This window comes from Bubalus kerabau, chromosome 6 (assembly GCF_029407905.1).
Source record: "Bubalus kerabau isolate K-KA32 ecotype Philippines breed swamp buffalo chromosome 6, PCC_UOA_SB_1v2, whole genome shotgun sequence".
In the NCBI taxonomy this organism is placed as follows: Eukaryota; Metazoa; Chordata; class Mammalia; order Artiodactyla; family Bovidae; genus Bubalus; species Bubalus kerabau.
In genome coordinates, this window is record NC_073629.1 from 47,375,021 (window position 1) to 47,519,199 (window position 144,179).

General features: G+C 39.8%; 1 long non-coding RNA gene across 2 annotated transcripts; it reads left to right on the forward strand.

Moving 5' to 3' along the window:
- Positions 1-25,656: 25,656 nt before the first annotated feature.
- LOC129656132 (uncharacterized) lies at positions 25,657-105,902 on the forward strand. Of its 2 annotated transcripts, none has more exons than XR_008716210.1 (4): positions 25,657-26,650; positions 31,288-31,479; positions 59,895-60,034; positions 105,047-105,902. It is a non-coding gene; the product is annotated as an uncharacterized LOC129656132 (long non-coding RNA). The 2 variants fall into 2 exon arrangements; XR_008716211.1 differs by lacking the exon at positions 105,047-105,902 and adding an exon at positions 85,975-86,047.
- Positions 105,903-144,179: the final 38,277 nt, after the last annotated feature.

Consider the following 144,179-nt stretch of genomic DNA (forward strand, 5'->3'; position numbering starts at 1 on the left):
TATAACATTAGATCTAGGAGGCTTCTCAGGGGGCACACAACTGAATCTACTCATCTTACAGATAAGAAAACTAAGGCATACATTGCTTGCATGATTTTCCCACCATTCCAGAGCCAACATGTGGCAGAGTCTGGTCTTGAACGTGTATCTTTGGATGTGACTCAGAAGATGGACTTCTACTCTATCACATGGGTAGTAACTCTGGCCTTGATTTGTCATTGCTACTTACCACCAGTTCAGACATCAAATCATCAGGGTTTCTTCCTGCAAAATTCCTTTTACTTCTTCTTGGGCTGAGTCTGATTAAGCCAAACATCATGACATCATGATATTTTTCTCAAGTTTTAATTCATTGTAGACACATGTGGGTTCCTACTGCATATGTTGAATATATTTTTAACATTTTAAAAGACTTATTAGTGTATAAGACTTTAAAGACGGACTCTATTGTTTGTGCTTAATTACTTTTCTCCCCCCGTGATATACATACATACATACATACACCCCAATTCTCTCATGAATCCAGCAGGCTATTCAAATACACCTCCTGAACAGGAAGATTCTTCTGTTATGAATATGGGATCTGAGTCTTCTTATGTAAAAAATATAGTTCTCTATGATTAGAGAAAACATTCCTTTCCGGGGACAGGGACAAAACAATTAATTGTCCTAAGAGTGACTTGAATAACAGCATCACAGTTATAATCATCACCCTTGATTAATATTTTGGCCATTGACTAGGCATGGGGCTCTATAATAGACCTGCAGATACCATTGCCATCAGCTCTACAATATCCCATAATCATGACCTCTTAAATAAAATTTAATTCTGCTTTAATCAAGAGAGAAAGTTTGAGATCCACAATTACTTTTAAGGTTATTTTCCACCAAATGTACATAAGAGGTGAGGTTGGTCCAAATCCTGCTGTGCCACAGCTTACAAATGAACATGAACTTGCTTGAATGCCAAGGCTTTTGTTGACTTTCAGATATGTAAACTGGGTTGGGAAAATAACAGTGATTTTGTACTCTGAGCACAGTAAAGTCATGCCAGAGCTGATTCTTTTGCTATAGGGCAAATAAATCATTAATGATGATCAATATATGATTGTTATCAATAAAATCCTTCTCTCTACTAGGGATGAGTTTTTATATGCTCATCTTTAGAAAATCAAATTCTGAGAAATGTCACTCAGTATTTTATAGGCAATTCCCAATTATCTTCTCTCTAAATTGTACCCCACCTGACACCAAAATGATCTTCCTACCAAAAAGAAATACAAGCATGTCACTCTCATCTTTCAAAACCTTCAGACTCTCTTACCTTCAGAATATAATATGACCCCTTGAGAAAAATCACACTAAGCCCTTCCCCATGAGAGCCCAGCTCTCCTTTTCATCCCCATCCCTCTAGTCCTCTACCATCTCCAACTCCTTTTTCATCTGCCTCTTCTCTATCTTGCACACTTCTTTCTAGTCATGAAGACCTGGCTTAAAAGTCACATTCTCTCAGTGCCCTTGTAAGTTAATCATTCTTCCTTTTGTAAATACTCGGTATTTTTGTTGATACATAACTTGGCAGTGTCCTCCCACCAGACTGAACTAACTCCTCAAGGGGAAGGGTCAATTACTCCTTTAAAATATTTATTTATTTGGCTGTACAGGAACTTCGTTGTAACATGCAGGATCTTCTATCTTAGTTGCAGCATACAATTGCTTAGTTGCACCATGTGGGATCTAGTTATCTTACCAGGGACCAATCCTGGGCCCCCTGCGTTGGGAGCTCAGAGTTTTAGCCACTGGACTACCAGGGAAGTCCTGTAAGGGTCATTTCTTATTTATCTTTACATGCTCCTCCAGAGTTAGCACCTGCGCAGGCACATGCTAGAACATCAATAAATATTTGTTGAAAAAAATGGATGGATAAAGAAATAAATGCATCTCTTTAAAGTTGTTGGAGCTACAGCCTTCAGGCAAGAGGGAAATGTCTTCAACTATCACAGATTAGTTTATTTTGATGACATCATTAGCTTCCGAATTTTTCCCAGGCATTTGCATGACATAAAAAAGTAAGGCTAAGAGAAATCTGTATGCAGGTCAGGAAGCAACAGTTAGAACTGGACATGGAACAACAGACTGGTTCCAAATAGGAAAAGGAGTACATCAAGGCTGTATATTGTCACCCTGTTTGTTTAACTTATATGCAGAGTACATCATGAGAAACGCTGGACTGGAAGAAGCACAAGCTGGAATCAAGATTGCCGAGAGAAATATCAATAAACTCAGATATGCAGATGACACCAGCCTTATGGCAGAAAGTGAAGAGGAACTAAAAAGCCTCTTGAAAGTGAAAGTGGAGAGTGAAAAACTTGGCTTAAAGCTCAACATTCAGAAAATGAAGTTCATGGCATCTGGTCCCATCACTTCATGGGAAATAGATAGGGAAACAGTGGAAACAGTGGCAGACTATTTTTCTGGGCTCCAAAATCACTGCAGATGGTGATTGCAGCCATGAAACTAAAGGACGCTTACTCCTTGGAAGGAAAGTTATGATCCACCTATATAGCATATTCAAAAGCAGAGCCATTACTTTGCCAACAAAGGTCCGTCTAGTCAAGGCTATGGTTTTTCCTGTGGTCATGTATGGATGTGAGAGTTGGACTGTGAAGAAGGCTGAGCACCGAAGAATTGATGCTTTTGAACTGTGGTGTTGGAGAAGACTCTTGAGAGTCCCTTGGACTGCAAGGAGATCCAACCAGTCCATTCTGAAGGAGATCAGCCCTGGGATTTCTTTGGAAGGAATGATGCTAAAGCTGAAACTCCAGTACTTTGGCCACCTCATGCGAAGAGTTGACTCATTGGAAAAGACTCTGATGCTGGGAGGGATTGGGGGCAGGAGGAGAAGGGGACGACAGAGGGTGAGATGGCTGGATGGCATCACTGACTCAATGGATGTGAGTCTGAGTGAACTCCGGGAGTTTGTGATGGACAGGGAGGCCTGGCGTGCTGCGATTCATGGGGCTGCAAAGAGTCAGACACGACTGAGTGACTGAACCGAACTGAACTGAAGTAGATTATTGTCTGTGTGACCAGCCCTTCTTTATGAGCAAGGTAAAGGTCATGCCTGTATGGTGTGGGTTGCTGTAATAAATAACCCCCAAACTTTAACCTTCAAAAATAGATGAATCCAAATTCTATCATCCAATGCCTCTAACTATGCATATGCTTCTGATACATAAAATCGGCTTAGCAGGAAAGATGTAACATTTAGCAACCAGGAAATAGATTTCGAATATAGTCAAAAAGAAAGGGTAGATAGTCTTTGCACTAAGAAGACAATTGAATAATGGTTGGCTAACATGAGTATGTTTAATGCCTGTTTTGTTTCAGTTCTCATTACAAAGGCCACTGTTGTCAGAGACATAATATAATTCCTATCAGAGGACTTAAGAAATAGGATTTAAAACAGACCAGGGACTTAGTCACCCAGATCAGATTTGCCAAATGTCCAAAAAATTAATCAGTTCATCCTGCATTACAAGAAGAACACAAGGACTAACTCATGAATTATGGAGCAGTTGGTCTGACTCTCAAACCTGAAAGTTTCTTGGGCAATTCATTAAGAAAAAGATCAATTTGTAAAATCCTGGAGGTTATTAAGTTGTTTAAAAGCAGCCCACAAAATTTGTCATGTCAAACCAATTCCTCTTTCTTCTTCAGCCAGGAGGAGGTGAGAGGTGGCATGAACGATGTGAAGGAGATGGCTTACTCTGGTCTTAATAAGGTTTATGATAAATCAACATATTGACCTTCAACTAATATGTTGTTTGGTTAAATTTAGAGACAACCAAGCCACAGAAAGTGACACAGTAACAAAATAAGAGAATCAATCCTTCACCCAATATGTATTGAGTTTCTAAATGTGTAAGGCACCCTGCTAGGCAATGTGGAAGAACCAAAGAAAATCAAACAGCAGCTGTATGCTCAAGAAGATAAGTGTAGGAAAAGAAGTTGCCATCAACATCTTTAATACTAGATATAGAGCACAGACCATATTTAGACATTATAGAATAAGGGTTAAAAACATGGACCCTAGAACCAGACTGTCTAGGTTTGTATCCTGGATCGGATATTTACTAAGAGCAGAGCTAATGGTAGAGAATCTGCCTGCCAATGCAGGAGATGCAAGAGACACGGGTTCGGTCCCTGGGTTGAGAAAATCCCCTGGAGTAGGAAATGGCAACCTGCTCCAGTATTCTTGCTTGGAAAAATTCCATGGACAAAGGAATCGGGTGGGCTATGGTCCACAGGATCACAAAAAGTTGGATATGATTGAGCAACTGAGCACAGGACAAGAACATGAAATCAAGAACATGATTGCTATGCCTTAATTTCCTCATCTGCAAAATAGTGGTGATTTTAAGGTTATATATTGTACATCATAGGGTTATGCTTAGTATTGAATGAGTTAGAACATGCAAAGTACATAGAACAGTGTGGGAAGTTCAAGGAGAGAGCATTATTTTCCATGGTGGGGAAGTTTGAAAGGGAAGGGGATAAGAGGAATGAGATAAGCAAGAGCAATCAGAAGCATGTAACATTTAAACCGAGTCAAATTAGTAAGCCTTGGACATTTAGAGATTAAAATAGAAAAGTCTATGCTTTACATGGGAAAACACTGTATTAGTTCAGTAGTAACTAACATGCTAACCATTTGGGGAATAGTTTACTGTCATATTGTGGATAGTCCAATTTTATCACAATATAATGTCTATAAAAGGCAGAAATGAGAGACAAGATTGGGATTCATTCACGTTGACCTCATTTTTACAGCAAATCAGATAAAATTACAGACGGAAAGAGGGTAGAGAAAAGATATGGGTCCATTGAGCAGCTCCAAAAATATAAGAATCAAGAAAAACATACAAGGCAAGAAGATAGAAATTAGAATAGAAAGGATTATTTCTACTTCAATAATACATGTTCATATTCCTTTGTTTAACTGTAAGTATGTCTACTGCGGAGAAGGCAATGGCACCCCACTCCAGTACTCTTGCCTGGAAAATCCATGGACAGAGGAGCCTGGTAGGCTGCAGTCCATGGGGTCGCTAAGAGTCAGATATGACTGAGCAACTTCACTTTCACTTTTCACTTTCATGCATTGGAGAAGGAAATGGCAACCCACTCCAGTGTTGTTGCCTGGAGAATCCCAGGGATGGGGGAGCCTGGTGGGCTGCTGTCTCTGGGGTCGCACAGAGTCGGACACGACTGAAGCGACTTAGCAGCAGCAGCAGCAGACATGCTGCTGCTGCTACTGCTGCTGCTGCTAAGTCGCTTCAGTCGTCTGGTCTCCCTCAAAAAATAACAGATATCCCTTCAAACTAGCAAAAGCCAGAAAATGGAACTGATTCTGAGAAAACAGTTGTATTTCAATGAATTCAAGGGCAAGAAGTCCTGCTAGGCTATGTGAGAGGATGAGAGCTATCAGGAGCTGGAAGGTTTATGCTCTCAGTGATGTTTCCCTCACCCCCTGCCCCACTCTCTTTCCCAAGGCTTCATGGCAGTCTTCAGAATAGGTGAACATGTACTTGGCAGACTCCCAAGGGCTCTAGAACATTTTTCCCTCTGCTCTCTCCAACCTGCAGTGCCTCACACAAAGCTTGACCTCTGGGAAGAGTTGAACAGTTGTTGCTGGATGAGATCCCTACTTGTTTAGACCTCCTTGCTGGACCTAGAAATAGACTTGGCACAAATTGCTTGTTCTGTACATGTTGAGAAACTTACAATTTATATGGGAGCTTGTTTATCCTCATTCTTGATGTATTTTTTTTTAATTGGGGTATAGTTGCTTTACAATGTTGTGCTAGTTTCTGCTGTACACTGAAATGAATCAGCTATATATCTATGTCATAAAACAGTTGTATTCCAATGAATTCAAGGACAAGAAATTCTGCCAGGCTATATCCTGTCCCTCTTGGATCGTCACAGCCCCATCCCATCCCTCCAGGTCATCACAGAGCACTGAGCTGAGCTCCCTGTGCTATATAACAGCTTCCCATTAGCTATCTATTTTACACATGGCAATTACACCCATATCAATCCCAGTCTCCCAATTCATCCCACCCTTCTACAGGTCTACCTGTCCATTCTCTATGTCTCTGTCTCTATTCCTGCCCTTCAAATAGTTTCATTTGTACCATCTTTCAGATTCCACATATATGCATTAATATACGATAGTTTTTTTTCTCTCTTTCTGATTTACTTCACTTTGTATGACAGACTCTAGGTCCATCCATGTCTCTATAAATGACACAATTATTTTTAAGTGAGATTTTTTTCCTGTCTTCGATGTGAGAGCGGTGCATGTTTCAAGAGGTGGTTGACTTGCCTTTGAGAGAAATCAATGCTAGTGTTACAGATCAGAGACGGCCTGGGTTTTTCTGATAATTGTGTCCCTATGTTAGAGGTACACGTAAGCTGCCTTTCCTTTTCCTACTCCTCAAGTGTACAATGTTTCAGCCTCGTACTCTTTTTACACGTTAGAGGCTACGAGTCATCTTTATCTACCTTTCTCACAGTTTCGGTGCTCAAATCTCGGAAAATCGGCCCCGCCCCATCGACCAGTCCCCTTCACAACCTCAGTGAGACACCTCCTCAGCCTATCTGAGGAATTCTCTGAGGAAATAGAGTGGTGGCTCCCATGACAGTCAGATGTCCGTGGTCACTGTACCCACACTTAGCCAAGATCCTGCCTAAGCATCTGCCTGAACTGAATCGTTGCCCACAACCCCACCTCACCTCCACTGTGTAACCACCGCAGCTAATATTTAAATGTACCTGATTTCCCCTTGCTGCTGCTGCTGCCGCTGCTAAGTCGCTTCAGTCGTGTCTGACTCTGTGAGACCCCATGGACGGCAGCCCACTGGCTCCTCTGTCCCTGGGATTCTCCAGGCAAGAACACTGGAGTGGGTTGCCATTTCCTTCTCCAATGCATGAATGTGAAAAGTGAAAGTGAAGTCGCTCAGTCGTGCCAGACTCTTAGCGACCCCATGGACTGCAGCCTACCAGGCTCCTCCTTCCATGGGATTTTCCAGGCAAGAGTACTGAAGTGGGTTGCCATTGCCTGTATCATGGAGCTTCAAAAGCAGTGTGAAAGGCATGTTGTCACAAAAAGCATGAGATTCCACCATGCAGCTCTTTACACAAACATTTAAAGTACATGATGTACTTGAGTATGGACACTCTCCATTCCTGTGTACTTTGCCACTCAAAGTATTTCACCTGAACCAACTCCAAATCCATGCGAAGCTGAAACCCACAGAGAGTTGTATCTTTCCTTGATGACTTCAAATCCCATGGCAGAGATATATGTTGATGTGAGACATGACTTCAGTGAATTGAAAACTCTTCCGGAATTTTCCTGAGCTTTGTCCTGGCCTCAGCAATAATCAGACTTCTGTTGACACTTCCACCTTCAACCACACTCTGCAGCTAGTGAGACTCCTTATACTATGAACTTTGCTGTCTAGAGCCCTATTAACCCTGGATTTATTAGCTTTTTTTGTCAACCACTTATACTGCCAGCCTCCCATGAGAAGAACACATCACAAAGCAAAGAAACTCTGAGACACATACATAGAAAAATATCTCAAATAGCAAACATTTACTGAAAGCACAAAGTCAGATGGTAGCACTTGAATAACCCTTCTCCCCCACAAGCACATTCTATAGATACACTCAGGGAAGTTGTGCAAATAAATCTCATTATGCTGCAGAAGTGCAAATTTATTGTCTCTCTGAGAGTACTGAGATGAAGCTGAGAATCTTCACAAATTTACTGGGCTGGCTCCAGACACATACTAGATTATATTCATCAAAATGAATGGATTTTAAAGCAAGTCTAAAATAGATTCTTTCAAAAATCTAAGACTTTGCCTCAGAGGGACTTCTTTTTTTCCTCCTGTCCTTTCTCTCTGGCTTCCATGGAGAATAGAAAAGGATAGTTATTAAAACAAAGAGGAGAAGGTAATTTGACTTAAGTTACTGAGCCAGAGAGCTGCCAGATGTCAACTGAGCAAGCAGAGGTTACTGGCAGCCTGGGACCAGAAATAGAAATTAGAGCAAATATATCTATAAAAAAATGTCTGAAAAGTCCATTCAGCTCTAAATACAGAGCAGTTTTGAGATCCCTAGATAGAACCTCTCTTGGCTGGCCAGGGTATATGGCTGCCTCTTTAGTGAACTCCACAGATATTTTCCTCATGATTTTTCTTTGTTAAGTGTAATACTTTTGATTATTCCAATTTAATTTATCAAATCTGATATATGTGACTCAGTTTAAACACAGTACCAACCAAAAGGGATATAAGTGAACATGACTTGCCACTGGATCCATTTTTCCTCCAGGTCATGTATACATGGTGCTTCCAAATACACACACACACACACACACACACATAGTGAAATACTCAGAGCTAACATTCTTTAAAGCTTGCTATGCACCTTGCTCTGTTTAATCTTATTTAACTCACCTAAGACAAAAAGAAAAAGAGCCTTGTCCAAGGTCACACATTAGATTATGGAGGCAAGACAAGAAAACAGCCTATCTAGCTCAGAGCTTGGCTTCTTAACCATTGCCTTCCTCAAAGAGTGCTTAGACTGATAAGTGTGTTAAATAATGCAATATGTGCCTTGAGAAAGTAAATTTTCAAGTTATCTCACTAGCTTCCATGTATCTGTAGAAGGAGAAAATATTCAGTTGTTAAATTACAAGTTATTTGTTTATATGCTTGCCTTTTATCCTCTAGATCTCTACTGTTCAATGTGAAAGCTATCAGATACATGTTGCCATGGGGCACTTGAAATGTGGCTAATCCAAGCTGAGATGCGCTGTAAGTGTAAAATACAGACTGGATTTCAAAGACTGGGAACTAAAGACAAGACTATAAAATATCATATAATTTTTATATTGATTATATGTTGAAATAATACTTTTGGATATACTGAGTAAAATGAAATATAGTATTAAATGAATTATATCCATTTCTATTTATTTTTTAAAATGTGGCTACTAGAAAAGTTTTCAGATTTATTTCTAATGGACAGCACTGGTGTATGTTAATAAGGATACAGAAAAACTGTCTCAGATTCAACATATAACTTTAAAATGGTGAAGGCTTGCCCTTATTTTTATACTGACATTATTAGTAATTTTGAACCTCAGTAATATTTTATTTTCTAACAAGACTTTGAAACTCTGGTTACAAATTGTTTTTATTTGCAGATAATATAATACCTATTTATATAGAAAATCATAAGAAATTTATAAAAAATTTAATAAGTGATTTAATAATTAATAATTTAACAATTAAGTTAATAAGTAAATTTAGCAAATTTTAAGGTTACAAAGTCAATGTATAAAATTCAATTAAATTGTCATATATCAGTAACAAATAATTTGAAAATAAAATTTAAAGTGATACCATTTTAAATAGCTTCAGAAAAGATAAAATACTTAGGAATAAATTTAACAAAAGCTGTATAAGACTATATACCACTTCTGAAAGAAATAGAAGACAAATAAATGGAGAAATATACCATGTTTATGGATTCTAAAACTAAATATTGTTAAGATATCAATTCTTCATGCATTGATCAACACAATTCAATTATGTTAAACTAATGCAGCATGATTTCAAGAACTCCCAACAAAGCTTTTTAAATACAAATCACAAAATTAATTCTTACACTTATGTGGAAAGAGCCTACAATAAGAAAGAAAAAATTGGGGCTCACAATGCCTAATTTCAAAATTTGTTATAAATAGTACTGTATTAAGTAACGATTAGAAAATAGATCGTGGATGAAACTGGAGCCTATTATACAGAGTGAAGTAAGCCAGAAAAAGAAACACCAATACAGTATACTAACGCATATATATGGAATTTAGAAAGATGGTAACAATAACCCTGTGTACGAGACAGCAAAAGAGACACTGATGTATAGAACAGTCTTATGGACTCTGTGGGAGAGGGAGAGGGTGAGAAGATTTGGGAGAATGGCATTGAAACATGTAAAATCTCATGTATGAAACGAGTTGCCAGTCCAGGTTCGATGCACGATACTGGATGCTTGGGGCTGGTGCACTGGGGCGACCCAGAGGGATGGTATGGGGAGGGAGGAGGGAGGAGGGTTCAGGATGGGGAACACATGTATACCTGTGGCGGATTCATTTTGATATTTGGCAAAACTAATACAATTATGTAAAGTGGAAAAAAAAAAAAAAAGAAAGAAAATAGATCAATGAAACAGAACAGAGTTCAATAATAGTCCAGAAACATATGATTGATTGATTTTTGGAAAATGTCCCAAGGCAATTCAATAGGGAAAAAAGTCTTTTCAAAAAGTGATGCAAAATTACAGGATAAATACATGAATAAAAAATAAATTTCAACTTCTACCTCACAGAGAAATTAACTTGAAATGGGTCATAAAACTGACTGCAAAAGCTAAAATGTAAAAGCTTCTAAAGGAAAAAGTAGAATATCTGCAATTCCTGAAGAGGAAAAGTTTTTGTAAAGATGAGGCAAAAAGTACTGAACATAAAAGAAAAAAGTGTGTCAAATTGACTTTATCAAATTTTAAAAATATTGTTTATCAGCAAGACATGGTTAAAAATGAAAATACAAGCTACAAATTGGGAGGAAATATTTGCAGTATATACACCTGACAACAGACTTATATGAAAAAGGGTTATCCCCTGGTTGTTTATTATAGATTCTATTCATAAGAATCTAAAACTAGAAACCACCCAAACGTCCACCAACATTTGAATGAATATACAAATTGTGTATATCCATACAATGAAATCATACTCAGCAATAAAAAGGAATGTAATGCCAATACAACAGCATGAATGAATCCCTAAAACCTTACACAGAGTGAAAAAACTAAGACAAAATAGTGCATATGCTATAATTGTATTTATACAAAATCTAAGAAAAAGAAGAAGTAATTTTTGGTTTTCCAGATCAAAACAGTGATTCCTGATGTGGTATATGAGTTCCTTGGGAAAGAGCATGAGGGAACTTTCTGGAGAGATAGAAATGTCCTATTCTTTGTAGTTATAATTGCACAGGTGTATATGTTTATAAGAATTTGTCCTACCTGTACAGTATTGCACTCTATATAAATTTTACTTCTGTAAAAAAGCCAGTTACATTGCTTAATCTTATATACAACTCTCATTAAATATTTAGTTTTATTTTTTTTCTGTTTTGCTTCATTTCCTTTGTTTTTTTTCCTGTTTTTTAAAAATTTATATTAAAAAATATTTAGTTTTAAAGTTGTAATTAAAGTCATTTTGATATTTGGCAAAACTAATACAATTATGTAAAGTTTAAAAAATAAAATAAAATTAAAAAAAAATAAATAAAGTCATCATGGAATTAGTGTTCCACAAAGGCAGGGACTTTTGTTTGGTTTCATATATCATATCATATCAGTCGCTCAGTCATGTCCGACTCTTTGCGACCCCATGAATCGCAGCATGCCAGGCCTCCCTGTCCATCACCAACTCCCAGAGTTCACTCAGACTCACGTCCATTGAGTCAGTGATGCCATCCAGCCATCTCATCCTCTGTCGTCCCCTTCCCTTCTTGCCCCCAATCCCTCCCATCATCAGAGACTTTTCCAATGAGTCAACTCTTCACATGAGGTGGCCAAAGTACTGGAGTTTCAGCTTCAGCATCAGTCCTTCCAAAGAAATCCCAGGGCTGATCTCCTTCAGAAAGGACTGGTTGGATCTCCTTGCAGTCCAAGGGACTCTCAAGAGTTTTCTCCAACACCACACTTCAAAAGCATCAATTCTTCGGCATTCAGCCTTCTTCACAGTCCAACTCTCACATCCATACATGACCACAGGAAAAACCTTAGCCTTGACTAGACGGACCTTTGTTGGCAAAGTAATGTCTCTGCTTTTCAATATGCTATCTAGGTTGGTCATAACTTTCCTTCCAAGGAGTAAGCGTCTTTTAATTTCATGGCTGCAGTCACCATCTGCAGTGATTTTGGAGACCAAAAAAATAAAGTCTGTCACTGTTTCCACTGTTTCCCCATCTATTTCCCATGAAGTGATGGGACCAGATGCCATGATCTTAGTTTTCTGAATATTGAGCTTTAAGCCAACTTTTTCACTCTCCACTTTCACTTTCATCAAGAGGCTTTTTAGTTCCTCTTCACTTTCTGCCATAAAGGTGGTGTCATCTGCATATCTGAAGTGATTGATATTTCTCCCGGCAATCTTGATTCCAGCTTGTGTTTCTTCCAGTCCAATGTTTCTCATGATGTACTCTGCATATAAGTTAAATAAACAGGGTGACAATATACAGCCTTGACGAGCTCCCTTTCCTATTTGGAACCAGTCTGTTGTTCCATGTCCAGTTCTAACTGTTGCTTCCTGACCTGCATACAAATTTCTCAAGAGGCAGATCAGGTGGTCTGGTATTCCCATCTCTTTCAGAATTTTCCACAGTATATTGTGATCCACACAAAGGCTTTGGCATAGTCAATAAAGCAGAAATAGATGTTTTTCTGGAACTCTCTTGCTTTTTCCCTGATCCAGCGGATGTTGGCAATTTGATCTCTGGTTCCTCTGCCTTTTCTAAAACCAGCTTGAACATCAGAAAGTTCACAGTTCACATACTGCTGAAGCCTGGCTTGGAGAATTTTGAGCATCACTTTACTAGCATGTGAGATGAGTGCAATTGTGTGGTAGTTTGAGCATTCTTTGGCATTGCCTTTCTTTGGGATTGGAATGAAAACTGACCTTTTCCAGTCCTGTGGCCACTGCTGAGTTTTCCAAATTTGCTGGCATATTGAGTGCAGCACTTTCACAGCATCATCTTTCAGGATTTGGAATAGCTCAACTGGAATTCCATCACCTCCACTCGCTTTGTTCGTAGTTATGCTTTCTAAGGCCCCCTTGACTTCACATTCCAGGATGTTTGGCTCTAGGTCAGTGATCACACCATCGTGATTATCTGGGTCGTGAAGATCTTTTTGTACAGTTCTTCTGTGTATTCTTGCCATCTCTTCTTAATATCTTCTGCTTCTGTTAGGTCCATACTATTTCTGTCCTTTATTGAGCCAATCTTTGCATGAAATGTTCCTTTGGTATCTCTGATTTTCTTGAAGAGATCCCTAGTCTTTCCCATTCTGTTGTTTTCCTCTATTTCTTTGCATTGATCGCTGAAGGTCAGGAAGGGCAGCAGTGAGGAGATACCCCTCGTCCAAGGTAAGGAGCAATGGCTGCGCTTTGCTGGAGCAGCCGTGAAGAGATACCCCATACCCAAGGTAAGAGAAACCCAAGTAAGATGGTAGGTGTTGCAAGAGGGCATCAGAGGGCAAACACACTGAAACCATACTCACAGAAAACTAGTCAATCTAATCACACTAGGACCACAGCCTTGTCTAACTCAATGAAACCAAGCCATGCCCGTGGGGCAACCCAAGATGGGCGGGTCATGGTGGAGAGATCTGACAGAATGTGGTCCACTGGAGAAGGGAATGGAAAACCACTTCAGTATTCTTGCCTTGAGAACCCCATGAACGGTATGAAAAGGCAAAATGATAGAATACTGAAAGAGAAACTCCCCAGGTCAGTAGGTGCCCAATATGCTACTGGAGATCAGTGGAGAAATAACTCCAGAAAGAATGAAGGGATGGAATCAAAGCAAAAAGAATACCCAGCTGTGGATGTGACTGGTGATAGAAGCAAGGTCTGATGTTGTAAAGAGCAATATTGTATAAGAACCTGGAATGTCAGGTCCATGAATCAAGGCAAATTGGAAGTGGTCAAACAAGAGATGGCAAAAGTGAATGTCGACATTCTAGGAATCAGCGAACTGAAATGGACTGGAATGGGTGAATTTAACTCAGATGACCATTATATCTACTACTGTGGGCAGGAATCCCTCAGAAGAAATGGAGTGGCCATCATGGTCAACAAAAGAGTCTGAAATGCAGTACTTGGATGCAATCTCAAAAACAACAGAATGATCTCTGTTCGTTTCCAAAGCAAACCATTCAATATCACAGTAATCCAAGTCTATGCCCCAACCAGTAAAGCTGAAGAAGCTGAAGTTGTTTGGTTTATTTACTGCTAAATCCCCAATCCCCTGCCCTTAGTAGGCATTCAATAAATATTTTTTAGGGAGTGAGTCATGGGACAGATTACTAATGCCAGCTAAGGATCTTAACTTCAGTTATACAAGTCATTGTGTTTCTAGTTATTTATATACAGAGATACATTATTTATTATCCAACTCTGTAGAGCTTCTTAGAGTATTACACCTCACTGATAAATAGGAATTAGGGAGTAAAGCGTTCATTCATTGGCCACTTGGTCATAAATTTAACTTTACTGGTCTAATAACTAATGCCTGTAATTCTCATGCCAAATGCTCCAAGCATTTCATCTTTCATGCAAGCACTCAACAGATAACTAGTTTAACATTAGTTACAATGTTGGATTTTAACATTTAGCATGATGAAAAGAAGTCTACACAGATCAAAAAATTAAATTTTGGGGGGGGGGGGATTTATGACCAATTTAAGGCTTCAGGATATAGTTGCATACATGGTTCACATAATTATCCCCCTGCAAAGAATTAGGGTAGAATTCCATTTTTCCATTGGGTAAACATTTCTTCTTTGAAATGTGATCAGAACTAGTAAAAAATCATTGAGAATCATAGGGATACTAAGTAAGGAAGGTCAAGATCTTTGACTATTTTACCCTCCTAGTTTTAATGTGAAAGTTTAATTTATACTTATGTTTTAGCAAGTGTTCAGCCATGTGCACACAGAGGATAAAGGGAGGATGGGACAAATTGGGAGAGTAGCACTGATATACACACTGCCATGTGTAAAGCAGACAGTAGAGGGAACCTGGAGTATAGCACAGGGAGCTCAGCTGGGTGCTCTGTGATGGCCTGGAGGAGGGGGATGGGGGATGAGGGGTGTACACACACATACATACATGTAGCTGACTCATTTGTTTGTGCAGCAGAAACTACCAAAATGTTGTAAAGAAATTATACTCCAATAAAAAAAAGCACAAAGTTTTTAAAATCAGCAGGGTTTGTATGTAATAGGCTATTATAACGGATTCTTAAATGTATGTGTTACCATCACTTCCAAAACACCTCCACTTTTATACAGTAGCATGAAATTATCTCCCAACATATTGAATATGAGAGGAAATTAGTAGATTCTTAACATAGATGAACAAACACTTATTGTCATCAAGGAGCATTATTTCCCTGTAAATTACTATTTAAGCCCATAAACTGAATGAGTAAACTTGCTGTCAACTTGCTCACAACAGCTGTCTTTCATGGGATCATCGCCCCCAGAAGATTCCAGTTACATTTTATTTCATATCAAGTTGTGATTTTCTGATTAATCTTGAGCATCCTTTTCTTAGAAAAATATTTCAGAAAGAAATATTTTAAAAGAAATGCCACATGGAAGTAGGTTATGTTGGTTAGATAGTTCTGGATATACACATTCTAAGATTTCATATGTGGTTAGTTGTCTAAGAGAAGAAAGAGGGAAGGGGAGGAAAGAGAGAGAGTGAGAGAGAATGAGGAGGAAGAAAGCTCTCCCCTGAAGAAAAAAATAAATGTTATCTAACCAATGCAAGTAATTTACCATTTTTCTACTTCCCAAGCACCCTAAGAGATCTTTTTATGCTCTCTCCTATTCTTTATAAGAGAATCTAGTTTTAGCAGGTTTGAAAAGTAAAGGCTATGAATATTCTATTCTATGTAAACCTATTTTTTAATATACACTGCCTCCCTACCACACACACAAACCATACACATAATTTGACCTCCATAGTTTTCTGAGAGAGGCTATTTCTGATTGGGTGACTCTGCCTCAGTGATTGCTAGGTGATGAGATTTTGGGATAAATGCATTTCCCATCTCCAAATCAATAATTGTACAATGTTCATTTAGAACATGATCTCCATGGTCACCAACAATTACCATGAGAATCTTCTTTTCATGAAACAACATTTGCACAAAACTTGTCCCTGCCAATGCCTTCTTGAGTACTTACTATATTTGACATTGGCAGCTGTACTACCATGGCTTTTTCTTTGCTGTTGAATCTATTGATTGAAATGCCATTTATTTTGTGCAGATAAAAAAATATCATTTATTTGGTTCCTGTTTATTAAGACATGGCCAAGTAGAAATTTCATTTAACTTTAAGAAACCCTGGTATCATATTCCTTCCATATTTGCTTCTCACAAAAAGCATTTGAAGTTCAGGGAAGAATTATAAGCCATTCACCTGCTGTTTGGTTTAAAAAAAAAAAAAAAAGGCCTTCAGTTTCTAATAAGTCCTCAACGACTAGCTTTTATTTACACCACAAAACACTTGCACTATGAAAGCAAACTCTCTCACAGATGTACTTTTAAAAGAAAACATCTACCCTACATGAAGACAAAAATACTTGATGGGTATAAAAAAAGAATATGGGTTGACACAGGATATCACAAATCAACTCTATTAGACCACTTGTTTGAAAGTTTTCTCCATTTAAAGAGAATGATTTTACAAAAGAAAAAGTGATAGAAGAGAATTATTTGAAGGCAGTGAATATACATAAAAATGGGTGGGTATCTGTATCAGTTTGTAAGGACTGACATTAACAAACTATGAACTATGTGGTTTAAAACATCAGAAATTCATTGTCTCAGAGTTCATGAGGCTAGAACTCTTAAGTCAAGGTGTGGGCAGAGCCATCCTCTCTTTGAAGGCTCTAGAATATTGTCCTTCCTTGCCTCCTTCTAGCCTCTGATGACAGCCATCCTTGGCCTTCCTTGGGGAACCAAAACTCTAACCTATGCCTTCTTCTTCACATGGCTTACTTCTCCATATGTGTCTGTGTTCAAATAACCTTCCTCCTATAAGGATGCCACGTCTGATCTTAATCTTAACATAACTACATTTTCAAACACCATATTTCCAAATATAATCACACTCTGAGATTTGGTAAACCACATCCTGAGGTGGACATGAATTTTAGTGGAACACAAATTCAATCCAACACTGTTGGCTATGTTGGAAGATTAGATTATGTGCTACAGGAGATCAAGGACCATCACTGACTAATCTCAATAATCTCAGAACCTAGTATGAAGTATTGTAAGTATCATGTATAAGTATATCATATACTTATAAATGTTTAATGGAGTATATGGATGAATTAGTAATAGGCTAGATAATGACCCTTAGAGATGAAAAACCAATAAATTGCATCCGTCTCTCTTTCAATCACACCATGAGCCCCAAAATAAAGCAGCAGTGTTAGAGAACCAGTGAAGATCTTTCCAGTTTAATCAGACTCTCCTGATCTTCTCTAAAGTACATGAAAATAAAACAGAGCTTCTTATAAAACAGCATTTCCAATTAAGGAAAAAGACAGAACAGTAAGCTGTCTTCATTTCATGTCAGGCTCTCTTGGTTCTTTATATACTGTTTTTCCAGGAGTCTAGAAAAATGTGTCAGAAGTTTTCTCAGAATTTTCTTGCTTTGGCAGAGCTATGACAGGTTATAAGGTTAGCTCTGCCACTTAAGAGAAAGAGACATCTCCTTTGTCTTTATTAAATAGAAGGGGTGACTAGAGTTAGCATCTTGTGGTATGAGGACACCACTGTGTGCTCATTTCCCAAAGATGTCTGAGTTTAGCATTGTAATAATGGGCCAAAGGGCTATAAAAAGAAAATACTGGGAATCTTTGTGATACTTTTTATTCACTATGATGAAAAACCCTGGAAATGAATCACAGCTTTAAAAGACAACCACAGGACAGCAAAACAAAGAAGATTTACAACCGTGCTATCCCCTTAAATCCTTCCTTGTTTCTATTCTTTTTGTTGTTGTTCTGGAGCTAAGTGGCACACTTACCCTGACATTAGGGAATAGCATCTGTCAAAAATAAATATCTAAAATCACAACTGCTTATTTATAAAGGTCCAGATTCATGCATCCATTGATAACAATATACTGTTATTTAAGGAACAGCAATCGCACTCATTCTTCAGTAACATTTCCTCACCAACCTTATTACGGAAATTCCACTGTTCAGTCATCAGGTATTGGGTAATGGTTTCTCCTACTATGGAAAGTGCAAATGTTCCCAGAGGTGGACCACATTAAAGGCTTCATCCATAATACTTAATTATGATCCAGATAATATCTTTACAAATTAAAAAATAAAACTACCTCCAACTATTATAATAGAGGTTCAATCTCATGTCCCTGGAGAAGGAAATGGCAACCCACTCCAATACTCTTGCCTGGAAAATCCCATGGGTGGAGGAGCCTGGTGGGCTACAGTCCATGGGGTTGCAAGGAGTCAGACACAACTGAGTGACTTCACTTTCATGCACTGGAGAAAGAAATGGCAACCCACTCCAGTGTTCTTGCCTGGAGAATCCCAGGGATGGGGGAGCCTGGTGGGCTGCCATCTGCGGGGTCACACAGAGTTGGACACGACTGAAATGACTTAGCAGTAGCAGCTCATGTCCCTGGAAAACTAGAGAAAAACACAGAACCATGCTGAAATTCACCACCAGCATCCTGTCACGTCTTTTTTTTGCAATCCCATGGACTGTAGCCTACTAGGATCTTCTGTTCATGGAATTTTTCCAGGCAAAAATACTGGAGTGGGTTTCCATTTCCTTCTCCAGGGGATCTTCCCGACCCAGGGATTGGACCCTCATCTCCTGTATTGGCAGGCAAATTTTTTACTACTGAGCCACCTGGGAAGCCCATAATACTTTATTATGATCCAGAAAGAAATAAAACCTTTACAAATTTTAAAAATACTACAGCTCCAAGGATTGTAATTAAGGTTCAGTCTCCTATCCCTGAGGGAGCTAGAGAAAAACACAGAACCATGCTGAAATTCACCACCAGCATTCTGCCGTGTCTCCCTGGAATACTTACACCCTTACTCTCCTAGGTGATTGCTTCTTCTCTTTCCTCAAACTCTTCAAATTTTCTCCCCTCTTTTCACTATCTTCTGATGACCTTGCATTTTACTTCACTGAGACGCTAGAAGTTCTCAGAAGTAATGAGAACATCTACCAACCTGCCAATCTATCTGTATCTGGTCCTGCCTCCTCCACTTTCCCTCTTGTCACTTGTCTTAATTCTGTGTGAGGACAGCTCTTCCCTAAGCTTCATTCCTTCCTCCTCTTGAAAGTGAAAGTAAAAGTCGCTCAGTCATGTCCAGCTCTTTTTGACCCCATGGTCTGTACAGTCCATGGGATTCTCCAGGCCAGAATATTGGAGTTGGTAGCCTTTACCTTCTCCAGGGGATCTTCCCAACCCAGGGATCAAACCCAGGGCTCCACATTGCAGGCAGATTCTTTACCAGCTGAGCCACAAGGGAAGCACTTACCCACTTACTCTGGCAATTGTCCTGACTCCTGCATCATCAGTTTCTCCTATTCATTCATTCCTGTACTATGCTGTGCTGTGCTTAATCTCTCAGTTGTGTCTGATCTTTGTGATCCCATGGACTACCAGTAGCCCACCAGTCTCCTCTGTCCATGGGGATTCTTCAGGCAAGAATATTGGAGTGGGTAGCCTATCCCTTCTCCAGGAGAACTTATCAATACAGGAACGCAGGGTCTCCTGCCTGGCAGGAGGATTCTTTACCAGCTGAGCCACCTAAGAAACCCTAGTTCATTACAATCAGCCTACAAATATACTATAATTTCTACCATTTTTTTATAAATCTTCCCTTGTACACCTTAAATTTACATAATGTTATATATCAAATATATATCAATAAAAATAACATTTCCAAAATAGAAAAAGATTTTTAAAAAACCTTGACTCATGATTGCCTCCACTACTATTCAATTTTACTGCTCCTCTTCACAGATGCCATTCTTAAACCGTGTCTATACTTGCTGTCTCTTCTTTCTTTTCACCCTGCCATTCTGGAGCTCACTCCAATCAGTTCATCTTTACTATGTCACTGTAAAAACTTCTGCCAAGGTTATCAAAGTCCCCTCTGCATTGTTACATCCAGCAGGCAGTTTTCAATTTTATGTTTTTCCCCATACTAGATACATTTTGGGGGCTTCCCTGCTGGCTCAGTAGTAAAGAATCTGCCTGCAATGCAGGAGACACAGGAGATGTGGGTTCAATCCCTGGATGGGAAGATCCCTTGGAGGAAGGCTTGGCAGCTGACTCCAGTATTCTTGCTTAGAGAATCCCATGGACAGAGGAGCCTAGTGGCATACGTTTGGTCTACGGTTTCTCAAAGAGTCAGGCACAACTGGAGCAACTGAGCACGCAGTTGCATTTTTACTCTCCTCTGGAAACACTTTCTTCACTTTACTCTAAGGTTGTTACTCTATTTTGATTCTCTACTTATCTCACTGGCTATTTCTCAGCTTATTTTGCTAATTTCCACCTCTTTTCTCCAACTGCTAAATATTGAGACACACTAGGAAAGACTTAAGATGACTCGCAACTTTTATATCCAGTTTTAAAGTCCAGACTTACATATCCAACTGCCTATTTGACATTGCTACTTGATTATCCAATGGGAAATTTAATCTTAATATGTCCAAAGCCACAATCCTCATTTTCTTCTCCAAACTAGGTCTGTCCCTGGATTCATTCATCCCAGCACTAAATATCAACTCTAGTCTTTCAGTTGCTCAGTTAAACTCCTTGGTTTTATCTTCGTCTCCTCCTTTCCCCTCATACCACACTTTCCCTTCATCAGCAATCTTTATAGATTTGCCATCAAAATAAATTCACAATCTGGCCCCTTCTTCATCTTAGGTGCTACCATCTTCCCTCAATAGGGTGATTTTCATGGCCTCCTGACTGGTCTCTCTTTCCCTTATTCTTTTCCTCACCCTCAGCAGCCAGAGTAACCTCTTCAGAACTAATATCAGATCTCACTTCTCTGTTCCAAAAATCCAGTGGGTTTTCATCTCACTCAGAATGAAACCAAATTTCTCAAATATTAGCTGTAGTCTTGTCCCTACTACTTCTTTGAACTCACTTCCTATTTCTGTCTAGTTTTCTCCTTCTGCCTCACTTAGAATAATTTTTCCCAGCAATTCTACTACTGAGTGTATAAACATAGGAAATGAACACAGGAAGTAAAAGAGATATCTGTATTCTCATATTTATTGTGGCATTATTCATAATAAACAAGACATGGAAACAAACAAAGGGTCCATCAGTCGAGGAATGGATAAAGATGTGATATATCCATTATATAAAGTGTGTGTATATATATATATACACACACACACACACAATTCATAAAATGGAATAGTATGCAACTATGAGAAATAAGGACATCCTGCCATTTGTGACAACATGGATAGATCATGATGGCATTATGCTAAATGAAATATCAGACAATAAAGACAAATACTAGTTAAAAAAATAAAAAGCACAGGGGTCTGCTGCAATGCCCAGCATCACTTAAAAAAAGGCAAGTATTGTATGATATCACTTACATATGGAATCCAAAAACAAACTCATAAAAACAGAGTAGAGTGGTGATTACCAGCAGTTGGAATGTAGGCAAAATGGGGAGATGCTGGTTAAAGGTACAAACGTCCAGTTAGAAAATGAACAGGCTCTTGGGATCTAATGTACAGCATGATGATTATGGTTAAGATGTCTTTTACATTTGAAAGTGCTAAGAGTGAATGTTCTCACCAAAAAGATGTTCTCACCAAAAGACATAAAAATTGTAATGGTGTGATGGGTGTAGGTATTAGTTAATGTTATGGTGGTAAACATTTTGCTATATATGTTTATTAAATCAACACATCAGAAACCATAAACTTACACAACAATGTACGTCAATTCTACCTTAACCAATTCAGTTCAGTTCAGTCGCTCAGTCGTGTTCGACTCTTGGCGACCCCATGAACTGTGGCACACCAGGCCTCCCTGTCCATCACCAACTCCCGGAGTCCACCTAAACCCAAATCCATTGAATCAGTGTTGCCATTCAATCATCTCATCCTCTGTCGTACCCTTCTCCCCCTGCCCTCAAACTTTCCCAGCATCAGGGTCTTTTCAAATGAGTCAGGTCTTTGCATCAGGTGGCCAAAGTATTGGAGTTTCAGCTTCAACATCAGTCCTTCCAATGAACACTCAGGACTGATCTCCTTTAGGATGGACTGATTGGATCTCCTTGCAATCCAAGGGACTCTCAAGAGTCTTCTCCAACCACAATTCCAAAGCATCTGTTCGTCTGCACTCAGCTTTCTTTATAGTCCAACGCTCACATCAATACATGATCACTGGAAAACCTATAGCCTTGACTAGATGGACCTTTGTTGGCAAAGTAAAGTCTCTGCTTTATAATATGCTGTCTAGATTGGTAATAACTTTGCTTCCAAGGAGTGTCTTTTAATTTCATGGCTGCAATCACCATCTGCAGTGATTTTGGAGCCCAGAAAAATAAAGTCAGACACTGTTTCCACTGTTTCCTCATCTCTTTCCCATGAAGTAATGGGACCAGATTGCATGATCTTAGTGTTCAGAATGTTGAGTTTTAAGCCAACTTTTTCACTCTCCTCTTTCACTTTCATCAAGAGGCTCTTTAGTTCTTCTTCACTTTCTGCCATAATGGTGGTGTCATCTGCATATCTGAGCTTATTGATATTTCTCCTGGCAATCTTGATTCCAGTTTGTGCTTCATCCAGCCCACCATTTCTCATGATGTACTCTGCATATAAGTTAAATAAGCAGGGTGACAATATACAGCCTGGACATACTCCTTTTCATATTTGGAACCAATCTGTTGTTCCATGTTCAGTTCTAATTGCTGCTTCCTGACCTGCATACAAATTTCTCAAGAGGCAGGTCAGGTGGTCTGGTATTCCCATCTTTTTCAGAATTCTCCACAGTTTATTGTGATCCACACAGTCAAAGGCTTTGGCATAGTCAATAAAGCAGAAATAGATGTTTTTCTGGAACTCTCTTGCTTTTTCGGTGATCCAGTTGGCAATTTGATCTCTGGTTCCTCTGTATTTTCTAAAACCAGCTTGAACATCAGAAAGTTCATGGTTCATGTATTGCTGAAGCCTGGCTTGGAGAATTTTGAGCATTACTTTACTAGCGTGTGAGATGAGTGCAATTGTGCGGTAGTTTGAGCATTCTTTGGCATTGCCTTTCTTTGGGATTGGAATGAAAATTGACCTTTTCCAGTCCTGTGGCCACTGCTGAGTTTTCCAAATTTGCTGGCATATTGAGTGCAGCACTTATACAGCATCATCTTTCAGGATTTGAAATAGCTCAACTGGAATTCCATCACCTCCACTAGCTTTGTTCGTAGTGATGCTTCCTAAGGCCCACTTGACTTCACATTCCAGGATGTCTGGCTCTAAGTCAGTGATCACACCATCATGATTATCTGGGTCGTGAAGATCTTTTTTGTACAGTTCTTCTGTGTATTCTTGCCACCTCTTCTTAATATCTTCTGCTTCTGTTAGACCCCTACCATTTCTGTCCTTTATTGAGCCCATCTTTGCATGAAATGTTCCCTTGGTATCTCTAACTTTGTTGAAGAGATCTCTAGTCTTTCCCATTCTATTGTTTTCCTCTATTTCTTTGCATTGGTCGCTGAGGAAGGCTTTCTTATCTCTCCTTGCTATTCTTTGGAATTCTGCATTCACGTGGGTATTTCTTTCCTTTTCTCTTTTGCTTTTCGCTTTCCTCCTTTTCACAGCTATTTTAAGGCCTCCTCAGACAACCATTTTGTTTTTTGCTTTTCTTTTTCTTGGGGATGGTCTTGATTCCTGTCTTCTGTACAATGTCACGAACCTCCGTCCATAGTTCATCAAGCACTTTGTCTGTCAGATCTAGTCCCTTAAATCTATTTCTCACTTCCACTGTATAGTCATAAGGGATTTGATTTAGGTCATACCTGAATGGTCTAGTGGTTTTCTCCACTTTCTTCAATTTCAGTCTGAATTTGGCAATAAGGAGTTCATGATCTGAGCCACAGTCAGCTCCCGGTCTTGTTTTTGCTGACTCTACAGAGCTTCTCTATCTTTGGCTGCAAAGAATATAATCAATCTGATTTTGGTGTCAACCATCTGTTGATGTCCATGTAGAGTCTTCTTTTGTGTTGTTGGAAGAAGGTATTTGCTATGACCAGAGCATTCTCTTGGCAGAACTCTATTAGCCTTTGCCCTGCTTCATTTCGTATTCCAAGGCTAAATTTCCCTGTTATTCCAGGTGTTTTTTGACTTCCTACTTTTGCATTCCAGTCCCCTATAATGAAAAGGACACTTTTTGGGGGTGTTAGTTCTAGAATGTCTTGTAGGTCTTCATAGAACTGTTTAACTTCAGCTTCTTCAGCATTTCTGGTCAGAGCATAGTCTTGGATTACCATGATACTGAATGGTTTGCCTTGGAAATGAACAGAGATCATTCTGTCATTTTTGAGATTGCATCCAAGTACTGCATTTCGGACTCTTTTGTTGACTATAATGGCTACTCCATTTCTTCTAAGGGATTCCTGCCTGCAGTAGTAGATATAATGGTCATCTGAGTTAAATTCATCCATTCCAGTCCGTTTTAGTTTGCTGATTCCTAGAATGTCAACATTCACTCTTGTCATCTCCTATTTGACCACTTCCAATTTGTCTTGATTCATGGACCTAACATTCCAGGTTCCTATGCAATATTGCTCTTTACAGCATCAAACCTTGCTTATATCACCAGTTCCATCCACAACTGAGTGTTGTTTTGCTTTGCCTCCATCCCTTCATTCTGTCTGAGTTATTTCTCCATTGATCTCCAGTAGCATATTGGGCACCTACTGACCTGGCAGTTCATCTTTCAGCGTCCTATCTTTTTGCCTTTTCATATTGTACCTTAATAATGCTGAGGAAAAAAAAAAATTGCTCTTCTTTCAATTTGTCAAGAATATGCCTACCTCAAGGCCTTTGCACTTGCTGTTCCCTCTTTCAGAAACACTAGTAGTCATATATTCACATGGTTCTGTCTCTTATTAATACTTCCTTTCAGTCTCTGTTCTTAATAGTAACTTATCAGGGAGGTCTTCTTTGGCCACCCTGTAGAAAACAGCAACTACCACCCTGACTGACTCTTCTCAGACTTTTCAGCATTTTCCACTGCTAAATATTATATACAGACTTGTTTAGTTGTTCACTATCTATCTCTTAGAAATTGATGTCTATGCCCCCTAGACAGGGCTTCTTGGCTATTTGATTCATTACTGTTTGCCTAGAGCCTAGAACAGTGCCTGGCATACGGTAAGTGTTCCATATGATTTCTCAATGAATAAATGCCTGCCTTTTACCAACTTCACTCTTACTTCTCCTAACAATGTCTCCTTGATTGTTTTTCCTTTTGTTGATGAGATAAACCAGTTTCAAGGCCTGCCATCTGCAAATAATATTCAGAATCCTCCCACAGTGTTCCTTGAAGACTAAGCTAAAAAATAATAGAAAGCTGTGGACATTTTTAATGCATTTATTTTAGGATATAGTTATCATTTTTACTAGGCTAGGCCTACACAGTATAATTTATTTTGGGGGGAAAAATTGTTAAACAAGGCAAGATAAAAAGAAAAAGCAAAAAAGTAGGAAGGAAAGAGGGTTAATTAACTGTCGTCTTACCTATTTACCTCGTAGGTGATCTATAGGCATCAGATGTGTGTGGAAGCATGCAGCAAAGTTCACAGTATTATGCAAATCCAGTTGTTTTATTAAAAATTCATGTTTTCAAAGTTCTTCATTATTTATCGTTATTTTTGTTTACATATTTATTTTTTGAAGTCTTTTAAACACCTTCTGGTGGCATTTTCTACCTGATTAAATGTATTACTGCATTCCAAACCTCACTGAATCTTCCTTTCTGTGAAAACAGAACAGGGTGGTTGGCAGAGTAACGTTCTCCAAAGATGTCCAAGTCTTGAAAATGTTAAGTTACAGAGTGAAGGGAAAGTTGCACGTGGAATTAATATTGTTACTCAGCAGACCTTTAGAGAGAGTCTTCTCAGTTACCCAGGTATACTCCAAGTAATTACAAACGTTCTTAGCGAAAGCTGGCAAGGCGCCTTAGAGAACGCTGCAGGCTTTCAAAATGGGGAAGACGCTGCTGCTGTTGCTGCTAAGTCGCTTCAGTCGTGTCCGACTCTGGGCGACCCCATAGAGGGCAGCCCATCAGGCTCCCCCGTCCCTGGGATTCTCCAGGGAAGAACACTGGAGCGGGTTGCCATTTCCTTCTCCAATGCAGGGAAGTGAAAAGTGAAAGTGAAGTGGCTCAGTCGTATCCGACTCTTGACGACCCCATGGACTGCAGCCTACCAGGCTTCTCCGTCCAAGGGATTTTCCAGGCAAGAGTACTGGAGTGGGGTGCCATTGCCTTCTCCAGGGGAAGACGCTAGGAGCCAACAAATGTGACCTGACCAGATTCTCAGAGCTGGAGAAGGCAAAGAAGTCACTTCTCCCCAAGAACTTCCAGCAGGAATGCGACCCCACGGACACCTTCATTTTAGCCCAGTGAGGCTCCTGTTGAACTTCTTACTTCTAGAACAATGGTAAGATAAAACTTTGTGTTGCTTTAAACTACTGAGTCTGTGATATTTTGTTCCAATAGCAATAGAAAACTAAAACAAACAGCTTTAGCACATGAGTGAGCTCCAGTGTGTAAAAGACCTGAGTCTATATTCCAGGCCCATTAACCTCTCCAAACCTTGGTTCCTCACTGGTGAAAAGAAGATAGCAATACCGTTTTCTCTGTAGGAATTTTGTGAACATGAAATAAGATAGTTTGTGTAAAGACTCAAAACGGGGCCCACAACATAGTAACTTCTTAAAAATTGTTAGCTGTTAACTAATCATTTTTCTGTGAACTTTAAGTGTGGGTTATTTGTGAAATCAAAGGGCCAGTAAGCTGTTAAATGTATTGGGATGAAAATAGATTCAGAGTCAGAAGAAATGAGCCAAAGTTCAGGCTCTCCTAGCAGTGTGATCTTGGGCAAATCATTTAACTGTCATCATCTGGAAACTAAGATAATTATAGTTGCCTAGTCTGTACCAAATTAGATGCTCAATGTGAGAGCATTTTGGAAATCAAAGTCATGCTGCTGGAATTATTGCACATCTCATAAATCCTTCCTATTAGCTTCTTTTGTTGACATTTATTTTTCTAAGCGTGGAATAATGAAGAAAGGCTCTTTAGTTGTAGCCAGAGGAATCTAGTTAGCTGAATTTGGGTTATGATAAATTTTATAGCTGGTAATGAGGTAGCAGAGAGATTGAACAACAGTATTAGTGAACAGGATTTCTTTTTTAATGAAATGTGGATCATAACCATGTTCAAGAGAGGAATACGAACAATTTTTCTGAAATCGTCATAAAGAAGGATTCTTTTCTTTCTCTATTTTAACATTTTTTTTTAATCTCAAGCTCAGCTCACTTTCATCCCAGTTCTTTTGAATAGACTGTATTGTCTAAAGACTAGACTGCATCTAGTATGTGTGTGTGAGTTGCTTATTCGTATCCGACTCTTCACAACCCCATAGACTGCAGCCCACCAGGCTCCTCCATCCATGGAATTTTCCAGGCAAAAGTACTGGAGTGGGGTGCCATTTTCTTCTCCAAGACTGCATCTAGTAGAAATCGTAAAATCACACACAGGAATCCAGACAGCCTATTCCCTTATTCTTTTCCCTAAATTGCGTATTCATATGAAAAGCCTTTGACCAGCTTGATTTAGTCCCTGATCTAACACCATCTTGGTTCTGAATCTCTCTCACCTTCTAGTAGCTTCCCTTTCCTCTTTTTATCACCTATTTTCCAAAATTTTCTTAGGTCTTTGGTAATACAGATGAATAAAGGCCCACAGTAATGGAACTAAAGTAACAAGATAGAAAATGCAACACAGGTAAAAAGACTTAACACAGTATCCTTCAAAGGATGTAATACAGATGTCTAGCTCTGCGGGGACTTCACTTTCACTTTTCACTTTCATGCATTGGAGAAGGAAACGGCAACCCACTCCAGTGTTCTTGCCTGGAGAATCCCAGGGGCGGCGGAGCCTGGTGGGCTGCCGTCTATGGGGTCGCACAGAGTCGGACACGACCGAAGCGATTTAGCAGCAGCAGCAGCAGCAAGCATCTCTGCAGGGAAGTTATTGTAACGAGTTCCTTGCTTTCCTAACTTTGGAGAATGCTGAGTTAAAGTTCAACAGATTTCATGATTTCAGGTTTCTCGAGCCTTTCATATGTTAATATGCAAGAGGTTTTAGCACACAGCTTTTCAGGTTCAGAAAACAGCTCCTGGCTAGGAGCTGTTTTCTGAATGTAGAACATTTGGGGAAAGGTTTGCTAAACTTAGGTGAACTCCTGGTTAAATAGTTGCCCTCCAAATGTGTGTGCGTGTGTGTGTATTATATTTTATACATATTCTTGTCCGCTGAAGACCATGCAGGACTACAGAGGGGGAGGAAAACACCAGGAAGCACATTTACCAAAGATACAAGATATATGTTAAAGAGGATAGGAAGCTCTCCAAAATTATTGTTAGCTGTCTTTTAGGCTAGTAAAATATTATGCTTGTGTGTAAAGAAACTACTCCTTTTGTAACTTCCTTGTCTTGATCGGGAGAGGCCCACTCAGTCAATTTCCTCCTGTCGTCCAACACTTTTCCCTTCTTCTCTTCAACCCTAAAAACATTATTTTTGCCCAGTTTTCCTCCTTTATTTATTTTCCTCTCTACTACTGTCCTACCCCAGAAGAGAAATAGTGATATTTCTTCAAAGCTTCTGGGTATTATTTTTTCTCAATGGAGAGATAGTCTATAGCAGAATACTTTATAGATATCTTACAACTGAAGTGTTTAAAAATCCAGGAATTAATTACTGTTCAAATGTCTCTGGCTTTGAGTCCTCACCCCCATTTTAAAGCTTAACATCTTACCATGATCACACCTTAATTACTCTTATCAGAAAATAATCATGTACTTGAATTTTACTATGATCCTACACCCCTGGAGTTGGAATTAGAATTTTAGAAGAGACTCTGTTTACATACAAGAGCTCCAAGTTCTGTCTCTTTAAGCCTCACATACTAATTAATTAGTAGATGTAGGGAAAGAGCAAATTAGCCAAGATGGCGGTGGTCAGGCTCTCTCACCCCCCAGCCTCTCGCTCTTGCCCCATGTTTTGTAAATACATGGTTATATAACAGGTGAGATCACTGATAGCACGGTGCATGCGCCTCAGGATGTACTCGCTTGGCCTTGGGCCACTTTTGTTGTGTAAACGTATGTAAGCTCCACCTGAAAAGCCGCTGAGGGTGTGTTATATTGGGTTAACCATAAGAGAATACAGCGTGTCTGCTGCTGCTACAGCCGCCACACCCGCAGGTAGAGAATAAACATGTCTAGTTCCTACAACTCCTTCAGTTATCTTCCAGCTTCTCAGCTCACACCTTGCCTACCCTGGGTTCAGCGAGCAGTGAGATACAGCAAGACACTAGGCATTCCTCATCCATTGGATAAAGATTTATTAGATGTTGTTGCATGCCAGAATGTGCACGGTACTAACAATTCACATAGGTAGCTTACAGTTATTGGAGGTGGAAATGATGGTGGTCGTGATAATGTGGTTTCCTGCAAAAGATGTTCCTCCGTTATAAAAAGAGCCAGTGAAGTGGAAGTCTCCACCATTCTAAATGGATGAGCAAGGGACCATCTTACAGAGAGAGGGTAATTAGTATTTTTGGTGAATGGCTTATTGGACCAAGCATTTGTACTGGATCAGTGGTTCTAAACTCAAACTGCACAGCACATATCTAAAATTTTGATGCCTGGGCCCTATAACAAGTCAACTGAATTGAAATCTCTTAAAAACATGAGTTCTTGGACATTGTTATTTTATAAATGGTCCATTGATGAGTGTAATATCTATTCAGTGTTAAGAGCCATTGTTGTAAATAGGAGTAAGAAGGGAATTGTGTGGACACAGTAAGAATATCTGTATCAATAGGAACTGAATTAAAAGGAAGGCCGGGAGGGAATTATTAACTCTATATAAATTAACTAAGGAGCTCAAAAGTTGGACGTGCCACTGAATTGCGACCACGGGTCATGGCACATGCAAAATTACATAAGCCAGATTCCTGATCTCTTAAACTCCATTCTCTTAGAGCATGGGGGAGGAGGATGGCTGCAGAAGCCATCTCAAATTTCTCAGGAACTCAGCTCACAGGATACATTTATCCGAGTTAAAGTTATAAATATTGCACATGGTCTCAATACCCAGAGGTAAACATTTACATTACAGATCTTATTAGCAGACAATTGTGAAACCAAATAATGATTTTTTTTCCCACAGAGTTGCACATGTAAAAACAAATATAAATTAAAAATAAGAAGCTTAATTCTCCCTGTTGAAAACGGGGAAAGAGACTTCTCTCTCCTCCCTTTTCGCAGAGCATTCGCTTTCTTATCTCTTTGAAATACATATAAATCATTTTTAAGACTAGATAGATCTTTTGTCAACTGGCCTCTTGTCACTTTTCTGACCTAGGCATGTCTTTCTGAAGAAACTAGAGAACCATCTCTTTGAAGTACAAACATCAGGAGAGATAGTAGCCCTAGCTTCCAGAATCTGTGGCAAGATAGGAGCCTAAATTCAGTGGACACTTTGCTCTAAGTTGCAAAATTGCCTCCTGTTATAAAGATATGAGGTTTGCTTTTTCTCTAGATAAATCCAATTAGCTAATACATACTGTCTCCCCAGTTACCAGGTAAAGTTAGGATGAACTGTTTGTGACAAATGAGTCCTTTACTTACTTACTTGTTATTCATCTTGAAACATGTACATAATGAGTTAATCTGCTTGGCTGTTTAAAGGGATGAGATTTCTTTCTCCTTTGAAATCTTTTTTTTAATTGAAGTATGGGCTTCCCTTGTGGCTCAGATAGTAAAGAATCTGCCTGTGATGAAGGAGACCTGGGTTTGATCTCTGCATTTGGAAGATCCCCTGGAGAAGGGAAAGTCTACCCACTCCAGTATGCTGGCCTAGAGAATTCCATAGACTGTATCGTCCATGGGGTCGCAAAGAATCAGCTATGACTGAGCGATTTTCACACATAGTTAATTTACAATATTGTGTTACTTTCATGTGTACAGCATAGCAAATCACTTTTTCTTTTTTTTTTTTTTGCAGATTATATTGTTTTGTACGTGCATGCTAAGTCGCTTCAGTTGTGTCCTACTCTGTGACCCTATGGACTGTAGCATGCCAGGCTCCTCTGTCCATGGGATTCTCCAGGCAAGAATACTGTTTGCTGTGTCCTCCTCCAGGAGAGTCTTCTGACCCAGAATTGAAACCCCATCTCTAATGTCTCCTGCGTTGCAGGTAGGTTCTTTACCACTAGCACCACCTGGGAAGCCCATGTTCTGTTTTAGGTTGTTACAAATACTGGGTATAATTCTCTCTGCTATACAGCAAATCCTTATTGCTTATCTGTCTTATGAATAGTATTTTGTATCTGTTAATCCCGTACTCGTAATTCATTGTCACCCCCTCTTCCTGTTTGGTAACCATAAATTTATTTTGTGTGTCTGTGAGTCTGTTTCTGTTCTGTGTATACATTCATGTTGTTTTTAAAGATTTCACATATGAGTGATATTATACAGTATTTGTCTTTCTCTGTCTGACTTATTTCACTAAGTATGATATTCTCTAAGCTTATCCATGATGATGCAAATAGCAATATGTCATTCTTTTTTATGGTTGAATAATATTACATTGTGGGGCTTCCCTGGTTGCTCAGACAGTAAAGAATCTGCCTGCAATGCAGGAGACCTGGGTTTGATCCCTGGGTCAGGGAAAACCCCTGGAAAAGGGAATGGCTACCAACTCCAGTATTCTTGCCTGAAGAAATCCACGGACAGAGGAGCCTGGTGGGCTACAGTCTGTGGAATTGCAAAAAGTCAGACATAACTGAGTGACTAACACTAACTAGCTTGACTAATATTCCATTGTCTGTATGTACCACACCTTCTTAAGCAAGTCATCTGTTTTTACTTGGGTTGCTTCCATGTCTTGGCTATTGTAAATAGTGCTGTTATGAACACTGGAGTGCATGTATCTTTTTGATTTAGTGTTCTTATTTTTTCTGGATATGTACCCAGAAGTGGAATTGCTGGATCTTATAGTAGTTCTATTTTCAGTTTGTTTTTTTTAAGGAAAATCCATGCTGTACCATTATGTACATTCCCACCAACTTTCCATAGTGGCTACACCAATTTAAATTCCCACCAACAGTGTACAAAAATGTCCTTTTATTCACACCCTCTCCAGTTGTAGACTTTTTGATGACAGCCATCCTGACAGTTGTGAAGTGATACCTCATTGTGGTTTTGATCTTTTAATGTGCCTCATGGCCATCTGTATGTCTTTGAAGAAATTTCTATTTAGATCTTTTGTGTATTTTGATTCTTTTTTTTTTTTATGATTGTTATTGAGTTGTGTGAGCTGTTCATATATTTTGGAAATTGTCCTTGTCAGTCACAGCTTGGCTGTTTGCACTTGTTTTCTCCTATTCTGTAGGTTGTCTTTTCATTTATGATTTTCTTTTCTGTGCAAAAGCTCGTAAGTTTGATTAGGTCCTGTTATTTTATTTTTGTTTTTATTTCTATTGCCTTGGGGGACTGACCTAAGAAACATTGGTATGATTTATGTTAGAGATTGTTTTGCCTATGATATCTTCTAGGAATTTTATGGTGCCATGTCTTATGTTTACATCTTAAGCCATTTGGAGTTTATTTTTGTGTTTGGTGTGAGGATGTATTCTAAGTTCATTGATTTACATGCACCTGTCCAACTTTCCCAGCACCTCTTGGTGAAAAGACTGTTTTATTTCAACTGTATATTCCTGTTTGGCATGTATGTTAATGAGTATAATATCCTCTTCTTATATTGATCCCTTCATCATATAACACCTTCTTTGTCTTTTGTTATAGCATTTGCTTCGAAGTCTGTTTTGTCTGGTGTGAGTATTGCTACCCTCTGCTTTATTGTCATTTCCATTTGCCTGAGATCTTTTCCATTTCCTCACTTTCAGTCTCTGCATCTTTCACCCTGAAGTGAATCTCCTGTAGGCATCATATTGATGGTTCTTTTTTTTTTTTTAATTATTGACCACTCTACCTTTGATCAGAGCATTTAATCCATTAACATTTAAAATAATTGTTGATAGGTTTATACTTATTGCCATTTTACTTTTTGTTTTCTATTTTTGTAGATCTTTGGTTTTGTTTTTATGCTGTAGTTTGATTTTCTTCTGCAGTATGCTTGAGTTCCTTTCATTTTGGGTTTTTATGAATCAATTGTAGGCTTTTTATTTGTGGTTACCCTGGTATTCATGTATGTTGAGCCATAACTACTTCAACTTGCTTTAAACCGATAATCATTTAAGTTCAAACACATTCTAGAAGATCTATATGGGGCTTCCCTGGTGCTTCAGATGATAAAGAATCTGCCTGCAATGCAGGAGACCTGGGTTTGATCCCTGAGTTGGGAAGATCCTCTGGAAAAGGAAATAGCAATCCACTCCAGTTTTCTTGCCTGGGAAATCCCATGGTTAGAGGAGCCTGGCAAGCTACAGTCCATGGGGTCGCAAAGAGTCAGACATGACTGACCGACTAACACACATCGTTCTTACTGCCCTCCCCCACATTTTGTGTTCTTTGATGTCCAATTTTTCATCTTTGTTGCCTATCCTTTTAATACGTATTGTAGTTATAGTTGCTTTAACAATTTTGGTTTTTAATCTACATACTGGCTTGCTTAAGTGATCTTTAATCCTTCCTATATATTTACCTTTCATATTGGGATTTTTCCCTTTTCTGTAAATTTTTCTGTTCAATTTAGAAAAAAAAAAAACCCTTCGACATTTCTTTTGAACATTTTAAATGTTTAAACCCTTCAACATTAACTTTTAAAATAATTGATATGTTTGTACATATTGCCATTATACATTATAATGTTGAAGGGTTTAAACATGTAAACTGTTTAAAAGAAAGGTTGAAGGTTTTTTTTTTTTCTAAATTGAAAAGAAGCAAGAATTTACAGAAAAGGGAAAAATACCAATATGAAAGGTAAATATATAGGAAGGATTAGTATGCAGGTCAGGAAGCAACAGTTAGAACTGGACATGGAACAACAGACTGGTTCCAAATAGGAAAAGGAGTACATCAAGGCTGTATATTGTCACCCTGCTTATTTAACTTATATGCAGAGTACATCATGAGAAACGCTGGACTGGAAGAAACACAAGCTGGAATCAAGATTGTCAGGAGAAATATCAATAACCTCAGATACGCAGATGACACCACCCTTATGGCAGAAAGTGAAGAGGAACTAAAAAGCCTCTCGAAAGTGAAAGTGGAGAGTGAAAAAGTGGGCTTAAAGCTCAACATTCAGAAAACGAAGATCATGGCATCTGGTCCCATCACTTCATGGGAAATAGATGGAGAAACAGTGGAAACAGTGTCAGACTTTATTTTTCTGGGCTCCAAAATCACTGCAGATGGTGATTGCAGCCATGAAATTAAAAGACACTCCTTGGAAGGAAAGTTATGTCCAAACTAGACAGCATATTCAAAAGCAGAGACATTACTTTGCCAAAAAAGGTCCATCTAGTCAAGGCTATGGTTTTTCCTGTGGTCATGTACGGATGTGAGAGTTGGACTGTGAAGAAGGCTGAGTACCGAAGAATTGATGCTTTTGAACTGTGGTGTTGGAGAAGACTCATGAGAGTCCCTTGGACTGCAGGGAAATCCAACCAGTCCATTCTGAAGGAGATCAGCCCTGGGATTTCTTTGGAAGTAATGATGCTAAAGCTGAAACTCCAGTACTTTGGCCACCTCATGCGAAGAGTTGACTCATTGGAAAAGACTCTGATGCTGGGAGGGATTGGGGGCAGGAGGAGAAGGGGATGACAGAAGATGAGATGGCTGGATGGCATCACTGACTTGATGGATGTGAGTCTGGGTGAACTCTGGGAGTTGGTGATGGACAGGGAGGCCTGGCTTGCTGCAATTCATGGGTTCACACAGAGTGGGACACAACTGAGTGACTGAACTGAACTGAACTGAAATATCACTTAAGCAAGCCACTATGTAGATTAAAAACCAAAATTGTTAAAGCAGCTATAACTACATATATGCCATTATACATAAGAATACATTTCAATGTTTTTAATTCTTTTAGTTTTTGCTTATCTTGAGAAATTCTTTCTCCTTCTATTCCAAATGATGGTCTACCAGATAGGTAGACTATCTCAGGTTCCTGGCTTTTCCCCTTCAGAACTTTAAAAGTCAGAAGGGAGTTGCATGATATATTCAAACTTTCTGCAGAGAAATCAGCTAACAGCCTTATGGGGTGTTTCCTTGTAACTAACTCTTGTTTTCTCTTGCTGCCTTTAGAATCCTGTCTTTATCTTTAAATTTTGCCATTTTAACTGTGATATGTCTTGGTTTGGCTCTGAGCTCATTTTGTTTGGGCACCCCTGTGCTTTCTGAGGTGGCTCAGACAGTGAGGAATCTGATTGCAATGCAAAAGGCTGTGGGTTCCAATTCTGGGTCAGAAAGATCCTCTGGAAGAGGGCATGGCAACCCATTCCAGTATTGTTGCCTAGAGTACCCCATGGACAGAGGAGCCTGGTGGGCTACAGTCCATGGGGTTGCATCTGTTTCCTTATTAGGTTTGGGAAGTTCTCACCCATAATATCTGTTTTAAATCATTTTTTTAAATTATTTGTTTTTTTGGTTTGTGTTGGGTCTTCGTTGCTGTGCACAGGCTTTCTCTAGTTCTGTAGAGCAGTTCTACTGGGCTGCTATTTGTTGTGATGCATGGTTTCTAGGCATTTGGGCTTCAGTAGTCATGGCTCACCGGCTCTAGATTGCAGACTCAGTAGTTGTGGTACAGTGGCTTAGTTGCTCTGCAGCATGTGGAATATTCCCAGACCAGGGATTGAACCCATGTCCTCTGCATTGGCAGGTGGATTCTTATCCACTGTAACACCAGGGGCATCCCACAATTTCTTTAAACGAAATAAAAATTGTTTTATTCTCTTCTCTCTCTCTCTGTTCTCCTTCTGGAAACCCTATTATATATAAGTTGGCATGTTTTATTCCCATAGGTCTCATATGTTGCTTTCTTTTTCTTTTTTTTCTGAGTGCTATTCTAATTTGGTGATCTCCATTATTCTATCTTTCAAATCACTTGTACACTCTTCTGCATCATTTAGGCAGCTGTTCATTGCTTCCAGATTGCTTTTTTATCTCAGAAATTGAATTATTTTTGATTGGGTCATCTTTAATACTTTCTAGTTTCTTGTTAACGTTGATCTGCTTTTATATTGATAATCTTAATTCAGTTAGCATTTTTATAATCTCCATTTTGATCTCATTGTCTAGTATAGACTGATCTGTTTTGTCTTTCAGGGGGTCTTCCCTGGCTGTCTTAATTGGGAATAGTTTCTCTGCCTCTTCACTTAACTTTCTCTGTTCTGTGAATATAGGAGAAACCCTTATCCATTGTGGTCTTGAGGGAGTGTTTTCATGTGGCAGTGTCTCTATGTGGACTGTGCCTTTGGTGTGAGGGCTTTTTTTTTTTTTTTTTTTTTGAAGGCTTGTTTTGATATGAACACCAGCCACATCTTTCCTCAGGGTATGCTGAATGCCATCACCTTGTTAGGGTGGCTGGTGGTGTTAGGGGATCTAAAGCCTGTGCAGAGTGAGAGGCTGGACTTCCTTTCTGCTCAGGGGCTGTCACCACCCTATCGGAGGCAGGGTCTGCTCTCCAGTTGCTGGAGCAGAAGCCTGAGGGTTGAGCTTGAGCAGGCTCTGTTTCCCTTGAGTGCGTGCTTTGCCCCAAAGGACGGGAGCGCTGAAGTGAGGCTCATGTACTCACACTGGTCTGATGTGCCGCCTGTGTAGGAATTCATGGCTCAGCTCAGACATAGCACAAGGTTGTGTCTCTTCCCCTGTTGTGGTCCTCCCAGATCCAGTGCACAGCTGTGATATGGAGTGAGTGAGACCGGTGTGTTATCCAGGCTGGGGCTTTGTGGCCACAGGGATTCAAGCAGCTCTGCTGCCATCATCAGTGTGGGCTTCCCCTGTGGTGTTGGTTTGAGCTAGTGCTAACCCTGACAGCCACTGTTTCACCTGGACCACATCCCAGACCCCCAACCTGCCTGTGTCCCTAGATGGAGTTTTTTTCCCCAAACCCAGCTCTCCTAGAGCTCACACCAAGTTCCGGTGTGGAATAAGCAGGTCCAGGGTGTTTGCTGCACTCAGGCTGGGGAGCACAGTGAGCTAGCTGCTGTCAGTACAGAGCTCTCTGTCCTTGTGGTTGGCAGACCAGCACCGTGAGCTATTCACAAGTGGGGACTAGATTCTCCAGCCCTTCTCCCTGTCCCAGCAGGTCTCCCAGCAGCCAGAGGGACTGGTCTTCTCTATGGAGGCCTCCAGGACCGGGACACCCAGCTCAACCTGCTTGCTCCCCAGGGTGAAGGTGATCCATATGGGCCTTTCCTTCCTTTCAAAGCCCTCCCAATCCCATGACTTTTCTCCATCCTATCCAGTTATGTGGAAATCTTTCTTGAAGCTTTGGTTGTCTACGAGTTCTTCTGCCAGTTTCCAGTTTCCCTTGAGAATTGTTTCATATGTAGGTGTGCTTTGGATGCATTTGTGTTGGGGAGGTGAGCCCCACATCCTCCCCTACTGCCATCTTGATCCCTCCTGTCTTTGTTATCTCTTAACAGATTGCCTGGGATGTGGATCATATTACGGTTTCATGCTTATTCAAATAAGTTTTCTACTAACCATTGTAGAGAATTTTTCTGGGAAGAGAAATCATTTTGTTTTAATTTTAAAACAAAATTTTAAATTTTGTTTAAATTTTCTCCAACACACAAGACTTTAGCCTGCTAGAGAGTAAAATTTATCTTCAATTTGTTTTTTCTTATCTCAGACTATCATCAGCTACAAATAATTGAGATCTTACAGTCTAGTTTCAAATTCTCCCCAGTTTTCACAGACCAGACTGAAAATTTAAAAAATGTGAGTTATAATCTTGTTTTTCAATCTAATAAATGCTGTAAGGATTTCTAAGAATTCGCAAATATTTGCTATTTTCTAGAAAAAAGTATCCATTTTGGCAACTTAGCTAGCTCACACTGCTCTGAGCCCTGCCAACCAACTGGTCAAAAAAATTTAGGAATTTAGGGAAAAATCTTGGAATCCTTTCCTGCTTAGTGCCCATTTTTACTCAAGGCATTTCAAGGCGAAGATGGTCTCTGGTAGCCTTGAAAAGCAAATTGTTTCAGGGAAAACACCTTCTTTCTTCCCCTAAGTGCCTTAAAGTAATCCTTCATCTCTAGTCCCATTTCATTTAGACCATTTTGTAACAGTGAAAATGTCATTCAACAATTGTAAAGTACTTATGTCAGAAAAAAAAGTTTTAGAAGGAATCCATTGTTAGTTCATTGTGGTGAGGGTTCAGATGAATCACAGGTCCCATTATGCCCTGTGGAAGCAGAGCAACTACACCAGAAATGTACAATCCTCTTCCCAAGAGGAATGAGCACAGCCATTGCCAGAGCACCGTTTCCACATGTAACACTTGGGTTCCTGGGTGGATCAGAGGGATGGTTCTCTAGAAAGAGAAGCAGTATGACGCAGGACTAGTGCAAGCAAAAATCTCACAGATGATCACAACTAGGACAAATAAACTAGTCCCAGAGACATTTGTCAGGGCCTGGGACCTGGTAGTTGTAGATTAGCAGTGAGGAGGAAGGTCAGGATGATGTTAGATGGTTGTCAGGCAGTAACCAAGATGAGCTGAAACCAACTGGCTTAGCACAGTTCCTGGGATGTAGCAAGCACTTAGTGAATATCAATTGAGGGATTAAATCAATAAAGGTGTCTTCTTTCCTGTTCTCTTAAGTACAACTTGTATGGTATGCCACAATCTGGTTTAAAAATCATAAGGACAAAGTGAAAACAAAGTATTTGTCTTAACCTGGTCTACAGAATAATTTATTTGTTGCTCATCAGTGTAGATTTGAAACTTTCACTGAGTGTAAAGCTCACTTCCCCTATGCTCTTACTATAAGTGAAATAATTTTCTCGTATAGGTAAGATGTTCTCTGGAAATCTGACCCAATGATTATTTAAATGAGCACAACTACCTTGTCCCTCACCTAAAATCCCCGGACGTATCCAAATTTAGTCCCATTCTAGCAACATTCAAACTCAGTCAAAAAAATTATCCATTTTCTTTTATAAACTAATGGGTTTTTTGTCTCAAGAGATAAATAAAAAGTGTAACGTTAAATGCTTAATGGAAAAGATGTGCATTAGAAATGCTGCCTGAGCTGTATTTAAAGTGAAAACATTAAAAACTTTACCTTTAATGCAGATAATCAATCATTAGAAACAAGTTCTAAATTAAGGATATAGATCATGTCACCTTTTTCTAGATCTTATTCTGACTGAGTCTGAAGAAATTCTCCTACCATAGAAGAAAAGATGACAGAACCACACACAGGAAAAACTAATAGCAACACCAGTTGGTTCTTCAGCAAAATCATATCTTCCTTGATTAATATGAAATAACCCAGTTGATAACGGCTGAAAAATGAAAGTATGGGTGTTGTGATATCTCATGAGATTAACTCAGTAATATCCTCTCTGAGTAAATCTTTACCTCTTCTGATATTTGTAGCTTTACATGGTAATAAAATATAAATGTAAAAATGAACTGAAAGAAAGATTAGCTTTGAAAAACAGCAGACAGGCTATCAGCAGCCGCCAGGGAGTGCCCTGTTGTTCTCAGAAGAGTGCCAGCACCGTGACCAGGAGAAAGCTGTTCCTTGACTCCTAACGGCCTCCCAGCCCCTCACATAGAACCCTGGGTGGTTGCCTAGGCTTGCAGTCTGGGTGGAGAGAGAGAGATCTTAGCATAATAGGATCTGAAGAGCTTGATCCAGAAGTTTGCCTTCCTACAGTGCCTCACTGGTTAAGTTCTGAGAAATCACAATTCAAAAGGAGAATTTATTGATTGATTAAATTCATAGGGACAACTGAGCTCAACATGTGTTTACTAAATACGTTTGGAAAATATAATGAGGCTTTTAACTTGTGTCAAGACGAAAAGCTTTTGTATTTGACAGGTGGGAATGGATATTTATTTTTTAATATTTCAAACTCCCTGGTAGTATGGATATGCAAATATTCTGGCAATCTTTTAATAGTTAAGATTCATTTATAACCTACACCTCAAAAATTGGTTGTTGTTTAGTTGCTAAGTCATGTCTCTTTTGTGACCCCATGGACTTTAGCCCACCAGGAGCCTCTGTCCATGGAATTTCCCAGCAAGAATACTAGACTGGGTTGCCATATCCTTCTCCAGGGGATCTTCCCAACCCAAAGGTTGATCCCACATCTCTTGCATTGGCAGGCAGATTCTTTATCACTGAGCCACCAGGAAGCCCACCTCAAAAATACTACATATAATTTACCTGTCAAAAATAAATTTCCCCCAGATCTAGTCTTCACTCTTCTGGATGAGAGAATTGAAACACCACGGGCGTTTCCTCCTGGAGTAGGGGATGGGATAGGGAGCATCATGGCAAAAGCAAAAATATAGGTATCAAAATTTCTGCTTCATTATTTTCATAATAAATTCTTTATTAAAATTTTCAAAATCATACTAATAAAACTACCACAGTCTACCAATTCACCCAATATATAATTATTTTATTGCAGTGTTTAATTTTTGTGGCCATAAGCAATGATAGCATTGCATTCTGTTTGTAGCTATTCTAACATTGTCATTTCAGCACCTTTCTACTACCACTGATGCAAGACCAAGTCCCCTATCCCTCATCCTTCAGTTTCCTATTACCTTAAGCAACCCAACAGAGGTGATATTATTTCAGGACATATCTGAAAATAACTTCTTAAAAAATTTTTTTTATATAACCAACCACCTGCATGGCAGGAAAATCACAGGAAACAAATAACCATCCCTGCATGAGTCACTGTCACCAGCAATCTCACAAGGTAATGAAACCAATTCCACACTTTGCTGGTAGCCTGTAACTGGGGGGTGAAAACCAAAGGGTTTTGATCATTCTGAGAGCAGGGGCTAGAAGAATTCCTGGATTTAAACAAAGAAGAAAGGCAGAGTTCCCTGAGTTCATTGTTCTCAGCCATTTAATTGTCCTCCTGATTCAATGTTCATCCGAGTGCATAAAACACTACTGGACTTCTAGGGACCAAAATGAGCTCAAATGAAGAAAATCGTGACCAAGGAGAAAAAGTCTATGATTAGAGCTGCAGGAAGCTGCCACCCAGAAATTTGAATGTTGAGCTCTGACAAACAAGTTCTTCCAAAGGCACTAAAGAAGTCTCCTGATAATTCTTTCATTGAGTTGGTCAGAAAGAGATCTGTTCAACTGCTGGGATCCTGGAAAATTTCAAACCCCTGACTACACAGATGGTAATCAGGCTGCCACACTTTGAAATATGAAGTAGAATACTTAATTCTGGTGAAATTATGAATGAGAGAAGAAATCTCTTCCCCTGATAGGCGGGGTGGACTGAGATACATCCAGACATAAACCAGTAACCTTATTGGTGCTTATATTCGGTTTTCCTAAAGCCAAATCCAGTAAAGTGAATTTTCTCTCTTGAAGTCTCCCTTCAAGTCTAAGCATTTCAGACAAGATTCAATAAAAAATTTTAATCTAATTTTTGTGTCAGCAAAGCCCATATAAATCAGCACAAGCCCTGAAAAATTGAAGAGGCACTGTTTTTTATTGAATCCATAAATCTAGGAACTTAGCATTGAACAGTTTTAAGTGTTTCTTTAAAAAAAAATAATTAGTGTGATAACAGACAGGGAAATTGAGCCCAAGGGTCTAAGAGGCTTATTCAGATCCCAGAAGAAAGAAGTATTTGGGAAGAGAATGTTGCCTAAGTAAACATGACTAAATTATCTGAATCCAACCCTAACAATTGAATGTACTATATCTGGTTCCAAAGGGTACTCTTATATGTGTTCTAAAACCCCACTGAGAGTCATGGCATGAAAGTGCTTTGAAATCCATTTATTTTTCAGGTGAAACACTTAGACTTGGAAATTTGACAGTGAAGTTGGCACAAAGGGAGAACTTTGAGGTGGCTGCATTCAGAATTCTCTCTTCACTAACAACTTTTTTTGATCAATTTCTATTTATATAGTTACTATCTCACTTCCAATATCAAACTAAGAAGAATATATATCAATACAAATTATGTTTATCTCCTGGAGAAGGAAATGGCAACCCACTCCAGTATTCTTGCCTATAAAATCCCATGGACAGAGGAGCCTAATAGGCTACAGTCCATGGGGTCGCAAAGAGTCAGACACGATGGAGCGACTTTACTTACTTACTTACTATGTTTATTCCTGCTCTATAAACCCAGCAGAAACAATCTCTTGTTTGCTTTCCTAGAAAGCTACCTGAAATGTGGAAGAAAGCACATTGTGTTTTTAGTGAAGATTCAGATTATAAAGTTTGTCCTTCTCTCAACATGTATGTCCTTAGAACTCCAATTGTGGTCTACAGTGATCAGTATTGAAACCATGTGAAAAATCTCAGGTTCCACCCAGGTCTACTGAATTAGAATCTGCATTTTAACAAGCTCCCCAGGTATTCATTAGGGCTTCTCTTGTAGCTCAGCTGGTGAAGAATCCACCTCCAAAGCTGGAGACCTAGATTCGATCCCTGGGTTGGGAAGATCCCCTGGAGAAGGGAAGGGCTACCCACTCCAGGATTCTGGCCTGGAGAATTCCATGGACTGTATAGTCCATGGGGTCGCAAAGAGTCAGACACGACTGAATGACTTTCACTTCACTACTTCCATATTCATAGAACAATGGGAGACATTGTTCTATGTAATTTCAACACACTAATCCTGTGTTTCATTTCCTGTGCACAATTTATGATTTACAGCACGTGCAAGCTGGAAACCCCTCTTTCTTAGATATCATTGAGCTTCCTATAGTGCTTCCAAGCAAACACCATCTACATATGTAGACTGATATTTAATGAGCCTTTGCTGCCTCTAGGTTTACTTCTTTATTGAAGCTTTAAATCAAGTCAAATGTTTAGCTTTATCTTAGCCCCAAATAGAACACATTAAAGAGTAACGGGAAAACAGAAAAAGGGGTCTAACGTATATTGAACCTTAATAAACACTTTAAACTTACATCCACTTTTAATCCTGTGAAGTAGGATTTTATAAAATGTTACAGATGAGAAAACAATCTCAGAAACCTTACTTGTTATGTGTCACAAAATCGAATGACACAATCAGGATTTAAGCTGAAGTGCTTCTCATTTGAAATCCCCTGAAAAGCATAGTTGCATAGTAATGTGCAGACAAATGCAGTGGTATCAGCTGCTTTTATTATTCTTGGTTTTCCTGTGTAAGCAAGTCACATCGAAGTTATCTAAATGCTAAATAACAAAAGCGACACCAAAATCACACACCTGCTTTACTTTACCTTCCTCCAAACCACTGTCTCTAATGATACATTGGTAAATCTAGATGTTGCACGTATTTCTTTTAAGTTGGAGCTTTTTTTAAAAAAAGATTTATTTATTTTTGGCTGCACTGGGTCTTTGTTTCAGCGAGTGGGCTTCTTATTGTGGTGGCTTCTCTTGTTGAGGAGCACAGGCTCTAGGGTGTGCGGTCTTCAGTAGTTGAGTGTATGTACTCAGTTGCCCTGTGCAGGGATCTTCCTGGACCAGGGATTGAACCTGTGTTCCCTGCAATGGCAGGCAGATTGTTAACCACTAGACCACCAGGGAAGCCCTGAAAATGTTTTTAATATGCAATTTGATCACCCTATTTTTATTGATACTTGGTGTATTTAATCAACTAACATTGTGATTACTGAATTATTTAGGCTCATTTATGTTACATTCTTCTGTGTTTTCTTTTCTCCGTATTTCTTCCTTTGTCCCTTTCACTTCCAGCCTATTATTTGATAACATTTATTCTCACTCCCTCTTTTTTCTCTCTGCCAATTTAGAATTATACTTGTATTTCTATTCTTTTAGTGTCAATATTAAAATTTTTAACAATCCTATTTTATTTCATATTTTTCTAACAAAGTCTATTTTACCCTCCAAACACTAGCCCTCTGTTTCTCTTGGATCTTGTACTTTTCATTAGTTTTAAGATAATTGTTGGTTACTGGCTTCCCTGGTGGCTCAGTCAGTAAAGAATCCACCTGTGATGTGGGAGACATGGGTTCGATCCCTGGGCTGGGAAGATCCCCTGCAGGAGGGCATGGTAGTTCACTCCAGTATTCTTGCCTAGAGAATCCCCATGAACAGTGGAGCCTGGCGGGCTACAGTCCATGGGGTCACAAAGAGTTGGATATGACTGAGTGACTAAGTACATACACAATACTAATATTGGCATCAGTAGTTAATTTATATCCCTATTTTGATAATATCTTCCCTAATTTACTGGTTTACTACTTGATTAGATCTTCACTCAGCTATTATACATGGGGGATGAATTCACTTAATCCTAGTACCTAAAAATGGTATTTTGCCTTTACTTTGAACAATAGTTTAGCTAGTTACAGAGCTATATTTTGAAAATTATTTTCCCTCTCTGTCAACTCATAATATCTATTGTTACTTCTGTGAAGTCTGCTCTCAGCTTAATTTTCACCACTATGTAGGTAATGTCTTTTTCCCCCATTAGCATTTAAGAACTCCTACCCTTATTGTCTACATTTTGTTACTCTGGATATGGATTTATTTTTATTTTTGAATTTCAGCTTGTGGCGCTTTTCTGATGATAAATTTTCAGTTCAGAAAAACACTAAGTCCTTCATTAACTCTTAAAATATTACCTTTCTGCTACTCTTTTTTTCTAATTCTGAAACTCCTATTACAAGTAGGTTGGGCTTCTCACTCCACTCTCTATCTCTTACCATTCCTTTTATACTTTATCTACCTCTCCTGAATTCTAAGTCAAGTTCTCAGATCTTTCCACTAGTTCACTCATTCTTCCTTGGTTGTGTTCAATCTACTGAGTTTCTTTCAATGATTACATTTTTACTTCCTAAATCGCTTTATTTTAAAAAACATCATCTCTTACCCATGACTCATCCTCATCTATTTTTGTTTATAATATCTGGTTTCTCTATGCATATATTTTTACTTTGTTTCTTTGAGGATTTTGACCATCTACCATATAATGCCATGTTCAAAAGATTATAATCTTAGTAATCTTATCATTTGGACTTTCCAGGTGGCTCAGTGGTAAAGAATCCACCTGCCAAGGCAGGAGACAAGAGTTCCATCCCGGGGTTGGGAGGATCCCCTGGAGAAGGAAATGGCAACCACTCCAGTATTCTTGCCTGGAAAATTCCATGAACAGAGGAGCCTGGCAAACTACAGTTTATGGGGTTGCAAAAGAGTCAAACATGACTTAGCAAATAAACAATTTCATCATTTAGTAAATCTGTTGACTATTGTGAGTTTTCATTCATGAAATTTTAGTTGCAAGATCAAATTCACAATTGTATTTTATCATTTTTCCTTTCTATTCCTCTTTGCACTCACTATATCATGTCTAGTCTTTTTATAGTTGACTGTATTAGGGTTACTCAGGTCCCCAGTCAAAAAACAGGATTTGTACTGACGGCTCAGAATTACCATTCTGGGAGTTAAAACTGATCTAGTATCAAAGTCAGTATATGACTTGAGCCCTATCGAGCTGTCTCTGCTTCCTCTTGCCATGCTACCAAGCAGTACATTATAGGCTATAGCCCCTGAGAATGATGCTGACTCGTTTTATTTCCTCAGCTCCTGAGGTGGAGCTCTCAGCTGCCTCTTTCTGTTTTCATCCTATAATGTAGCAGATCTCCAGCTTCAGTCTCCCTAATTGCAATTTCTGTCTTTTAAATTTTTTGTCAATAAGATGTTTATCTTCTTTTCCAGAATAACAATGATCCTATATATATATATTATAGATGCTATTGCCATACATTTATAGTTGGGAAGAGACAGTTTTATATATAAACTTACAGTGCCATTGTGATCAGAATACTACCTCTCTAGTAATATGAATTTTTATCCTAAGGAATGAATAGCACCACAGTTAGAACCCACTGAGACTCCTTTTTTATGTGATCAATCATATTTAAACAAAAAAAATGCTTTTTCAGAAATCTTGCAAAACAAAGCCATAGAACATTAATAGTCATTGCTAACAAAAATGCCCCCGTAAGAAATAATTTATGATTAATTTGAGACAAACTGTACTGATTTTAAGTCAAACGATGAGGAGAACAAACTTGATTTTCTTCTTCAGCTAGCCTGTTCACCTATCACCTCATGTCCACCACTTCCCCCAGTTCACATGTCTGAAGCAATCATTTCCTCTTTGTCTCTTCCCCTTTGGACAACAAAAGGATTAAAATAGATCATTTGAAATTCTCAACTGCTTGATAGGTATATTTTAAGAGTGCATTCCAAATATTGTATTAACTTTCGAATAGTGAAATGGTTTGTAGCTAATAGAAAATAACAGATTTTATTTTGTTCCTTACAAATTGGCACTTGTCAAATGACCTCTACAAGGATTAAATTATGTGCCACTGTAGCTTCAACACCCCCTGAAAGGAGTTCAGAGTGGAGATCAGGAATGAGGCCCTGCTCTGCTCTGGGAAAAACTGGCAGAACAGGTCTTCAGATAGATACTTTCAGGAGAAGATTTTAGGAGCCCAATTCTTGCATCTTCTCATAAATAAAATCTTTTCTGGTGATGTCTACTTCTTGTGAATCACAGTCACCAGACTGGCAGCAACCTTCTGCAAAAATGTACCCTTAATTGCGTGTACTTCACCAAAATCACATATATAACTCCCCTACCTCTTTGGAACAGTTTCTCACAACTTTCTGAAATGCTGTCTCCCAGGCTATAATCTTCATTTTGCCCCAAATAAACCTAACTCACAACTCTCACATTGTGCTTTTTTTCCTTTCAGTTAGACTGTTTACTATTAAGGAGTTTATTAGTAAGCAAGCTAAGTTGTGTGTTTGTTCTGAGCAGAGAGGCCTTAATTTCACATTAAGCCAATTTATTGCACAAGCCATGAAAACACAACAGAGTAAACCGAGGACTGACCAATACTGACTATAATCTGTGAGCCCCAGGTCAGGAGTTAGAAAATTATGCCTCCAGGCAAAATCCAGCCCAATATCTGATTCTCTAGATAAAATTAAATTGGACCACTTACATATAGTCTATGGCTGTTTTCACAGGAGCAGAATTGAGAATTTTCTACAGAGTTGAGAATTCTCTATAGAGACTGTATAGCCTGCAAAGCTGAAAATAATTACTCAATAGAAAAAATTTGTTGACCTCTTCCCTAAATGGTCTCCCTCCTTTTTAAAATAATAATAGTTATTTAATTATTTGGCTGTGCCGGTCTTTGTTTCTGTGCAGGCTTTTCTCAAGTTGCGGTGCATGGGCTTCTCAGAGCAGTGGCTTCTCTTGTTGCAGGGCATGGCCTATGGGTTGTGCAGGCTTCAGTAGCTGCAGCACATGGGCTCAGTGGTTGCAGTTCCCGGGCTCTAGAGCTCTACAGGTTCAATAGCTGCGGTGCATGGGCTTAGCTGCTCTGCGGTGTGTGCAATCTTCCCAGATTAGGGATTCAACTTGTGTCTTTTGCATTGGCAGGCCAATTCTTTACCACTAAGCCACCAGGGAATCCCTCTCCCTACTTTTTTTTTGAAGGAAAAATTAATAACTGGCCTGGCCACCAAAGGGAGATCTGAGTCTTCCATAATAGAAGAACTTATGTCCATGTTATTATACCAGCCTCTGAAAGAGATGAGTTTTCCCTACCCTAATTCTGGTCTCCCAATTTTCCCTCTCTATCCACCCACTTCCCTGAAAACGTTTTTTCTTCTTCCAACCTAGCCCCTCTTTCCTTCTCTATCAATATCTTAATGCCCAGTTGCATACATTATATCATCCTTTCATTTTACTCAGTATTTAATCATGTTGTGTCATAACCTCGTTCATCTGCCATATCCCTTTGCTCCATGTGTAACCAGCCAGTCTCCCTCTGATATGTCTTGTGCATTCTGTACTTTTCTAGTTTTACAGCCTCTTAGATTCACTCACTCAGCCAGTCTTTCAAACAAAACAACACATTATTACAACACCTACTGTGTGTACCATGGATTCTGCTAAGCACAAGGAGCACATGGTCTGGAAAGAGAGACAAACAGATAAACAAGCACATGCAATAAATTGTTACAATTGAGTTTCATTCATGACCAAAAAGAAAAAGAAAAAAGTATGGAATCAAGTCTCCCTTGAATGAAATGAAGGAATTTGTGAGGCATGAAATCTGTGATTTCATGAGATTTTTATCAATAAGAGATTTACTGAATATGTCCTAAAAGTTCTAGAAAATGAAGATTTTTATGAATTAGGTATAGTAAAATTCATTTAAAAATTAAAAGTTATTTTAAGATAAGAATGTATTCACAAGTATACTTTTATCAAATGCTTTAAAGTAGTTATAAAAGACAAGTGAGGCAACATGAAATTAATTAAATATAAATAGAACATGATTGATCTCCTGCCCTTAGGAATTCATTAACTCTCACTGATTGAATTTTAATAAATCAGAATGCATAGAGTTACCTTCAGTGGAGTTGGTGCTGCAGCAGAGGCTCCAAGAGCAAAGAACTCTTCACATTTAAAAATCCCTTAAAGAAACAATGGGTCAAATAGGGAGCCAAATAGTTGGATAGGAAATTTATATCATTTTTTGATGATAACAAAGAAAAAAAAGAGGAGGTAAGGAAGAGGAGGGAGGGGTAGAGGGAGAGATATCCTCCCAACTGATTTGGGAAATCTGCTGAAAGATGAGAATTTCTAAACATCAGTTCTCAATTTTTACAGAAGAGACTGACACTGATTTGGAAATTGATCAAGATACCCAGATTTGACCCTTCCCAGTCTGTTCTATCCAGCGAAGCAAGAGCCAAAGCTGTCTGGCTACTTGTTCTCCTGGAGAAAGGTTAACTTTCTCCCTGCAGGCTCCTCTAGTGGAGAGAGAATGTGTGATGAAATCTAGTTACAACAGACACTTAAAAAAAAGATTAAAACTAAGATTTGAAGAATAGACTACCTTGAAAGAACCTAAATTCTGATCATAGAAGGTTTTCAAGTGGAGCTAAAAGTGTTTGGAACGTTGTAGGTGCATGCCTCCCACCTCCACCTAGCTTCCTACTCTTGTATCTAGAGGAAGTTTAAACTACTTTTTTGTTGTTGTTCAGTGGCTAAGTCATGTCTGACTCTTTGTGACCCCATGAACCGTAGTATGCCAGGCTTTCCTGTCCTTCCATATCTCCCAGAGTTTGCTCAAACTCATGTCTATTGAGTCAGTGATGCCATCTAACCATCTTATCCTCTAACACCTCCTTCCCCTCTTTCCCCCAATCTTTGCCAGCATCAGGGTCTTTTCTAATGGGTTGGCTCTTCCTATCAGGTAGTCAAAGTATTGGCGCATTCAGTGTGAGTCCTTCCAATGACTGTTCAGGGTTAATTTCCTTTAGGATTGACTGGTTTGATCTCCTTGTTGTCCAAGGGACTCTGAAGATCTCCAGCACCACAATTTGAAAGCATCAATTCTTCTGTGCTCAGCCTTCTTTATGGTCCAACTCTCACATCAGTCCATGACTACTGGAAAAACCATATAGACTTGACAATAAGGACATTTGTCAGCAATGTGATGTCTCTGCTTTTTAATACACTATCTAGGTTTGTCATAGCTATTCTTCCAAGGAGCAATTGTTTTTAACTTCAAATTTTAATTTTAAGCTACTTAGATAACCTTTTAGATTTATTGTAACTCTGTGGCTTTAACCAGTGGTTGCATTTTGAATCTACCGAAAGCCTGTAAGCCAGAATCTAGTGCAGAAGAGGTATTCAAGGTGGGTCTGTACAAAGAATAAGTGGAGTAATATGGATGAACAGACAGGAGAGGGTGAGAAATGAGGAAGCAGAAGAAGGGGCCTAGTTTGTCATTTCAAGGCAGTCGAACAGATTTGCCTTGAATGGATATGTATTTACTAGTATGTAACTTTGAGGAACATTACTTAATCTCCCTGAGTCTTGATTTATCATTTAAAAGATTGGGATAAGGTTGAGATAATACCAATCTCATTAGGTTGATTTGAGGAAGAAGTGAGTTGCATGTAAAGTGTGTATCATACTTCACAGTAGATAGTAAACATTCAGGAGATACCATTTCACTTCTTGAAATCCTCATCATTCCTGTTATCTGTATTAAAATGTAATTTAAATAACTCAAGAAATACAAAGGCATGGTGAGTTGAATTCCATCAACCAGCATGAAAACTGTAAGGAACCTCTAAATACAAGTCTCAATGTAGCAGTGTAGATATCTAAGGATTTTTTTTTCTGCAGTTCACTTTTATACTAATAGCATATATGGTATTCCTTTCATATTTTTTTTTATTTTAGCCACACAGAGTTATGGGATTTTAAGGTGACGTCGACACAGGGAAGCCTGTGTTTTCTTTTGTTATTATTGGTATCTCCACAGTCTGTTGGCAACTAAGGGGGAAAAGTCACTGTTCAGAGATGCCTGTATGGGAAGATTTAAACCATATCAATTTCAAAGGGTGTATACAGCAAGAAAATATTGCTTCTTTTAAAAAGACTAATGTAAATCAGATTAAGTGATTTAAACAGAAATAAACCTGTAAAGGTTACTAAGGTGCTGATAAGCTTTTATAGCTGTTAGACAAAGAGGGGTATCTCTTATATTTTAAAGGAGGCTTACAGAGGCAGCATTTATTAAGGCAAAGAACAGTAACTGCATGAAAAACCAAACGTGACACTCCCTGGAAGATATACGACCTTTCCAGAGTTCCAAAAGGACATAAGTTCTATAGCAACAGGTTTTTAAGCCACGGTCCTGGATATTTCTTAGTTCCTGGAACACTTTCAGAAGCTCTCTTCCTTTGTCAGCAACCAACAAGGAAAACATGATTTTCTCAAAGATTTTTGTAACACATGAATTGAAATAAATATGTGCATTTATCCACTGGACACCCTCCATTATTAGTTGAGGGCTGCCCCAAAGGCTGCTAACTCCTCTGCCACTTCAAGGCTGACAGGTTCTTCAGAGGCCCATTGCAATGGAAGGGAAGCTGCCAGCACAAGGCAGGTCTGGGCTTCCATGCCACTTGCATCACAGCCATGGCTGAAATCAGAGGTCAACTAAGGGAGTGTGGCCCTGGGCACAAAAGGCATTGCTACAGTGCCCTTTTGGTTGGGTGACAGGGTGTCAGGAATAAATCCTTCTGCACTGAGGACATATTGTACACATGTCCAGATGGAAAGCACTGTGAGTGCTCTGAAGACTCCACCCATGGCACATGACTTACCACATTGTATGTTGATAAGATGGGAGGGAGGGGGGCAGACGGGGATACATGCTCACCCAGCTACTGACATGATGGAACCAAAGCAGGCAACATGGAGACCTTGCCTCTGTGCACTTCCTTTGTGCACTCTCTCCCCCTTTGGCTTTACCTAGAAAAATCCTATGTGCCTCGAAACATTACTCAAATCCCTTTCTAGGCTGCTTCTGTTCACTAAAATTTTCTTTGACTTTTTGCAACCATGTGTTTGTCCAGGCTGTTGAAGGACACAGGAACAAAAAATATCCACTTCACTGGGAAGGTATCTTTAGGCCAAAAAAGAAGGTAGGCAGTTCCATATAATCAATGAACTAGCTTATTGGAGGGTAACATACTTGATGGGGCAGACAACAATCCAAAGGCATTCATAGCTGCACTCAGCACTGGTGAGCGGCCATTGGGACAATCTTATACTTAACCTGAGGGTATGGAGGTAGGGGCTTGGAAACAAGATGTGCACTTCTAAGTCAAGTTTCATGAATGTGTAACTATTATCATGTGCCCTGGAAATATGTCAGGGAAGATTTTCATCATTGACTGGGGACTAACAGAGCGTAGGGGCTACCTGGTCCTCATGATTATTAAACAATGTTAACTACAAAGTCCTTGATGACAGAAGTGATTCACTGCATAGGGCAGTGCTGGGTAGGGTCAATAGAAGAACAGGAGGAACTGATGCCAAGTAGCATCAGTTATGCTAATAGCCACACACAGGCAAATTTCTGGAACACTCAGATCAAGCCTGTACCTTCTTCTTCTTCCTGTTTGAGTTCAAGTCTGTCCGTTCTTCCTGGCATTCTTTCTGTTCATATCCATATTCAAAGTCTTCCTTCTTTTAGTCTGTGTCTACACATCTCTCTTCCAAAACCCTTCCTTGACTCCTCCAGCAAGATACAACCTCCTGTTTAGTGGCACTTCTCGCTTTCTATCTTACAGCTATTTATGTGCTTATCTCACCTCTTCTCTCAGATATAATAATAAATCCATAACACGAGGATCCACATCCCATTGTTTCTGTATACTTCATGTCCTGTAGCACACGGCATGGCTTATTGCAGATATTAAATAAATACTTATTGACTAAATAGAGATTGAATTATAAGCTTGTTGCAGACTGAAGTTGTGGAAATATTTGTGTGTGCTCTCAATATTGCCACATGTCTCATGCTGCTTGAGGCAGAAATTTTTTGTGTGCTTTTAGCTGAAAAGACCCCTTTTCTTCTCCCTTCTGGCACACATCTAGACTAGAAGTCTAGTCTTTCTTGCAGTTGGGTGGGGGAATGTTACTGCATTTGCTGGTAGATGGGAATGCAAGTGATGTGTGCCACATGAAGGGTCCTCTTGCTGTCACTCTTCCCTTCATTTAGACGGTCCGTGAGAAAGTGCCACTACCCCAGTGGCGTAGAAGCCTCCAGATAGAAGCAGCACAGGCTCAGAAAGACTAACTCCCCTCATCTCTTCCCTGACCCACATTTCACCGGAACACGAGTGAAGACTTAACCTTTGATAGGCTACTGAGATTTATGACTATTTATTATGATACTTGGGCTTCCCTGATAGCTCAATTGGTAGAGAATCTGCCTGCAATTCTGGAGACTCCAGTTCAATTCCTGGATCAGGAAGATCTACTGGAGAAGAGATAGGCTACCCACTCCAGTATTCTTGGACTTCCCTTGTGCTCAGCTGGTAAAGAACCCATCTGCAATGTGGGAGACCTGGGTTTGATTCCTGGGTTGGGAAGATCCCCTGGAGAAGGGAAAGGCTACCCACTCCAGTATTCTGGCCAGGAGAATTCCATGGACTATGTAGTCCATGGGGTTGCAAAGAGTCAGACATGACTGAGAGACTTTCACTTTTTTTTTCATTATGATACTCAGCCTACTCTGATCAACAAAAACTCTTAACAGATATTTTGTAATAACCTTATTAACTCTAGTTGGAAGGTAGTAATGCCATGTTTCTTTGAATTTAAGACACATTATGGAACATCATTATGTTCCATTGAGAAAGAACGAATGCTGTCAATCAAGTTATGACAACCTGTCCCAATTTCCAAGGAGTTAAACTGTACAAAAAAGGGAATCTTAGAATCAATGAAATACCATAATGATAACTTGTGTGTAAAATCGTTCTATCATTTACAAAGTGCTTTAGTGAAATATTCAACCCATTTTTGTAACAAGCATTCATTTAGTCACTTTTTTTTTCTTCTAAATATCATTCTTGGTCCTGAGTATAAGACATAGTCCCTGACCTCAGGGGGTGAATGGTCTAATAAGAGACACTCATAATTAAAAATAATTACAATTCATTTCAGTAGGCATAAGAATAGCTAATGCATACTGTACATGCTTTGCACTAGATGCTGTGAAGTACACATATTTCAGGGTTATGTCAGTCCCATGGGATCAGTAGTGTTTTAGTAGTGTGCCACCCAGTAAGTACATCAGAGGGCAGTGTACACAGTCCAGAAACAGCATTGTAAAGAGAGTAACTAAGCATGTGATTGGGGTGGGCTGCATCAAGGGTTGTGTTACTGAGAAGACAAGGCTGTAACTATGTCTTGAAACTGAAAAGTGTCCACAGGCACATAGCAAACATTCCAGGGTGAGGGAAAAGAGGTACAGAGCAAAGAGGTAATGAATGTTCCAAGACGCTGGTGTCCATCTTCTGAGGAGGTGGGAGGTCAAGGAAGATAAGTTTGGAAAGAGTGTGGTGAATATTTCACAAGAAGCTTCCTGTGTAAAGTGAAAGTGTTTGGACTGGTTCACTGGGATAATTGGAATTTGAGAGAGGTTTTGGGGAGAAATGGATGTGGGTCTGGATATTACCAAAATAAGGTCAAAATGGCAACTTAAAAAAATAATCCATGAATTTGTCTACAGTTTTAGGCACTGAATGTAGTGCCTATATTGTCATCACTGAATGTGACGAAAGAAATAAGATGGTTGGATGGCATCACTGACTCAATGGACATGAGTTTGAGCAAGCTCCGGGAGCTGGTGATGGACAGGGAAGCTTGGCGTGTGCAGTCCATGGGGTCACAAAGAGTCAGACACAACTGACTGAACTGAACCAATAAGCACTGAATTCAGATTAGCAAAGAAATAGGATCCTTTATGTCTCGGTATCACTCAATCAACAAGAATAAAAGATAAATAGGGAGATCCCTATTTAGATGGTAAAAACATCAAGAACATTTGTTACTGAAATTCATTTGAATTGATTTCATATTACACATGCATAAAAAGATAATTTTCTATTCCTTTTGCAGTTTTATGAGTTATTACCTAAGACTTTACAGCAATCATTCACAAATCCATTCAGTCCACTTATTACCTCTGGAATATTTTCTTTTAAAAATATTGCTAGGAGCAATTTTAACCAGACCAAGTTTCAAGCTTTAAAAGGCAGCTATTTTACATACACAGTAAGTACTTTTTCTGAAAATTTTGTGTTATAGATTCATAATTCACAGTGGGATACCCCTGTTAATATGCACTCACAGCTGCATGCAGCCCTTGGAACCATTATTATATTAAGAATAATGTAAAGACACTTGAACTTATTCTGTATCATCATGCATATTACTGAGTGTGTGTCATTATGAATAGCAGTCACAGCACACATCATAATGGTATGTTAAAGACAGCGTTGTGGTGTAAACTAAATGCACATTAAGAATACTCAAAACTCTACTGAATTTTAATCGTCCTTATTCAAAGGACACAGAGCTCTAATGATCCTCAAAATGCATGTGATTTAAATAAGCCATCTTTATTCCATTCCATTTAAACCCTTGGTGTGAGTTAATCAGCTTGGGTGGCCTCATTCCTAGTGATGGAAGTGAAGAAATCTTGGCTCACGTGTAGAGAAATGTGTGGTACACAGTGAAAAACAAAGTGAATCATCTCCAACACGTCTCACTAAAGACACCTTACTCACTTCCGGTCCTGCTCATAAAGTTGTATGAATTTAGAAGGGACTCACTGATGGAATCGCCCCTTCTGAAAAGCTCGTCTCCAAAGGACTTTAATATAAAATAATTACAACTAAATAAAAATGTTGCCAAAGTTACTCTCAAAGTGTAAAGCAGAGACATAATAAGAAACAACATTAGTGGGAAGGAGAGGGTGAGACAAATTGAGAAAGTAGCATTGAAACGTCATACATTCAGTTCAGTTCAGTTCAGTTCAGTCGCTCAGTCGTGTCCGACTCTTTGCGACCCCATGAATCGCAGCACACCAGGCCTCCCTGTCCATCACCAACTCCTGGAGTTCACCCAGACTCACGTCCATCAAGTCAGTGATGCCATCCAGCCATCTCATCCTCTGTCGTCCCCTTCTCCTCCTGCTCCCAATCCCTCCCGGCATCAGAGTCTTTTCCAATGAGTCAACTCTTCGCATGAGGTGGCCAAAGTACTGGAGTTTCAGCTTTAGCATCATTCCTTCCAAAGAACACCCAGGGCTGATCTCCTTTAGAATGGACTGGTTGGATCTCCTTGCAGTCCAAGGGACTCTCAAGAGTCTTCTCCAACACCACAGTTCAAAAGCATCAGTTCTTCGGCACTCAGCTTTCTTCACAGTCTAACTCTCACATCCGTACATTACCATATGTAAAACAAATATTTAGTGGGAAGTTGCTATATAACACAGGGAGCTCAAACCGGTGCTCTATGACAACCTAGAGGGGTGGAATGGGGTAGGGGGTGGGAGAGAGGTTCAAGAGGGAGGGGATATATGTATACTTATGGCTGATTCATGTTGTATGGCAGAAACCAACACAACATTGTAAAGCAAATATCCTCCAATTAAAAATTTAATAAAGGAAACGACACTAGCAATAATCATAACTAACAAAACTCCATCTATCAAACTCATCTCAGTCATTTTAGTAGCTTTATTTCCTCTGATCTGGTGAGTGTAGCATTGCAGAGGAAAATACCAGGCCTACTACAAGGAATTGCATGCTTCCTCCCAAATTTCTTCCAAAGAATATGAACTGCCAGTGAATAAATATGAGCTCTTATGTTCTACTAAAGTGGAACTCACAGTGATCTTTCTCTTTTTTATGTTTAAAACTCTTGTGCTTGGTGATTTGCTTTCAGAGGAGTGAGAAAATGTATGGACACAATATTAAATCCTTTAGACACCTCTAACCGGTTAGAGGGGCTTCCCTGGTGACTCAATGGTAAAGAATCCTCCTGCTAATGCAGAAGACGTGGGTTTGATCCCTGGGTCGAGAAAATACCCTAGAGGAGGAAATGGCAACCCACTCCAGTATTCTTGTCTTGGAAATCCCATGGACAGAGGAGCCTGCAGAGGCTATAGGCCCTGGGGTTGCAAAAGAGTCAGACATGACTTAGTGATTTAGAATAGACTTCGTTAGCTGTGGTTTGTCTGCTTCTTCTGAAATATAGTTTCCTTTGTGAACCGCTGCTTCCTGGTCCCACTCAGGGTTGTTAGTCCCAGTGTCCTGCCCTCACTAGGTCAATGGTGAATCCAAACCTTGCCAAAATAGCTAGGCATCTTGGGGCCTCGACATTAATGAAGGGATAGAAACCTGACCCAAGCAGAGCAGAAAGTCTTCTCCAAGGGTTCTAGAGCTAATGGGAAAGACACCTATTACCCATGAGAAATGCCAAAGTAGTCAAATGTTTCCAGCTAAATAACAACTATGAGATTTCCAGCTGCCATTTTGCCCACCTTGTGCAGAAGCCTAAATACTAAACACCAAAGCAAAGTGAAGGAATTCAAGTGAAAGAGTCACGAAAGATCATTTGAGCTCCTGGTTGCTGCTTTGAATGAGATTGGCTGCATCTCTGGACTTTTCATGAATGTGAACTCATGAAGATTTTTTCATACCTAACTTATTTTGAGCTGGATTCCTGTAAGTTGAGAGAGGGAATCCTAAACATAGATGACTTTTTTCAGTCATTAAGCATCTGTGCACCATTTTTTCCAATAAGCTCAAAATTCCCTGGGGCATCCTGTTTCCAGTTCTTAGTCCTGGTGCTTCATGTGGGCCTCCAGCTTCAGCTACAGGCTTGGCCAACTGGAGCATCAGATTCCCTTGAACCACGGTAACTTGTTCAAGAATGGGAATGTACTCCAAACAGAGCCAGTGAGGCAGGATTTTGGAAGAAGAATAAAGTCCTTTTCCACTGGATTTGAACATTGGAGAAACCAAGCATTAAGTTTATAGGGATTACTATGCTAGGCCTAGCTGTGAAGCCAGTAGATCAGAAAGCAGAGTGGAGAAATGAAAAGAGAGAGTAAATATTCATGTATCATTTGCAATCCTGAGACCCTAGAACAACCTGTATCAGAAGCTATAGCTGCTCTTAGGTTTTTAATCAATTATTTTTCTTTAGTTAAATCAGCTTGAAGTTTTGTTTTCAGTTTTGTTTTTAATTTTGGCCATTTGTAATTGATCATTCTAATGCACTAATAGTCACTTGGACTGCAAGGAAATCCAACCAGTCCATTCTGAAGGAGATCAGCCCTGGGTATTCTTTGGAAGAAATGATGCTAAAGCTGAAACTCCAGTACTTTGGCCACCTGATGTGAAGAGTTGACTCATTGGAAAAGACCCTGATGCTGGGAGGGAATGGGGGCAGGAGGAGAAGGGGACGACAGAGGATGAGATGGCTGGATGGCATCACTGACTCGATGGATGTAAGTCTGAGTGGACTCCGGGAGTTGGTGATGGACAGGGAGGCCTGGTGTGCTGCGATTCATGGGGTTGCAAAGAGTTGGACACGACTGATCGACTGAACTGAACTGAATGCACTAATAATTATTTAATAAATGGGTTACATTGTTGATATAATATTTGTAGATTCCCTTGATTTTGTCTCTTCATTACTGGGATGAAATGGTTCTGTGGCCTTTACTCTAGTCTTGGAGATACCTGGGAACATGATTCTATAAATCCTCCCATAACACTAACAGAAGAAATTTTAGGAATATGCCTGTTCTTGATCCAAAATAAGTGAGAATCCAGCCAAGGACTATATAGTAAACTAAGAACCTATACCTTCTTGTCAAGATTGTTCAGGAAATAATGAGCAACTTTCATTGGTGAGAAAGTTGCACTACAGAATAAAAGAATTATAATTCTGAGAGGATCTAAGTGAGTAGCTAGTCATGAAAGCTAAAAGGACCCAGATGGGCCCCTAAACTGAGGCTGTGTACATCGACTCACTTTCATTGCATTCCAGGTGTGGAGTGAGAGGGAAATCAGAATGGGTGCCTGGAAGTCTTGGGACGTTTGCTCTGCTGGTCCACTCATGCTATTATTATGTCCTGTAGCTTTTCCTGAAGCTAAACAATCATGGGTGAAGTCAACTGTTTCTTCCTAGTCTGTCAATCCAAACCCATGATCAGTGCTCCTGTAAAGCAGAGAGGAAATGGCAATTATAGAACATAATTACCTCCTATGCTGGGAGACTGATAAACATAATTTTGAAAGGAATGATCTATCTTTGGAAATATGTCACAGATTACAAGGAAGAACTTTAAGTAAAATTTATGTATGTATATATGGAGAAGGAAATGGCAACCCACTCCAGTATTCTTGCCTGGAGAATCCCATGGACAGAGGAGCCTGGTGGGCTACAGTCCATGGGGTTGCAAAGAGTCAGACACGACCGAGACTAAATAACGTAGTAACAAAGAATGCATATAACTTGCCGTCAACCCATAGTTCTGTTGATTATCCCCAAAATCCTCTTTTCCTAAAGCTGTCATCTACATATTCCTCCTTATCAAATAACAGTTTGGGTGCAATTTTATCTTCCTCAAAAATCTCAACATCCATGTATTTTCCTCTGCCTCCTACATTTATAACTCTAGTCTAAGATTCCTTCTGGACTGCAGATATGTATTTCCACTTTCCCTCTCCACCTGGATGTCCTTGTCAGCATCTAAAATTCAAAATTTCCTAACTCAGCTTCTAAAGCAATGTGGTATTTCAATGGCAAAAGATGCAGTATTTCATTTCAAGCAAAGCTGTGTATAAATCTTGTCCCCACCACTCAATAGCCATGTGAAGGTAACAAGTAATTTAACCTCTCTGGCCTCAGTTTTGTGGTCTATAAAATGGAGATTAAAAATATCCATCTCTCAGTACTGTTGCAAGTGATTCAATTAAGCCTGTTAGAACTAGAGCTAATGTTTAATTTCTATTCCTCTTATTTCCATAGATGTGAATAATCCCAATGCCCCTTCCAAGAATGAGAAAGAAAACCAAGGACCACTTCCTCCAACTCTGCACCCTAGATTCATTTCTCCCTGCAAAAGGAGAAGTTCTCTGGTGAGTTCAGAAGGACTTGAAGCTGCTCAGGTTAGTGTCTTCTAAGTTCTTTCTTACAAAAGTGCCTGCCTTTAGAAAGGATTAGTTCTTTTTAATCTGTTTCCAGTCCTGTGATAAATGCCTACAGTTGTCTAGTTTCACTAGTTGCTAAATCTGTTTGATTCAGGTGAAAAATATGGGCAAGTCCACGTGGCCAGAGACTTTGATTTGCATGTGACTAACTCTTGTGTCCTATTCTTAAATGGTTTCCAATTTGGAGAGAGAAATAAGGATATTATTTCTTTTTTTTCCCCAGAATTTAACTTAAAAAACAAACTAAACCTTTTAGTTTTACTGGAAAAAAAGTGAAAAACTAGTATACAGAATTCCCATATACCTTCCTGTATCCCTCTCAAAATGTGAGCATCTTGCATCTGCTAGGTGCAGGAAGTTAACGTCAGCACAGAACCATTAACTCATACACAAACTGGGCCGGGGTCCCATCAGGATCCCTGGTGAGGTATCTGCCTCTGGTCTGCACACTTGCTCCCATGTCTCTGGGCTTGGGACATGTATGAGGAGTGCTGGCCTGGTGCTTGTGGGGCGCCTATGTTTGGGGATTGGCTGCCGTGTTACCCCTGATGTTGGGGAGGCACATATCCTGGCCTCACAGCAGTGAACAGTAGACCAAGTCCCCTGTCCTGATGCTTCTCCTGCTTGGGGGTTTTCCTTAGTTTTCAAAAGGGACAGTACTGTTCATCGAGTTGAAAGCACTAAGCCTCAAAATGTAGTCAGTGGAGTGGCTCCCTCCCATCGCCACTCCCCAGTGCCCTGAGTACCAGGCTGGGGTTGGGTGTCCTTGGAAAGAGTCTGACTCAGCACAGGCAGAGAGCATCTGTGAGGGAGTGAACTCAGGTCGGGCCCCTGGCACCCTTGCTGGGAGGACAGCCACACATCCTCGCCCTGGCCTGCGGCTCCCAGGATTCCTTGCTGCCTCCATCCTCTGCTCTGTTCCCAGAGTTTTGGAATTGATGGAGAGAACCTCAGACAGATTGACAGAAATACCTTGGTTTGGTCAGATCCAACTTTACTGCTCAAATCCTTCTGTTCTCACAGGATTTACGTTTTACCCTCAGTGAGCATCTGATGAGTTCTTGGAGGCAGACCACTGGGTTCGGGTGGACAGTAGCCTCGTTGGAGGGCAGAGCTCTTGTGGCAGGTCTGCACTGGACCAGGGATAGGGCTCAGATTCTACCCGTGCAACCTTAGTGGGGCAGTGGCAAGGGTGAGAAGCTGAGGGCATGGCTCCCACTCCCCTGTGTGCCTGACAGGTGCTGGCAGCTCCAACTAGGCACAGGTGAGCATTCTGCTCCCCAGACACCCTGGTGACTATAGCCTTTCCTCCTAAAAAGGGCAAGTGTCAGGGACAGTGTCTTTGCTGAGTGTCACGGGAGCTCCTTGGCCCTAGGTGGGATTGGGGGAGAGTGTTACTGTCCACCAGTGCCTTGCTGGCTGATTAGGGGGGTTTCCTGGATGAGGGCAGGGGCGAGCTGGGTGGGCTGCCTCCTGGAGGCTCTGAGGCAGAAATGGGCAGCCCTGGTGACGGTGACAGTAGCTGATGAAGATGGTTGTGACTTGCTTTCACTTTTGGATGAAATGCTTCCTGGGAGGAATATTATTTCTTGGCCTCCTAAACTCCAATAGTTATGGAAAATTCCCAGCACATTCTATCACACACCAGGAGCTCAAAAATTGTCATAAACACCTTTCTCCATAAGCACCTGCTGCTGCCCACATTCCCTAATTCAGATCCTCAAGCAGGAGACTCAGCTGGCTTCCAAATCTTCTTCCTCTCCCTCATTTCCACATGTAACTGTTCACCAAGTCAGTCTGTTCTACTGTACTGGTTTGTCTTAAATCTATCCTGTCCACTCTACCCTCACTTCCATTGTCTTGGTTCATAAGCTAGTCGCTTCACTCCTGAATTAGTTCAACAAATGGAGAGCTGAACTTAACTGCCTGCCATTGGTCTTCCCTCCTGCCAATGCATCCTTCATATGGCAATGAGAATGAGTTAATATATGATACAAGCTATATAGCTTTTCCAAAGAACTAAGTCTATTCCAACGTTTCTTTCTAGTCTCATATTCTATTATTTTCCAGCATCTAAATATACACACATACACACACACACACACACACACACACTCCCACCATACTGTTCACATGCATATACTCCATGTTGGGATACTTGCCCCAGTTCATCACTGACCACAAGGGTAATTCAGGGTAATTCTGAGGATTACGCATGTCGACCTAAATAAAAAAGTAAACTGAGGCAAGCTGATTTACCAGAATGAGTTTATTTGGGAGTAGCAGAGGAATTGTAATTCAGAAACACATTCTGCTGCAAGCTACAGGTGAGTCCCCTGAGGGTCTGAAGTGAACTGTATTTATGCACACAGAGTGAAAAGAGGAGAGGGTGCAATCAGAGGCTAAGTAGTGAGCTCACTGCTTGGGAATTGAAGGAGAATTTTGGCAGATGTTCTTTGATCAGGAGATACGTCCCCATCTTCTGTAAATCAGGCACTTATAGGAAATCAGTTTCTCAGTTTTTAAGTTCTGTTCTTTTGAGGATAGATGTGTGAGATTCTCCATTCATATTCTCCAGTTCCAGGTTAGACTGAAATTCTTTCACATTCAGCTTCCCTAATGATCCCTCATTGACAATTTGTTACTTGTGGACAGGGCCCACTGCAGTGCTGACCAATAGCTAAGCAGGACTACTAATGGTTACCCACTGACAGTTGGTTGCTTGAGGGCAGGGCTCACTGAGGTGCCAACCAATGGCTGAGCAGGACCCAAGCCTGGTAACAGGGTGTAGAATAATGACACACAACAAGGGCTGCACTCACTGCCCTCTGTTACAGACCTACCCTAAGGTATATTCACCAGGTTGGCATATATCAGTAATAAAAATTGTATTTGGTTCTCCATCTGCTACTCCATTATCTTATTTGACAATTTGTTCTAAACCCAAGGTAGAGAAGAGAGATGCTATGATTAGCTACTTTCCCAAACACTCCAAAACTCTTGTGTCCAAAATATATACCTGTCTTCTAACCTTGACATTCTATGTCTTATCTTCAAAATCTAGTCCCAATAGCTCTGCCTCTACAAAGCCTGTCCTGACAATCAAAGGTATTTGAGTTTTAGGAGTGCTGATTACAGATCTTTTTTCCTTTGGATTCAAATCAATGAATAATAGACACATGAGTCAAAACAGGGATTGAAGTAGCCATGTGATTAATGGGAAAGCTGGATTGGAGAATTCAGCAGAGCCTCATAAACACACTCAAGCATCACACCGGCCACCAGTGAGAAAATAGCTCCCTCACCCTTGCCCACCTCCTCCACTGAGGGAATAACCTTACAAAAATTGTAAACAAAGCTTATTGTTTTCAAAGACAACAGTCCTAGAAATCAAGCCTCTGGATCACACATAAAGAAAAGCACATTTATTAATGTCCAATAAAAAATGAGACCCACTGAAGGTCAGGGTCTTACATTTCACCAATTAGTTAGCTGAGTTAAGGGAGTGAAGAAGTAAGAAGCTACCTCCCCGCCACTTCAAGTTCAATGTTGGAGGACATTCCTTCCTATATAGATAAAGATGGGGATTAGGGAGAGAAGAGTTTTCTCATATTCCTGTGATATCATGGTTTATAACAACAAATATATTATTTGATCCTGTCTCCATTCTTGGTTCAGAGTTCCTAAAACCATTGGAATTTCCTGAAGCAGAGTTGAAAAGATGTCTTTTATGTTAAGGAAATGACTCTTGGAAAACCCCTGGGTAACCTAGGGACTGAGGGCTGGTTTCTGGGAACCAACCTTGTAATTAAAGGATTGGAACTTTCAGTCCCACCCCTGACCTCTAGGAAGGGGGGAGGGGCCGAGGTTTCAATTCTGTCACCAATGGCCAATGATTTAATCAATCATGCCTATGTCATGAAGCCTCCAAAACCCCCAAAATTTCAAAGATCTTCTGGGTTGGTGAATGTTCAGGGAGAGTGGCTCTCCCTTCGTAGGTACCTTGCCTGATGCAGCTCTTCCACCTGGTTGTTTCTGAGTTATATACTTTTATAACCTAGTATATATAAGTAAATATTTCTCTAAGTTCTGTAAACCTTTCTAACAAGCTGATCAAACTGAGGAGGGGGTTATGGGTAGCAATTGGTGGGTCTGAAACACAGACAACAACCTGGACTTGAAATTGGCATCTAAAGGATGTTGAGGAGGGCATTCTTGTAGGATTGAACCCTTAACCTGTGGAATCTGACATGAACTCCAGTGAGTATCAGAAATGAGTTGAATTATAGGATACCCAGCAGGTACGGGGGAGAAGGCAATGGCACCCCACTCCAGTACTCTTGCCTGGAAAATCCTTTGGATGGAGGAGCCTGGTAGGCTGCAGTCCATGGGTTCACTAAGAGTCAGACACAACTGAGCGACTTAACTTTCACTTTTCACTTTCATACATTGGAGAAGGAAATGGCAACCCACTCCAGTGTTCTTACCAGGAGAATCCCGGGGATGGTGGAGCCTGGTGGGCTGCCATCTATGGTGTCACACAGAGTCGGAGATGACTGAAGCAACTTAGCAGCAGCAGCAGCAGCAGCAGCAGGTACAGGAGAATTTCTTTGTGGTGTGGAAAAAAACACATAATTCCCCGATTTGATTTTCTTAACCCTCAGCTTTCCTGAGCTCCCCAAGAAATTTATACATTCCTCTATGAATAGATTTATTTTGCTATATATGTATCTGTTTATGTATATTCCTAAAATATTACTTGTTTAAATACAAATATTTATGTTTCAATGCCTGGCACATAGTAGATTCTCAGTATATTTACTGGCTAAATAGATGAAGTGGAATCATAGAATCTGATAAACAGAAAAGGATCTCAGAAGTCAACTACCTCAATTTTATATCCAAAGCCAAGAGTCCTACATCTACACCTTGTTTAAGTACTTCTATGAACAGGAAGTACTTTGGCCACCTGATGCAAAAAGCTGACTAATTTGAAAAGACCCTGATGCTGGGAAAGATTGAAGGCAGGAAGAGAATGGGACAACAGAGGATGAGATGGTTGGATGGCATCACTGACTCAGTGGACATGGGTTTGAGTAAACTCCGGGAGTTGGGATGGACAGGGAGGCCTGGTGTGCTGCAGTCTGTGGGGTCACAGAGTCTGACACGACTGAGCTACTGAACTGAACTGAACTGATGAACAGGAACTCAACTTTATAGGTTGTATCTAGACAGAGAATATTTAAAAATCACCTCTGTGTACTCAAAAGGACACAATGTAATTTCTTCAGTTTTCTGATCCAAAAAGCATGTTTATTCTAAGCATGAGAAGACAACATACAAATACAAACTTGAAAGACATTCTACAAAATAACTGATCAGTAGACTTCAAAAGTGTTAAAGTCATGAAAGACAATGAAAGGAAAAAGAAATATCACATGGAGGAGATTGAGGAGACACGACAACTAAATGCAGTGTGGGTTCCTGGAACAGAATGACATTATTGGGAAAATGGGTGAAATTAAAATCAGGTATGAAATATTAAATAAGGCATGGAGTTTAGTTAATAGTGCTAAACCATGGCAATTTCCTGGCTTTGACAATCAAAGGATGGTTATTTGAGGTGTTAACATTAGGGAAGAGGGATCAGTGATATACTGGTACTCTGTGTACCATCTCTGCAAGTTTTCCATAAATCTAAAATAAATTCAAAATATGTTTCTTTGATAATAACTTTAATAACACATATATGAGTGTGGATTTACAGGAGTGCAAAATCTTACCAGTCCTTTGGTCTACTTAGCACACTGTTGTTCACTTAGCACAATAGTGACAGCCATAAAATTATATCTGGGCCGTAATGACATATCAGGTATCACTGCCAGTGAGAATAGCTGAATGTTGATAGTTAAGCAGAAAAAGTTGAAGTCATTCAGTCATATCTGACTCTTTGCAACCCTATGGACTATAGCCTGCCATGCTCCTCTGTCCATAGAATTCTCTAGGCAATTCTACTGGAGTGGAGAGCTGTTTCCTTCTCCAGGGGATCTTTCCAACCCAGGGATCAAAGCCAGGTATCCCTCTTTGCCAACAGATTCTTTGCCATCTGAGCCACCAGGGAAGCCCAGTTAAGCAGCAAACAGTATACAAATATTTCAGGGGTTCCTTCCACCAACCAGTTTGTCTCCTTGCATAACTCTGACGCCAGGTTTGAAACAGCTCTCATATCATTGGGATTAACATATTACCATGAAAAGGCAGGCAGCAGGGTGGTGAAAACATCTGAAATGAACCTCCAGGGACCTCTAGTCTTCCTGTTCCTCTTTTCTAAGAGCCATGTACCCACTTCTCACACTCCAGCCTTATGCTTGAGTTATACTTTAATTCCCTTGCATAGAGTTTCTGTGTTACCAGTGTCTATTTAATGGACTTCATGAAGACAGAAGTATTTCACAGAGAAAGTAAGATGAGGGCCTCCCATCATAGTTGTAGAAGAGGTTGTAGGGTGTATGGGCTGATACTAGGGGAGTTTAGTAGGATCTGGTGTTGATTTTCTAATGCTCACAACACAATATCAGGACATTAAAAAAATCTTAGAACATCAATAAATTTCTGAGCAATATTAGCTATTTTAATTTTATTAGAATCTAGGGTAATGTTAAATCTAATTGAAAATAACTTTTTTTTCCTACCTGGAAAAACTTATAGGTTCTTTTTTCTGGTTGGTCTAAGAATTAAATTGATGTGAAACAAATTAACAGAAAAATCACACAATATTTTAATAATGTGTATACGTTTTTCCAGTAGTCGTGTATGGATGTGAGAGTTGGACTGTGAAGAAAGCTGAGCACCGAAGAATTGATGCTTTTGAACTGTGGTGTTGGAGAAGACTCTTGAGAGTCCCTCGGACTGCAGGGAGATCCAGCGAGTCCATTCTAGAGGAGATCAGTCCTGGGTGTTCTTTGGAAGGACTAATGCTAAAGCTGAAACTCCAGTACTTTGGCCACCTCATGCGAAGAGTTGACTCATTGGAAAAGACTCTGATGCTGGGAGGGATTGGAGGCAGGAGGAGAAGGGGATGACAGAGGATGAGATGGCTGGATGGCATCACCGACTTGATGGACGTGAGTCTGAGTGAACTCTGGGAGTTGGTGATGGACAGGGAGGCCTGGCATGCTGCGATTCATGGGGTCGCAAAGAGTCGGACATGACTGAGCAACTGAACTGAACTGAACTGATACATAGGAGAGACCCAAGAGAACTGAGGAATTCCCCATAATAGCTAAAATCCTCACCTTAAATACCGTCTTTAGCTAAAGACAAATGAGGAGATTGAGGATAGTAGTTTAGGATTTCCAAGGAGGAAGGCAATTGACACAGAGATGGAAGAATAAATGTTTATTAAATAAGTGTTTCTGGATCATGCAGAGACAATGGAACACATTGGAATTTAAACAAGTCGACTTTGCTAGGTCCATCCCTGTCTACACACCTAGTTCATACTACAGTTACCTATGAGGCTTCCCAGGTGATGCTAGTGGTAAAGGACCTGCCTGCCAATGCAGGAGGTGCAAGAGACACTGCTGGAGGAGGGCATGGCAACCAACTCCAGTATTTTTGTCTGGAGAATTCCATGGACAGAGGAGTCAAGAGGGCTGCAGTCCATAGGGTCTCAAAGAGTCAGACATGACTGAAGTGACTTAGAACACACACATAGTTATCTAAGGTGATGATTCCCTTCCTGGAACAGGTGTTCTATCTACATTGTTTAGGTGGTTAGGGGGAAAGCCAAAGATTCTTCCTATTTCCTGGGCCTTGATGATTTTCAGGTCAAAACAATTCATATGCCAAAGAGATGTTAGTCAGTCAGTCAGTTCAGTTGCTCAGTCGTGTCTGACACTTTGCAACCCCATGGACTGCAGTACACCAGGCCTACCTGTCCATCACCAACTCCTAGAGTTTACTAAAACTTATGTCCATAGAGTCGGGGATGCCATCCAACCATCTCATCCTCTGTTGTCCCCTTCTCTTCCTGCCTTCAATCTTTCCCAGCATCAGGGTCTTTTCAAATGAGTCAGTTCTTTGCATCAGGTGGCCAAAGTATTGGAGTTTAAGCTTCAGCATGGGTCCTTCCAATAAATATTCAGAACTGATTTCCTTTAGGGTAGACTCTTGGAACTCCTTGCAGTCCAAAGGACTCCCAAGAGTCTTCTCCAACACCACAGTTCAAAAGTATCAATTCTTCAGTGCTCAGCTTTCTTCACAGTCCAACTCTCACATCCATACATGACTACTGGCAAAACCATAGCTTTGACTAGACAGACCTTTGTTGGCAAAGTAATGTCTCTGCTTTTTAATATGCTGTCTAGGTTGGTCATAGCTTTTATTCCAAGGTGTCTTTGAATTTCACGGCTGCAGTCACCAGTGATTTTGGAACCTAAAAAAATAAAGTCTCTCACTGTTTCCATTGTTTCCCCACCTATTTGCCATGAAGTGATGGGACCAGATGCCATGATCTTAATTTTCTGAATGTTCAGTTTTAAGCCAACTTTTTCACTCTCCTCTTTCACTTTCATCAAGTGGGTCTTTAGTTCCTCTTTGTTTGCTGCCATAAGGGTGGTGTCATCTGCATGTCGGAGGTTATTGATATTTATCCCAGCAATCTTGATTCTAGCTTGTGCTTCATCCAGTCTGGTGTTCCTCATGATGTTCTCTGCATATAAGTTAAATAAGCAGGGTGACAATATACAGCCTTGACATACTCCTTTTCCTATTTGGAACCAGTCTGTTGTTCCATGTCCAGTTCTAACTGTTGCTTCCTGACCTGCATACAGATTTCTCAAGAGGCAGGTCAGGTGGTCTGGTATTCCCGTCTCTTTCAGAACTTTCCACAGTTTATTGTGATCCACACAGTCAAAGCCTTTGGTATAGTCAATAAAGCAGACATAGATGTTTTCCTGGAAGTTTCTTGCTTTTTTGATGATCCAGCGGATGTTGGTAATTTGATCTCTGGTTCCTCTGCCTTTTCTAAATCCAGCTTGAACATCTGGAAGTTCACGGTTCACATACTGTTGAAGCCTGGCTTGCAGAATTTTGAGCATTACTCTACTAGCGTGTGACATGAGTGCAATTGTGCAGTAGCTTGAGCATTCTTTGGCATTGCCTTTCTTTGGGATTGGAATGAAGATTGACCTTTTCCAGTCCTGTGGCCACTGCTGAGTTTTCCAAATTTGCTAGCATATTGCAGCACTTTCACAGCATCATCAACCAGGATTTGAAATATCTCAACTGGAATTCCATCGCCTCCTATAGCTTTGTTCATAGTGATGCTTCCTAAGGCCCACTTCACTTCGCATTCCAGGATGTCTGGTTCTAGATGAGACATCATACCATTGTGATTACATGAGTCATGAAGATCTTTTCTGTATAGTTCTGTATATTCTTGCCACCTCTTCTTAATATCTTCTGCTTCTATTAGGTCCATACCATTTCTGTCCTTTATTGAGCCCATCTTTGCATGAAATGTTCCCTTGGTATCTCTAATTTTGTTGAAGAGATCTCTAATCTTTCCCATTCTATTGTTTTCCTCTAGAGTTCTTCAGGGACTGTATTGTTTTCTTTGCACTTATCACTGAGGAAGGCTTTCTTATCTCTCCTTGCTATTCTTTGGAACTCTGCATTCAAATGGGTATATCTTTCCTTTTCTCCTTTGACTTTTGCTTCTCTTCTTTTCTTAGCTATTCATAAGGCCTCTTAAGACAGCCATTTTGCCTTTTTGCATTTCTTTTTCTTGGGAATGGTCTTAATCCCTGCCTCCTGTACAATGTCATAAACCTCTGTCCATAGTTCTTCAGTCACTCTATCAGATCTAATCCCTTGAATCTATTACTCACTTCCACTGTATAATCGTAAGGGATTTGATTTAGGTCATGCCTGAATGGTCTAGTGGTTTTCCCTACTTTCTTCAATTTAAGTCTGAATTTGGCAATAAGGAGTTGATGATCTGAGCCACAGTCAGTGCCCAGTCCTTTTTTTTTTTTTTTAAGACTGCTTAGAGCTCTCCATCTTTGGCTGCAAAGAATACAATCAATTTGGTTTTTGTGTTTCTGGTGATGTCCCTGTGTAGAGTCTTCTCTTATGTTGTTGGAAGAGGGTGTTTGCTATGACCAGTGCATTCTCTTGGCAAAACTCTATTAGCCTTTGCCCTGCTTCATTCTGTACTCCAAGGCCAAATATGCCTGTTACTCTAGGTATTTCTAGGAGAATGCAATGGCAACCCACTCCAGTACTCTTGCCTGGAAAATCCCATGGATGGAGGAGCCTAGTAGGCTGCAGTCCATGAGGTCACGAAGAGTAGGACACGACTGAGCAACTTCACTTTCACTTTTCACTTTCCTGCATTGGAGAAGGAAATGGCAACCCACTCCAGTGTTCTTGCCTGGAGAATCCCAGGGACGGAGGAGCCTGGTGGGCTGCCATCTATGTGGTCACACAGAGTCGGACACAACTGAAACGACCTAGCAGCAGCAGCAGCCAGGTATTTCTTGACTTCCTACTTTTGCATTCTAGTCCCCTAGAATGAAAAGGACATTTTTGGGGAGTGTTAGTTCTAGAAGGTCTTGTAGGTCTTCATAGAAATGTTCAACTTCAGCTTCTTCAGCATTGCTGGTCGGGGCATAGACTTTGATTATGGTGATATTGAATGGTTTGCCTTGGAGACAAACAGAGATCATTCTGTCATTTTTGAGATTGTATCCAAGTACTGCATTTGGACTCTTTTGTTGACTATGATGGCTACTCCATTTCTTCCAAGGGATTCTTGCCCACCATAATAGATATAATGGTCATCTGAGTTAAATTCACCCATTACAGTCCATCTTAGTTTGCTTATTACTAAAATGTCTATATTCACTCTAGCCATCTCCTGTCTGACCACTTCCAATTTGCCTTGATTCATGGACCTAACATTCCAGGTTCCTATGCAATATTATTCTTTACAGCATCTGACTTTACTTCCATCACCAGTCACATTCACAACTGGGTATTGTTTTTGCTTTGGCTCTGTCTCTTCATTCTTTCTGAAGTTGTTTATCTACTGATCTCCAGGAGTATATTGGGCATCTACTGACCTGGGGAGTTCATCTTTCAGTGTCCTATCTTTTTGCCTTTTTGTACTGTTCATGGGGTTCTCAACACAAGAATATTGAAGTGGTTTGGGATTCCCTTCTCCAGTGGACTACATTTTGTTAGAATTCTCCCCCATGACCCATCCATCTTAGGTGGCCCTATACAGCATGGCTCATAGTTTCATTGAGTTAGACAAGGTTGTGGTCCATGTGATCAAATTGGTTAGTTTTCTGTGATTGTGGTTTTCAGTCTGTCTGCCTTCTGATGGAGAAGTATAAGAGGCTTATGGAAGCTTCCTGATGGAAGAGACTGACTGAGGGGGAAACTGGGTCTTGTTCTATGGGCAGGGCCATGCTCAGTAAAAATTTAATCCAGTTTTCTGTTGATGGGTGGGGCTGTGTTCCCTCCCTGTTATTTACCTGGGGCCAAACTATGATGGGGGCTTCCCTGATGGCTCAGATGGTAAAGCGTCTGCCTGCAGTGCAGAAGACCCGGGTTTGATCCCTGGGTTGGGAAGATCCCCCAGAGAAGGAAATGGCAACCCACTCCAGTACTCTTGCCTGGAAAATTCCATGGACTGAGGAACCTGGTAGGCTACAGTCCATGGGATCGCAAAGAGTTGGACATTACTGAGCGACTTCAGTTTCAGTAAACTATGGTGGAGGTAATGAAGATAATGGAAACCTCCTTCAGAAGGACCCATGCACACACTGCTGCACTCAGTGCCCCCAACCCTGCAGCACAGGCCACTCTGCCTACCCACGCCTCTGCCAGAGACTCCTGGACACTCACAGGCAAGTCTGGGTCAGTGTCTTGTGGGGTCACTGTTCCTTTCTCCTGGGTCCTGGTGCACACAAGATTCTGTTTGAGCCCTCCAAGTGTCTGTTTCCCAGTTCTGTGTAAGTTCTGGCAGCTCTATGTTGGGGTTAATGGCGACCTCCTCCAGGAGGGCTTATGCCATACCCAAGTCTGCTGCACCCAGAGCACCTGGCCCTGCAGCAGGCCACTGCTGACCCGTACCTCCACAGGAGATACTCAAACACAGTTCTGTCTTAGTCTCCTTGGGGTCTGGGTCCTGGTGCACACAAGGTTTGTTTGAGCCCTCTGAGTGGCTCTGGCAGGTATGGGATTTGGTACTTAACGTGATTTTTGCCCCTCCTGCCATCTTGCTGGGGCTTCTCTGCCCTTGGATGTGGGGTATCTCCTTGAAGTCGCTCCAGTGCCATGCAGCCGCCGCTCCAGGGCAGCAAATTTTGTTCCTGTACAACACTATGCTCTATACTAGATTAGTGAATCTGATGTTTTTTCAAATCTTTACTGGTATGTCACTAATAGGCCCCTCCTACCCCCCTTTCCGGGGCTTCCCAGGTGGCACAGTGGTAAAGAATCTGCCTGCCAATGCAGGAGATGTGAGTTCAATCCCTGGGTCAGGAAGATTCCCTAGAAGAGGAAATGGCAACCCACTCCAGTATTCTTCCCTGGGAAATCCCATGGACAGAAAAACCTGGGAGGCTACAGTCCCCGGAGTCACGAAAGAGTCAGACACAACTTAGTGACTCAGGAACAACAATGGTTGGAAGAAGTCAAAAATTAGCAATGGGAGTATAAAACAAAACTTCTAAAAGAACATGTGTTAAAGTTTGGGGATATTTTTCCATTAAATCTATCACTGATATTTATGTGTTAATAAATACTTAGATTTCATATATTCTGCAGGTCAACGAAAAATAATAGAGAATGCCAAAAACATGGAAAAGAAAAAAAACCTTGATTCACCTCCAATACTTGCCCTTTGTTATGCGGTTCATGGTGGTCTTCCCCAAACCTATGACTCAATAATGCATCTCTCCCTGCTTCCCATGCACCTGTTGCTTTCTACATGGAGACAGCAAAAGTCATCGTCAGAAATAGATGGGAACACTCAATAGTGTACAACATCTTAGGATGCCGAGGTGCCTGAGAAGAATGCTTTCTATGAGGGGACATGAAGTCTGATAGGAGACATGAATGCTGGCAGAAAGTAGTCTTCAGACTATTCTAAATTTTTGTTAAGAATTGCTGTAGATTCCTCTGTCTTGCAACCACAGGCAGAGAGCCTGACCACAGAAAAATATTCATATCAGACCCACCCTGAATGGCAAGAATTACTAGAAACTGAATATAGGAACTGTACACATTACTCTGTCCTTAGGACCTAAATCTGAGAGGAAGAATTTCCCATCAACTAGTGAAAAGGAAGAGTTCCTGGAGACATACTCCTCATGTAAATAAACAAACATGAAATATATAGAGCTTTCTCTCTACTTAAGGAAGAGCAAAAAGCAACACCCGAGAACAAGGAGGAGCATGTTGAAAACTCAGAAAAATCCATACAGGAAACATAAGACCACTTTAGAATACCATCTCTTTGATGCCCACATGGTATCAAAGAATCTGAAACTTAGAACCCTTGAGGAGACAGTGTCAATTAGTGATTACAGTCTTTTAATTTTTCTTCTTCCAGGTTTCTTGAGATGTAACTGCAAACAGTACTGTATAAGGTGTACAGCATAATGATTTGACTTGCATGCAGCATGAAATGACTACCATAAGTTCAGTGAACATCCACTGTCTCATATAGATACAAAATAAAAGAAAAAGAAGTTTGTTTGTTTGTTTTCTTGAGAACTCTTCAGTTCAGTTCAGTTCAGTTCAGTTCAGTCGCTCAGTCATGTCTGACTCTTTGCGTCCCCAGAATTGCAGCACGCCAGGCCTCCCTGTCCATCACCACTTCCCGGAGTTCACTCAAACTCACATCCATCAAGTCAGTGATGCCATCCAGCCATCTTATCCTCTGTTGTCCCCTTTTCCTCCTGCCCCCAATCCCTCCCAGCATCAGAGTCTTTTCCAATGAGTCAACTTTTCGCATGAGGTGGCCAAAGTACTGGAGTTTCAGCTTTAGCATCAGTCCTTCCAAAGAACACCCAGGACTGATCTCCTTCAGAATGGACTGGTTGGATCTCTTTGCAGTCCAAGGGACTCGCAAGAGTCTTCTCCAACACCACAGTTCAAAAGCATCAATTCTTCAGCACTCAGCTTTCTTCACAGTCCAACTCTCACATCCATATGTGACCATAGCCTTGACTAGACAGACCTTTGTTGGCAAAGTAATGTCTCTGCTTTTGAATATGCTATCTAGATTGGTCATAACTTTCTTTCCAAGAAGTAAGCGTCTTTTAATTTCATGGCTGCAGTCACCATCTGCAGTGATTTGGGAGCCCCCAAAAATAAAATCTGCCACTGTTTCCCCATCTATTTGCCATGAAGTGATGGGACCAGATGCCATGATCTTAGTTTTCTGAATGTTGAGCTGAAAAAGCCAACTTTTTCACTCTCTTCTTTCACTTTCATCAAGAGGCTTTTTAGTTCCTCTTCACTTTCTGCGATAAGGGTGGTGTCATCTGCATATCTGAGGTTATTGATATTTCTCCCGGCAATCTTGATTCTGCTTGTGCTTCCTCCAGCCCAGCGTTTCTCATGATGTACTCTGCATAGAAGTTAAATAAGCAGGGTGACAATATACAGCCTTGACGTACTCCTTTTCCTATTTGGAATCAGTCTGCTGTTCCATGTCCAGTTCTAACTGTTGCTTCCTGACCTGCACATAGATTTCTCAAGAGTCACGTCAGGTGGTCTGGTATTCCCATCTCTTTCAGAATTTTCTACAGTTTATTGTGATCCACACAGTCAAAGGCTTTGGCATAGTCAATAAAGCAGAAATAGATGTTTTTCTGGAGCTCTCTTGCTTTTTCAGTGATCCAGCGCATGTTGGCAACTTGATCTCTGGTTCCTCTGCCTTTTCTAAAACCAGCTTGAACATCAGGAAGTTCACAGTTCATGTATTGCTGAAGCCTGGCTTGGAGAATTTTGAGCATTACTTTACTAACATGTGAGATGAGTGCAATTGTGCGGTAGTCTGAGCATTCTTTGGCATTGCCTTTGGATTTTCATATTTAATGTGCAAGAGTGTTAATTATATTAGTTGTATGTTACATCCCTAGAATTTATCTTATTACTGGAAGTTTGTATCTTTTGACCACTTACATCCAGTTCCCCCTCTCTCACGTCCTGCCTCTGGTAGCCACAAATCTGATCTCTTTTTTATTAATTTTTGTTTGTTTGTTTTTGAAGTATAATTGGCCTACAACCAATTAGTTGTAGTTCCAATTAGTTAGTTGTTAGTTCCTGGTGTGTGACATAGTGGTTCAATATTTCTGTACATTTCAATATGATCACCAGGGTATGTCTAGTTACCATCTGTAACCATACAAAAATATTACATTACAATTGACTATACCCCCCACACTATTCATTTCATATTGGTGACACATTTATAACTGAAGTTTGTATGTCTTCATCTCACCTATTTGAGTGAGGCCTTTGGGGTTCAAATTCCCTCCTATTTTCCAGTTGTGACGGCTTTGAAAAGTTGATTAACATCCCTGAGCTTCAATTTGCTTATTTTTAAGATGAGGATACTAATAGTCACTATTATGATTAAATTAGAGAGCATATAAATTATTTAAAATAGGCATTTCAAGCCCTAAAGAGCACATGCTCTAGAAAGTCAGCTAGTGCCTCTTCATTCTTCTGTCAGAGAACGAAGCTTTCCTTTACTTCTGTAGTGAACTCAGTCCTGTTCCATCAGCTCCAAGGACACAGAGCAGAAGAAGGACTGTTCTTGAGAACTGACTTGGAAGTGTTCACAAGGAAAGTCACTGACTTAATAAGCAAATAAAAAATGTACGCTGTGGTTCCTAAAGATCTGTGATTGAAGTTTAAACAAAGAAAGCTTCTTTGAAAGCCCCAAGTAAGAAATGCCAAGCTAAGGAGGATGGAGCTGGCCTGGGAGCTCTGTGAGTTATCAAGCTCTCCCCACAGTGGCGGTGCTGGCTGAAGTTTGAGGACCTGGGCCCTGGAATTTGGACCCCCACAAGCCTGCAAAAACTTCATAAAGTTGGAAGGACCCAAGACTGGCAGGGTCTTCAGAGAGCTGAACTGAGTTTCTCAAGCTACTCAGGGTGAGGGAACCACAGAGATCAAGTGCTGAGCCTTTGGAGGGAGCACTGACTCCAAGACCCTAGGCTACCACAGAACAAACCCTAAGGAGTATCAAACAGTGAGAAGATACTGGAGATCAGTGCAGAAATAACTCCAGAAAGAATGAAGAGACGGAGCCAAAGCAAAACAACACCCAGTTGTGGATGTGACTGGTGATAGAAGTAAAGTCCAGTGCTGTAAAGAACAATATTGCATAGGAACCTGGAATGTTAGGTCCATGAAAAAAGGCAAATTGGAAGTAGTCAAAGAGGAGATGGCAAGAGTGAATATAGACATTTTAAGAATCAGCAATCTAAGATGGACTGGAATGGGTGAATTTAACTCAGATGACCATTATATCTACTACTGTGGGCAAGAATCCCTTAGAAGAAATGGAGTAGCCATGATAGTCAACAGAGTCTGAAGTGCAATACTTGGATGCAATCTCAAAAATGACAGAATGATCTCTGTTTGTTTCCAAGGCAAACCATTCAATATCACCATAATAAAGTCTATGCCCCAACCAGTAATGCTGAAGAAGCTGAAGTTCTTCATTTCTATGAAGACCTACAAGATCTTCTAGAACTAACTCCCAAAAAAGATGTCCTTTTCGCTATAGGGGACTAGAATGCAAAAGTAGGAAGTCAAGGAATACCTGGAGTAATAGGCAAATTTGGGCTTGGAATACAAAATGAAGCAGGGAAAAGGCTAACAGATTTTTCCAAGAGAATGCACTGGTCATAGCAAACACCCTCTTCCAACAACACAAGAGAAGACTCTATACATGGACATCACCAGATGGTCAATACTGAAATCAGATTGATTATATTCTTTGCAGCCAAAGATGGAGAAGTTCTATCCAGTCATCTAAAACAAGACTGGGAGCTGACTGTGGCTCAGATCATGAACTCCTTATTGCCAAATTCATACTTAAATTGAAAAAAGTGGGGAAAACCACTAGACCATTCAGGTATGACCTAAATCAAATCCCTTATGATTATACAGTGGAAGTGACAAATAGATTCAAGGAATTAGATCTGATAGATAGAATGCCTGAAGAACTATGAGCAGAGGTTCATGACATTGTACAGGAGGCAGGGATCAAGACTATCCCCAAGAAAAAGAAATGCAAAAAGCCAAAATGGTTGCCTGAGGAGGACTTACAAATAGCTGAGAAAAGAAAAGATGCAGAAGGCAAAGGAGAAAAGGAAAGGTATACCCATTTGAATATACCCAGAGTTCCAAAGAATAGCAAGATAAGAAAGCTTTCCTCAGGGATCAATGCAAAGAAATACAGGAAAACAATAGAATGGGAAAGACTAGAGATTTCTTCAAGAAAATTAGAGATACCAAGGGATCATTTCATGTAAAGATGGGCACAATAAAGGACAGAAATGGTATAGACCTAACAGAAGCAGAAGATATTAAGAAGAGGTGGCAAGAATACACATAAGAATCATACAGAAAAGATTTTCACGACCCAGATAATCATAATGGTATGATCACTCATCTAGAACCAGACATCCTGGAATGCAAAGTGAAGTGGGCCTTAAGAAGCATCACTATGAACAAAGCTAGTGGAGGTGATGGAATTCCAGTTGAGCTATTTCAAATCTTAAAAGATGAGGGTGCGAAAGTACTGCACTCAATATGCCAGCAAATTTGGAAAACTCAGCAGTGGCCACAGGACTGGAAAAGGTCAGTTTTCATTCAATCCCAAAGAAAGGCAATGCCAAAGAATGCTCAAACTACCGCACAATTGCACTCATCTCACACGCTAGTAATGCTTGAAATTCTCCAAGCCAGGCTTCAGCAATACATGAATCATGAACTTCCAGATGTTCAAGCTGGTTTTAGAAAAGGCAGAGGAACCAGAGATCAAATTGCCAACATCTGCTGGATTGTCAAAAAAGCAAGATAGTTCCAGGAAAACATCTATTTCTGCTTTATTGACTACACCAGAGCCGTTGACTCTGTAGATCGCAACAAACTGTGGAAAATTCTGAAAGAGATGGGAATACCAGACCATGTGACCTGCCTCCTGAAAAATCTGTATGCAGGTCAGGAAGCAACAATTAGAACCGGACATGGAACAACAGACTGGGTTCCAAATCAGGAAAGGAATACATCAAGGGTGTATATTGTCACCCTGATTATGTAACATATGCAGAGAACATCATGAGTAATGCCAGGCTGGATGAAACACAAGCTGGAATCAAGATTGCTGGGAGAAATAACAATAACCTCAGATATGCAGATGATACCACCCTTATGACAGAAAGTGAAAAAGAACTAAAGAGCCTCTTGATGAAAGTGAAAGAGGAGAGTGAAAAAGTTGGCTTAAAACTGAACATTCAGAAAACTAAGATCATGGCATCCAGTCCCATCACTTCATGGCAAATAGATGGGGAAACAGTGGAAATAGTGAGAGACTTTATTTTTTGGGGCTACAAAATTACTTGCAGATGGTGATTGCAGCCGTGAAATTAAAATATGCTGCTCCTTGGAAGAAAAGCTGTGATCAACCTAGACAGCATATTAAAAAGCAGAGACATTACTTTGCCCACAAAGGTCCATCTAGTGAAAGCCATGGTTTTTCCTGTAGTCATGTATGGATGTAAGAGTTGGATTATAAAGAAAGCTAAGCACTGAAGAATTGATGCTTTTGAACTGTGGTGTTGGAGAAGACTCTTAAGAGTCCCTTGGACTGCAAGGAGTTCCAACCAGTCCATCCTAAAGGAGATCAGTCCTGGGTGTTCACTGGAAGGACTGATGTTAAAGCTGAACTCCAGTTCTTTGGCCACCTGATGCAAAGAATCAACGCTTTGGAAAAGACCTTGATGCTGGGAAAGATTGATGGCAAGAGAAGGGGATGACAAAGAACAAAATGATTGGATGGAATCACTGACTCTATGAACATGAGTTTGAGTAAGCTCTGGGAGTAGGTGATGGACTGGGAAGCTTGGCATGCTGCATTCCATGGTATCAGAAAGAGGCAGACACAACTGAGGGAATGAACTGAACTGGAAGCCTAGGGAGTATCAAATAGTGAGAACTCACACAAAGGAAACCACTTGAATACAAGTGTTGGCATCTCCCAACTACCAGTAGCACCCTGTGCAGAACACCTCATCTAAACCACAAACAAAACAAAAATACAAGACAAATCATCGGCAGACAGAATTACCACCTCACTTAGCCTTGCCCATCAGAGGAAAAACAAACACTCAGCACAAATCTTACCCTATCGGAAGCTTACACAAACCACTGGACCAACCTTAGGAGGGCAGAAAACAAAAGGAAGAAAGAATTCAACCTTGAAGCCTGGGGAAAGACCTCAAAATAGGCACTTCAAGCACTCAGTGAATAACTCTTATCAATACCATCATCAGTCATTAACTGAAACTGTCAAATACATGTTCAATGAAATTTTTCCTTAGGTTGAAAGAAAACATATAGTATGTATGTAAACTGGAAGAGCTTACTATGTCCTTGTTTTTGTTGTTCTTTAGTCACTGTCGTACCTGACTCTTTTGCAACCCCACAGACTGTAGCCCACCAGGCTCCTCTGTCCATGGGATTTCCCAGGCAAGAATACTGGAGCAGGTTGCCATTTCCTTCTCCTGACCTAGGGATCTTCCTGACCCAGAGATCACTATGTCCTAGACATGGGTAATTAAAAAAAAAAAAAATGCACACTGGCTGTAGCCAGGCTATTAAAGCTAATTGTAAGATAACAACTAAAAATTCTACAAGTACCAAAGCTTCTGACTCAGAACAAAAATCAGGCTAACCTCCAACTTTTCCTAAATCATTAAACACCAAAAGACAATTAAAACAGAATGATGTTCTCAAATTATGCCACTTAAAAATGTCTCTAGAAAAAATTAAAGATGCTCTTGCTCACTAAAATATAATCAAAATCAAGAAATCAAGAATGGGAACATTGTATTAAAATCAATCAATGCAACTTCTGCAAATATGTTTACAAGATTTTTATGGACATATATTATACACACACAAACAATACTTCTAAATTTTATGGTCTTCAAAGATCACTCTGGGGAGAAGAAGTAGAATGGTGGATAAACTCCTCAGCACATAAGAGGATGTCATCTTTTCTTGGTTCTTGATTTTAATAAATGGATAAATGAAGATTACATTGTATTTAATAAGCAAATTAGAGGTAGAATTTAAAATAACTTGCCATCATTAAAGAAAATAAAAATAAGCTAAGCTAAGTCACTTCAGTCATGTCCGACTCTGTGCAACCCCATAGACCGCAGCCCACCAGGCTCCCCCGTCCCTGGGATTCTCCAGGCAAGAGCACTGGAGTGGGTTGCCATTTCCTTCTCCAATGCATGAAAGTGAAAAGTGAAAGGGAAGTCGCTCAGTCATGTCTGACCCTCAGCGACCCCATATGGTGACTGCAGCCTTCCAGGCTCCTCGGTCCATGGGATTTTCCAGGCAAGAGTACTGGAGTGGGGTGCCATTGCCTTCTCCGAAATAAAAATAAGGAAAACATATTTATCAAAAGACAAAAAAAATAGAAACTAGAAAGCACAAAACAAGCTGGAAAGGGAAAATATTAAATTTGACAATAAAATGAAAGTAGTCTATATAATAAAATTAAAAAGAAAAAATGATTAAAGGTGTGTTAAGACATCAAAAACATGAAGGAAAGAAGGGTGAAAGGAAAGGATAAAGGATAGAAGGGAGGGAGGAGGGAGAGGAGGGGGAGAGAAACCATATATACATGAAACAAAAAGGAAGACAAAGCCAAGGAACAGAGCATTAAGTTGAATATATATATAAAAACACAAGTATGAATAAAAGTTGTTTGAAACATTGAGGAGGAAGAAATTGAGAGACATATAATTATAGATAGAAGAACACAAGCCACTATCAATCTGTAGAAGATTTGGTTGCCCGAATTGTAACATAGATGGTTCAAACAATGTAATCAATAGGATTTATTAAGTAATAAGATTTATTAATGAAAAATACACTTTTTTCCAAACATTCATAAAACATTTGTATATAACACTGAATACACACTAAACTATGGAAAAACTCAAGATTGAATAATAGAATTTAGTAAATTGTGGTTGAAACACGTACTATGAAATCTACCTGATGAACAAGTTTTAAGTGTGTGGTATAGTATTGTTCACTGTATGTGCCTTGTTGTACAGATATCTAGAACATTTTTGTCTTGCATGACTAAAATTCTATACTCATTGCCTAGGAAATTGCCATTTTCCTTTTTCCCCAGTCCCTAGCCATTACTAATCTTCTTTCCATGCTATGAGTTTGACTACATTAAATACCTCATATAAATGAAGTCGTGCAATATTTGTCCTTCTGTAACTGGCTTATTTCACTTAGCATAATGTTCTCAAGATTCATCCATATTGTAGTACATGAGAGAATGTCCTTCTTTAAGACTGAACAGTATTCCATTCTGTGTTTATATTACCCTTTGTTTTTCCTTTGTGCATCAGTGGGTGTTTAGATTGTTTTTACCTTTTGGCTGTTGTGAATAGTGATGCAGTAAACATGGAAGTCCAAATATCTCTTTGAGTCCTATTTTCAGCTTTTTTGGATGAATATCCAGATACATTGTTGCTGGATCACATGACAGTTCTATTTTTAATAGTTTTTAGGAGTATCACTCTCTTTTCATAGTGATTTCACCAATTTATATTCCCACAAACAGTGAACAAAGGTTCTCTTTTCTCCACATCCTTGCCAACACTTATCCCTTGTCTTTTTGACTACACTCATTCTAACAAATGAGAGGTGATAGCCATCATGACTGATTTTCATTTCCCTGGTGATTAGAGATGTTCAGCATCTTTTCATGTATCTGTTGGCCATCTATATGTCTTCTTTGGGGAAAAAAAATGTATTTTTAGGTCCTCTGCCCATTTTTAATGAGGTTGTTTTTTTCTTTATGTTGAGTTGTATAAGTTCTTTGTATATTTTGAATATTAGTCCCTTATGGGATATATAATTTGCAGATATCTTCTCCTATTTAGTAGACTGCTTTTTTGTCTTGTTGATAGTTTCTGTTGCTGTGCAAAAGAATTTAATTTTATGTAGCCCTACGTGTTTATTTTTGCTTTTAGTGCCTGTGCTTTTTGTATCATATCTAGAAATCATTTCTATGTCTAATGTCATGAAGCTTTTCCTTTACTTTTTCTAGAAGTTTTATAGTTTCAAGTTTTATGTTTAAGCATCTAATTCATTTTGAGTTGACCTTTGTGTGTAGGATGAATGTCCATTTACATTCCATTGTCAATGACATGATCTTATATTCCATTTCATACACATATTCAGTTTCCTCACTACCATTTACTAAAGAGTGTATCCCTTCTCCAGTGCGTGTGATCTTCATAGCCTTGTAAAGGATTATGGGTTTATATATATATATATATATATATATATATATATATGTGGATTTATTTCTGGGCTCCCTTTTCTGTTCCATTTCTATATGCCTGTGTGCCAGAACCATACTATTTTGATTGCTATAGCTTTGTACATGTTGTGAAGTCAAAAAGTGTGAGGTTTCCACTTTTGTTCTTTCTCAAGATTATTTTGGCTATTTAGAGTTCTTTGTGATTACATACAAATTTTAGTGTTGTTTTTTCTATTTCTACAAAAACTACCAGTGGGATTTTGATAGGAATTGCACTGAATTTGTAGATAGCTTTAGGTAGTATGACCATTTTTGCAACATTAAGGTCTTCCAATTCATGAACATAGGATGTCTTTCCATTTTTTTGTGTTAATTTCTTTCAGCAATGATCTGTAGTTTGCAATGTACAAGTCTTCTACCTCCTTGATTATATTTACTCCTAAGTACTTTATTCTTTTTGCTACTATTATAAATGGAATTGTTTTCTAAATTTTTTTTGAATTTCACATTTTTGCTGTTTAAAATGTGATATTTGTATGTTGATTTTGTATCCTGCAGTTTTGTTGAACTCAATTAGTTCTAACAGTTTTTTTGTGAAATCTTTAGAATCTTCTACATACAAGATCATATCATTTGCAAACAGAGATAATCTTACTTAATTTTTTATTTGAATGATTTGGATTTCTTATCTGCTTTCTCTCTCTAGGCCTCCTGGTACTATGTTGAACAGAAGTGGCAAGACTAGGCATCTTTGTCTTGTTCCTAATCTTAGAGGAAAAGCTTTCAGTTTTTTACCATTGAGCATTATGTTAGCTGTGGGTTTTTCATATATGGTTTATATTATGTTGAGATACTTTAACATTCCTTCTATTCCTAGTTTGCTGAGTGTTTTTGTTTAACATGAAAGGGTGTTTAATTTTCACAAATTCTTTTACCGAATCTTTTGAGATTATCATGTAATTTTTTTTACCATTCATTCTGTCAAAGTGGTATATCACATTGATTTTTTTTTAATGTTGAAACACCTTTGCATTCCAGGGATAAATTCCAGTTGTTCATAATGTATAGTCTATTAAATGTGCTGTTGCATTCAGTTTGCTATTATTTTGCTGAGGATTTTAATATCTATATTCACCAGAGATATTGGACTATAGTTTTCCTTCTCATTTCTCTGTATGGCTTTTGTATCAGAGTAATCCTGGCTTCATAAATCAAGTTTAGAAGCTTTTCCTCAACTTTTCAAAGAGTTTGAGAAGGGTTGGTTTTAATTCTTTTTTAAATGTGGGAAGAATTTTCCAGTGAATCCATCTGATACTGGGCTTTTCTTTGTTGGAGGTTTTTGATAACTGACTCGGCCTCCTTACTAGTTTTGAGCTATTCAGATTTTCTATTTATTCATGATTTAGTCTTAGTAGTTTGTATATTTCTATGAATTTATCTATTTCTTCTAGGTTATCCAATTTGTTGTCATATAATTGTTCATAGTAGTCTCTCACAATCCTTTTTTATTTCTGTGGCATCAGTTGAAATATTTCATCTTTTTATCTGTTCTTTCTAGCTTTGTTATTTTATATGAATCTTCTCTCTCTTTTTCCCTTCATCTAGCTGAGTTTGTCAAATCTGTTAATCTTTAAAAAAAAACAAAAACGTTGTTTTTTTTCTGTTCTTTTTCTATCTTCTATTTTACTTATTTCTACTTTTGGCTTTATTGACTTTTCTCCTTTTTCTAACTTTGAGTTTAGTTTGTTCTTTTGCAGGTTCAAGTTGTAAAGTTAGATTGTCTGAGGGTTTTTTGTTTGTTTTTTTAAATAGGCATTTACAGTAGAAACTTGTCCCTGATTTGCTGTATCCCATAAGTTTTGGTACATGGTGTTTTTATTTCCTCAGTCTCAATATATTTTCTAATTTCCCTTTTGATGTCTTCTTTGACTCATTGGTTGCAGAGTAGTATGTTGTTCGACCTCCACCTATTTTTGGATTTTCAAGTTTTCCTTCTGATATAGATTTTTAGTTTCATTTCATTATGGTCCAGAAAGATTCTTGGTATGATTTAAACATTCTTAAATTTGCTAATATTTATTTTGTTACCTAACATATGATTTATATGAAAAATGTTTCACATGCACTTGACAAAATTGTATATTCTGCTTCTGTTAAGATATTCTGAAAGTTGCCCTCCACACTCTCATCTTTTCAAGAATGGTTCATCAGATCTGAATTCTGTGCATATGGCAGCCACTTGGTCTAGAAGTGTTATCTTTCCCAATCTTATATTTAAGGAATACAGGACATAGACATCACAGACATCTTTATCATGAAATTGTACAAGAAATTTGTGAAATGAACTATGACATTTTGTAAGCTCTTGTACCCCAGAATTATCTAACATCCAGGTGAAACTGAATTAATCTTATCAAACTAACTAATCTAGATAAAAGATGTACAGAGAAATGAAACATTCACACAGTTGAATGCTCTGTAATAATTTGGCTTAAGACTAAGTTTCAGTATGGTGTTTCAACTACTCAGCAACCCAAAGCTAATTTAAAAAATACACTAGACATGCATTATATGACAAAAGAGAAAAATTCAACAAGCTTTTACCCTGAGAAATTAAGGAGATAGCACACAACCTGATATTTTCAATTAACACTCTATATGTTTCTTCAATCCCATGACCTGCCTGAAATTAATGAAATCTTTCCTACATGCTGCCTCAATTTGTATGAATCAATCTGGAGTGTGAGAAAGAATAGAGTGAACAAATTCTTCTCGCTGGTCATCAGCACTGATGTAAATATCACAAAGTCCTGAAATAAGAAACACAAGAAAATACATAAACCACACAAAACATCCCTGTGGGGACTGCACAAAAGAAGGCTGGATTCAAGTGGATTAAGTAGAAAGCTTATTTAAAGGACCATCTTTTGCCCAGATCAAATCATTATGGTAGCTATGATTAATTCTTTTTTTTCAAATAACTTCTTTGCACCCCTATCCCCAAATATAATTCCTGTTGCTGACTTCTCATAACCCCAAGGAGGAAAAAAAATCTATTGATCAGTGTTTTTGTTCAATTCTAATTATTACTGAAAAGGTACTTTCACTGACTATAAATCTCCAGTGTCCACACTGTATGTATGCACAAAAATCTAAGAAGTTTATTAAAATAGAGTCTCCTCTGATAATCTCTATAGTTGCTTTAATCACACATTCTGTGTATTTAAGCCAACATCTAAGTTCTTGTCACATCTTTTTAAACTGGCAGGGAGTCGATGGAGGGGAATGGAGAGAGATGACAATAATTGAATTTGAAGTTGATTTTGTAAAATCTATGAAAGGTGAGTCAAAAAATAAAAACATACTTCACATGATAATACAATTCAGAAAAATAGTCTTATTTTTAACACCTTTACCTTAGAAAGAATAAAACATTATTTTTCTTTTTATCCACTTGTATCTCTGATGTAATTCATCATAAAGACTTTATGTGTTGTGTTACTTGCTCAGTCATGTCCGACTCTTTGTGACCCGTTGGATTGTAGCCCGCCAGGCTCCTCTGTCCATGGAATTATCCAGGCAAGAGTACTGCAGTGGGTTGCCATTCCCTTATCCAGGGGATCTTCCTGACACAGGGATCGAACCCAGGCCTCCCACATTACCAGCAGATTCTTTAACATCTGAGCCACCAGGGAAGACTTTATAGATAGCTATGAAAAAATTGTTCTTATATCTACTTAGGTATCAAATTAAAGTGATCATTCCATTCCTGAAACATTTGCGCTACTGGACATGAGGCTCACGGTTGCTTCATTTTATTCACGTGCATATGACACAGTCTTCTGTGGTAGTAAACCATGTTATTAGGTGTGTAGGGAAGCAGAATGTAAATAGAATGCCAAAGCAAGGTGGAAAGTTTCAGGTGATGTTTGGAAGAAGACAGAATCTATGAAATGCAGGGATAGAGAATGTCTATTAGCTAGTGAAAGCTGAAAGAGGGCAAGATCTCCTGTAGTGTGGGGGCTCCATATCACCTTTGGCTGAGTTTAGCAAAAAATATCCTTGAAAAAACTCTCACACTCCTTTCTATTTTCTTTGTAAGTTCACCCCCACCCTCATCAGCTTCTAATAGTTCAATCTATTTCTCACTAGAAGCTGTATTCCATCTATTCCCTTCCCTTCAAACTTGAAATATTTTATTTCCCCTGGTTAACAATCCTTTTCTACTTCCTTTTATTGTGCTTTCTACTTACCAATCAGTAGCATCCTTTCCTTTTTATGCCAACGGTCCAAACCAGTATTCCCAATTCTTGAGCTTCATTTTCATCGTAATTTCCCACAATCGGTCTCTTGCCCCTACCATTATTGTCAATGACTTCTCCTGCTTGCTACCTCCCATGATTTTCCATCAGTCAGTATCATTGATCTTTCTGGAGCATGCTTGACACTGGAGACTTACTAGAAACATTCTCCTCTCTTGACATTTTAACTTTCATTATCCTCCTCCAATCCTATAATCAATCCAACTCTGTATCTTCTTCCTCATTTCAATAGATAGTGTTATTATGATAATTATAAAAATAAAAACCAAATTTTATGACATTTTAGTATGTACATGTGTGCTCCATCACTCAGTTGTGTCTGAGTCTTTGCAACCCCAAAGACTGTAGCCCACCAGGCTCCTCTGTCCATGGGATTTCCCAGACAAGAATACAGGAGTGGATTGCCATTTCTTTCTCCACAATATATACCTGTTTGCTTGGCTTATTTGATTTTCCAACAGTTTCTCTCCACTGGTTTACTTCCTCACTGAGCTTAAGTATATTTCATATTTCAACTATAAAACTATTGAAATTAGATTCCAAAGCTATATCTGCAGTTCAGATCTCTTACCTCTATTCTGATTTCTTATTTCAGACTATTTTCAAAACACTTCCTCTTGGAAATTAGCTTATTGGCTCAAATTCAAACACCCAAATTAAACATATCTTCCCTCCCCCCTTCTACCCAATGTGCCTTGCCTCTGGGGGGAAAAAAAAAAAAAAAGAATGCAGATAGGCAATAATCTTCTACCACCTTATTCTGTCCCTAGAATTGGAATTTCCAGTGCTGTAATTGGTGGTATGACAAAGGCAAATAAGGCAAGAAAAAGTCCCATCTGCTTCTTCCCAATCCATTTTTCTTCATCCCTGTCCTGAGACAAGGGTTATTAAGCACAGAACAACTGCAGTGTGGATGAATATGTCCCAAATAGCTGAAATTAATCCAGCGCAAGTGGGCTTGATCCTCTAAGTAAACAAACAAGTTAGCTGGGTAAATAGAGTTTGGGGTGGGTGGCTAGAGAAGCATCTATCCCTCAAATTGGCTTTTATCAAATTAATTGGAGTTTCTAAAGTGAATGGGGAGGTTTTAAGAGAGTTTAAAAATCAGGAAAAATCCCAAGCTTGGAAAGTAGTGACTTGTGTTTGATTCAAACTGACCAGGAGGGTCACCCGGGCTAACACCAGGACAAAGTGTGATGAATATCTGTGCTCCCAAGAACTGAATAGCTATGAGAATGCAGAAACATATGTATCCTTATGGTTAGGCATCTAAGACTGTTATAGAAAAGTAAAAGAAGACAGGGAAACAAGGAGCAGGAATGGTCAAGATGAAGGTCACAGGCATGACCCTTTCTGTTTCTGGCACAAGAAGAAAGTCAATAAGAGGAAGAATGGGTGGAGTAAGGTTCCAGTTCTGTGCAAAACCACAGATCTTGCACAGAGAGACACAGTTTTCTAAGCTCCTTGAGGAATAGGGCTGCTGCTGCTGCTGCTGCTAAGTCGCTTCAGTCGTGTCCGACTCTGTGCGACCCCATAGATGGCAGCCCACCAGGCTCCCCCGTCCCTGGGATTCTCCAGGCAAGAACACTGGAGTGGGTTGCCATTTCCTTCTCCAATGCATGAAAGTGAAAAGTGAAAGTGAAGTTACTGAGTCGTGTCCAACTCTCAGCGACCCCATGGACTGCAGCCTACCAGGCTCCTCCGTCCATGAGATTTTCCAGGCAAGAGTACTGGAGTGGGGTGCCATTGCCTTCTCCAATATGGCTAAATACAGGCTATAATTTTAATTCATGTCAAAAATATTTCATGGCTCCCTGATAATCATAGAATTGAAGTGCCTTGTCTTAAACCTGATCTTTAAGGCCCTTTACAAGGTATCCCAATTTCTCCCTCTCAGTCTTTACATTTTCACTTTTACAGAAATTCTTGACTACATCCAAAAGCAACTACTCACTTTATTGAAAAATGACTTGTACTTTCCTACCCCTGTGAGCTCGCTGACCTATCTACAAGGTCTTCTATTTCAACTCCACTTATCCATGAAGGTCTGGCCTTAATTCAATCCCCTTCAAGAGATATTTTTCATAAAAACTAAGAACACAATGGGCTGCATAGTCTGACTACCTTCCATCTTGGTTATGCTGCTTACTAAATACGTAACCTTGATCAAAATACTTCACTTGTGCTTCAGTTTCTTCATGTGTAAGATGGGAATAACAGCATCTTCTTTTGAGGGCTATTGTAAGGCTCATGAGGAACGCTGGGCTGGAAGAAGCATAAGCTGGAATCAAGATTACTGGAAGAAGTATCAATAACCTCAGATATGCAGATGACACCACCCTTATAGCAGAAAGTGAAGAGGAACTAAAAAGCCTCTTGATGAATGTGAAAGAGGAGAGTGAAAAAGTTGGCTTAAAGCTCAACATCCAGAAAATGAAGATCATGGCATCTGGTCCCATCACTTCATGGCAAATAGATGAGGAAACAGTGGAAACAATGTCAGACTTTTTTTTTGGAAGCTCCAAAATCACTGCAGATGGTGACTGCAGCCATGAAATTAAAAGACGCTTACTCCTTGCAAGGAAAGTTATGACCAACCTTGATAGCATATTGAAAAGCAGAGACATTCCTTTGCCAACTAAGGTCCGTCTAGTCAAGGCTATGGTTTTTCCAGTGGTCGTGTATGGATGTGAGAGTTGGACTGTGAAGAAAGCTGAGCACGGAAGAATTACTGCTTTTGAACTGTGGTGTTGGAGAAGACTCTTGAGAGTCCCTTGGACTGCAAGGAGATCCAACCAGTCTATTCTAAAGGAGATCAGCTCTGGGTGTTCTTTGGAAGGAATGATGCTAAAGCTGAAACTCCAGGACTTTGGCCACCTCATACGAAGAATTGACTCATTGGAAAAGACTGATACTGGGAGGGATTGGGGGCAGGAGGAAAAGGGGACGACAGAGGATAAGATGGCTGGATGGTATCACCGACTCGATGGACGTGAGTTTGAGTGAACTCCAGGAGTTGGTGATGGACAGGGAGGCCGGGCGTGCTGTGATTCATGGGGTCACAAAGAGTTGGACACAACTGAGCGACTGAACTGAAGTGAACTGAAGGCTCATATGAAATAAAATGTGTAAAACACTTAGTGCTTTCAATAAATGTTGCTGCTAAGTCACTTCAGTCGTGTCCAACTCTGTGTGACCCCATAGACAGCAGCCCACCAGGCTCGCCCGTCCCTGGGATTCTCCAGGCAAGAACACTGGAGTGGGTTGCCATTTCCTTCTCCAATGCATGAAAGTGAAAAGTGAAAGGGAAGTCACTCAGTTGTGTCCGACTCTTTGCGACCCCATGGACTGCAGCCCACCAGGCTCCTCTGTCCATGGGATTCTCCAGGCAAGAATACTGGAGTGGGGTGCCATTGCCTTCTCCACAATAAACGTTAGCTCTTACTAATCACCAAGCCTTTTTAATCATTCTATTTGAAAATTATCTCCCTTTTTTGTTCTTTTAAGCAATATGTGTGTGCCTATATGCTCAGTTACTCAGTTATGTCTGACTCTTTGTGGCCCCATGGACTGTAGCCTGCCAGGCTCCTCTGCCCATGGAGTTTTCCAGGTAAGAATACTGGAGTGGTTGCCCTTTTCAACTCCAAGGGATCTTTCCAATCCAAGCTTGGAACCCAAGTCTCTTGAGTCTCCTGTATTGGCAGGTGGATTCTTTACCACTAGCACCATCTGGCAAGTCCTTTAAGCACCATGTGCTGTGTGTGCTGTGCTTAGTCACTCAGTCGTATCTGACTCTGTGTGACCCCATGGACTGTAGCCTGCCAGGCACCTCTGTCCATGGACATTCTCCAGGCAGGAATACTGGAATGGGTTGCTATGCCCTCCTCCAAGGGATCTTCCCAATCCTGGTCTCCCACATTGCAGGCAGATTCTTTACTGTCTGAGCCACCAAGGTAGCCCTTAAGCAATATTGTCTCATCTATTTATTTCATCTTTTAAGTTTTAGTTCTTGGGATTTTCAGTTATCATTCTATTCACCTATGTTTGCTTTGTCTTTAAGTTAGGTTATAAGCTCTTTGAGGAGATAGGCCATGTCACATATCCCTTCTTACTGCTTAGTATCTAGAATATTCCTTTTCAATGCATGAATGCTCAAAAATATTTAGATGGTATATTTCTATCAAAATCATCTTTAAAGTCCAAAAAGAAACTTTATTAGGGAACTTCTTTTATAATTCTCTGTATATAAAAATTCCCAAATGTTTAAGAGTTTTATTAAATATTAACATTCACAAAACTATAACAAATGGAACCTATATATATATATATATATATATATATATATATATACACACACGTGTGTGTGTTTGTGTATATATATATATATGTATACACATACACACAATCAGATCACTGAACCACTGGGAGCTGACCATGGCCCATAAAATTAGAGAAATAAGCTTTAAATCTTATTTTACTCTTGACTACTTCTTAAAAGTACTACTTGAATTAATCTTTATCCACTGGGAAAGGCAATATATTTTTAGCATACTTTATTCCATCAATTGAAGTGTTATGAGGGAAAACAATAATTTCATAGGAGATCAGTTGGGACATAAAGAAATTGTTGGGTGCTATCCTGTTTAGTCATGTTGTTTCCGTCATGGGTTGGCTGTGAGAGGGAAATTGTGAGCAGCCTGTCTAATCCACAGTCAGGAGACTTGATGGTCTGAAGGATCAGGAATGTTTAGGAGATACAAGGGTCTGAAGTTCTATTTCTCCATGGATAAGAAAGTCCAGAGGGCAGCAGTTGCCTTTCCTCTTTACCTCCCAATGAAGTAGTTCAAATCTTCAGAGCAACTCTGTAAATTATAGAGATTAATAAACTGAGGCTGAGTGTTAAGTAATATGCCCAAGCATGTCTTAGTTCAGGTTGTACCTAAAATCATCAGACTCCAAACCCACTCTTTCCCCTGAACAGTCACACCGATCCCCTAAAATCATGGGATTTTATCATGTTTATCATCACTGATAACATCTTCATATAGGAGAAGCTTGAGTTATTAAAGTTTGGATATGCCCACATCATGTTCATATAAAATATTATCGAAATTGAAGGTGATTATGATAACAAAACCCACTCTTAGTATCCACATGCCTGCCACTGATATAGTTAGAAGTGTTCTTCACATTTTAAGGGCGTTGTCTAATTAATCCTGATAATCCATGAGAAAAGTATGTATTACCCTTTATTTTATAGATGAGGAAGTTCAAGCTTGGAAGTAGAAGATGGAGAGCCAGAAATTGCTATGTAGTCTGCTGGTCTCACAAGCTGTGTTTTTAACAAAAACTATTCTGCAAACAGTCAGGAAATCTGTACTATTTCTGCAAAACAGAATTTGTATCCTTCTCTTCAAAGTGAAATTTCCTGTTGTGATAGTACCAGTGTTCACAAATGTTTCTAATTCTCGGTTACATGTCTGATTATTAATCTCAAGCAATACTTTTCCCTACTATTGAAGAGAGCTTCCTAAGAAAGAAAAAAAGAAAAAAAAAAAAAAAAAAAGTAATCCAAGCTAAGTTCTGGATAAAGGTGATTCTAGTAGCTAGAGAAAAGCTCCATGAGTAGAAAGTGCCACAGATCTTAGCGTTTCCCGGCCAGAGTCTAGAAGCTCTGTGCCGGTCACCAGTTCAAGTTAAATAGCAGGATCCAAAGGCAAGAAGCAAGCTGCCAGGAAGGCCCACCTTTACATGAAAGCCTGTTTGCAGCAATAATTTCCTTTGCATCTCCAAGAAGTTTAGACTCAGATCCAGTAATGTTTTCTGCTTTGCTCAATTTCCTAACTATTGAGTTTATGATAGCTATATTAGTGCAATTTCTGTGTGACAGCTCCCTAGAAAATACAATTGCAGAGGAAAATTCTTCCTTTACCTCTGGATATTGCTGGAAAGCAATTGCAACCTTATGCCTTTGTATGTATTGGAAGGAAAATGGCAAAAATGTATTAACTTGAACAAGAGCCATTGAAATCCTAATGTTAATGGATAAATGAGCAGCCCTGGTCAGTTGTGTTGGAATAATATATTTCATTCAATTCACTTATTTAGTAAACTGAGTTAGTGTCCATCTTACATCAGGTACTATGCTCGACTAAAAATTTTAAAAATTAATAAAATATTAATTCTGCCCTCAAGTTGCTTGTTTTCTAATTCTCTCTGTGGAACATCCACCTCCAACACCATGCTTTTTTATAGTATGTTCTGTCGTAATCTTAAATTGTCATATTTTCTCATGAGGCAAAGTCTGAGTGAGACCCAATTCTGAGATTAAAGGATGTGTTGGCAACAGTCAAATAGGTATTATACGTGGCATCCATTTCTATCCTTTCCTTTTCATGAGCTTTCCCCCAAGGGAAAGAAGACTACAATTCCCATTCCTCATTCTTATAGGTGGACCTATAAATGCATGTTAATTTCTGTCACTTACATGCACTCTCATGAGATTTGGAAGGTGAAGAGAGTTGGAGAGCAGTTGTAGTCAACTAGCGCTGGCAGCCTTGGTCATGGAGACCGTAGCTGTTGTGGCGGTTGGACTCAGCTTCTTCGTGTCTGGCCATTGGTTTTACCTGCATGGTCGAGTGACAGTTGTTGCGGCAGTTCAGTGGGGACAGCAGCAAACGCCTGACTGCTGAACTGCAGTTACGGTGGTACGTCGTCAAACTCCACCGTTGACTTAATCGTTAATCCCTGACTCACACCCTTCCAACTTTGCCAACAATTTTGTAATTTTCCCATACCCTATATTATACCCCTTACCATTTGAAATACAATAGTGTTCTATCTTATGAACTAAACTTTATTTGATACACATTATTTGTCTCCAGATATAGTCCTGATCAGTAAATTTTTAGGTCCTAGGTTCTCCTTAAAAAAATGTTGAATACTGGATGCTTGGGGCTGGTGCACTGGGATGACCCAGAGGGATGGAATGGGGAGGGAGGAGGGAGGAGGGTTCAGGATGGGGAACACATGTATACCTGTGGCGGATTCATTTTGATATATGGCAAAACCAATACAGTTATGTAAAGTTTAAAAATAAAATAAAATTAAAAAAAATTAAAAACAACAACAACAACAAAAAAAATGTTGAAGCCTAATTTTTTTATTTGGGACTTCAGATTAAATGGCTTAATTCAATCTGTTTGCCTTGTCCACTGAGCTCCAGAAATGTTTGGGAAAAATAGTTGGAGATAGGTAATACTTTAAAATCATTTTAAATATGAAGTTTATTATGTTAAATATAAATGTGACTTATAAATTATTTTTCAGTTTGTGAAATCACTTTGTTTTCCATTAACCAATATTTCAAAATGGTAAACTACACTTTCTATGGAAAGGAAAACAGAATCAGCTGATACAGAAATTTTTTAAAATCACACATTTAAAGGAAAAGTTAGTTAGTTCAGTCACTCAGTTGTGTCCTACTGTTTGCAACCCTGTGGACTGCACCATACCAGGCTTCCCTGTTCATCACTAACTCTCAGAGCTTGCTCAAACGCATGTCCATCGAGTTGATGATGCCATCCAATCATCTAATCCTCTGTTGTCCCCTTCTTCTCCTACCTTCAATCTTTACCAGCATCGGGGTCTTTTCAAATGAGTCAGCTCTTCTCATGAGGTGGCCAAAGTAATGGAACTTCAGCTTCAGTATCAGTCCTTCCAGTGAATATTCAGGACTGATTTCCTTTAGGATGGACTGGTTTGATCTCCTTGTACTCCAAGGGATTCTCAAGAGTCTTTTCCAACACCATAGTTCAAAAGCATCAATTCTTCAGCGCTCAGCTTTCTTTATGGTCCAACTCTCACATCCATACATGACTACTGGAAAAACCATAGCTTTGACTAGATGGACCTTTGTTGGCAAAGTAATGTCTCTGCTTTTTAATATGCTATCTAGATTGTCAAGGAGCAAGCGTCTTTTAATTTCATAGCTGCAGTCACCATCTGCAGTGATTTTGAAGCCCAAGAAAATAGTCTGTCACTGTTTCCATTGTTTCTGCTTCTCTTTGCTGTGAAGTGATGGGACCAGATGCCATTATCTTCATTTTCTGAATGTTGAATTTTAAGCCAACTTTTTCACTCTCCTCCTTCACCTTCATCAAGAAGCCCTTTAGTTCCTCTTCACTTTCTGCCATAGGGGTGGTGTCATCTGTATATCTGAGGTTATTGTGATTTCTCCCAGCAGTCTTGCTTCCAGCTTGTGCTTCATGCAGCCTGGCAATTCACATGATGTACTCTGCATATAAATTAAATAAGCAAGGTGACAATACACAGCCTTGACATACTCCATTCCCAATTTGGAAGCTGTCCATTGTTCCATGTACGGTTCTAACTGTTGCTTCTTGACCAGCATACAGATTTTTCAGGAGGCAGGTCAGATGGTCTGGTATTCCCATCTCTTGAAGAATTTTCCACAGTTTCTGTGATCCACATAGTCAAAGGCTTTGGCGTAGTCAATAAGGCATAAGTAAATGTTTTTCTGGCTTTTCCTGTGATCCACTGATGTTAGCCAAACATTGTTGGCAAATCGCCAACAATTTGCTCTCTGATTCCTCTGCCTTTTCTAAATCCAGCTTGAATATCTGGAAGTGCTCTGTTAATGTACTGTTAAAGCCTGGCTTGGACAATATTGAGCATTACTTTGTTAGTGTGTGACATGAGTGCAATTGTGCAGTAGTTTGAACATTCTTTGGCATTGCCTTTCTTTGGGATTGGAATGAAAACTGGCCTTTCCATTCATTTGGTCACTGCTAAGTTTTCCAAATTTGCTGGTATATTGAGTGCAGCACTTTCACAGCATCATCTTTTAGGATTTGAAATAGCTCAGCTGGAATTCCATCACCTCCACTAGCTTTGTTTGTAGTGATGCTTCCTAAGGTCCACTTGGCTTCACATTCCCGGATGTCTGGCTCTAGGTGAGTGATCACACCATCATGGTTATCTGGGTCATGAAGATCTTTTTCATATAGTTCTTCTGTGTATTCTTACCACCTCTTGATATCTTCTGCTTCTGTTAGGTCCATACCTCTCTGTCCTTCATTGTGTCTTTCTTTGCATGAAATGTTTCCTTGGAATCTCTTAATTTTCTTGACGAGATCTCTAGTTTTTCCCAGTCTATTTTTTCCCTCTATTTCTTTGCATTGATTACTGAGGAAGAATTTCTTATCTCCCCTTGCTATTCTTTGCAATTCTGCATTCAAATGGGTATATCTTTCCTTTTCTCCTTTGCCTTTAGCTTCTCTTCTTTTCTCAGCTATTCGTAAGGCCTCCTCAGACAGCCATTTTGCCTTTTTGCATTTCTTTTTCTTTGGGATGGTCTTGATCACTGCCTCCTGTACAATGTCATGAAGCTCTGTTCTTAGTTCTTCAGGCATTCTGTCTATCAGATCTAATGCCTTGAATCTATTTGTCACTTCCACTGTATAATCATAAGGGATTTGATTTAGGTCATACCTGAATAATCAAGTGGTTTACCCTACTTTCTTCAATTTAACTCTGAATTTTGCAATAAGGAGCTCATAATTTGAGCCACAGTCAGCTCCTGGTTTTGTTTTTGCTGACTATATAGAGCTTCTCCCTTTTTTACTGCAAAGAATACAATCAGTATGCTTTTGGTATTGACCATCTGGTGATGTCCATGTGTAGAGTCATCTCTTGTGTTGTTGGAAGAGGGTATTTGCTATGACCAATGCATTCTCTTGGCAAAACTCTGTTAGCCTTTGACCTGCTTCATTTTGTACTCCAAGACCAGACTTGCCTGTTATTCCAGGTATCTCTTGACTTCCTTCTTTTGCATTCCAGTCCCCTATGATGAAAAGGACATCTTTTTTTGTGTCTTAGTTCTAGAAGGTCTTATGTGTGTGAAGTCGCTCAGTCATGTCCAACTCTTTGCAACCCCATGGACTGTAGCCTACCAGGCTCCTCCGTCCATGGAATTTTCCAGGCAAGAGTACTGGAGTGGGTTGCCATTTCCTTCTCCAGAGGCTCTTCCCCACCCAGGAATCAAACCTGGGTCTCCCCGGTTGTAGGCAGAAGCTTCACCGTCTGAGCAACCAGGGAAGTCAGAAGGTCTTATAGGTCATCACAAAACCATTCAACTTCAGCTTCTTCAGCATTAGGAGTTGGGACATGCTGCTGCTGCTAAGTCAATTCAGTCATGTCCGACTCTGTGCAATCCCATAGATGGCAGCCCACCAGGCTCCGCCGACCCTGGGATTCTCCCAGCAAGAGTACTGGAGTGGGTTGCCACGTCCTTCTCCAAGGCATGAAAGTGAAAAGTGAAAGTGAAGTCGCTCAGTCGTGTCCGACTCTTAGCGACCCCATGGACCACAGCCCACCAGGCTCCTCCGCCCATGGGATTTTCCAGGCAAGAGTACTGGAGTGGGCTGCCATCGTGGTTGGGACATAGACTTTGATTATTGTGATATTGAATGGTTTGCCTTTGAAACAAACAGAGATCATTCTGTCATTTTTGAGATTGCAGCCAAGTACTGCATTTTGGACTCTTTTGTTGACCATAAGGGCTACTCCATTTCTTCTAAGAGATTCTTGCCTACAGTAGTAGATATAATGGTCTATATAATTTATGAAAGTGAAATGAAAATTGCTTAGTTTGTCTGACTCTTTGCACCCCCGTGGACTATACAGCCCATGTAATTCTCTAGAGCAGAATACTAGAGTGGGTAGTCTTTCCCTTCTCCGGGGGATATTCCCAACCCAGGGATTGAACCCAGGTCTCCTGCACCACAGGCAGATTCTCTACGAGCTGGGCCACAAGGGAAGCCCAAGAATATTGGAGTGGGTAGCCTATCCCTTCTCCAGCAGATCTTCCTGACCCAGGAATCAAACCAGGGTCTCCTGCATTGCAGGCAGATTCTTTACCAACTGAGCTATCTGGGAAGCCCAGTATAATTTAATTCAGGTAAATTAAATTCACCCATTCTGGTCCATTTTTGTTCACTGATTCCTAAAATGTCAATGTTCACTCTTACCATCTCCTGTTTGACAGCTTCCAATTTACCTTGATTCCTGGACCTAACATTCCAGGTTCCTGTGCATTATTGTTCTTTACAGAATCAGACTTTACTTCCATCACCAGTCACATCCACAACTGGGTGCTGTTTTTGCTTTGGCTCCATCTCTTCATTCTTTTTGGAGTTATTTCTCCACTTTTCTCTAGTAGCATTTTGGACACCTACTGACCTAGGGAATTCATATTTTAGTGTCCTATCTTTTTGCTATTTCATACTGTTCATGGGATTCTCAAGGCAAGAATAGTGAAGTGTTTGGCATTCCATTCTCCAGGGGACCACGTTTTATAAGAACTCTCCACCATGACCCTTTCATATTGGGTGGCCCTACATGGCATGGTTCATAGTTTCACTGAGTTAGAGAAGGCTGTGATCCATGTGATCAGATTGGTTAGTTTTCTGTGATGGTGGTTTTCAGTCTGTCTGCCCTCTGAGAGTAAGGATAAGAGCCTTATGGAAGCTTCCTGATGGGAAAGACTGACCATGGGGGAATCTGAGTCTTGTTCTGATGGGCCAGGCCATGCTCAGTAAATCTTTAATCCAATTTTCTGTTGATTGTTAAGGCTGTGTTCCCTCCTTTGGACGCTCCTTCAGTGCATTCCAAAAGGGAGAAGTAGTCTTCACATTATCTCTTTTCCCACATTTTCCTTTTTGATTTTATCTCTTTCAAAAAAATAGACAGATCCAGTGTCCAAAAGTTTAATTTCCGTAAAGTCTTCCATTCTGCCAAGAGACCTCTTAGCAGCACTCAAATCAGTTGGTCACTCCCTCCTTGAGACACTGTTTTCCTTTGGCTTCTCTATTAATAAATGTCTCCTTATCTCTGACTTCCTCTTCAGTCAGGGCCCTTTGTAGGTACATCTCCCTAACAGTTTGGACAGCCTTGCTGTGAACTGTAATTGTGAATAAAAACACAGTTCTTTCAAGTCATAAAAATGAGGTGTGTACAAGTGAAGGTATTTTTTCAACCTTCTCCTTGCTTCTGGTGCACAGTATAAAACCACGAATCTAAAACTTTTCAGTTTCAGTCGAGGGGCCTCTCTCTCCCGCCTGCGTGGGGAACACCTGTCCACAGGTCAGGCGTGGGCATTCAACCTGACCCTAGCAGGCAGGTTTCCTTGAGGCAAGGGCTGGGGCAAAGGTCTGGTCTCTCTGGGTGTTTCACACCGCCTTGGCCACGCTCTTGCCCCCTTGAGGTGAGCCCAGCCCCCTCCCCACTCCACCCTCACAGTCGAGTCCTCAGGAGTTACGTTGATAAACTATTAACATCATTTAAAATAAATCGCAAAACTTAACTATGATTTAAATAGTGTAGCAGAAACTCTTTACTATTAATAACATTGTTATGTTTATAAAAAGTAAACACATCCTGGTGCTGGTAAGCTTTGCAATTTCCAAATCTCTCCATCCAGATAAACAAGCCAAAACTTCCATTATTTAGCACCTAATCTCATAGCGTTCTTATCCCAACAGATACGATGCAGTATGGATCCATGAGCTACTGTCTGCTTCATTTCATGGCTCTCACCCAGAATCTTTACATGTTATAACACTGCATTTCTTTTTAAAGGTATTATGCTTCTTAAGTCTTGTTACATTTGCACTTGGATTTACTTTACCTAAAGTGGCTCCTGACTGTTTGTCAACCAGGTAAATTTCTAGTAATTCTTCAACTGTGAGTCCAAATATGAACTCCTTTTCTAACACTTTCTCCAAACATTTCAGCACACTGAAGTTGCCCTTCAGTGGACCTCCGGTGCAGACATATATTCTTTTATCATGCCAGTGAACTAAATATGTTACAAATATTTGTTTACCTGTCACGGAGAAGGCAATGGCACCCCACTCCAGTACTCTTGCCTGGAAAATCCCATGGATGGAGGAGCCTGGTGGGCTGCAGTCCATGGGGTTGCTAGGAGTCGGACACGACTGAGCGACTTCACTTTCACTTTTCACTTTCAAGCATTGGAGAAGGAAATGGCAACCCACTCCAGTGTTCTTGCCTGGAGAATCCCAGGGACAGGGGAGCCTGTTGAGCTGCCATCTATGGGGTCGCACAGACTCGGACACGACTGAGGCGACTTAGCAGCAGCAGCAGCAGTCTCTTCATCAAGTGTAAATTTCTTAAAGATAGTGACTATGCTTTTTCTTAATGGTGTAGGAATAGTGCTACTTACTGACTACATAGTCTGCAACAATAACAAGAAAATAATAAGACTGAGGTTACCAAAACTATACAACTAATAATTAGCCAGGATTAGAGACCAAGTGTATTGATTCCATAGTCTATATTGTGCTCTTATTCAAAATATGCAAAAAGTGAGTGAATGAATAAATGAATAAAATCAGTGTCATTCAAGGAGGGAAAATAGAATGAAGAAATTTATGTTTTGCTTTGATTTAAATATGACTTTTTTAATCAGAAAATCATCCATCAAATGAGAAAATCAGAGGAATACATACAACCAGGTCAAATATTTTATTTTAGACATTAAATTCATTAATGAAAAAGGTAAGAATACTGAAGGAACACAGAGTTTCTCATTTAATCTAAATATAAACTCCTATATCCATTATTTTATATCAACTTGTTTAAAAAAAAGATTGTTCATTAATAGAAACATTAGTCTTCTATTTGGAGAAGGCGATGGCACCCCACTCCAGTACTCTTGCCTGGAAAATCCCATGGACGGAGGAGGCTGGTAGGCTGCAGTCCATGGGGTCGCGAAGAGTCAGACACGACTGGGCAACTTCACTTTTACTTTTCACTTTCATGCATTGGAGAAGGAAATGGCAACTCACTCCAGTGTTCTTGCCTGGAGAATCCCAGGGACAGGGGAGCCTGTTGAGCTGCCATCTATGGGGTCGCATAGAGTCGGACACGACTGAAGCGACTTAGCAGCAGCAGCAGCAGTCTTCTATTATTTATTAGTTGTGTTTTTAAATATTGATTATAATCTCCATGCTATATAAGGAACTCAACTACACAATTTAATGAGTTTTGACAAATTATACAGTAATCAAGATATACAGTATTTTCATCTCAAAAGTTCTTCTGTTCCATTCGCAGGTAGAATTCCACAAACTCTGACGTCAAGCAACGTTTGATCTATTTTTTTGTTAATATTTTAATTTTGTCTGTTCCTACATTTCATACAAGTAAAATTTAGAATGTGTATCTTTTCTGTCTGACTTATTTTACTCTGCATAGTATTTTGGAGATTACCCATGTTGTTGCATACATCAGCAGTTCATTCCTTTAGCCCTGAGTAGTATTCCGTTGGATGAAGAAAACACAGTTTGTTCATCATTCACAAGTTCATATATTTTTGGTTCCATTCCCAGTGTTTGGCCACTATAAATATTTATTGTAAATGAAGACAGCATCTATGAACATTTGTGTTAAAGTCATCGTGACTTTAACATGTTTCATTTCTCTTGGGTAAATAAGGAGGAACAAAATTCTTGAGTCTATGGTAAGAGTATCAGGTATCATTGTAGCACTATTTTACATTCACACTCGCAATGTAGTTCCAATTCTTTGTGCTATTGTCACACACTTTACATTTACATGTGCTATAATACCCCACAAAACATTATTAGTCTTGCTCTAAATAGTCAGTATATTTTAATTAAAAAACAAGAAAATGCCATTTTTGCTGCCTCAGATGTTCATCATTTCCAAGGCTCTTCTTTTTTTAGATCCAAGTTCCCATTTTATATCATCTTTTCCTCCACTTGAAAACTTGATATAATTTTCATAGTTTAGAACAGCTATCAATTAAATTCTCTCAGGTTTTGTTTACCTGAAATATTTTTATCTCACCTTTGTCTCTAATGGATATTTTTTTTTACTGTAAGTAGTATTCTAGGTTCTCAGAGTTTTTCCTTTCAGAACTTTCAGTGTCTTCCAGTCTGCGTTATTTCTAATGAGAACCCATTAGTCATTATTAGAACCTGAAAACCTGTTCCAGGGAATATTTGTCTTTTAAAAAAATTTGACTATTGTTTTTTAGTTATTTTATCATGTCCTGGTGTGTATTTCTTATAATTATCTTGCTCGGAATTCATTGGAGCTTCCTGGATCTATATATTTATAGGTTTCACTATATTTGTAAAATTTGGGATCAGTATTTAATTTTTTATGCATATTCCCATCCATTTCTGGAATTTCACTTCATATATGTTAGATACCTTGTTGTTGTCTGAGAGGTTACTAGACTCTGTTCAATTTTTTTTCAATTTTTTCGGAGGCTAATGAGTGTGAGGAATATTCTATGTTGGGAAAGAGATGGGGACTTCCAGAAATTGGAGCACCGCCCACTTTTGGGCCTTTTATGGTCAGCCTGGGAAATGTCCTGGCACCTGTGAGTATGTCATGTAGCTCGTGTGTTATATAATGAGCACATAATGGGGCCTGAGGTCTACTGGAAGTCATACTTTTCTGCCATCTTGAGCCTGCTGCTGCTGCTCAGTCACTTCAGTCGTATCCAACTTTGTGTGACCCCATAGACAGCAGCCCACCAGGCTCCCCCATCCCTGGGATTCTCCAGGCAAGAACACTGAAGTGGTTGCCATTTCCTTCTCCAATGCAGGAAAGTGAAAAGTGAAAGTGAAGTTGCTCAGTCGTGTCCGACTCTTAGCGATCCCTTGGACTGCAGCCCACCAGGCTCCTCCATCCATGGGATTTTCCAGGCAAGAGTACTGGAGTGGGGTGCTATCGCCTTCTCCTGTCTTGGGCCTAGTAGGTTCTAACCAGTTTTTGTGGTATCCTGTTCTTCATGGTTGTGTCATTCTTTTAATGGTTGTGCCCTGTCACCTTGCTTCCTGTCTCATTCCTTCTGAGTTCACTACTGAATGTTTCAGATGTTCAAAGACACCTGTATACTAAACTAGTGAGAGGTTAAACATTCCCCAGCCTTGTTTAAGGTCTAAGAATTATTTATTTTGTAGTGCATGTAGTTCTTTGTTTGTTCTTGTAGAGTTGTATCATATCCACAAGCACTTCAGTAGTCAAAGGCACAGTGAGTTCCTCTGCAGATTTCTGGAGCTTCTTACTCTCAATAACGCTCTTCTGTATGGGTGTGTGTGTGTGTGCACTCTCTCAGCCATGTCCAACTCTGTGTGACCCCATGGACCATAGTCCCCACCAGGCTCCTCTGTCTATGGAATTTTCCAGGCAAGAGTACTAGAATGGGTTGTCATTTCTTAATCCGGGAGATCTTCCCCACCCAGGGATTGAACCCGAGTCTCCTTCTCCTGTGTCTCCCTCATTAGCAGTTGAATTCTTTACCACTGAACCACCTGGGAACCCCTCGCTCCTGTATGCTTCCCCACAAATTCTAGCTGCTTCAGCCTTCCTGCCCTCTGATTTCTGACTCCACAACTCAGTGATATCTCTGTGGTCTGAGTTCACCTTCCTTTTGTCACCGTATGGAAGGAATAACTAGGCAGAAAACTAGGACAGTTGTAGGGGTAAGCTCATCTATTTTCCTTTTCTTTTAGAATAGTCCTGCTCTGCCTGTTACCCAGTGTCTTAAAACTCATGTTCAGAACATTTTGTCCAGTGTTCCAGCTGTTTACAGTGAGCAAGCACTGTAAATACTAGTTATTTTGTTATAGCTAGAAACAGAAGCAGTTGAAATTTTTAGAGAGAAAATTTTATGAATTTTTAAAATAAAAAAGCCTTTGGGAGTAAGTTTCCTTAAACCCAGTTTCCTTCATTGTGTAGAACTCAGTGAGAACTCATATTCAGAATTATGGTCCAGAAGCACTGTAATATTGTAAATTATAAACCAACCTACCTCGAGTATTATAACTATTTTTTAAGAATGAATAAGATTGCATTAAAAAAATCTGTGAAGGCCAAAACAGTTTTTTTTTTTTTCTTGTTTAAGTTCACTAGAAAACTATATTTGTGTGCCCATTCTATTACCTGAGTATTCTGGTAAATTATTACATTATATCATTAATAACATTTTGATTGTTTGCATTTTCCATGCTTATCATGTATATTTTTCACTTACCCAGGGCTGCCTGTGAATATTAAAATATATTTTTATTTTTGGTAAGGTCTTTTGAGAACAAGTTCTGATTTATCCTTCTTCAAAGCAGGGCAAGGAACACCATTAAAAAGAGTCTCATTTATTTCCCCAAGTAGATAATTGCCCGTAGTGAATTTTCCTGAAGAAGAGTTGTGCCTGGACATAAGAAAGAAGAAAGCTCAAATCATGCCAAAATGAAAAATTGAATCAGTGCCTGAGTAGGCAAAAATGGCCTTCTCAGACCTCAATACAGCACTTGGCCTACTTTTTTTCTTAAGATTTTGTTTCTGGCTCTCAGTTTATCATTTCTGTAATGAGCTTTTAAATGACTTTTTTCTTCAGGAAAGTAGCATTTATCATGATGGTAGAAAGAGCTCTGGGATATGACTTGGGAGAACTGGGTTATGGCCTTGCTGGTTCTGTGTGTCTGTGAGCTATGTGATTTGTGGGAAATTATTTACCTTATCTGAGGTTTGGAATAGGAAGTTTTTTTTACTCTGGATTTCTTTTCTTGTTTTGACAGTGGTTTTTAAGCTGAAGAATATTGTATCTAAAATATTATTTCATAGAAATTCATGTGCAAAAGAGATAAAAGTAGATCTTCCCTGACCAATGGGAACACTTGAAGGCTCTCCAGCTCATGTTCTCCCACTGGCCCCTGTAGGTTCCTAAAGGAAAGTACAGGGCTCCCAGGGGAAGAGTGTGAAAAAGTCTGTGACGTTTAGTCCACTCCATACAACTCAACCATGATGGCCCAGAGGAAAATCTATTCCTCTAAAAATGGCATAATCATATGTACGGGGAAAAAAAAAAACAGCTGAATAAAGTCTTACCTCTAGCTGAAGGATCCTGGATAATATCTTTTTTCCTTTTATTTTTTCCAGTTTTATTGAAATATAATTGACACATGGTCAACAAAAGAGTCTAAAATGCAGTACTTGGATGCAGTCTCAAAAACGACAGAATGATCTCTGTTCATTTCCAAGGCAAACCATTCAATATCACAGTAATCCAAGTCTATGCCCCAACCAGTAACGTTGAAGAAGCTGAAGTTGAATGGTTCTATGAAGACCTACAAGACCTTTTAGAACTAACACCCAAAAATGATGTCCTTTTCATTATAGGGGCTGGAATGCAAAAGTAGGAAGTCAAGAAACACCTGGAGTAACAGGCAAATTTGGCCTTGGAATACAGAATGAAGTAGGGCAAAGACTGATAGAGTTTTACAAAGAAAATGCACTGGTCATAACAAACAGCCTCTTCCAACAACACAAGAGAAGACTCTACACATGGACATCACCAGATGTCAACACTGAAATCAGATTGATTATATTATTTGCAGCCAAAGATGGAGAAGCTCTATACACTCAACAAAAACAAGACCAGGAGATGACTGTGGCTCAGATCATGAACTCCTTATTGCCAAATCAGACTGAAATTGAAGAAAGTAGGGAAAACCACTAGACCATTCAGGTATGACCTAAATCAAATCCCTTATGAGTATACAGTGGAAGTGAGAAATAGATTTAAGGGATTAGATCTGATAGATAGAGTGCCTGATGAACTATGGAATGAGGTTCGTGACATTGTACAGGAGACAGGGATCAAGACCATCCCCATGGAAAAGAAATGCAAAAAGGCAAAATGGCTGTCTGGGGAGGGCTTACAAATAGCTGTGAAAAGAAGAGAAGCAAAAAGCAAAGGAGAAAAGGAAAGATATAAGCATCTGAATGCAGAGTTCCAAAGAATAGCAAGGAGGGATAAGAAAGCCTTCCTCAGCGATCAATGCAAAGAAATAGAGGAAAACAACAGAATGGGAAAGACTAGAGATCTCTTGAATAAAATTAGAGATACCAAGGGAACATTTCATGCAAAGATGAGCTCGATAAAGGACAGAAATGATATGGACCTAACAGAAGCAGAAGATATTAAGAGGTGGCAAGAATACACAGAAGAACTGTACAAAAAAGATCTTCATGACCCAGATAATCACGATGGTATGATCACTCACCTAGAGCCAGACATCCTGGAATGTGAAGTCAAGTGGGCCTTAGAAAGCATCACTATGAACAAAGCTAGTGGAGGTGATGGAATTCCAGTTGAGCTATTTCAAATCCTGAAAGATGATGCTGTGAAAGTGCTGCACTCAATATGCCAGCAAATTTGGAAAACTCAGCAGTGGCCACAGGACTGGAAAAGGTCAGTTTTCATTCCAATCCCAAAGAAAGACAATGCCAAACAATGCTCAAACTACCGCACAATTGCACTCATCTCACACGCTAGTAAAGTAATGCTAAAATTCTCCAAGCCAGGCTTCAGCAATACATGAACCGTGAACTTCCTGATGTTCACTCTGGTTTCAGAAAAGGCAGAGGAACCAGAGATCAAATTGCCAACATCCGCTGGATCATGGAAAAAGCAAGAGAGTTCCAGAAAAACATCTATTTCTGCTTTATTGACTATGCCAAAACCTTTGACTGTGTGGATCACAAGAAACTGTGGAAAATTCTGAAAGAGATGGGAATACCAGACCACCTGACCTGCCTCTTGAGAAATCTGTATGCAGGCCAGGAAGCAACAGTTAGAACTGGCCATGGAACAACAGACTGGTTCCAAATAGGAAAAGGAGTATGTCAAGGCTGTATATTGTCACCCTGCTTATTTAACTTATATACAGAGTACATCATGAGAAACGCTGGACTGGAAGAAACACAAGCTGGAATCAAGATTGCCGGGAGAAATATCAATCACTTCAGATATGCAGATGACACCACCTTTATGGCAGAAAGTGAAGAGGAACTAAAAAGCCTCTTGATGAAAGTGAAAGTGGAGAGTGAAAAAGTTGGCTTAAAGCTCAACATTCAGAAAATGAAGATCATGGCATCTGGTGCCATCATTTCATGGGAAATAGATGAGGAAACAGTGGAAACAGTGTCAGACTTTATTTTTGGGGTGCTCCAAAATCACTGCAGATGGTGACTGCAGCCATGAAATTAGAAGACGCTTACTCCTTGGAAGGAAAGTTATGACCAAGCTAGATAGCATATACAAAAGCAGAGACATTACTTTGCCAACAAAGGTCCATCTAGTCAAGGCTATGGTTTTTCCAGTGGTCATGTATGGATGTGAGAGTTGGACTGTGAAGAAGGCTGAGTGCTGAAGAATTGATGCTTTTGAACTGTGGTGTTGGAGAAGACTCTTGAGAGTCCCTTGGACTGCAAGGAGATCCAGCCAGTCCATTCTAAAGGAGATCAGCCCTGGGATTTCTTTGGAAGGAATGATGCTAAACTTAAACTCCAGTACTTTGGCCACCTCATGCGAAGAGTTGACTCATTGGAAAAGACTCTGATGTTGGGAGGGATTGGGGGGCAGGAAGAGAATAGTACGACAGAAGATGAGATGCCGGAATGGCATCACTGACTCGATGGACATGAGTCTGAGTGAACTCTGGGAGTTGGTGATGGACAGGGAGGCCAGGCGTGCTGTGATTCATGGGGTCGCAAAGAATTGGACACGACTGAGGGACTAAACTGAACTGAACTGAATTGACACATAGCACTGTATAAGCTTAAGATGCACAGCATAATAATTTGCTCTACGTATATTATAAAATGATTATTGCAAGTTTAGTTATGTAGACACAAAAGAAAAAGGAAAAATATTTTTCTTGTGATGAGAACTCATAGGCTTTACTCTCTTAACATCTTTAATATGTATCATACAGCAGTGTTAAGAATAGTAATTGAGTTTATGTTATATTCCCAGTATTCTCTTATAAATGAAGTTTGTACCTTTTGACCACTTTTGTCCAGTTTCCCCTCCCACCACTCCCTGTCCTTCATAACCATGAATCTGATCATGGTTTTTCTATTAGTTTGTTTTGTTTGTTTAGATTTCAGGTATAAGTAAAATCATACAGTATTTGTGTTTTTCTGCCTGACCCATCTCATTTAATATAATGCCCTCAAGATCCATCCATGTTGTAACAGATGGCAGGATTTTTTCATTTTTTATGGCTGAATAATATTCCATTTTATATACAGACCACAACCTTATCCATTTATATGTCAGTGGACACTTTGGTTGTTCCTATATCTTGGCTATTGTAAATGCTGCTGTGAACATAGGGTGCAAATATCTCTTTGACATATTGATTTCATTTCCCAGTGATGTATTTCTAGGAGTGGAATTGCTCAGTCCTATGTATAAGAAAGAAAGAAAGTGAAGTCGTTCAGTCGTGTCTGACTCTTTGCGACCCCATGGATTTCAGCTTACCAGGCTACTCCATCCATGGAATTCTCCAGACAAGAATACTGGAGTGGGTTGCCATTTCCTTCTCCAGGGGATCTTCCCAACCCAGAGATCAAACCCAGGTCTCCCACATTGCAGGCAGACGCTTTAACCTCTGAGCCACCAGGGAAGCCCTCAATCCTATGTATAGTTCTAGTTTTAATGTTTAAGGAAGCTCCATACTATTTTCTGCTTCCTTCCTAGCTCAGTTGATAAAGAATCTGCCTGCAGTGCCAGGGACCTGGGTTCGATTCCTGGGTCAGGAAGAAACCCTGGAGAAGGAAATGGCAACCCACTCTAGTATTGTTGCCTGGAGAATCCCACAGATGGAGGAGCCTGGCAGGCAACAGTCTATGGGGTTGCAAGAGTCAGATATGACTGAGCAACTAAGCATACACACATACTATTTTCTATAAATGGTATACCAGTTTATAATTCCATCATTAGTATATAATGGTTTCCTTTTCTTCATATTTTGGTCAGCATTTGTTGTATCTTGTCTGTTTGATGCTAGCCATTCTACCAGGTATTTTATTGTGGTTTTGATTTGCTTTTCCTTAATGATTATTGATGCTTAGCATCCTTCCATGCATCCATTGGTCATTTGAATTCATTTTTGGAAAAATGTCTATTTATGTTTTGCCTTTTTAATTTAGATTATGTGTGGTTTTGTTTAAGTTTCCCATATATTTTAGATATTAACTTTTTATCAGATATTTGGTTTACAGTATTTTTCACATTCCGTAGGTTGTCTCTTCATTTTACTGATTTTTTTTTTTTTTTGCTGTGCAGAAGATTTTTAGTTTTTTGTATTCCCACTTATTTTCTTTTGATTTTAACATTCTCTCTGTAATATTTATCATTTTAATTACAGTATGTCTTAGTATGGTCCTCTTTGGACTGATCCTGTTTGAGGCTCTGCTTTCTGGATGTGGAAATCTGTTTCCTTTTCCAGGGTAGGGAAATTTTCAGCTATTATACCTTCAAATATGCTCTCTGCCCCTTTCTCTCTATCTTTTCCTTCTGGGACCCTTATACTGTGGATGTTAGTATGAATGATATTGTTCCAGCAGTCTCTTAAATGAGATTAAATTCTTTTTATTAAATTTTATTTAATAAAATTTTTATTTTATTAAATTCTCTTAAACTATTTTTATTTTCTCTTCTTTCTTCTGTTCATCTTCAGTGATTTCCACTGCTTTTGTCTTCCAGCTTGCTAATCCAGTATCGTATAATCTACTACTGGTTCCTTCTAGTATATTTTTTAATTCAGTTATTGTATTCTTTATCTCTGTTTAGTTATTCTTTGTATCTTCTCTTTGTTTAAAGCTTCTGAATTCCCATTTTGTTCATCCATTCTTCTCCTGAATTTTTTGTTTGTCTTTACAATCATTACCTTTTAACTCTTTATTGGGTATGTTGTTTCTACTTCACTTGGCTCTTCTGGGGTTTTATTTTGTTCCTTCATTCAGAACATGTTTCTCTGTCACCTCATTTTTGCTTACTTTTCTGTTTTATTCTTATGCATCTGGTAGTTTGTTTATGGTTCCTGACCTTGAAGTCCCCCTTTGCAGGAGATATCCTATGCATTCCAGCAGCATGCTCTCCTTTGATCAGCAGAGCTATGTCCTCTAAGGGCACCCCTTAGGCATGTTGTGTGGTCCTTTAGTTGGGGTGGGTTGACTACAGTTGGAGGTGTGGTAGGCATGGCACCCCTGGCCCAGTGAGTTAGGCCTGCCTTTGCAGAGGCTGCTCCCACTGGTTGGTGAAGCTGGGTCATGAGGAAGCCGGCTGCAGAACCTCATGAATCCTGGGCCTAGTGCTGGCTCACTGGTAGGCTGGGCCAGGTGCTAAGGTGTGTGGTTGCAGAATCAGGGGTCCTAGATCTAATGTCAGCCTTCTGGTGGCAGGGGCAAGGGTCTTATGGGGGTGTCCCAGGGCTAATATGACTCTTCTGGTGGACGGAGCCAAACTCAAGTGGTCCCAGGGCTAGTGTCATCCCACTGGTAGGTGTACCTGGGTTCCAGAATCTCTGGCTTCAGGGCCTGGTACACTTGTGTGTGGGGTCAACACCTGACACTATTAGCTTCAGGTTCTGGGTGTCCTGAAGCTAGTGTAAGGCCACTGTTGTGTTGAACCAGATCCTGGGGCTGCTGGCTGAGGGGCTTAAGGTGTCTCAGAGCTGATGCCACCCTGCTGGTGGTCTGAGTCCTGCTACTCCAGGCTGTAGAGCTGCAGTTGTCCTGGAGCTAATGTTGGCCCACTGGTAGACAGAGCTGGTTCTTGGGTCTCTGGCTGCAGTGCCTGGGGATGCCTGGACTAGTACGTGCACACTGGTGTGCGGGGACAGGATCCTGGGTCTTCCACAGCACAGTGTGTCCTGGGGAAGCTTTGGGCTCAGGGGTGGGAGGCAGGGGAGGTGAGTTCTCAAGGCAGCCTGCCTGCTGGTGCATGGGACTTGTCTTTACCCATTTAGTTGCGTGGAAGTACTAGTGTCAGCAGTCTGGTGAGTGGGCCAGAATTGCAGTGCTGATAAACTAGAGGGAGGATTCCAAAATGGTACTTGCCAGCACCGGTGTCCTCATGGTAGAACAAACTCCCCGAAATAGCTACCTACCACTAGTGTCTACATCCCCAGGATGAGTTTCCAGTTGCCTCCTGCTGCTCTGGGAGACTCTCTAAGATCAGCAAGCAGGTCTGACCCAGGCTCATTTCAAATTACTACTTTTGCCCTTGGTCCCAGAGCATGTGAAATTTTTTGTGTATCCTTTAGAGTACAGTCTCTATTTCCTATAGCTCTCTGAATCTTCTGAAAGTAAGTCCTGCCCTGGCCTTCAAAGCTAAATGTTCTGAGGGCTTATCTTCCTTGGTGTGAAGCCCTATGCAGAGCTCAGACCTGTTGCTTCTTGCGGAACACTTCTGCAATTGTAGTTAACCTCTCATTTGTGGATTGCCTAGCCAGGGGCATGAGTCTTGATTATACAATGAATCAACCCCTCCTACCTCTATCGTGATTCTTTCTTTATATCCTTAGTTGTAGATCTTTCTGCTAGATTCTGGTCTTTCTCATCAATAGATCCTTTATAAATAGTCATGGTTTTGGTATGGCTGTGAGAGGAGGTGAGTTCAGGGTTTTCAGACTCCGACATTTTCCCCCAACTCTCCATTCTGTGTCTTTTGACTAGAGACTTTAATCCACTTACATTTAAGGTAATTATTGATAGGTTAAAAACTTACTATTATCATTTTGTTAATTGCTTTCGGGCTGTTCTGTAGGGCCATTGTTCTTTGTTTTTCTTGCTGTCTTTTTGTGTTTTGATGTCTTTGGTCATTATGCTTTGATTTCTTTACCATGTTCTTTCATGTGATTACTGCAGGTTGTCTTCTGTCCATGGGATTTTCCAGGCAAGAGTACTGGAGTGGGGTGCCATTGCCTTCTCCGTGGTTACCATAAGACTTACATAAAGTATTGTAAAATTGTAACACCCTATTTTAAGCTGGTAACAACTTAACTTCAAGGCATTCCTAAACTACACAATTTTACTCCTCCTCTCCCTCATAAGTTTATTGATGCTAGTTTACATACTTTTTGTACTGGATAACCAATAGCAGATAATTGTAGTTATTTCTACCATATTTTGTTTTTTAACTTTTAAACTAGAGTTTTAAATGCATTGTATGCTTCTAGTGCCACATTACAGAATCTGACTATATATTTATAGTGAGTTTTACACTACCTTCTTTTGGTTTTATGATGTTAATTAGTGTCTTTTTTTACTTCCACTTAAAGAACTCCCTTTATAACTTCTTGTAAGACAAGTCTGGTGGTGATGAACTCCCTCTGCTTTCATTTGTTTGGGGAAGTCTTGCTTTCTCCTTTATTTTTGAGGCACATCTTTGCTGGGTATAGGATTCTTGGTTGACAGTTTTTCTTATAATATTTTGAATGTATCATCACATTCTCTCCTGGCCTGAAAAGTTTCTGTTGAGAAATCCACTGACAATCTCATGGGTTTTCATTGTGCATGATTTCTCTTTTTTCTCTTGCTGCTTTCAAAATTCTTTCCTTGTCTTTGAATTTGACAATTTAATTAGAATCTGTTGTGATGTAGCCCTACTCATATTCAACCTATTTGGGGTCTTTTGGGCGTCATAGATCTGGATGTCCATTTCTCTTCTAAGATTTAGGAAGTTTTCCGCATTTATTGCTTTAAATACTCTTTGCATCCCTTTCTCTTCTCTTTCTTGAATTTCCATAATGAAGATCTTGTTTCTTTTGATTCTGTCCCATAAATCCTGTGTGTGTGTGTTTTTTTTTTAACTCTTTTTTGTTCTTTTTTTCCCTTTTGCTCCTCTGACTGGATAATTTCAAATGTCCTGTCTTCCAGTGATTCTTTCGTCTGTATGGTTTAGTCTACCTTTGAAGCTCTCTGTTGAATTCTTCAGGTCAGGGCTTATATTTTTCAGTTCTAGGATTTCTTTTTGTTTTTGTTTTTGTTTGGAATGTTTCTATTTCTTTGTTAGAAGTCTCATTTTGTTTATGCATTGTTTTCACAATTTTGTTTACTCATCTTGGTGTTCTTTTAGTTCATTAAGCCTTTTTAAGAGTTCATAGTTCTCCATTTCTTTAGGGTTAGCTATTGGAGCTTCATTAGTTTTCTTTGCTGATGTCATATTTACCTGGTTTTTATGATCCTGGATACCTTACACTGGTGTCTCCGCATTTAAGAAAGCAGTTTCTTTTTTCAGATTCTATAGGTTCACTCTGGCAGACAGTTCTTCAGCAGTCAGCTCAGTTTGAGTGTCTGGGTATAACGTCTGGTAATGTCCTAGGCAGATATGTCTTGTAATCAGGATCTGTTTTTGTGCAAAGCCACCTTCTGAGCTCTGGGGTGAGGGGAGGAGATTGGGGGAGCTGCTGCTGGTTAACAGTTGGATAAGACTTCTGATTTGGCTCCCTACCCAACTGAAGATTTAGTATGAGCTGCACAGTTACCTGGTTTTTCTGGTCAGGCTTACTAAGCAGTCAGAACTAGATACTACACTCAGCAGTATATGGGGAATATGAATTAATTTCTCTGCCCTGGCAAAGCAACAGGGTGGGCCCCAGAACCTACACAGCTTGTTTTTTGGGAATCTGAATTGAGCGAGACTGTGCACAGAATTCCCAGGCCACATGAGGCCACTAGTTTACTCTGCAGAAGGGGAAAGCCACAGGCTGTGATCTCTATTCAAGTGTCACTGTAAGTGGGGCTGTTGGATGAACTACACAGCTTCCCATGTGTTTTGTTTAGGTTTCCTAGTTGGATGAGCTGAAAGCTGTATTCAGCAATGAGCAAGGCTATGAATTAGTTTCCCTGCCCAGGAGAGCATGAAAATTGACTCCAAGGCTGTCAAGGCTTTTCATTTGTTGTCTTGACTCAAGCCAACTGACAGTAAAAGCTCTCCAGCCAAACAAGACAACTGGCTTCACTCTGCAGATGATGAACTCTGTCTGCCATACTCCTGTGTGAGCACTGTTAGACTATGTAACTTCCAGGTGTTCTGGCCAGTCCTTTTGATCAGGCAGGGCTAGGAGATACCCAGAAGTGGGCTGGGATGTGATCTGGCTTCCCTGCCCATGTGGGGGTAAGTCTAGTTGCAGGGCCAGCAAAGCTGTTTTTTTGAGGTCCTAAATCAGACAGATCTGTACTCTGGCAAGTTCCCTGATCAAACTATTCCATGTCTTGGCTCTGCCAGTGAGCAAAGGCACTGGCTGAGACTGTACCTGAGTGCTACAGGTAGAAACTCATTCTGCCAAGACCCAAGTACTGATTATTGCAAGCCTCTTCTTCCCTCTTCTGTCACAATCAGATTCCCAGTAGTTGAGCGCCACAGAAATTCTGCAATCTCTGTGAGACACGACTCGAGTGGAGGTTCCCAAAAAGTGATCCAGAATGCTCAGTGAGCTAAATGTTCACCCTGGGCTCTCATTTTTTACTGGAGGAACTATAGGCTCAGGGGAGGCCTCTTGGCATGGTACTCCTCCAACCTGGGAGAGGAGCAATGCAGTTGCTCCTGCATTGGCACGACTGTGCCAATGCAGTGGCACGGTTGCCACTCCTGTTATTCTAATACGGGCTCTCTTGGTCTCAGTAGTGCAAAGTGGAGCCTAAGCCTCTCCCCCATGTTCTAGGATTCTCTCAGTGGTGTCTTACCTATTACTAGTGGTTAATTATTTGCCTTTTGAGGGTGAACCAAGTCAGAAATGACCTATGTCACCTATGTCACTCCTGGCCTAAGAATTTTACCTCACTGAACTTCAGTTTCTTTCCTGCAGAATGGGAATGTGAACGAAATGTACTTTGTAATTAAAATACTATGTGAGAATGCTTGGTAAACCACCAATGCCATTCAAATGTAGGCTCTTATTAATAAATAGGAAAATGAAAAGGAAAAATTTGAGGATATGATCAAGAGTATTAATTATTGAGGTAAAGATTGGTGAGTGGAGAAAATCTTTGGGATACTTCTGAAAAGGCACTGGGTACTGAAAAAAATGGTATAACATTGTCAATAAGAGCAATGCTTTGAACCAAATTATCTGGGTTTGGATCTCAAATCCACTACTTATTATCAGTGTTAACTCCCTGAGCCTCACTTTTCTTATTTGTAAAATGAAGAAACTTAGAGAGCTATAATGAAGGTTCAATGAATTAATATACCTGAAATTATTTTAAAATACCTTTGGTATTTGATGACATATGAAATATTATTTATCATAATTTTGAAAATAATCCTTATCTTTCTCTGAAGCTTCATTGTTAAAAGAGAAATGATAATTTATGAATAAGATGCATGATTATAAAATTAATTTTGCTAATAATACTTCTAAGAGACACCTAATATTCTTTTAAATGTTACGTTTTATTAAAATTATAAGGATAATTTTCATGTTTAGTTATAAACTACTAAAACACTAATAGACACAGTTCATTCTTTTGTAGTCTTAAAAATCCAGGGATACAAATTTCTTTTTAAACACACCATACAGAAAAAAACAGAACCCAAGGAAATTGCAAATATTTGTGTTAAAAACTTAAAAAAAAATAAACATTTGCTTAAAATATTTGCCAGAAAAGCAAATATTTGCCTTAAAACTAAAAAATTATTCTTTGATGTATTATAATAAAAATGAAGGTCTTTTTCTCCCTTTCTTTCCTTAATTGACAAGAATAACTTCACAGAGGTAGTGTGCTTGAAGAGAATTTCTCAATGACAGCTACCTTTCATCAAGTTTGCTCTGGCATTTGTCACCCAAGCTTTAGCATTCTAAAGCATTCTCTTTACTAAGAAGGTGTTGCTTTGGCAAAGGGTTTAGTCTGCCTGACAAGTAATGAATTAAAACTCACTCTTTTTTAAAGGCACAGGATCCTGAGGAAGCAAACACATTGCAGTTATAATACATTCAAACACGCTGAAAGGGAATATTAAAAAATTAAAAGCCTGGTGTTTTATGACCCTTGGGAGGGAGCAAAACTGCAGTTTACTCCGCAGTCTTCATTTCACAACTTCTCCACAGAACAGCCTGTCTGTAGATTAGGGAATTAACCTCAGGTCAAAGGCTGGACCTGATGGGTTCAAATTTAATCCTGTTCCTTTGATTGGTTCAGGGCATGTGTACTAATACCAATCAATAAGGCCAAAGCAGAGGTTTGCTGGAATCATCAGAGACAGTTTTCCTTTACTCTGTAGGAGCCATCTCTCTCTTCCACCCAATTTGGTTCCCTTGCTGGTGGCAGATATCCCACTGCCATATTGAGAAGGAGCTAAATCAATTTGAGTTCATTTTATATTACTTACAGACGAAAGTGGGCCAACAGAAAAAGTATTTTTTTAATAAATTTATTTATTTTAATTGGAGGCTAATTACTTTACAAAATTGTAGTGGTTTTGCCATACATTGACATGAATCCACCACGGGTGTACATGTGTTCCCCATCCTGAACCCCCCTCCTGAGAAAGTATGTTATACAAAACTGTATTTCAGGTTAATTAGGTGTTTTATGATTAAAGGTATTCTGAAAGAGAAAGCAAAGCCATGATAAAAGTTTTAGAATAGAGTCAAACAAAATTGGCTGTTAGCTTTGACTCCACCCATTATAAATTCTGTGACCTTGGGCAAATTACTAAACACCTCTGATTAACTAAAAGTAAGGGATTCTTATGGAAGAAGTGCAAAGCTGTGTACAACTTTCCAGGTGGCTCAGTGGTAAAGAATCCGTCTGCCAATGCAGGAGATGCAGGAGACATGGATTCAATCCCTGGGTCAGGAAGATACCCTAGAGGAGGAAATGGCAACCCATTCCAGTATTCTTGCCTGGAAAAGTCCATGGACAGAGGAACCTGGTGGGCTACAGTCCATAGGGTCTCAAAGAGTCAGATACAACTGAGTAGCTGAGCATGCACACACACAGAACAATGTAAACAAATTTTACTTTTTAATGCCTTTCCTCAAAACCATTATTTCTACCCATATTTGAGTCAGAAATGCCCAGAAACTTAAATAAGGTAAGAATTTGTACACCATGCATTAATTTAAATATATTCCTAGCAGGACAGGATTTTGTGGAAGGGCAAGGTGACTTTGAATGGAATGCTATAGTCACAATACTCTCTAAATTATGCCTTATGAAAAAGTAAGGAATATTTCAGACAAAATAAATCTTGTTTCTGGATTTCAATACATCTCTATAATTAACATCAAGGAGATTTCATCAGATGATTATGTTATCCCTGTGAAATAGTTATATCCCTGTGAAATATAATTCTGAAACTGTAATGCATAACCTGAATGCTTTGGGCAGATGGAATTACTTTCCTCTACATCCTCAAGGTTTATGGCAAACATTTATTTACTTCTGTTTTGCCTGTGTAAGTCAGGTCAGGGATTTTGCTTTAGGAATCTGAGGGTGCCTGTGGCACCTGCCTCCATCTACAGCTATACCACCCTGAATGTGACCAATCTCTTCTGTCTCGGGGTTAGGAACTCTGACCCATGAGTATTTGGGAGACTTGGTTATGACAGTCCAGATCAGATCAGATCAAATAAGTCGCTCAGTCGTGTCCGACTCTTTGCAACCCCATGAATCACAGCACGCCAGGCCTCCCTGTCCATCACCAACTCCCGGAGTTCACTCAGACTCATGTCCATCGAGTCCGTGATGCCATCCAGCCATCTCAACCTCTGTCGTCCCCTTCTCCTCCTGCCCCCAATCCCTCCCAGCATCAGAGTCTTTTCCAATGAGTCAACTCTTTGCATGAGGTGGCCAAAGTACTGGAGTTTCAGCTTTAGCATCATTCCTTCCAAAGAAATCCCAGGGCTGATCTCCTTCAGAATGGACTGGTTGGATCTCCTTGCAGTCCAAGGGACTCTCAAGAGTCTTCTCCAACACCACAGTTCAAAAGCATCAATTCTTTGGTGCTCAGCCTTCTTCACAGTCCAACTCTCACATCCATACATGACCACAGGAAAAACCATAGCCTTCACTAGACAAACCTTTGTTGGCAAAGTAATGTCTCTACTTTTGAATAGGCTATCTAGGTTGGTCATAACTTTGCTTCCAAGGAGTAAGCGTCTTTTAATTTCATGGCTGCAGTCACCATCTGTAGTGATTTTGGAGCCCAGAAAAATAAAGTCTGACACTGTTTCCACTGTTTCCCCATCTATTTCCCATGAAGTGATGGGACCGGATGCCATGATCTTTGTTTTCTGAATGTTGAGCTTTAAGCCAACTTTTTCACTCTCCACTTTCACTTTCATCGAGGCTTTTGAGTTCCTCTTCACTTTCTGCCATAAGGGTGGTGTCATCTGCATATCTGAGGTTATTTATATTTCTCCCGGCAATCTTGATTCCAGTTGTGTTTCTTCCAGTCCAGCATTTCTCATGATGTACTCTGCATATAAGTTAAATTAACAGGGTGACAATATACAGCCTTGACGAACCTCTTTTCCTATTTGGAACCAGTCTGTTGTTCCAGGGCCAGTTCTAACTGTTGCTTCCTGGCCTGCATACAGATTTCTCAAGAGGCAGGTCAGGTGGTCTGGTATTCCCATCTCTTTCAGAATTTTCCACAGTTTCTTGTGATCCACACAGTCAAAGGCTTTGGCATAGTCAATAAAGCAGAAATAGATGCTTTTCTGGAACTCTCTGCTTTTTCCATGATCCAGCAGATGTTGGCAATTTGATCTCTGGTTCCTCTGCCTTTTCTAAAACCAGCTTGAACATCAGGAAGTTCACAGTTCACATATTGCTGAAGCCTGGCTTGGAGAATTTTGAGCATCACTTTCCTAGCGTGTGAGATGAGTGCAATTGTGCAGTAGTTTGAGCATTGTTTGGCATTGTCTTTCTTTGGGATTGGAATGAAAACTGACCTTTTCCAGTCCTGTGGCCACTGCTGAGTTTTCCAAATTTGCTGGCATATTGAGTGCAGCACTTTCACAGCATCATCTTTCAGGATTTGAAATAGCTCAACTGGAATTCCATCACCTCCACTAGCTTTGTTCATAGAGATGCTTTCTAAGGCCTACTTGACTTCACATTCCAGGATGTCTGGCTCTAGGTCAGTGATTACACCATCGTGATTATCTGGGTCGTGAAGATCTTTTTTGTACAGTTCTTCTGTGTATTCTTGCCACCTCTTCTTAATATCTTCTGCTTCTGTTAGGTCCATACCATTTCTGTCCTTTATCAAGCCCATCTTTGCATGAAATGTTCCCTTGGTATCTCTGATTTTCTTGAAGAGATCCCTAGTTTTTCCCATTCTGTTGTTTTCCTCTATTTCTTTGCATTGATTGCTGAAGAAGGCTTTCTTATCTCTTCTTGCTCTTCTTTGGAACTCTGCATTCAGATGTTTATATCTTTCCTTTTCTCCTTTGCTTTTCACTTCTCTTCTTTTTACAGCCATTTGTAAGGCCTCCCCAGACAGCCATTTTGCTTTTTTGCATTTCTTTTCCTGGGAATGGTCTTGATCCCTGTCTTCTGTACAATGTCACGAACCTCATTCCATAGTTCATCAGGCACTCTATCTATCAGATCTAGGCCCTTAAATCTATTTCTCACTTCCACTGTATACTCATAAGGGATTTGATTTAGGTCATACCTGAATGGTCTAGTGGTTTTCCCTACTTTCTTCAATTTAAGTCTGAATTTGGGAGTCCATCTGCTGCCAATGTTGAAAAGCAAGCAATTTTATAAGGTTACTTACATCCCTTTCTTATCAGTCTACCATCCTGTGCTCAGTGCAAATATTACAGAATTACATAAATACAAAAAGATACCATTCTAACGTATCAGAATCTCAGACTTGAGAGTCTGTTATGAGCTAAGTTGTGTACTCCTAAAAATCAACATTAAAGTCCTAACTCTCAGTACTTTAGGATATGAGTCTATTTGAAGGTAATTTAGCTTTTATCTTCACTTTGTAAAGTAACTGGGATAGGCTGTAACCCAGTATGATTGGTGTCCTTGTAAGAAGAAGACCATGTAAAAACATAGAAAAAAGATAGCCATCTAGAAGCTAAGGAGAGAGGCCTGTGAGAGAAACCAACCCTGCCCACCATTTGATCTCAGACTTCCGACCTCCAGAACTGTGAGGAAATAAATTTCTGCTGTCTAAACTACCACGTCTGTGGTTCTTTGACTTCTCTTTGTTGTTGTTCAGTTGCTCAGTCATGTCCAACTCCTTGCAACCTGATGGACTGCAGCACACCAGGCTTCCTTGTCCTTTACCATCTCCCGGAGCTTGCTCAAACTCATGTCCATTGAGTCGGTGATGCCATCCAACCATCTCATCCTCTCATCCCCTTCCCCTCCCGCCTTCAATCTTTCCCAGCATCAGGGTCTTTTCCAGTGAGTCAGGTCTTCACATCAGGTGGCCAAAGTGTTGGAGCCTCAGCTTCAGCATCAGTCCTTCCAATGATTATTCAGGACTGATTTCCTTTAGAATTGACTTTGATCTCCTTGCAGTCCAAGGGATTCTCAAAAGTCTTCTCCAACACCACAGTTTTCAAAGCTTCAATTCTTTGACACAGCTTTCTTTATGGTCCAACTCTCACACCCATACATGACTACTGGAAAAACCATAGCTTTGAGTATACGGACCTTTTTCGCAAAGTAATCTCTTTTTTTAATACACTAAATGTGTCATAGCTTTTCTTCAAAGAGCAAGCGTCTTTTAATTTCATGGCTACAGTCACCATCTACAGTGATTTTGGAGCCCAAGGAAATAAAGTCTGCCACTGTTTCCATTGTTTACTCTTCTATTTGCCATGAAATGATGGGACCGGACGCCATGATCTTCGTTTTTTGAATGTTGAGTTTTAAGCCAGCTTTTTCACTCTCCTCTTTCACTTTCATCAAGAGACTCTCTAGTTCCTCATCGCTTTCTGCCCTAAGAGTGGTGTCATCTGCATATCAGAGGTTATTGATATGCCTCCTGGCAATCTTGATTCCAGCTTGTGCTTCCTCCAGCTCAGCGTTTCTCATGATGTATTCTGCATATAAGTTAAACAAGCAGGGTGACAATATACAGCCTTGATGTACTCCTTTCCCAATTTTGAACTAGTCCATTGTTCCACGACCAGTTCTAACTGTTGGCTGCTCTAGCACACTGATATACATCTACGGGTGTATTTTGGGTCCTAAAGCAGAAAAGCTTATGTGTTGCAGATCCTGCCTTCTCCTTGGATGCTTATAGTATGAACAAGTAGTTCCTAAATCCTTCTAAACTGCTAGGATTTAGGCAGGAGGCAAGTATGTAGGGTTTTCTTCTTGGAACTGAGTAAGACTTAAATGTCTGAACTCATTAATTCTAATCGACTTCTGCCTTGCTCTTAGCACCCGACTCAGACTGACTTTGGGACTTGCAGTTGGAGGAGGACCCAAGGATGAAGGTTCTTTTCTGGGACCTGTCACTAATGAGCTAGATGATCATGGTAGGTCAGTCAACTATTAGTCTCAGTTTCTTTACCTGTACAGTGAGTGAGGTAATTTTGACAACAGCTTAAAGTTCATTTTGGCTCTAATACACATATAATGATAATTTAAAACAAAAAATTTTAGCCAAATATGGTTCATGACCCAAACTCAACTCACTGCTTGTTTTTATGCAACTCATGAACTAAGAATGGTTTTACATTTTTAAATGTTTTTTTAATCAAGGATAATATTTATATCAGTGCTTTATATGTCATCTTTTTCTTCTAAGTGAAAGTGTAACTCACTCAATCATGCCCACTCTTTGTGACCCATGGACTGTAGCTCATCAGGCTTCTCTGTCCATGGAATTCTCCAGGCAAAAATACTGGAGGGGGTTGCCATTGAAAGCAGATTCTTTACTGTCTGAGTCACCAGGGCATGGTACTAATCTTTGCTTTTTAAAATTTCTTTAATCTTTACAACAACCCTATGAAGTATGTACTACTTTTTCTTTTATAGGTGAGCAAACTGCAGTAACTAATCAAAGGTTACACAACTAATAATGTTTCAATTCTCCTGGAATTCATGCTCAGGGTGTCTTACCCCAGAACCTATGCTCCAAAACTGCCACCCCATTTTAAAAAGAGTCCAATGCTATGAGGTTAGTATATTATGTACCAAAAGAGAGGTGCTAGCAGCATGTTCTGGAGGATTCCCTGGGAAGAGATCACTGGGTTCAGGGGAGAAAGGGAAGGCTTTGTAGGAGAGTAAGGCCAGGACTGCATGGACCACTAGCTTTGAACTTCAATTACATAAAATGCTATTGCCACCCACCTCAAAGAATTTCTTTCTTCTCATTAATAGGCTCATATTATTTAAAATACATTGATTTATTATTATATTAATTGTTATATTGATTAAGTGAAGTGAAAGTTGATCAGTTATATTCAACTCTTTGTGACCTCATGGACAGCCCACCAAGCTCCTCTGTTCATGGGATTCTCCAGGCAAGAATACTGGAGTGGGTTGCCATTTCCTTCTCCAGGGGATCTTTCTGACCCAGGTTTGAACCCAGGTCTCCTGCATTGCAAGCAGATTCTTTACATTCTGAGCCACTGAATAAAGTTTAATTATTATTTTTAAAATTTGCAGACAGTTGTTTTCTCTCATTTATATAAATACATCCATAATATCCTAGATTTTGCCTCCTGGCCCATGAAACCTAAAATATTCACCATCTCCTGCTTTACAGAGAAAGTTTTCTGACCTCTGCTCTAGAATGTTAAAGTGTAAAAATAAATTTGGGTGATTGGAAAGATGATTGTCACCATTAACATTAACCTTTCTCTCATTTATTATAAAATTGTTGTCAGTAAAATTAGGTACATTTCAGCTATGATGTTGCTAATTATATTTTAATTTTTAATACATCATTTTAAGTTTTGGAAGTGATTATTATTTGAATGGTGGAAATAAAAATGTCTTTTGAATGATGACAAAATAGGAATAAACATGTGCAAAGAAGCATCAAATAGTGACTGGTTTAACCATATATTCATATTTTGCTCCTGTGACTATGGTCCATGCAATGATAACTGATAACAAATGTTCTATAGTCACAAAAAGTAACCATGAGATAAATCTTAATACAAAGTACCATGAACTTAAGACAGATGTGTACATCTTTTATTTGAATCTTAGTTAGCTTATTATATTGCTTACTTATTTTCCCACTACACACACTCATGGTGTGCATAGAAATATTGTCAATATTTGTGTGAAATTAAATGTGAATTAGGAACTGAGTATGAGTAATTCCTATTACTTTTGATAGGTACTTAACATGTTAAAAAAAGAATACATGTCATCCAATAAGCTGAGAAATTTCAGTCCTGAGCTCTTTTTCAGTTTGACCTAGGCCCATCAAAATGTTCAAAATCTGTTCAGCAGAAATGTTAATACATTGGTATTTCTTTAAGTTTTGAAAAATGGATTCAGAATTGTTATACAACTGTACAGTTTTAGTGACTCTGTCCTCCCTATATTCAGTAGTGCATGAAATACCTCAAGAGGCAAATTCTGGCAAAATCAAAAGCCTGGGTATTCTAGACTTTTGAAATGTTCTACCATCTCTTCAAATTTGATGTGAGTGAAAGTCTGAGCACCTTGCCAAGTTAATAAATTATCCTCCTATCTACTGCATTTCTGAAAAAAATATGTACTAAAATTCTCTCCAGGATTAAAACCTCTTCAGTTCAGTTCAGTTCAGTCACTCAGTCATGTCTGACTCTTTGCAACCCCATGAATTGCAGCACGCCAGGCCTCCCTGTCCATCACCAACTCCCGGAGTTCACTCAAATTCACGTCCATCAAGTCCGTGATGCCATCCAGCCATCTCATCCTCTATCGTCCCCTTCTCCTCCTGCCCCCATTCCCTCCCAGCATCAGAGTCTTTTCCAATGAGTCAACTCTTTGCATGAGGTGGCCAAAGTACTGGAGTTTCAGCTTTAGCATCATTCCTTCCAAAGAACACCCAGGACTTTTTTTTCCCCCTTCTGTGGTTTCAACAACTAATCACTAAAATTGTAAACCTTTATCATGGACCTACTACAGGCTTTGGCATCTAAGTGCTTCACATATACATAGTATTTTGAATTGTCATTGTAATCTTGTGAAGTAACTTTTATAACTTAATAAAACATCTTAGCCTCAGAGAGAGTAAATAAACTGCATGCTTATAAATCTATTAAATTCTAGAGTGTAGCTTAGAATCTAGTATGTCTGATTGCAAAGCCTTGATCTCCCCAAGTATTAATGATTTTTGTTTTTCTATCTTTCTGTTCCTGAGACCCCTACCAGCTGGCTCGGGTGCCAGTCATTTCCCTCTTACCTACCTCACAAGCTCCAGTTTCTCCCCATTCAATCATCTGCCCACCCCTACTGTTACTGACTTTTCAATACTATGAGTGGAGGAGAGGGCAATTTGAAAACTTCTCTAATTGATTTCAGCACAAGATCTCTCCTTTTAATGTTATTCTAATATTAATTATTAATTTATGAGTCTAATACAAAGGTTAATTTGTTCTTATATGATAATTTTATCATCTCTTTCCCTATGAGAGTCAAAAATTTTAGCAGGCAGGAAATTATACCCAGTAAATATTGCTAACCATATGAAAATTCAGCACTTGTTTTTCTGCTCCCTAAAAGAATACATTTGGTTATTTGTTCTTTTCTGTCTAAATAGTTATTTTCCTCTTCTGAAAGTCAACAAGACATTAAAGGAAATATAATAAGAGGAGGACCTTGCCATGAAAAAAACTTTTTATAAATGCATGTTTGCAAGGGAAGTCAATTCAGCTTCTCCTAGGGAGACCTGTGCATCATTTTGAATAGCATTCAAATAACTATCTTTGCTAAATCTTCCATCTTATTGCTGTCTTTGTTAGAGTCAGGGCACCAGGGAGTTCAAGGTGAGTTTTTACCCACATAGTATAAAGCAACACTCTGTCCCCTCTTGTATTTTCAAAGATCTCTTTATATTGTCTACACATCTCAAAATAGCACTGTCCTTCTTTGCTGTGGCATTGCACTGTGAACTCCTATTCAATTTGTTATCCGCCATCCTCCCCAAATCTCACTCAGCATGACAGCTTCCTGACTAATACCCCCATAATTTGAATCTGTGCTGAGAGTTATTTTCTCTCAGGTGCATATATTATCTTGCATGTCTCTGTATTAAACCTCATCTCACTTTTTTTCAACTAGTGCCCTGAATTATCTATTTTCCTGCTGGGTTTGTAATATGTCATCGTCTTTTATCTCCCCTACCTGCAAGCTTTGTGTGATTTGCAAATTTGGTCAATATCGCACTGACCTTCTTTTCAAGGTCAATTGTAAAAAGGATTGGATGGTAATGATGGGCCCGAGTTCACACGCCGATGCCACACACAGGACCCACATCCCAATCCTGTGCTACCCTGATGATAACCACCTTTTTTATGCTCTTTGTAAGCCATCCCTGTTTATCCACTAAGTCTCATTGTTCGCCAGACAACACTTATCTAATCTCTCAGTGAGTTGTGTGTGATCAAGAGTCAAGTGTCCTGGGAAAAAGACAAAAGCATCAGGACTATTGTAAGCACCAAGGTGGAAAGAACAAAGTGGAATACAATGTCCAAACTTTTTCTTAATCTCTCAAATACAGATATTGTAAGGATGAACATCATTTAGTTAAGAGCCAAAGGCTGCCTTAGCCACTCTTTCATGTGTAGGATGTTTTAACCCTACTCATCTGCTTTTTAACCCAACATTTGTGCTTGCTTTTCTTAGAGTCCCTCATAGGACTTACTTGAAGCTGAATATTATTTATGTGTCATTCCCAAATGTGTTTACCTGTGGTCACCACTTTACATCAAGGGTATTTCAAACAGTTTACTAAATTTTCAAACCCCACTAATGTGCCCCTTGCCTGTTGTGTTTGGACTCTTGTGTTCTTGGAGAGCAGCTGCTAACATGTAATTTGGAATTCTGTGAATGGGAAGCAGAGCTCTGGTCTGGGATCAGTGGCCTATGGGGCTAAAGACAATGGGCTGTGATTAGGTACCACTGTGGCCTTGATTCATCTTTTTTTTTTTTTTAATTTTATTTTATTTTTAAACTTTACAATATTGTATTAGTTTTGCCAAATATCGAAATGAATCCACCACAGGTATACAAGTGTTCCCCATCCTGAACCCTCCTCCCTCCTCCCTCCCCATACCATCCCTCTGGGTCGTCCCAGTGCACCAGCCCCAAGCATCCAGTATCGTGCATCGAACCTGGACTGGCAACTCGTTTCATACATGATATTATACATGTTTCAATGCCATTCTCCCAAATCTCCCCACCCTCTCCCTCTCCCACAGAGTCCATAAGACTGATCTATACATCAGTGTCTCTTTTGCTGTCTCATACACAGGGTTATTGTTACCATCTTTCTAAATTCCATATATATGCGTTAGTATACTGTATTGGTGTTTTTCTTTCTGGCTTACTTCACTCTGTATAATAGGCTCCAGTTTCATCCACCTCATTAGAACTGATTCAAATGTATTCTTTTTAATGGCTGAGTAATACTCCATTGTGTGTATGTACCACAGCTTTCTTATCCATTCATCTGCTGATGGGCATCTAGGTTGCTTCCATGTCCTGGCTATTATAAACAGTGCTGCGATGAACATTGGGGTACACGTGTCTCTTTCCCTTCTGGTTTCCTCAGTGTGTATGCCCAGCAGTGGGATTGCTGGATCATAAGGCAGTTCTATTTCCAGCTTTTTAAGGAATCTCCACACTGTTTTCCATAGTGGCTGTACTAGTTTGCATTCCCACCAACAGTGTAAGAGGGTTCCCTTTTCTCCACACCCTCTCCAGCATTCATTGCTTGTAGACTTTTGGATCACAGCCATTCTGACTGGCATGAAATGGTACCTCATAGTGGTTTAGATTTGCATTTCTCTGATAATGAGTGATGTTGAGCATCTTTTCATGTGTTTGTTAGCTATCTGTATGTCTTCTTTGGAGAAATGTCTATTTAGTTCTTTGGCCCACTTTTTGATTGGGTCATTTATTTTTCTGGAGTTGAGCTATAGGAGTTGCTTGTATATTTTTGAGATCTGTTGTTTGTCAGTTGCTTCATTTGCTATTATCTTCTCCCATTCTGAAGGCTGCCTTTTCACCTTGCTAATAGTTTCCTTTGTTGTGCAGAAGCTTTTAAGGTTAATTAGGTCCCATTTGTTTATTTTTGCTTTTATTTCCAATATTCTGGGAGGTGGGTCATAGAGGATCCTGCTGTGATGTATGTCAGAGAGTGTTTTGCCTATGTTCTCCCCTAGAAGTTTTATAGTTGCTGGTCTTACATTGAGATCTTTAATCCATTTTGAGTTTATTTTTGTGTATGGTGTTAGAAAGTGTTCTAGTTTCATTCTTTTACAAGTGGTTGACCAGTTTTCCCAGCACCACTTGTTAAAGAGATTGTCTTTAATCCATTGTATATTCTTGCCTCCTTTGTCAAAGATAAGGTGTCCATATGTGTATGGATTTATCTCTGGGCTTTCTATTTTGTTCCATTGATCTATATTTCTGTCTTTGTGCCAGTACCATACTGTCTTGATGACTGTGGCTTTGTAATAGAGCCTGAAGTCAGGTAGGTTGATTCCTCCAGTTCCATTCTTCTTTCTCAAGATAGCTTTGGCTATTCGAGGTTTTTTGTATTTCCATACAAATTGTGAAATTATTTGTTCTAGCTCTGTGAAGAATACTGTTGGTAGCTTGATAGGGATTGCATTGAATCTATAAATTGCTTTGGGTAGTATACTCATTTTCACTATATTGATTTTTCCAATCCATGAATATGGTATATTTCTCCATCTATTAGTGTCCTCTTTGATTTCTTTCACCAGTGTTTTATAGTTTTCTATATATAGGTCTGTAGTTTATTTAGGTAGATATATTCCTAAGTATTTTATTCTTTCCGTTGCAATGGTGAATGGAATTGTTTCCTTAATTTCTCTTTCTGTTTTCTCATTGTTAGTGTATAGGAATGCAAGGGATTTCTGTGTGTTGATTTTATATCCTGCAACTTTACTATAGTCATTGATTAGTTCTAGTAATTTTCTGGTGGAGTCTTTAGGGTTTTCTATGTAGAGGATCATGTCATCTGCAAATAGTGAGAGTTTTACTTCTTCTTTTCCAATTTGGATTCCTTTTATTTCTTTTTCTGCTCTGATTGCTGTGGCCCAAACTTCCAAAACTATGTTGAATAGTAATGGTGAAAGTGGGCACCCTTGTCTTGTTCCTGACTTTAGAGGAAATGCTTTCAATTTTTCACCATTGAGGATAATGTTTGCTGTGGGTTTGTCATATATAGCTTTTATTATGTTGCGGTATGTTCCTTCTATTCCTGCTTTCTGGAGAGTTTTGATCATAAATGGATGTTGAATTTTGTCAAAGGCTTTCTCTGCATCTATTGAGATAATCATATGGTTTTTATTTTTCAATTTGTTAATGTGATGTATTACATTGATTGATTTGCAGATACTGAAGAATCCTTGCATCCCTGGGATAAAGCCCACTTGGTCATGGTGTATGATCTTTTTAATGTGTTGTTGGATTCTGATTGCTAGAATTTTGTTAAGGATTTTTGCATCTATGTTCATCAGTGATATTGGCCTGTAGTTTTCTTTTTTTGTGGGATCTTTGTCAGGTTTTGGTATTAGGGTGATGGTGGCCTCATAGAATGAGTTTGGAAGTTGACCTTCCTCTGCAATTTTCTGGAAGAGTTTGAGCAGGATAGGTGTTAGCCCTTATCTAAATTTTTGGTAGAATTCAGCTGTGAAGCCGTCTGGACCTGGGCTTTTGTTTGCTGAAAGATTTTTGATTACAGTTTCAATTTCCGTGCTTGTGATGGGTCTGTTAAGATTTTCTATTTCTTCCTGGTCCAGTGTTGGAAAGTTGTACTTTTCTAAGAATTTGTCCATTTCTTCCACGTTGTCCATTTTATTGGCATATAATTGTTGATAGTAGTCTCTTATAATCCTTTGTATTTCTGTGTTGTCTGTTGTGATCTCTCCATTTTCATTTCTAATTTTATTGATTTGATTTTTATCCATTTGTTTCTTGATGAGTCTGGCTAATGGTTTGTCAATTTTATTTATCCTTTCAAAGAACCAGCTTTTGGCTTTGTTGATTTTTGCTATGGTCTCTTTTGTTTCTTTTGCATTTATTTCTGCCCTAATTTTTAAGATTTCTTTCCTTCTACTAACCATAGGGTTCTTCATTTCTTCCTTTTCTAGTTGCTTTAGGTGTAGGGTTAGGTTATTTATTTGACTTTTTTCTTTTTTCTTGAGGTATACCTGTATTGCTATGAACTTTCCCCTTAGGACTGCTTTTAAAGTGTCCCATAGGTTTTGGGTTGTTGTGCTTTCATTTTCATTAGTTTCTATGCAAATTTTGATTTCTTTTTTGATTTCTTCTGTCATTTGTTGTTTATTCAGCAGTGTGTTGTTCAGCCTCCATATGTTGGAATTTTTAATAGTTTTTCTCCTGTAATTGAGATCTAATCTTACTGCATTGTGGTCAGAAAAGATGCTTGGAATGATTTCTATTTTTTTGAATTTACCAAGGCTAGATTTATGGCCCAGGATGTGATCTATCCAGGAGAAGGTTCCATGTGCGCTTGAGAAAAAGGTGAAATTCATTGTTTTGGGGTGAAATGTCCTATAGGTATCAATTAGGTCTAACTGGTCTATTGTATTGTTTAAAGTTTATGTTTCCTTGTTAATTTTCTGTTTAGTTGATCTATCCATAGGTGTGAGTGGGGTATTAAAGTCTCCCACTATTATTGTGTTATTGTTAATTTCTCCTTTCATACTTGTTAGCATTTGTCTTACATATTGCGGTGCTCCCGTGTTGGGTGCATATATATTTATAATTGTTATATTTCTTTTTGGATTGATCCTTTGATCATTATGTAGTGACCATCTTTGTCTCTTTTCACAGCCTTTGTTTTAAAGTCTATTTTATCTGATATAAGTATTGCTACTCCTGCTTTCTTTTGGTCCCTATTTGCATGGAAAATCTTTTTCCAGCCCTTCACTTTCAGTCTGTATGTGTCCCCTGTTTTGAGGTGGGTCTCTTGTAGACAACATATGTAGGGGTCTTGTTTTTGTATCCATTCAGCCAGTCTTTGTCTTTTGGTTGGGGCATTCAACCCATTTACATTTAAGGTAATTACTGATAAGTATGATCCCGTTGCCATTTACTTTATTGGTTTGGGTTCAATTTTATACACCATTTTTGTGTTTCCTGTCTAGAGAATATCCTTTAGTATTTGTTGGAGAGCTGGTTTGGTGGTGCTGAATTCTCTCAGCTTTTGCTTGTCTGAAAAGCTTTTGATTTCTCCTTCATATTTGAATGAGATCCTTGCTGGGTACAATAATCTGGGCTGTAGGTGATTTTCTTTCATCACTTTAAGTATGCCTTGCCATTCCCTCCTGGCCTGAAGAGTTTCTATGTAAAGATCAGCTGTTATCCTTATGGGTATTCCCTTGTGTGTTATTTGTTGTTTTTCCCTTGCTGCTTTTAATATTTGTTCTTTGTGTTTGATCTTTGTTAATTTGATTAATATGTGTCTTGGGGTGTTTCGCCTTGGGTTTATCCTGTTTGGGACTTTCTGGGTTTCTTGGACTTGGGTGATTATTTCCTTCCCCATTTTAGGGAAGTTTTCAACTATTGTCTCCTCAAGTATTTTCTCATGGTCTTTCTTTTTGTCTTCTTCTTCTGGGACCCCTATGATTCGAATGTTGTAGCATTTAATATTGTTCTGGAGGTCTCTGAGATTGTCCTCATTTCTTTTATTTCGTTTTTCTTTTATCCTCTCTGATTCATTTATTTCTACCATTCTATCTTCTAATTCACTAATCCTATCTTCTGCCTCTGTTATTCTACTATTTGTTGCCTCCAGAGTGTTTTTAATTTCATTTATTGCATTATTCATTATATATTGACTCTCTTTTATTTCTTCTAGGTCCTTGTTAAACCTTTTTTGCATCTTCTCAATCTTTGTCGCCAGGCTATTTATCTGTGATTCCATTTTGATTTCAAGATTTTGGATCAATTTCACTATCATTATTCAGAATTCTTTATCAGGTAGATTCCCTATCTCTTCCTCTTTTGTTTGGTTTGGTGGGCATTTATCCTATTCCTTTATCTGCTGGGTATTCCTCTCTCTCTTCATCTTGTTTAAATTGCTGAGTTTGGGGTGTCCTTTCTGTATTGTGGCAGTTTGTGGAGTTCTCTTTATTGTGGCGTTTCCTCGCTCTGTGTGGGTTTGTACAGGTGGCTTGTCAAGGTTTGTTGGTTAGGGAAGCTTGTGTCGGTGTTCTGGTGGGTGGAGCTGTATTTCTTCTCTCTGGAGTGCAATGAAATGTCCAGTAATGAGTTATGGGATGTCTATGGTTTTGGGGTGACTTTGGGCTGCCTGTATCTTGGAGCTCTGGGCTGTGTTCCTTGTTGCTGGAGAATTTGCTTGGTATGTCTTGCCCTGAAACTTGTTGGCCCTTGTGTGGTGCTTGGTTTCAGTGCAGGTATGGAGGCATTTGATGAGCTCCTGTCAATTAATGTTCCTTGGAGTCAGGAGCTCCCTAGAGTCAGGGTTTGGACTTAAGCCTCCTGCTTCCAGTTATCAGTCTTACTTTTACAGAATTTTCAAAGCTTCTCCTTCTATACAGCACCATTGATAAACCATCTACATTAAAGATGAAAAGTTTCTCTACCGTGAGGGTCACCCAGAGAGGTTCACAGCATTACATGGAGAAGAGAAGAGGGAGGAGGGAGTTAGAGGTGACCCAAATGAGAGGAGGTGGAATCAATAGTGGCTAGGGTGGGCTAGCCAGTAATCTCTTCCTTATGTGCACTCCACAACTGGACCGCTCAGAGTTGTTCACGGAGTTATACAGAGAAGAGAAGAAGGAGGAAGGTGACAGAGGTGGCCAGGAGGATAAAAGGCGGGAATAAAAAGGAGGGAGAGTGATCCAGCCAGTAATCAGTTCCCTAAGTGTTCTCCACCGTCTGGAACACACAGAAATTCACAGAGTTGGGTAGAGTAGAGAGGGGTTAGGGAGGAGACACAGGCGACCTGGTGGAGAAAAAAGAGAGTCCAAAGGGAGAGAGAGCAGTCAAGCCAGTAATCTCGCTCCCTAGTAAAAAATGGGTACTGAAGATTGGGTTCTTAAAGGTACAAAATTGATAACAAATACATAAAAGCAAAAATTAAAAATCTAGAGTAGAGTTTGGAATTTCAAAAATACGATGTTAAGGAAAATAAGAAGGACAAGAAAGAGAGAAAAAATGAACAAACAAAAACAAACAAGGTCGTGAAAATTATAAAGAAAATATAGGTACAGAATTGATAACTAATACCAAAAAGCAAAAGTTAAAAATCTAGAGTAGAGTTTGGAATTGCAAAAATACAATGTTAAAAAAAGAAGAAGAAAAAGAAAGAGAGAGAAAAAAACCAAACAAGAACAAACAAAGTTGCTTAAATTATAAAGAAAATACAGGTACAAAATTGATAACAAATACCAAAAAGCATAAATTAAAAATCTAGAGTAGAGTTTGGAATTTCAGATATACAATGTTATTTAAAAGAAGAAGAGAAAGAAACAGAGAAAAAGAAAAAACAAAAATAAAAAAGGGTCACAGAAATTATATTAAAAAAAAAAAACTATAGGTACAAAATTGATAACAAATACCAAAAAGCTAAAGTTAAAAATCTAGAGTACAGTTTGGAATTTCAAAAATACAATGTTAAAGAAAAGAAGGAGAAAGAAAAAAAAGGTCAAAAAATTATAAAAATATATATATATGAAGTTTGCTTTAAAAAAAAATAGGGTCTTCTTTTTTTTTCTTTTTTTGCAAAGCAATCAGTTATAAAAGTGAAAATTAAAGGAATAATAGAGGACTTGAAATTTTTTTTTTAAAAATCTAAAAAAAAATAAAAGAAAGAATGATCATAAAAATATATCTAGGACTTTCTCCGGTTTTGTTGTGAGTATTGTGGGTTCAGTTCATTTTTGGCTAGTTCCTTGGTCCGACTTATATTTCTCAAGATCTATAGGCTCCTTCCTATATAGTTGGTATTAACCACAGGGTTTTAATCTATTGCCTGCAGCTTCCAAGGCATTTCCCTCTGTTATAGCTTCTTCTGTTTGCTGGTCTCTTCAGTGTCTGGTTTCCACCCTGACACAAAGGGGACGGTGGAAGACACTTTTTTTTTTTTTTTTTTTTTTAGGCTCACTTATTCAGTCGCGCTGAGGGGAGATAGGGAGGGATGCTGCAAACAAATAACACTGGCGTGTGCTCGCAGTGCCTCTGCCCCACTGGGTCTGCCCCCCGTTCACGGCGCGTGTAGCCTCCCTGCCCACACTGCTCAGGCTCTAGGTTGCTCCGCAGGGAATCATCCATGGCCGGCCCTGGGCTGCCTGCACTTCCCAGGTCCAAGCCGCTCAGGTTCAGGCACTTGGATAGTCCTCAGAGGCGCAGACTATCAGTTGGGCCTACGTTTTGTGCCTTCCCAGATCCAAGCAGCTCAGGTGATGAGGTGTTTGGCGCGCGCGATTGCTGCAACTTATGGCCTCCCCGCCGCTCGGTTCTCTAGGAGTGCAACCTGCGCACCTTCTCAGGCAGATGTTGACCATCCAGACCCCCAAGAAGTTTTAGTTAGCAAAGAAGCCTGCTTACAGTTTTATAGATAACATCTCTCTGGGGCTCTGGCTGCCTATCACCGGAGGGGAATGGTCTGCTGCCGGCTATCTCTGTTCAGTCCTTTGTTCCGTGCGCCGGCCTGGTAGTGTCTTAGGTTAGGGCTGGCTTTTCGCATGGTAGATATCCCACAGTCTGGTTTGCTAGCCCAAATTATTTCACTCAGATAGTGCTCGGGGTATTCAGGCCAGATCCTTGCGATGCAGCCCACGCCGCGCTTCCCTGCCCAGCCCCCGCTTGCTAATGGCGGATGCAGGCGCCTGCGCTGCTTCTCCCCTGGAGGAGTTACTGTAGGCTCGCAATGTGTGGGTTTTAATTGTTTATTTATTTTTCCTCCCTGTTATGTTGCCCTCTGTGCTTCCAAGGCTCGGCACAGATTCAGCAGTGAGAAAGTTTCGTGGTGTTTGGAAACTTCTCTCTTTTTAAGACTCCCTTCCCGGGATGGAACTCTGCCCCTCCCTCTTTTGTCTCTTTTTTTGTCTTTTATATTTTTTTCCTACCTCCTTTCGAAGACTTGGGTTGCTTTTCTGGGTGCCTGATGTCCTCTGCCGGCATTCAGAAGTTGATTTGTGGAATTTACTCGGCATTTAAATGCTCTTTTGATGAATTTGTGGGGGAGAAAGTATTCTCCCCGTCCTACTCCTCCGCCATCTTAGCTCCTCCCCTTCTCGATTCATCTTTCTTTTTACTTCTCCCCAGCCTTGGGACACTTGGTGTGATCTATCATTAAAGTGGATTTGTAGTATTTTTAAATTGTAATTATAATTTTTCCTTTTGAGTATATTAAGATATAAGTGACATACAGCACTGTATAAATTTAAGATATACAGTAAAATGAATAATTTGACTTAAATATAGGTACAAAAATGTTTTTTCTTATGGTGAGAATTTTTAGGCTTTTCTCTCTTAGCAGCTTTCAAATATTCCATGCAGCAGTATTAACCAGGGTCATTCTGTTGTTCATTACATTCTCAATACTTAATTATCTCATAACTGAAAGTCTGTACTTCACCACCTTCATCCAGTTTCCTCACCTCCCACCTTCTATCTCTGGTAACTACAAATCTGACCTGTCTATGGGTTGATTTTTGCTTTTTTGTGTTTTTTTGCCAGAAGATGGAAGAATTTTGTTTTAGATTTCACGTGTAAATGAAATCCTACTGTATTTGTCTTTCTCTGTGTAACTTATTTCACTCAGCATAATGCCCTTACGGTCTATTATGTTGTCCCAAATGGCAAGATTTCCTCCTTTTTATGGCTAAACAGTATCCCATGGTGTGTGTGTATTTGTGTGTGTGTGACATTTTGTTTATGCATTTACCTGTTGATAAATGCTTAGATTGTTTCCATACCTTGGCTACTGTGAATAATACTGCATTGAATATGAAAGGTGCAAATATCTCTTCAACAGCATGGTTTCATTTCCTTTGGAATATACACAAAAGTAGAATAGGCCGTTTTATTTTTAATTTTTTGTGCAGCATCCTTACTGTTTTCTATATTGGGTACACCAATTTACAATTCCACAGGGTTTGTAGCACAAGGTTCCCTTTTCTCTACATTCTGGCCAGCATTGGTTAATCTCTTGTCTTTTTTGATAGTAGCCATTCTAACAGGTGTGAAGGTGATACCTCATTGTGAGTTTGATTTGCATTTCCCGGATGATTAGCAATGTTGAGCTCATTTTCACATCAGATCAGATCAGATCAGTCACTCAGTCGTGTCCAACTCTTTGCGACCCTATGAATCGCTGCACGCCAGGCCTCCCTGTCCATCACCAACTCCCGGAGTTCACTCAGACTCACGTCCATCAAGTCAGTGATGCCATCCAGCCAACTCATCCTCTGTCGTCCCCTTCTCCTCCTGTCCCCAATCCCTCCCAGCATCAGAGTCTTTTCCAATGAGTCAACTCTTCGCATGAGGTGGCCAAAGTACTGGAGTTTCAGCTTTAGCATCATTCCTTCCAAAGAAATCCCAGGGCTGATCTCCTTCAGAATGGACTGGTTGGATCTCCTTGCAGTCCAAGGGACTCTCAAGCGTCTTCTCCAACACCACCGTTCAAAAGCATCAGTTCTTCAGAGCTCAGCCTTCTTCACAGTCCAACTCTCACATCCATACATGACCACAGGAAAAACCATAGCCTTGACTAGATGGACCTTTGTTGGCAAAGTAATGTCTCTGCTTTTGAATATGCTATCTAGGTTGGTCATAACTTTGCTTCCAAGGAGTAAGCGTCTTTTAATTTCATGGCTGCAGTCACCATCTGCAGTGATTTTGGAGCCCAAAAAAATAAAGTCTGACACTGTTCCCACTGTTTCCCCATCTATTTCCTATAATGTTAGCTATTTGAATATCTTCTTTGGAAAAATGACTATTAGTTTTAAACTGTTAAATGGCATTTCAGTAGGGGCCTCCAAGGAGCTCTAGTTCTTTATGTCTCAGCACAGAAAGAATTCAGTGAGAGGCAAAGTGATAGATAAAAGAAGTGATTTATTAGGATAAGATGCTCATAAGACTTACAGGTGGGCCAGCAAGAAGGTGCCCTGCCTGGAGAATTTAGTGGGCTACAGGTTTATAATCAAAGGAAAAGTGGGAAGGGTGAAAAGACCACCTTCTTCCTCATTCTTGAGTAAATGTCAGTCATGCTTCTTTCATCAACTCCTCCTCCAGGTTGGGCAGGGGAGTTTTCTTGGTTCTACATGGTCAACCAACGTACAATGGAATTTTTATTTCAGGTCTCAGTACAATCAGGGTCTTTCACTTTGAAATGCCACCTTTCCACAAATTACTGATTTTTATGTGTGCAGAGAGAATGATCTAGGGGTCACTGACAGAATGTGGTCCACTGGAGAAGGGAATGGCAAACCACTTCAGTATTCTTGCCTTGAGAACCTCATGAAGAGTATGAACAGGCAAAATGATAGGATACTGAAAGAGGAACTCCCCAGGTCAGCAGGTGCGCAATATGCTACTGGAGATCAGTGGAGAAATAACTCCAGAAAGAATGAAGGGATGGAGCCAAAGCAAAAAGAATACCCAGTTGTGGATGTGACTGGTGATAGAAGCAAGGTCTGATGCTGTAAAGAGCAATATTGCATAGGAACCTGGAATGTCAGGTACATGAATCAAGGCAAATTGGAAGTGGTCAAACAGGAGATGGCAAGAGTGAACGTCGACATTCTAGGAATCAGCGAACTAAAATGGACTGGAATGGGTGAATTTAACTCAGATGACCATTATATCTACTACTGCAGGCAGGAATCCCTCAGCAGAAATGGAGTAACCATCATGGTCAAAAAAAGAGTCCAAAATGCAGTACTTGGATGTAATCTCAAAAATGACAGAATTATCTCTGTTCGTTTCCAAGGCAAACCATTCAATATCACGGTAAGCCAAGCCTATGCCCCAACCAATAATGCTGAAGAAGCTGAAGTTGAACGGTTCTATGAAGAACTACAAGAACTTTTAGAACTAACACCCAAAAAATATGTCCTTTTCATTATAGGGGACTGGAATGCAAAGTAGGAAGTCAAGAAACACCTGGAGTAACAGGCAAATTTGGCCTAGGAGTGTGGAATGAAGCAGGGCAAAGGCTAATCGAGTTTTGCCAAGAGAATGCAATGGTCATAGCAAGCACACTCTTCCAACAACACAAGAAAAGACTCTACACATGGACATCATCAGATGGTCAACAATGAAATCAGATTGATTATATTCTTTGCAGCCAAAGATGGAGAAGCTCTACACAGTCATCAAAAACAAGACCAGGAGCTGACTGTAGCTCAGATCATGAACTCCTTATTGCCAAATTCAGACTGAAATTGAAGAAAGTGGAGAAAACCACTAGACCATTCAGGTATGACCTAAATCAAATCCCTTATGACTATACAGTGGAAGTGAGAAATAGATTTAAGGGCCTAGATCTGATAGATAGAGTGCCTGATGAACTATGGAATGAGGTTCGTGACATTGTACAGGAGACAGGGATCAAGACCATCCCCATGGAAAAGAAATGCAAAAAAGCAAAATGGCTGTCTGGGAAGGCCTTACAAATAGCTGTGAAAAGAAGAGAAGTGAAAAGCAAAGGAGAAAAGGAAAGATATAAGCATCTGAATGCAGAGTTCCAAAGAAGAGCAAAGAGAGATAAGAAAGCCTTCCTCAGTGATCAATGCAAAGAAATAGAGGAAAACAACAGAATGGGAAAGACTAGAGATCTCTTGAATAAAATTAGAGATACCAAGGGAACATTTCATGCAAAGATGGGCTCGATAAAGGACAGAAATGGTATGGACCTAACAGAAGCAGAAGATATTAAGAAGAGGTGGCAAGAATACACAGAAGAACTGTACAAAAAAGATAATCACAATGGTGTGATCACCCACCTAGAGCCAGACATCCTGGAATGTGAAGTCAAGTGGGCCTTAGAAAGCATCTCTATGAACAAAGCTAGTGGAGGTGATGGAATTCCAGTTGAGCTATTTCAAATCCTGAAAGATGATGCTGTGAAAGTGCTGCACTCAATATGCCAGCAAATTTGGAAAACTCAGCAGTGGCCACAGGACTGGAAAAGGTCAGTTTTCATTCCAATCCCAAAGAAAGGCAATGCCACAGAATGCTCAAACTACTGCACAATTGCACTCATCTCACAGGCTAGTGAAGTAATGCTCAAAGTTCTCCAAGCCAGGCTTCAGCAATATGTGAACCGTGAACTTCCTGATGTTCAAGCTGGTTTTAGAAAAGGCAGAGGAACCAGAGATCAAATTGCCAACATCCGCTGGATCATGGAAAAAGCAAGAGAGTTCCAGAAAAACATCTATTTCTGCTTTATTGATTATGCCAAAGCCTTTGACTGTGTGGATCACAAGAAACTGTGGAAAATTCTGAAAGAGATGGGAATACCAGACCACCTGACCTGCCTCTTGAGAAATTTGTATGCAGGTCAGGAAGCAACAGTTAGAACTGGACATGGAACAACAGACTGGTTCCAAATAGGAAAAGGAGTACGTCAAGGCTGTATATTGTCACCCTGCTTATTTAACTTATATGCAGAGCACATCATGAGAAATGCTGGGCTGAAGGAAGCACAGGCTGGAATCAAGATTGCCGGGAGAAATATCAATCACCTCAGATATGCAGATGACACCACCTTTATGGCAGAAAGTGAAGAACTCTAAAGCCTCTTGATGAAAGTGAAAGTGGAGAGTGAAAAAGTTGGCTTAAAGCTCAACATTCAGAAAATGAAGATCATGGCATCTGGTCCCATCACTTCATGGGAAATAGATGGAGAAACAGTGGAAACAGTGTCAGACTTTTTTTTTTGGGCGGGGGGGTCTCCAAAATCACTACAGATGGTGACTGCAGCCATAAAATTAAAAGACGCTTACTCCTTGGAAGGAAAGTTATGACCAATCTAGGTAGCATATTGAAAAGCAGAGACATTACTTTGCCAACAAAGGTCCATCTAGTCAAGGCTATGGTTTTTCCAGTAATCATGTATGGATGTGAGAGTTGGACTGTGAAGAAAGCTGAGTGCCAAAGAATCGATGCTCTTGAACTGTGGTGTTGGAGAAGACTCTTGAGAGTCCTTTGGACTCCAAGGAGATCCAACCAGTCCATTCTAAGGGAAATCAGTCCTGAGTGTTCATTGGAAGGACTGATGCTAAAGCTGAAATTCCAATACTTTGGCCACCTCATGCAAAGAGTTGACTCATTGGAAAAGACTCTGATGCTGGGAGGGATTGGGGGCAGGAGGAGAATGGGACGACAGAGGATGAGATGGCATCACCAACTCGATGGACATGAATTTGGGTAAACTCCAGGAGTTGGTGATGAACAGTGAGGCCTGGCGTGCTGCGATTCATAGGGTCGCAGAGTCGGATGCAACTGAGTGACTCAACTGAACTGAACTGAACTTCCTGAGCTCACGGGGCAGAATTGTGTCTCATGCCACCATTGTCTTATTGTTTGGGACCATGTCAGGTACTTCTATTGCACGGTTTTGTTGCTAAGCAGACCTGATTGGTTTTGTGGCAATGCAAACCTGCTTTTTTGAGTGATCATTAACTTATAGGGGTCTTCCAAATTTCTTTTACTTACAATCTCCTAGTGGGATTAACTATTTAATTACCTACTTTGTCCCTTTACTCTGTCCCTATCAAGTTTGTTAACTCAGTTTTAACTGTATTTTTTTCTATTCTGATCTGTTAGTACTTTTAGCATTTTGCAGTGTTTTAATTTCTGTGGATTTTAATAGTGTTAATCTGTAATTTTTGACAAAAGAAATGAAATGGCTCTTATTTCATCTTTATTCCCCCTTTAACATCTTACTTTCTGGCATCTCCACAAACACTCTTTTCCTTTAGATGTTTTCAAGATTGTTTTAGACAGAAATGCACCCCTAAGTGAAAGCTATCAGTGTACCTGTTATACCCAGAGAAGTCAAAGAATTTCTCAACAGGTGACATGAAGTTTCAATTATATCTACTCTGGAACCTGGAACAACTGGGAATCAGTGTCAGTTCACTATCAAAAGTTTTCTGCTTCGTTTTAGACTCCAGAAATCACAGGGCTAACATCAGTGTACCCTCTGAAGTAGTGGTTCCCAACCACAGGGGATTTTGCGTTCCAGGGAACGTGTGGCAATGTCAGGAGGTATTTCTGATTGTCACAGCTTCGGAGAGTGCATCGTAGCTAGGAGGCAGAGAACAGCAATGCTGCTCTACATCTTACCACACACAGGACCAGCCCACACTCAAAATGTCAACTAATGTCAGGGAGGAGAAACCCTGGTCTAGTATCTTTACAACATCACACTACTCCAAAAAAAAGAAGGCAGCCAGAAGACAGGTAAGTGACCCTACACATCTCAGCTCCCTGGGTCTCAGTGCCTTGCAGTAAACCTGAGGTATTTTCCCTGGTACATGTTTCCCTCTCCATCTGATTCTGATTAGTCTATAAATCTCAGTTTTGACCACAGTGGAAAAAAATAGATGCCACCACTCTACAGAATCACAGTCCTTTCTTAGCCCTGCAGCCGCACAAAGAGTCCCTTCATGATCATTTCTCTCCGTATAGGACCTCCTATGAAAAATCAGTTCTTTCCCTCTCTCCCTTCTGGCTTCTATGGAAAGTTGGGGGTTTTATGTCCTCCTCAGACAAAAATTCCGTAACCTGTGACTGCTGTTCAATTAATGAATATCTAATAAGGGCATTGAGGGGGCTGGTTGGCTAGAAAAGAGAGGGGAGGAAGAGAATGATGGGAGAGGACAAGGAGAAAGGAAAAAGGACTGCTGGGTCAGACAGAACACCTCATTTCCTTCTTATCAGGCAATTAATTTACAGAATTTCATTTTTTTTCTAGCCAAGTGCAGTGTGCATCAAGTCACCCTGTTGGTTGTCTCACACTGTGGTAGGTCTGTTCCCCAATTAATTTTCTACCTCATGGGGATAGACACTTACCAGGTTTTTGATTAGAAATGCTGGTGTCACTTTCCTTAATGCTGCCAAGCAGCCATAGCCACCAACCTCTCCAAGGAGACCAGCATCGTGCAATGCTGACTGACATCCCAGTGGCTTGCCCTGTAGGTAGGGCAACCTGGGACTCAGAGCCAGAAGGGTGGCTGCTCCCTCCTCATATGAACCACAGCCTTTCCCTTTTTTCTTCTGCAGAAAGAAAACTTGCTTCTTATCATCTTGTAATAGCCCCTGACATCTTCTCCTGCAATATAGCCCCACGTTTCTCAGTGGCCTCTTTAAATATTATTTTCAAATTTTACCAAATGCCGCAATAGAGAATTTTGATGGTATCTGGCTCAGACAGTAAAGCATCTGCCTGCAATGTGGGAGACCCAGGTTCAATTCCTGAGTTGGGACGATCCCCTGGAGAAGGAAATGGCAACCCACTCCAGGATTCTTGCCTGGAAAATTCCATGGATGGAGCAGCCTGGTAGGCTATAGTCCATGGGGTCACAAAGAGTCGGAGACGACTGAACCACTTCACTTCACTTAGATCCCTGTGGGGACAAAGTAGTGCTGAGAGTAATTGTGCATTCCCTAAGCTGTAATCAGGGCCAAAATCTGCAATGGTCCAAGAGAAAGATAATTGATCTCATATTCCCAATAATGGCATCTGATTTCTTTTGCCAAGAAAACTTGTTCCCTGCTATTCAGAACTGAGGAAACTTGACAATGAACAAATGTGATCTCTCCTTTCATTCTGTACTATTACTGATTGTATAGGTTATGTACCACTCTACAAATATAGAGAGAGTGGTACATAATCTATAATAGACACATTGGGTATATACCAATCTTTTCTACCAACCAGACTGTAGAGCAGGGTGTGATTCACTGCGCACATAGGGATGTCTGTTTTGTGCCAGGCATCAGGCAAACAAAGGTGAACCAGACAAATTGGAATATAATCCATCAATTATTGAGAGCTGTCAATGAATCAGGGGCTGTGCTGAACCTATTATAAACATGATATCATCAGTCCTTATAATAACCTTATAAAAAAGATTAGTTTTGTTATTTTCTAAAAAGAAAGAGCTCCTCCATTTCCCAAGGAGAGTTATTATAAGCTTCATAAGAATGGTGTAAAGCTGAGTTAAAGACGTGTATAGGGTTGGAATTTCTGTAAAATTCTGATGTGGAATACATTTGATTGCATTTTTTTCATTCAACTTAATTTTTATATTACATGCCCATTCATCTAGATGGTGGTATCTTCATCTCAGTCAGTTCAGGGTTGCAGCCACCTTTTAGGAATGTTTCTAGTGCCTAGGTGATACGGTGGAGTGGGAGTGCTGGCATCTATAGGGACATCCGTTCTCTTGTCTGCTTCAAAGGACTCGTCCCTGCAGGCCACACCCAGCTCATCATTCACGTGCAATAAAAGACCACTTCCAATCTAGCAAATCCCTCCAGCAACTTTCTTCCTGCTGCTGCTGCTGTACTTTGGGAAACTACAATGTAAAATCACGTGGCATGTTCACCATATCATTCGGAGATGCCAGAGTTGCCTGGGCCGAGCTGCTGCCTGGGGCTCCAGGGCCATCAGCAGAGCCTAACCACACACACCACTCCCTCTCTCCATGGCTCCTCCCAGGGAGATATGGCCCCCTGTGCTCTCAGCCACACACTTCTCTGAGAGATGTGCCTCTCCTGTTCATCTCCCCTGATGCCTACTCATTCCTCATTTCTGCTCGGACTCTTTCCTCCCCAAACGGTAGAGAATTCATCTCTGGTGGCTTCATTTGTGACAGAGGAAAACTGCTTTTATGCTTTATTATTTTCTCAAACCTATGGCCTCTCTTTCCCTGAGGGCCTAAGACTTTTAAAAATCAAAAGGCAAGGATGAACTTTCCTTTTGTCTTTTGTTTTCTGCTTTACCTGAGAAAAATAGTGCCTGAGACAACTTATTGCTGAGAATAAATGCCCCAGGTGACTGAATAAGGAAAAGTCACAGGGTAAAAAGGGGGAGAGAAGAGAGGCTACACTTGCTATTTTAAAAGAGTAGGAATTATTCAGGTAGACAAGGAAGGAATTCCAGGCTGATGGAACATAAATGTAAAAAAAAATGTCATTGGAAAAACACATGGCAGGTCCTTTGGAATAGATGAGGAGAAGTCAGGGAGCAGTGTGACTAATTAGAACAACGTTTCTAATTCAAGATGGGAGATACTGCAGAGGGCTTTACAAAGAAAAACTTTTTATTTTATATTGGAGTATATCTAAATAACAATGTGATAGTTTCAGGTGGACAGCAAAGGAACTCAGCCATACATAAACATGCATCCATTCTCCCCCAGACTCTCCTGCCATCCAGGCTGCCACATAACATTGAGTAGAGTTCCATGGACTATATAGTAGGTCCTTGTTGGTTATCCATCTTAAATATTATCAATGTGGACATGACTGACGCAACTTAGCAGCAGCAGCAGCAGTACATGTCCATCCCAAACTCCCTAACTACAGAGGAGTTTTAAGTGAAGAAGTTGTTATAGACTGAATGTTTGTATCTCCCTAAAAATCTTATCTTGAAGCCTTTACCCCTAATATGATGGTGTTTAGAGGTGGAGCCTTTCAGAACTAATTAGATTTAGGTGATGTCATGAGGGTGGAATACCCACAAAGATATTAATGCCCTTGTAGAAAGAGAACAGAGCTTCCTCTCTCTGCCAGGTAAGGATGTGGCAAGAAAGCAGCTGTCTGCAGGCCAAAAAGAGAGTTCTTACCAGAACCCAACCATGCTAGCCCCAAAGACTGCATGATCTGAGACTTCCAGCCCCCAGAATTGTTGCTTAACCCATCTGGTCTGTGATATTTCACTGTAGCATCCTGAGCTAAGACAGAGGTAATGAATAAATCTGTGTTTAGCTAGCTCATCCTGGCACCATTAGAACAGAAACCAGACCTCAACCTCTTCAGGATTCCCCACAGGCTCAAGGCTGAAGTACAGAGAAGG